This window comes from Camelus dromedarius, chromosome 12 (assembly GCF_036321535.1).
Source record: "Camelus dromedarius isolate mCamDro1 chromosome 12, mCamDro1.pat, whole genome shotgun sequence".
NCBI classification, from domain to species: Eukaryota; Metazoa; Chordata; class Mammalia; order Artiodactyla; family Camelidae; genus Camelus; species Camelus dromedarius.
Window position 1 is genome coordinate 13,194,331 of NC_087447.1, and position 112,048 is coordinate 13,306,378.

Genomic DNA, 112,048 nt, shown 5'->3' on the forward strand with positions numbered 1-112,048 from the left:
TATTTACGCACAAGCTTAGAATTTTTATGGATTTCTAGTTCATTGAAATGTAATCAACATTATTGACATATTTTTGTTCATTTTTTTCTGACCCGAATACAAACACTGTCTCTCTTTTGATTAGTACTTGTCTGATCATTTTTTATCCTTCCTTTTAACCATTCTACACCTTTACTGTTTAGGTATGTCTCTTTACAATATATTGCTGAATTTTAAAATCTAGTCTGACAGTCATTGACTTTTAATTCAATAATTTATATCAATTGATAAATTGTGATTACTTATATATATATTAATTTATTTCTATGGTTCTGTATCTGTTTTCCATTTGTTAACGTGTTTTTTAAAATGTTATTTATTTATTCAATCTGGATTTTCTGATAATTTCTTTTTTAATTTTATTTTTAATTGAAGTGTAGTGATTCAATATGTTTTTGTTTTTAATCTGTCCTCTTTTCTTTTTTTTTTAAGTAACATTTTATTTTTTCTCATTTTGTTTTTCTCCTAAAATCTTGGAAATTTTTATTTTTGTCATTGCTATAAAGATTTGTTATATGTATAATCCAATTTATTATTGAAAAACAGGAGAATATTTTTACTTTCTCTAGCTTCTGTGGCAATCCATACAATTTAGGGCATAACCTCCATTGATATTGCCACCAGTTTAGGGCTTGGTGATGGTAGCGGACATTGTAACAAGAGGTTTAAAGAATGAAGTAAACAAGGATTCCATGTGAACAGCAATTGATGACAGGTCAGTCAGTCCTAAGAAGTGGACTCCTTTATTTCAGTAAAAATGATGGGATCCTGAAGTGGTTGACCTCAATTGACCTCAAGTCTTTGCTAGAGACAAGGTGGTCCAAGCCCATCTTATAGTGGTCCCAGTGGGAACATAGACCCACTCTGTGTTTATGTCTGGAGCTCCAAAGTGCGTAACAGAAATAGGCATTCTTGGTGACAGAATCCTTGCATTGGTTTTCTGCTTCTTTCTATCTCCAAGTATAAACCCACGGAATATAATTTCCCTATCAGTATAGTGTAGCCAAACTAACAGTGCATCTCTGATGGTCATGCATGGATTAAGGTTACCATAAAAACTTGGAAGATACAGAAATGTTAATTTCTATTACATGTTCTACTCAATTTACTTGTTTTGCCTGAAGGTAGATGTATCCTGGACACTGACAATGACGTTTATAAATTGTTTAGGTGATGACTTCAGCTGTACCTCCTGTTTCAGATTCAGTAAAGTGACTGAGAAAAAAATTATATCAGTGTCTGAGAATCCAGGCTCTGAAACATAACAGTATCGGCCCTCCCAAGTGAAGGACAAGATGGTAAATCTACCACTACTAAGAAACTCAGTGCTTGAAAGGACTTTTGAATTCTGGAGGCAACACTTAGCAACATTTAAGTTAACTGCTCTGACATGTTAACTGAGTCAACCAAAAGGCTGCCAGTTTTGAGAGGGATTCAGTGTGAAAGATTCCCATGTTCAGATTGCTGTGAAAATCACTTTGCTATATTTGTGCTTTCAAGCCCAGAAGACCACACAGAGATGCTAAGTGGAGCGTCAGTAAAGCCCAGGTAGGAGGATTACAGCCAAGATACCCACAGTTTTGTAGCAAATTATTACACTGTTTTTGTAGGCAATTATTCACCTTTTTGAGAAATTGATCCTGACTAGATATTAAGGCCTAGTAGAAATCAAAAACCTGAACCTAGGGCATCAAACAAGCATATTATGTGAATTGATCATCATAATACAGGTTTTATCTTATCCACCAAGTTTGGAAGTGATTAGCAGCAACATACTATCAAGTCAAAATGAAACCAAACAGGTTGGGTTTGAACAGGGCTGGTGGCTCAAGAAATGTTCATGAAACTCCTACCAAATTGTTTTTTTTTTCCCCTCAGTCAACACTGTGGCCATATGGGGTTGTTGGCTGAGGAGGAAAAATATAATTGCATCTGTCTGCATTTAGTTCTACAAGAAAATTTGGCATTTTTTGTTACATGAAATGTTACAACATTAAAGCCTTAGACACGAATGTCCCCAAAAGATGGAGGTTAAGAAAATCTTCTCAAGTATCAAAAAACCTCAGCCAATGCACTTTATTGTCTACTTTGTATAGACCAAGAGATATGCAGATGCATGGATCTATTCCAGTCCATGGCATTTGCCAGTGCTTTCACTGGATGTTTAAGGATTTAGACAGCATAGGGCAGAAGGTGTGAAAAAGAGATATAAAGATAAACTTGATTGACAAAATGAGAAAATATCTGATTCATACAAATCCTCATCAAATGGTGTGCAGTTCAGGGGAAATTCTCCATGATGGTAGACAAGATTATATGTTTTGTGAATTTGAGTCATCCTCTTTTCCAGGTACCCACTTTCTTACTCATTGATCTAGTTATAAAGTGACCATGGTGGTAAGAATAAAGGCTATTGGAAGGTCTGAATAGCATGAAATTTCTCACACAAGGGTTCATCTGGCTTCTGCTACTACTGAGTGCCAAATACATGTAGTCAGTATGGCTGTGTAACAAACAACCCCAAGCTTAGTGATGTAACAAACCAACTTACTATGCACATAGACTCTGTGGATCAGGAATTTAGACATAATGAATACAGCTTGTCTATGCTCCATGATGTCTGGGGTCTCAGCTGGGAAACTCAGAGGTTGAAGGTGCAGGCAGCTGCAATCATCTTAGGCCATATAGAATTACATGTCTGGCAGTTGGTTCTGGCTGTATGCCGGGACTCAGCTGAGCTCTTGGTCATAAAATTCTGTATCTGGCCTGTATGCACAGTCTTTCCATGTGGACGAGTTTGGGTTTCTGTACAATATGGAAGCTGGGTTTCAAGAGTGAAGACCCCAAGAGAACAAAGTGAAAGGGCATGTTTATAATAACCACCCTCGGAAGTCACACAAGTTTACTTCTGCTGTGTTGTATCGGTTGGAGGCTTCACCCACGTTTAAGGAGAGGACTCAGAGACCCCACCAACTTACGGATATAGTGTCAAGGCCACATTGTAAGAAGAACACATGGGATGGGAGATACTGCCTTGGCCACTTTTGGAAGCAACTATCTGTCACACCAGCAGTGGGAGCCTAATATGTACCATTGCTCAGGGAGACTACTCAGTCCCGCGGTGGCAAGTTGACTACACTAAAAGCCTTCCATCAAGGAGGGGGCAGAATTTGTCCTCACAGAAACACATACTTATTCTGGATATGGATTTGCCTTTCCTGTTCATGATGCTTATACCATCAACACAATCCGTAGATTTATGGAATGTCTTATTCATCATCATGTTGGCTAGTATAGCATTGATTCTGATCATGTAACTTGTTTCACAGTAAAAGAACAGTAGTGAAAACTACATGAGGAATTCATGGATCCTGTGATGTACCCTGTTATGAACTGAATTATGTCCCTGAAATTCATGTGTTGAAGTCTTAACTCCAAGTTCTTCAGAAGTGACTGTGTTTGGAAATGGGGCCTTTCAAGAGGTATTTAAGTAAAAATGAGGCTATTAGGGTGGTCCCTAATTCAATCTAATTGGTGCCTTTATAAGAAGAAAAAATTTGTACCCCCAGAGAAGCCCAGGGATGTGGTGCATAGAGGAAAAACCATGTGAGGACACAGTCGGGAGGCAGCCATCTGCAGGTCAATGAGAGAGACCTCTGGAATCACTAAACCTGCAGACACCTAGATCTTGGACTTCCAGACTGCAGAACTTACAAGATATAAATTTCTGTGGTTTAAGCCACCCATTCTGTGGTATTGTGTTATGGTAATCCTAGAGAACTAATACATAGATTTGATACAGTGGAAGAATGATGTAATAAACTTTCAAAGTGGCAAATTCAGAGACAACACTCTGAAAATTTGGAGTTGTATCTTTAAGAATGTTTTGACCAATGTAAAATGTTTCTTCTGCAGTTAATAAATAGCCGTAATAAAAAGTTATGGAAATCAAAGGATGCAATGGCAAGTACCTCCTTTCATGATTACACTAAAATCTATTTAGAGAAATTTTGCTCAGGTGGTTTACAGGTCTTAGTTATGGAGACAGTGCTTACATCAGGGAACTTGGCAATTATTTTATTGAACTGGAAATTGAAATGATCACCTGGACATTTTGATAGAAAAAAAAAAAAGGTGGCTGGAGTGATTGGTACTGATGACTAGGGTAAATTTGGTTGTTGTGCCACAGTGAGGAATGGGTGACCAATATCTGGAACCTGAGGGATTCTAAAAGGCATCTCTTAAAATTTCCATAACTAATAAAAAATTAATAAAAAATTAAAGCATCAAAAATGACAAAATCTTTAAGGTGTCAGACTTTAAGAGATGAACATTTGATTCACACTATTAGATAATGGAACCCAATTGGCTGAAGGGTAGGCTGAGGTCAAAGCAAAGGTGGAGAAAAATTACAGGAGATAAAGTTATAGCCAGCCCTCCATATCTGTGGGTTCTGCATTTGCCAATTCCACCAACCACTGATCAAAAATATTCGGAGAAAACAATTTCCAGAAGGTTCCAAAAAGCAAAACTTAAATTTGCTGGGCACCAGCAACCATTTACCTAGCATTTATATTGTATTAGGTGTTTTAAGGAATATCTCAGAGATTTTTGCTGGTTCAATTCCAGACCACCACAATGAAGCGACTGTCACAACAAAGGAGTCACACAAATGTAAAAAGTCCTTTACACAACACTGTAGTCTTTTAAGTGTGCAGTTAGCATTGCATTATGTCTAAACAAAAATCAATGTACGTATCTTAATTTAAAAATACTTCATTGCTAAAAAATGTTAACCGTCATCGAGCCTTCAGGGAATTGTAATCTTTTTACCATAGTAACTTCAAAGATCACCAATCACAGATCACCATAACAAGTATAATAAAATGAAAATGTTTGAAATATTGCGAGAAGTACCAAATGTGACAGAGACCACACAGTGAGCAAAATGCTGTTGGAACAATCGTGCCAAGAGACTTGCTTAATGCAGGGTTGCAACAAACCTTTGGTTTGTAAAAAAGTGCGACATCTGTGAAGGGCAATAAAATGAGGTGTGCCTGCATACATAATCTAGAGGGGGTTCAAAGCATATGGGAAGATGTGCACAGGTGATAAGCAAATACTGCACCATTTTATGTAAGGATTTGAGTATCTACAGATCTTGGTATCCTCAGAGGGTCCCAGAACCCATCTCCCACAGAGAGTGAGGGATGACTTACTTTATAGATATTCACTAAAATTTTAACAAGGACCATTGTAGTAATGTATACTGTTCATATATTTAATTGCATACTAATTTCAAAGTTCTTGTTTCTTATGTTATACTAAGAGGGTTTTGAGTATTAATTTTACAGTCAATTCTTAGTGTTAAAGATCATTCAAGGATTGTAATCTGAACTAGAAGAGAAACTAACATTGAAATGAACATTTTGCAGAATGTTTAGGATGTTGTATTTCCTTTTTGGGAGGAAAAGAGTGAGACCACCTTTGTAGAAGTGTCTTGTTCAGTGAAAGCATATGGATATTATTGTTTTTTATATGGAGGTTCAAATATATATAGGCGAGTATTAGTAAGTACTGATTGGCCAAAGGAGTTAAATAAATATGCCACTCATTCGCCTATTATCCTCAGCTTAAAAATCCACCTTTAAATGCTCTCCTCTGAGATGCTGGGAGTGAAATCTAACTACATTTTTCCTCTAATAGATGTTTTTCTATGAGCTTCTGTTAATAAGAGCACACCAGAATGAGACTGGTAATCAAAAAGAGGGAATTAGAGAATTAGCTATATGGTATTGAAGACTTTATATTTCAATAATTAAGGATGCTTATTCCGTGTTAAATTTTGGCCTAATATTTTAAGGATAGACAAAATTATTTTACCCAAATCTAGTAAGTCTGAATAAATTTTTTTGACTTCTTTTTTTTTGCTCTTTGTATTTTTTTATTGAAATATAGTAAGTTTACAATGTTGTGTCAATTTCTGGTGTACAGCACAATGCTTCAGTCATACATGAATATACATATATTCATTTTCATATTCTTTTTCACCATAAGCTACTACAGGATATCAAATACAGTTCCCTGTGCTATACAGTATAAGCTTGTTTATCTATTTTATATATACCAGTCAGTATCTGCAAATAAAATTTATACCCACTTCTCACCATTCTCCACCTACCCATTTCCTGTAAAATTCAGCATTTCAGAAAAAAAGACTTTTTGGGGGGATGGCCTGTTAATAATGGACCACTAGATCTTTTTCAGATTCCTAAAGCATATCATTAGAATTCCAATGTTCCATAAATTGTATATTTCAAAAAGGGAAGAAAGAAAAGACTTCACTACACATTCAAAATAAAATATCAGATTAAGGAGGACTTAAAACAGGTATGCAAAGAGAGTAGAGGAAAAATGAACATGAAAAGATAAATTAAAATTGTCCAATCAGGAGAGGTCTGAGAAAATTCTAAAGATTCTGAGTTCCAACCCATTACTGGCTTTTCCAATCACTGCATATTCTTTGTATGTCATTCCATATTATTTCTAGGGCTTTTAATATTTCTAGCTCTAAAGTGAAATTCTGAAGTGTTTTTCATGTAAGTTACTTCCTTTCTGAAAGCAACTGATGCTACAACATTTTCCTCACAGCATTCTTCATCTCCAAGTTTCTCAGCGTGTATATCAGAGGGTTGAACATGGGGGCAATGATGGTGTAGAAAAGAGCAAATGCTTTGTCTTCTGGAAAAGTTTCAGCTGGCCTCATGTAAATGAGGAGGACTGGCCCAAAGAACAGGCCCACGACTGTCACGTGGGAACTACAAGTTGAAAGAGCTTTGGCACGGCTCTCCGCAGGGCAACCCCTGATGGTGTGCAACATCAGAAAACAGGACCCCATCAAAATCACAAAAGTGACCAGAGCAACCAGACCTGAATCAACAATTGCCAGGAGACCGATTCTGTATGTATCAGCGCAGGCCAATTTCAGCAAAGGATACACGTCGCAGAAGTAGTGATCGATCTCATGGGGGCCACAGAACGGTAAAAAGATGGTGAGAAGAAACTGACTGGCAGAGTGCATAAACCCCCCAGTACAACAGGCTGTGATGATTGCATTACACCTTTGTCTGCTCATGGTGACGGTGTAGAGCAGGGGTCTGCAGACGGCCACGTAGCGGTCATAGGCCACCCTGGTGAGGACAAAGATCTCAATGCCTCCAAGGAATTGAAGGATAAAAAGCTGCGTCATGCAGCTACTATAGGAAATGGTCTTCCTTTCTGCCAATAAATCAGTTATGAGTTTGGGCACCACTGTTGATGTGTAGCAAAGGTCTGAGAGTGAGAGGTAATTAAGGAAGAAATACATGGGTTGGTTAATGAGTGGACTGCATGTGATAGAAATCATTATGAACAAATTTCCCATCCAAACAGCAATGTAGCAAAATAAAAATAATACAAAGCAGAGGATTTCAATGTTCTTGTTTTGAGATAAGCCCAAGAGAATAAACACAGTGACATTGTTCCTATTTCCCATGGTCCAGTGCAATAAAAATGCATAGCAGTCCCCTGAAAAGACATGATGCGTAAGTTGATGTCAGAAACGTTCATGGAGAAAACTGGTGCTAACACTGATCTTATGAAGCTATGTTTAATGGACATGATCCCTGTGTTTCACAAAATGAAAATGTGGCATTTAATACATGTTTGGTTTCTGATTAGTCTCATGGTGATTTTCACACGTCAGTCTTTCAGGACATCAGGTTCAATCTCAACATTAATAAAAAATAAATGCATTTATCTGATCAGTAAAAAAAACATTTAAAAATATTTATTAGTTTCAAAATACTTTCCATTTCTAAACAAATGTACAGCTAAGTTCTTGAAAAGAACATTGCTCCATATCTCTACAAACTCAAATTTGTTAAGGATGCAGGTATACGTCATACAAAGTTTTCCTTTAATAATATGGAAGCCAATATAAGGCTTAACAATGGTCACTAGTGGAATGTCTGCTGCCTCACAATAAGTTTAGAATGAGGGAGAATACAAAATTAAATATTTATTTATATAATGATACATAGATATTTACTAAGTAGAAGCTAAAACTCTCTGCAAGAGGCCAATGAGATGGGTTTGAATAATTTTTGACTGCTTATCTTTTTTTAGTGATTTGGAAGAGCAAAATTCAGACATTTTATGACCGAAATATAATTCAGACATTTTATTTCTGGCACATCAATAAAAAGCAAATACTGAATGAACCACAGGATAAAGCAAAAATTAAAACTAAAAAAAGAGAAGCAGAAGGCAGATTTGCCTTCATGACTTTGCTCTTAACTCAGGGTATCGTATTTCACAAGTCAGTTTTTTTTCCTTAGTGCTTTGAATTAGAGTATGAATTTCTGTTCTATATTTGCCCAGTTTAAGACTTTTGTCAGAACCCGTATAAAATGTTAACACTGTATAGCTCAAAGAAAAAAGTTTATGGGAGATTTTGGGGAAAAGGTTTTTATGGGAAGACACACAGTTGGGACCTAGGCTCCATTATGAATTACACTATAATGTGTGAATTTGGGTCCTAATCACTTTGTTTCTCTGAATTTCAGTTATCTCGCTTATAAAATGGTGAAGCCTACTTAGACTTTGTCACATAGTCAGGGTACTTAAACAAATCAATAAATAGTTATCACTTTATTAACCATAGAATTATTAATTGATGATTTTCTTATCTTAATTCTTGTTACTAAGTCAGTAAAGTTCTCAATAATAAGTTCACTAAGTATGACTCCCATAGAGAAAATAAAATTTTAAAGTCATTAAATTATTTTGTACTGGAAGAAAACTTTGCAATCTACTAACCCAATTCCCTAGTTCTAAATAGAAGGGATTTGAATTAAATGCTTATAGAAAATAGATAGAATGAGTAAGAGTAGTTTGAAACACCTCATAAGCAATTATATTAAATCAACAGGATTTGAGATATGAAAATATAGGCAAGTCATTGGGGTTGACCATAGCATCGGCTAACTTAGTTTGTATCTCATTGCTAATGAAAAATTAACATAGAACTGGTAACATATGGTCCAGTTATTTTTTACTATAAATTTTGATCCCACAATGCATTATGAATTTTTAAAATCTTTACGTAAAATGTGTTAACCTGTAGCTACATTTTTCAACAATTAGTTTGTAAATTCTCTGCTCATCATTCTCTTTAATAGACTATGTTAACTATGTCACCTTCCAAATAAAAATTTCCTTTACAATGGAACTTTAAATTATTTGTATGGTGAATATGAAGATTTAGAATTAGCTTATTAGCCACTGAAGAGTAAGGTTTCATGCCTCCAATCGTATCGTGTAAATTTTTCCTGACCTATAAATAAATCAAAACTGATTTTAAAATAATATTTAAAATATTGGTTTGGCCAACTTTTAAAGTAACCACTTGTTCATTTGACTAGACATAAACAAAATCATTATTTTAATTATGGACATGGAAATAAACAATAATCTGAATTTTTTTCCTCCCCAAAATTATAAACAAGAAAATTTTGGCTTACACATAAAGAATTCTGAAGAATTTAAGGTTGTTGCAATCCTTAGACAAAGCCAACTGTTCTGTCTCCATTTCATATACGATTAATTTCCTTGCTAATTATATGTGGTCTGACCTTCTAATAAAACATTTTTGCTAATTATGTGTTTAAATTGCCAATCTTCTCCATTCTCAAGGCCACAGATAATTCTTGATTTTCCTTCCTGGCAATATTCTCTTTTCATTAACTTCCTCATATACTTATAGTTCATCATGTATAAACTACACTTGTATTTCTGGCTTTTTAACTTTAGAGTGGGAGAAGATTTCTAGGTTCCATCCTTGAATCAGTCATCAATTTTAAGTGTGAACCCTTAACTTCATTTCCTTCAACACTTTTCTGTATCTAAAATGTAGAGAAATAGTTTCTCCCCTAAATAAATCAGAGAGTTATGAGATTCAAATTTAAAAAGAGATGAAGAACTTTGAAAAAAGTAAAACACTATGCAAATGAAAGCAGTTTTAAGTTCAGTTTGATGTACGTACTAGAGTAATAACACCCTACAGTTAGTTGAGGCTTTCCGGATAAAGTGTACGTAGACACCTACCTAGTATTTAGCAAGCCAGAGCTTGAAACCAGAGTTATCTGAGTCTAGAGCCTGAGTTCATACATAAAAACTGTAGATTCAAAGCAACAGCATAAATTTAATGTTAAAACCCTACCTTTCCCCCAATTACCTATTATTTCATGTAAAACCAGGTAACCTCCAAAGTTACTGTCCTTGAACATTTCAGCTATTCTAATTTTGATATGCAGATTAACAAAATGAGATGAGAAATCAAGCCAACTTCTCTGTCTGTAAAAATATAGGTACTACTCAGACAAGACCACCAACTCAGTCTCTTCCTCTTACATATGGATGGAACCCATTTATAAAAAGAATGTTGTGTGGACGCCCATGGACAAAACGCACTGAATCTCCTCACACTCTCAGACATGAGCCACGCTACCACAGCCACTAGCAGTACCTCTGAAAGAGCATGGTGAGAAGACAAGAGTGTAATTTGCTCTTAGCACAGCCCTTCGTTCATTTTAGGAACTTGTATTCTCTTACCCTGTGGTCCCTATCTTTAAAATAATGAATTCAGTCTTTATGATTTTTAAGATATGCTTCAGTTAAGATTTTGCATAAACCTTGGGCTCTCCACTATGATGAAAGATAAAGTTGGGGAAAACATTAAACCTAATGAAGTGGACTTGCCTGGGTTTATATTCTGGTTTTGCTAAGAATGAGCATGTGACCTCAATGTGTTATTTAACTCCTCTCACAATGGGTCTGATAGTTCTTACGTTAGCTTACAATGGGGGCGTTCTCATGTGCCTGACGTTCTTCTAAACATCACATAAACATAAACTTTTTAATCTTCTCAGTAACTCTAATAAATAAGAAATTAGTAGTAAATCTATTTTATACAAGGGGAAATTGAGTTTTAGAGGAATTAAGCAATTAGCCCAAGACCATAGACTCAATAAGGGGCAGAGTCAAGATCTAAAACGTGCATGTCAGTTAGCAATACACTTAGCAAAACGTTACACACTGTCACAGTTCTTGATACATACTGCAGACTCAATAAATATGATACTATTATTACTTGAAACAGAGGGTTTTGCTGACCCCAATATTTAAATTTTTATCCTATGCCAAAGTGCACTCTGTACATCTTTAATTTGCATAACCCTAAATTTCTCAAGGACAGAAAGGCATCTTGCATTCTGCTTTGAATTATTAAGAAGCGTTTGTTACACATTCCCTAATTTTGAATTCCAGTCACTCCTCCATGATCTGCGTGATTTCTGGCATGTGCTGTGTTTTTTTTTTTTTTTTTTTTTGGATTATCACACTGCCAATGGGTGAGTTCATTTAATTAGATAAAATATATGAGTCATTCAATGCAATAAATATTTCCAATTATTTTCTTTGTTGTGTCCCTGGTCAAATATGAGATACCATTTATTTAACCAATAATCAGTAGATGTTTATTGAATGATTAAAATAAATAGCCTCAATGTTTTAGATGGTAAACAAATAAAGTATTCAATCATTGAAATCTTCACCATCACAATTATTACAGGCAACAAGTCCAAGCAACAAACTAAACTGAGATAAAGCAAACAGAGACCCAGATTTTAAGGAATCTCCATTTGGTTTTTAGTGACTGCCAAGGGTCTTTGCTTAACTTAATTCTTGGGATAGTGGTTACTGCAGGGTTTTTTTGGTTTTTTTTTTTTTTTTTTTTTGGATTTGTTTTGTCTCACTTTCTCGGTAGACTCTAAATTTCTTATTTTCTTAATCAATCCTTTGCCAACTTTCTGCCAAATTTCTAATAATATTTTTTCTTATTTGAAACTTGCTATTCAGCAAAGCATCAATTCCCTGTCACTGCCTGACCATTCCTTTAGAACATCATGTCACTCTCAACAGGCAACTCTTTGAATTTATTACTGCCTTAACCTCAAAACAAATTAGTCTGTACATTTCAGAGAAAATGCCTATATTTAACTTTAGCAGGCAGTCAATCTGTTGTCCACACAGTGAAGGGAAGAATATATTCAGCTCTCACCCAGGCAGGCAGGATAATCGGAAGGAGGTGAAATAATTCACCACACATGTTCTTCCACTTTAATTGTGAATCCATTCACATCCCTTCCTGTCGGAGTTGTCATTCTTTCCTCATTGAGATTCTGGTCATTCACCTCCTGTTCAGAGTATTTCATTTCACTCAGCACTGTTCATTAGACATTCATAGGGAAAAAAAAAGTGTGTCATTTTAGAGAAACTGACACCTGTCACTCAAGCAAAGAATAAGAGTTCATGGATTCAGAAAAACTGTTTCAGGCAAGTGGAACACCATGAATATCCAAATGAGTCAAATCACAGACTATATTTTCAATCCTAAAATTATTCCTAGAGATTTTCTGGTTTACATAATTAAATATTTAATAACTCTATGTTCTAAAACTGCATCTGTTTCATTCCAGAACCTTGACTGTTCCTTACAAGTTGTTTGGATTTACATTCCCAGGTCATAAGCTCACCAGGTGGATTTCCTTTAGATCCAAGTTATCAGATCCATGGAAGTTAGGATTGAATCTGGATTATAAATACTATGCGAGCCATAATTAACATCTGTGTGTGATTTAGGAATCCCAGTCATTAGACGCTCCTCTTGGGCCCCAGTGACTGAATTCCCCTGCACTTTACTCAAAGAGTTTTGTGATTAAAAAACATATGTGGGGCTTTTGCCTTGAGGGCCTTATCCTTTCCATAATTCTGTAATCTGACTGCGAAATAAAGGACAGCTCTGGACCTTAGGATCACTAATGGTCTTCACCTCTTCTCAAAAAGTCTTTATCGTATTCTCTGAGAGCATTAGAATGAGTTTTAGTTTATTTCCAAGTATTAGTTTCCTGGAAGATTATAAACTAACTAATCCATTAAGGAACTATTAACTCCTAAGGAAACTTATTTTTTTTAAACTTTATTAATGGATAATTGATGAATATCATTGTATATATTTAAAGTGTACAACGTGATGATTTTATGTACATATACATTGTGGATTTATTACCAAGATTAAGGGAATTAACACATTCATCACCTCACACAGTTAACTACTTCTTTTGTATGTGGTGAGTCTGGGTAAGATCTACTCTCAGCAACTTTTAGGTATACAAAACCATCGATTAATGATAGGCACCATGCTGTGCATTAGATCCTCAGAACTCTCATGACTGAAGACACATACCCTTTGACCTAGATCACCGCATGGAAAGCTGTTTGAAGACGTATTCTTCTGAGATGCCTCCTACGGTCAAGGTCATGTTTTCACAATTATTCCTGTTACTAATTTGGAAGAACTTCCATGAGATCCCCTCTGGCTTCCCCTTCTCTGTTCTTGCAGACATCCTCAAGGCTCTGCTTTGTGTCCCCTGCCCCTGGATCTTTCTAGCCTTACTTCCTCCCCAGGAAGAACAGTTTATTCCTGTGGCTCTTCTATGCTCCAAAGTGAAAATACCCAAATATGTCTTGCTATATGGGCTTTTAAACTGTGAATTTTGAAAAGGTACATAAAGGATATTATCTCCATAGCTACATATAAACACTGTTAATATACATATTATGTATATGCATGGATATAACACAGTTGACACTCACTGTGGATACATTTTTTCCAAACTACCTTTTCAGCCATCATAGTGTCACTAACTCTCGAAAAAGACATAAAAGCAAACAAAAAAATACAATTGCTCTCCTTCTGTTTCCAGAGATACTTACATTCAGCACCTTAGAATATTTTACGTTGATCGTCAATCTTTCTTTTTTTGCATATGTAAACTCATATGTGTTTTATAACTTCTTATCATGGATCATTTTTCCTCAGTTTTATTAATTGATGTTGTAATATTATCCCTTGTGCATTAAATTATTTATGGAAAATATCTTGCCCAAGAAAATTTCGGTTACTTTGGTAACACAATACACAAATTTAATAAAAATGATTTGTGAATAGTGTACTTACTTTGATGGTACATTGATGGTTAAAAAGGGCACTGCATTGAAAGAGAGAAGAATCAGAAGGTTTCCTGACCAGTGACTCAGACAAAACTAGATTAATTCTCTTCAAATATCATCAGGATTGCTTTTCTGGAAGAAATCCTATTGTTTTGCAAGGGAGATCAAGAGTGAGATAACCCTGCATCCATCTTGAATTTACAGAAAAATATAGATTCATTCCACAGGGATATGTCTGGTCTTTTGGCTGTGGATATAATTTAGTTTCACCTGATCTGAGTCAAGAGCAAACATATTTATATACCTGCTAAAGGAATGCGCACACAGACTCCCTAGGAGTCATCAGTTTTATACCTATGCCTGGAGGAAATTTTCTCTGAAAGAGCTAAATATAAACTGAAGGAGATCATAAGAATTTATGCCTTTAAAGCTAGAAGACATTGTTTGTCCAAAAGCATTTATAATAAAGAACTTTGCCATAATCACCATCCAGTCATCCATGGTTATGTTCCTCAGTCCTCCTCGGAATTTTCAGGCTGTAAATGCACTTTTCACTTGTGCATTCGCTGGCTCTGGGCACTGCGTCGCTAGAGGGCAGTATTCTTATTTAGACCCAAGAAAGCTCAGAAAATTCTGCTGGCTCTAGCTAATTGTCTTTTTTTGAAAAGCAGGAGGGAAACATGCAGCCCTAAGGAAGGACAGGGTTTCCTTTGGAGAAAGTCTCTGTTTCTCAGGAGGGGAAAAACAACAGAATCACGATGAAAGATGCAGAGTGCCAGCAAAGGCACTTTGTGAACAAAGCAATACAGTTCTAGATGTATGAGTCACTTAACAATAAAGTTACTAATCAGCTGGTGCCATGCTCCCCGAGGTTCCAGGGTGTCTACCTCCACATTTGTTTCCATTTCTCAAATGGAAGCTGGAGTTTTGCAAGGAAAAGGAAAAAAAGAATAATCAGACCAATTCAGCTTTTCTTTTCTTCTCCTTTTAGCAAAATGGAAAAATCCACACAACTGTGAAACATCTATTAGGACTCAATATTACAGATAATTACAAGATACTAGGTACAATTAATTGCCTTTGGTATACAGCAAATTCTTGTTGCTTATCTATTTACATACAATAGTTTGTATCTGGTAACCCCATACCCCTAATGTGTCCCACCCTTCTCCCTCTCTCCTTTGGGAACCGTAAGTTTGTTTTCTATGTCTGTGAGTCTATTTCTGGTTTGTTGATAAGTTCATTTGTATCATTTTTTTAGATTCCACATATGTGATTCCATATAATATTTGTCATTCTCTGGCTTATTTCACTAAGCATAATAGTCTGTAGGACCATCTATGTTGCTGCAAATGGCAATATTTTATTCTTTTTTCATTTGTTCAGTAATTATCTCTTTAAATATTTTTTCTCATTGTTACCCAAACCCTGGAGTCTGATAGATGATGCCAAATAGGTGCTATATATGTATTTTTTATTTTTAGAATATCACTGGTTATTTTGTGTCATAGGAACAGGTTCTTAATGACTGTCAGATGGATGAGAATAGGAATAAGAACAGCGCTCAATTTGTTGATGAAGCACTAGTGTAGAAACCCAAAAAACACAGAGAGAATATGCGTCCTGTTTGCCCACTTTTCTCTCTCAGCAGTGAGTCCAGCAGGTGATGAGAAGGGGTCTCTTTCACAATCATGGTCTCACGGAACCATGGAATGAAAAGCTTTCCTTCTGGGAGCATATGATGACACCATATTTTCCTCAAGGCGTCCTTCATCTCCACGTTTCTCAGCATGAAGATCAGAGGGTTGAACATGGGGGCAATGATGGTGTAGAAAAGAGCAAACATTTTATCTTCTGGGAAAGTTGTGGCTGGTCTAATGTAAATGAATAATGCAGATGCGAAAAACAGGACTACAACTGTGATATGAGAACTGCAAGTGGAAAGAGCTTTGCTGCGGCTCTCCATGGAATATGCCCTGTTGCTGTGCAGTATAAAAAAGTAAGACATCAACAAGACAACAAAGGTCACCAAAGCAATTAGGCCTGAATTAGCAACGACTAAGAGACCTACGATGTATATATTAGAACAGGCCAATTTCAGCAAAGGATACACGTTGCAGAAGTAGCGATCAACCTCATTGGGGCCACAGAACGGTAAAAAGATGGTGAGAAGAAACTGGCAGAGTGCATAAACCCCCCAGTACAACAGGCTAGGATGATTGCATTACACCTTTGTCTGCTCATGGTGACAGTGTAGTGCAGGGGTCTGCAGACGGCCGCGTAGCGGTCATAGGCCATCCCGGTGAGGACAAAGATCTCAATGCCTCCAAGGAAGTGAAGGATAAAAAGCTGTGTCATGCAGCTACTATAGGAAATGGTCTTCCTTTCTGCCAATAAATCAGTTATGAGTTTGGGTGTCACAGTGGATGTGTAGCAAAGGTCAGAGAGAGAGAGGTAATTAAGGAAAAAATACATGGGCTGTTCAACTAGCCGACTGCATGTGATAGCAGTCATTATGAGCAAGTTTCCTACCCAAATAGCAAGGTAGCAAAATAAAAATAAGATAAAGCAAAGGATTTCAATGTTCTTATCTTTGGAAAGTCCCAAGACAATAAACACAGTGACGTTATTGCTTTTTTCCATGGTCCAGTGTAAACAGAACACGTAAATCACCTGAAACGACATAGTTCATGAACCTATATTTGGAAATGTTTATTGAGAAGAGGAATGATTATATTCTTCTCAAGGCACGAACTGGGTTTAATATGCCTCATTCAAGTGTCTCAGAGAATAGAAACCAGGTATTCAATTAAGTGCTCTCTACTAAGGCTCTGTGTGAACATATACTAGCTGATTTCCATTAAATCTCCCAGCAAATTGTGATCAGTGTCTGCCTTAGTCAACATGAATTCCCTTGATCAATCCATAAGAGTCCTGAATGGTGCTGGAAAGATGTCAGTGATTGACTAACAATGTGTTCCAACAAATGCTTTTATAATTTTAAATAAAAAAATTTAAGATCAATTCTTACTAGATGTCTTCATGATGTCTGCACTTTTGTAGTGTATATTTTTCAGCCCCAACTTCATACCTACCAGACTTCTCAATAAATTCTTACATAAATGTCCTCTTCAGCTCTTCCTATTACTAAGTTACAATTGTTATCCATACAATGAATAATCATATGTAACAGAGAGAGAATTTTAAAAGAAAGATACTTGTTTCCAAAGAAGAATTTTAAATACTTCTATTAATTTTAGAATTAAAGTAATTTTAAGAATTTGCTTAAAGACAAAATTATCGAGAAGTAGCTTCTGATGAGTCTCAAAGTCAGCTATAGTAATATCAGCCAATACAAGAGAAATACTGTTTAATTTAAATAAAATAACAATGTTAAATATACGACTAGCTTGGATTATTCACTACATATATCTGAAATATGTTCTTTATCCTCCCCTAAAACATATTAAGGCTTTTACATAATTTAAGTCTCTAAATCAATAAGTCTGGGGATGACCTCAAGCAAAGTCAGTTCATCAGTCTGTCTGTATTTATTAGGAATTTACGAAAATATTACTTGAGTCTTAGTTGTCTGGGTTCAGAAGGCTACAGCTATGCTTAATTCCCTACCTGTCAGTACCCCTTAATTCAACTTCCTCACAGATGTAGGATTACCATGATTAACTAGCGCATATTGCAATGTCTTTAAAAATTATGAGTACAATTTAATCATCCATCATAGTTTTGGGGCAATTCCTGGTTACATGTCTTAACTCACCCACCAACTTCAGATAGAACTTTGGAATCAGTTAATTTCTTGTAAAATTCTTTTTTTCTTCAATTTAAACCTATGAAACATACCCTGCTCTATGAAATTCAGAATGCTCCTGGGACAACTTTGATCACATATAAGAAAGTATTTTTTTAAGGAATAAATTAGTGCACACATGACAGTATTATTGCATACAAAGAGAAATAAATTATGTGTAGAGGTTAACAAATTTGTATATGATAACACAATTAGTATATAGCAAACTAGGGTTTATAACTTGAGTTTCCTGACTCCACTGCTTGTGTTTATAATCTTTCAAAAAGGGACACATCAGAGCAGCAGGTTAGATTTAACATTAACCCTGCCTCACTGAACTCTGAAGTTAGAATACAGTTCTTAATCTTCCAGATAAAACCAAGAAACCTCCTGAATCAATCATTATTCCATTTTAGTCACACACACTTAAATAAAAAATATATAAATTGGGAGTTGGAGATTTGCAGATACTAAGTACTATATATAAAATAGATAACAAGTTCATACTGTATAGCACAGGGAACTATATTCAATATCTTGTAGTAGCTTATGGTTAAAAAGAATATGAAAATGAATATATGTATTTTCCTGTATGAATGAAGTATTGTGCTCTACACCAGAAATTGACACACCATTGTAAACTGACTATACTTCAATAAAAATATATTTAAAAAAGAAAAAAAAGAACAAACTTCTGTGAAGCACAGGGAAATATATTCAATATCTTATAATAACCTTTAACGAAAGAAAATATGAAAATGAACGTATGTATGTATATGCATGACTGGGACATTGTGCTGTACACCAGAAACTGACACACTGTAACTGACTGCACTTCAATTTAAAAAAAGAAAAAAAAATAGAAACATAGAACATAGTTAAGCTAAAGTCTGAAAAACCATAAACCAAGTCAGTTCAGTATACTGTCATAAATCAGCTCTAAAATCTAACAAATGTTCAGCTCACTTACTTCTGCAAGAAGCAACTTCTTACTCTCTCAAGCGTGAGTACTAACACTGCATCCTCAGCTCCCTGGCCGTGTGAAAAACAGGTATGAGACACTGACACTGCCCTGACACTGCCACTCCTTACATCTGTGCCCTTGTGTGCTCTTGGCTCATAAGTTCTTTATCTGTGAAATGAGGGAACTAACTTCATTCTTCTAAGAACCTTTTCCACCATCATGTCTTTTTCAGCATTAAAATTATTATATTCTTGGTCAATGTTTTACTGACCATCTCCTTAGAGTTATAAGTGTCCCCTTTTTTTGTGTAGTCATCTAGTAAAATAGGCAGTGTTATTCCATGATTTTGATCTGATTTTTCTAGAAAATGTCACCCCACCTTCAGTAGATAACCAGATCCTCCTTGAATTTACTGCTCCCTTAATCCAAAAATGTCTTAGACTATAGAAATCATAATAAAGTCTATTCTAAAAATCAGTTGCTAATTAGTATTTTCTTAACCCAGTAGTTAAAAGTGTATTTTCAACAAATGTCACATATTTATGGAGGGTGATAGCAAGGGAGAAAGGAATAAAGTACTCACATATTTTCCTCTGCACTTACTTTGAAACGTTTCTTCTTTTATAGTTTTTTTCTGTTCTCTTTTCATTGAAATTGCAGACATTCTTTAACTACTTAAATAATTTCCTTTCCTTTCTGACTTGAGTGCTACTGAGGAGTTTCACTTTCTAATTTCCCCCAGTCTATACCTGAAAACTACAAAATTCACATAATCTTAGTAACTACTGTGACCTATCACACAATCAAATCAAATAAATGATGGGAGGTGACCTTACAGAAAAAAAGCCTGAAGGCAGGGAGTCCTTTGTTTCCCAAAGTAGTCAAATCCACTTCTTATGGACTCTGTACATCACCACATCATTCCTGAGGGTTTTAGGTGCAAATCTAAGTAAAATTTTAGGGAAGGTTTCTATCCTAAAGATGCATTTGTTTCCTCCTAAGACATTGCTTATTTAGTTCAAGTTAATTTTTATATGCTCCCAAGTCATCAACCCACCAGTTAGTGTCCTTTAAATCCCAATTACCAGAGCACCTCTACAACTGGACAATGAATGCCCTGCAAGATGAGGGAACTCTGTGGCATGCGGTTAGAATCTCATCCATCCAGGAGCCCTTGATGACAGAGAGCTACTGTTTATACAGTTGGAGTTTCTTTTCTCTGCTGTGATTCAAGGAAGGCTATCGCTCTGGTCCTTAGGTGAAGAAAGGATCTCCATCCATCCCTATGCGGTATTTATCACGGGGTCTAAGGTCAAAGAACATGTGTGTTCATTCCTTAATGTCTTTCCAGTTAAGGTGAATTCCCCTGGAAAATTACAGATACATAGAACATTCTTTCATGTATTTTTTAGGTTTACAAAGGGCTTACTAAAATAATTTGTTGACAATGGAGTTGAACATTCTGTGATTTTGCTCTAGTCTTGTATCATTTTCAGTAGCCTTTCCTCTTTATCCATCTACATTCAAAACGAACGCTTGCTTCTGCTCTGCTCTGTGAAATCCACTAACAATAGCAAACATCTAGTAAACATGTGCTGCCCATTAGGTATGAGCCAATTGTTGGGGTTTAGCTTGTTTATCTTCACAACAACCCTATGGGAGAGATACACTGATGTAGAAAGTGGGGCACAGAACAGATTCTCAAGAGACAGAGGTTACATTAACGAGGAGAAGGAATGACTGCCTGTAAAAGAATGGAGATTTTTACTTATTTATTTTTTATCCTAAATAAGCTATATGGGAACTGACTTTATGATTCATTATTCTATACATTATTGCATCTTTGGCCGTCTTATCTTATTTAGTGACTAAAGGTTAAAATGATAAAAGTATAAATACAACCTAAGGGCATAGCCCAAGGTACTGAAAGTTAATACAAGCTGTAAGTCTGTTTTACTTCTAAAGCACAAATTACCAAAGGACTCTGGGAGAACTCCTTATCATCTGTCTACTTCACATAATCCAATTAAATTTTTTTTTACACTTTCTCTTTGCCAGTTACATGTCTTCCCCAGTCCTGACTTAGTCGTGTTGTCACCTCCTCAGATCTCAGAATTTCCCCCACGGGATCCCCTGTGCTCCTCTTCTCTTCCATCCTTCTATCCTCACTCTCCCGTTCTTTCTACTGATACTTGTTCCCTCAAAAAACTCTATTCTCTATGAGTTCTCTTCCCCCTGAACAAAAAGCACCTAAGTATTTCTTCCTGGATTCTTTAAAAACATCTTAAAGATATTTTTTATAAATATGATGGCTTTTGAGTGACTTTTTGTGTAAACTTCAAGCCATGGGTCAAAGTTCATTTTCTGCAATTTGGCCAGTTGTTCTAGCCATTTGTTAAAAAAGACTATCCTTTCTCCATCAAATTACCTCTCCCTTTGTGTCAAAAATCAGTGGACATCTGAATGACTCTATTTATAGGCTCTATTCTATTCCATGGATATTTGTGTATAGATTTTCACAAACACCATGCTGTCTTCATTACGGAAACTTTATAGTAAATCTTGAAATTATGTAATGTGTGTTCTCCAACACTGCTTTTCATTTTTTGGGACTTATTTCAACTATTCTATCGGCGTTGCCTTTTCATATGAATGTGAGAATCAGCTTGATATTTGAAAAAAAAGCTTACTGGAATTTTGATAAGATTGCATTGAATCTAAAAAACAAGTTGGAGAAATAGAAATCTTAACAATATAGAGTATTCTAATCAAAAAACAGTGTATATCTCTCCATTTGTTTAGATCTTCTTTGATTTATTTTATTATTGTTCTGTAATTTTCTGCATACAGGTCCTACACATACTTCATTACATTTATAAGCAGATACGTTATAACTTTTTCATCTTATATTTCATTTTTTCCATTGCTGGTATATAGGAATGCAATCAATTTTGTATGTGGACAATGTATTCTATGAACTTGTAAATTCACTTATTAGTTCCAAGAGCATTTTATAGATTCTTTGAGATTTTAACATACACAATTGTGTTGCCTAAAATTAAGGACAGTTTTATTTCTTCTAATTTGCATGACTTTCATTTATTTTTCTTGTTTATTATACTAGCTAGGACTTTCCACATTGGTTGAACACTAAGCAGTGGAAAAAGGACCTCCTTGCCTTGTTCCAGACCAATGGAGGGAAGCAGTCCCTCACCATTAACTGTAACATTAAGCTAGTGTTCCATCATAGATATTTACATTAGGCTATGGGAGTTGATTTTGTTCTTAGATTATTGAGGGTTTTAATGAGGAAACTAGGTTGAATTTTGTTAAAAACTTTTTTTTTTTGCATCTATGGGTAGGATCATACGGTGGTCCTTATTCAGTCTGTTAATATGGTAAATCACAATGATTATTTTTTCAATTATTGAACAAGCCTCCCATTGTTTGTATGGACCCCATTTGGTTGTGATGTGTTGTTTTTAATTGCTGGCTCTGGTTTATTAACGTTTTCTTAAAGATTTTTATGTCTATGGTTATGGAAAAAAATCTCCTTTGTTTTCAGTTCTTGCACTGTGCTTTTTTCATAAATAGCAAGCCCTACTTTTATCCAAAGGATCTAGTATATATTATGTTTGTATTTTTTAGTGAAAAAGTTGAATGCTGAGGGATATTTGATGTTAACCTGCTACCTCATGGCAGGATGGCGCTGGGAGGAGCAGAGGTGAACAGGATAGTCAGGCACACCTCAGTCCAAAGTCCAGGTCTGCTGCAGACCGGCTGTGGGTGAACTTGTGGAAATCACCTCCCCTCTTCAGACCCCAGCTTTCAACTCTGTATAGTGGAGATCATCCTCTCTGCCTTATAAAATTGCCATGAGGATATGACAAGACCAGAGGTCTCACGTACACGACACACAGCACGGCACAGGAGAAACAGGCACCCAACCAACACTCTTCCCTTCATTTATAAAAGAAGTAACATCTAATTTAGCACTCTGTCAGAGCAAATGTGGTTCTTTTAAAATTCTCACTCAGTGGTTAGAGGGGGGAGCATCACAGGTAAAAGTTCCAGCAAACCAAGGATGAGACCCGAGTGAATCTCAGCTCCACTGCGCACTGCTGGTTGACGCAGACTGAATTTCTTAACCTCCCAAACGCAGGCTCCTTATCTTTAAAATACAGGTGAGTCATTCATGTCTTTGCTTAACAAAGCACTTGATACGCATTACCAATTATTATTACTTACCAAGACGTGCATATGAATTTTTTCCTACCTTAAGTCCTTTAGGTATAAGTCAGCTGAATCTCCATCAGTTTATACAAAAGCAATATCATGATACAAGCACCTAGAGACACTGCTTTCTGCCTCCTGCAACCAACCACTGCAGCCAAATGAGCTAGGTTTGCTGTGGGAGCCCAAGATTGGGTTAATAAATTGTAACAGACCCCAGCTGCTTGTGACCTTTAAGGAGAACAAATGTGCTTTGCTAGCAGGTGCCTGTGCACTTGCGAGATTGCTTTTACTTGCATTGGCAGATCTGTACCCCCAACACCAGTAGTGACTGATTGGCCTAAAGATTTTTCGCATTGAGGCCACTCGTGCTGCACGGGAGCAAACATCTGCCCCCGTATCTAATAATCTATGAATAGTTATGCCGTTTAGATTTGCTGGTAAAAGAGGCTGTTGGGACCCAATCCTTTTTGTCCAGTAGAGAGCTGTCGTGGCCAAGGGATGACAGGTTTTAGAGCTGGCAAAGGTCCCTTTAAGCGGAAGGAGCAGAAGTTTGCAAGCCGAGTTCCCGGAGAGATGACACAAACTCCGGAGGATTGTAAAAGCACATTCACATCACCAGTAAAATTAGAATCAAGTAATTTAGGCAAAACCAGAACGTCCTGCTGTGATACGTCTGAGCAGCCTATGATTAGACCCTGGGTCCCTTCAGGGAAAGGGCCAGAGATTCCAGTGAGGTGGAGTATATACAATCCTGTCCCTTAAGAATTAATTCTGAGGTAGAACACAAGTCCACTGCGGAGGCACAGCTGAAGGGGTTTCCACAGGACCAGACCGAGGAGGCTGGGTCAGAAAGACCTGTGTTTGAGCTGACCGGGCAAGATCACTCCACTTGAGGTTTGGGGCACAGGAGCTGGCACCCCATTTCCCATTTCCCAAAACCAGATTGCCATCCTTATCAAATTTAGAGTGACATTGGTTTGCCCAATGTCCTCCTCTGCCACACCTAAGGCAGTCTTTGTTAGGTAATTTCTGCCCTCCCTTAGTGAACTGGTGACATTCCCTTTGAACACGGCCAGGTTTACCACACTTAAAGCAGGTCACAGCAGAAGGGGATCTCATTAAAGCCACAAGGACCTGAGCACGATGGGTTTCAGTCCCCACATTCTGGCAAGCCTTTATATAACTGGCTATATTTTTGTTTTGAGCTTGAATATTGGCAAGAGCTGCCTGGCAATCTGCATTAGCATTTCCATAAGTCAGCTGTTGTAAGAACATTTTCATGGCTTCCTGATTATCTACTTGGCGAGAGATAGTCTGTTTTAAGTGATTAATAAAATCAACATAGGTTTCTGTGGCACCTTGTTGAATGGTAGCAAAGGAGCCTGTAGCAGCTCTGGCATTGGAAACCTTACACCATGCTGCGAGGGCAGTATCAGTACATTGCCTAAAAGTCAGCCTACCCATATGGATCTGTCGCTGAATATCAGCATAGTGACCTGTTCCTTCGAGCATTTCTATAGATACATCAGCACCAGCATCAGCATCATGAGCAGCTTGTAAGAGACAACCGTCATGATGTTCAGAAAACCAAACAGCAAACTGAGCAGAAGTTAACAGTTTTCACAAGAGCTCTCCAATTCCAAGGAACCATAACATATAAATTTCCAATCGTATCAAGAATACCTTTAGTAAACGAACTCTGAGTCCCATTTTCCATAACACTAGTTCTTAGTTCTTTTGTTACGGAAACGACAGGCCAGTCAAGAAACAAGCACCACTCGGAGGGTTGAGTACTCAGATGTATTACGCCGGCGGGCTCAGAGGGGCTTCTGCTCCGAAGCTCTGAACACCTTCAAGATGTGCACATGAGGTTTTATAGGGTAAAGTACAAGCATGGGGTATTCGGCCAATAGGCATGGAACAACTTTAGCAGCATTATCATCACAAAAGTGGAGGCGGGGAGGCAGCAAACCAACATTCCAAAGCCAGATATGTATCTTTGAAAATCCAGCTGGCTAGCAAAAACACATAAACAGCAAACCAACACTAATTAACCTAGATTTACAAGTTAGTCCAGCAGAACTCAGATCAGTATTCCAATACTTAGACTTGTTAGCCCAGCCCAGCCTCTCCTTCACACTTATGAGTTATCTTGTCAGACCAGCCCGGTTTTTCCTTCACACTTTGAATACCAAGAAAGGGACCACCTAATACTTAACACCTTGCCCATGCCCTGCAAACACCGGGTAACCATGCAGCTCTCCCAAATGTAAGCCTCCTTTAAAACATTTTTCCATAGCAGTTCACTACAAACATACACCTCAGGAGAGGGAGGAGGAGGCGGTAGCAGCGGCAGATTGATCTCCTGTGAAAGAGGGACAGATGGTGCAGAAGGGACTGGGGGTGAAGTAGGAGGAGAGGAAGGGAGGGAATGGGGTTCAGGTTCAGCATAATCATTCTGCGAGAAATAATACAAGGGACATAAAGCAGTACGTACCAAACTCCAAGTAGTTACAATGGAAGTGGGGATTTTCTCCCCTTGCTGGTGCCTACATTTTAAATTCTTGCCAACCATTCCCAGAGCTTCAAATCAATTGTTCCATGGTCTGGAAATCAGGAACAAATCTCTCGTACCATTTGTAACAATGTAATAAGTTGCTCATCCGACATGGGGCAGTGAGCTGCTTTCAGCAGCTGCTGCAACGTGCCGAGGTAGCTCATTTGTTCCTCAGTTAGTTGTTGACCCACAGTAAGAAAACGAGAGAAAAACAAGGCTCTCACTGAATTCTAGGCACGATGGCAACTATCCCCAGCGGGCGTTGCTGTTCCCTTACCGGGATGAAGTCTACAGGGACCCGGATGCGGTTTCTCTCTCCAGCTGAAGCGTGCCATTCTGGCACTATGCAGTCGATCACCTCAGGGTCACCAGTTGTGGGTTTTGTCCAGCAGAAGTCCTATCAAGACAGAATGAATTACTCAAGACTCTGTGGAAAGTCAGGAGAGCGAGAGGCAGTCAGAGACCAACTCCTGGAGTCTCTTAAACACTCCCATATTTATTGCGCACAAAGATCACAAATAATTGTGTCATGGAATGCAGGAGCTTAAGGAAAAACAGGATCAGCTAGAGATCATGAATTCCACAGTGGGTACAAAGGCTTAATTTATCCTCAGGGCAGTCATGGGGGGAGGGGAACAAGGTACAGTCTTCAGATATAAGAAGTTGATTACAAAACAGACCACCAGACCAGCCAGTTTCTCGTCTTGGGGGTCACAGACTATCTAAACAGCAGAAAGTGATGCAGGAAAAACAGACGTGGGGCTTGAGGAGGGCTGTGTCCCAGGTCTCGGTTGAGCCCCTGAGATGTGCCCCGCCAAGTGTGGGTCCTTGGCTTCACGCAGGAAAGAATTCAAGAGTGAGCCACAGTTGAGTAAAGGTTGATTTATTCAGAGAGATACATTGAAAGGCAAGAGAAAAGCCACAAGGTGTGGGGGTTGGGTGCTCTGATTAAAAGTAGGTACACACTCCATAGACAGAGTGCTGGCCACCTCCGAAGAGGGAGAGAGAGGGGCCGTGGCTAGGAGTCAACTGTTGCCAGTTTTTATGGGCTTAGTGACTTCAAACGCTAATAAGTGGAAGGAGCAGTCTAACCAGTCTGGGGAAGGGGCTGGGATTCCCTGGAAGCTGGCCATTTCCCACTCTGTGACCTGCTGTGGCTAGCCTTGGGACTGCCATGGTGCCTGTGGGCATGTTATTCTCCATGTTAATAGATTGCAATAGGCATATAATGAAGCTCAGGTCTGTTAGAAGTTAAACCTCCCACCATCTTGAGCCTCAAGGCCTGCTGGGGGTTGACTCTTCCACCATTTTGATGTTAATTGCTGTAGCATTCCTTGAATGGCTGTGTCCTGCCCCCTTCCTGTCTCAAAGCCAAGCCCAGCATTTATAGCTGAGGGCATGGGTCATCACTCTGTGAGGAGTAGGGTAAACCCTGAACAATGGACCTATGCTGAACAGAAGCCCTGAGGTGGAAGCAGCCCTAAGCTAAAACCTCAATTATGCAAGCAAGGTATTGCCTCTGCTTTTTACAGCAAGGAGACAGGAGTGCAGATGCACAGGCGCCCGCTGGCAAAGCACATTTGTTCTCCTTAAAGGTCACAAGCAGCTCGGGTCGGCTACAATTTATTAACCCAATCTTGGGCTCCCACAGTTTGCCTGTTATTTTAATTATAGTTAAAACTGTAACAAGAATGAACATGAAGAACTAATTATAGATTACATGCAGTAAGTCAGGCTGAGACTCTGAAAGTGCAAAATGCACAAGTCATGCCTGAGCTAGCAGCTCTCCGCACTGGGCACGGCCTGCTGTCAGCCCTCCTAGGGAAGGTGTCAGAGTCCAGTCTGTCCCCAGTAAGAATCCCCAAATGACAGAAGTGCGGAAATAAGCACCATTTAGAAATTCTCTTTTGCATCAAATCAGCATTTTGCATGCATTGGCAACCCACTAAAACACATTTTGATGAGCCATGTAAGTAAGTTCATAGGGAAGCTGGGCCAGACAGAAAGAATGGGTTAGAATCAATATTCTTTCAGGGGAGGGACCCAACTTTTGTTACTTTTCTGAAAGACAAGCTAGTTCCTTTTTAGGTAACAGTTATGATTCACAGATTAAAGCATGAGAGTGGAAATAAAAACGATGGGGGCATAAAAAGGGCTTGATGATCGATCTACACAAATATGAGGTCAAAAGGCTGAAGCAGCCATGGGAGAAGAGGGCTCATTCAGAAGAACTGGGGTCTTCATTCCTTTGCTAGGTAAACAGGATGCTTATTTTATCTTGTCCGCCCTGAGTTATCAGCTCTTGTCCTGACTCTGTGCAAGACATGTTTAGATTCTGAAATGGAATGTGTAAGATGTGGATAGAGAGTTAAGGAAAAAAAAAAGAATTTCTCATCAAAGGGCAGGAAGTGTGATGGCTCCCGTGTCCTTTATCCATTATTTGCTCTTCCTTTTCCCTCTACAGTGAATCCTCTTACCGCCTCTCTCATTATCCTCTGTACTTGACCTCCAACTCAAGAGAGAGGCCAAGTCCAGAAAGAGAGCATAGAAGAGTCAGGCACAAATGCCTCCTTATCTCCCCTGGTCTCCCAGCTGCCTCAAGTCTCTCTCCACTCCATTCCTTCAGGCACATGCTCTAACCTTCCAACGGCCATGACTGTCACTTCTCTGCTCAAACACCCCTACCGCCCTCGTAACACCAGGCACAGTGCATCCTTGGTACCAGGTACCACAAAGGTACCTGGTGCCTTTTCCTTCATTAACCCCAGTACTTACAACGATCTTAGGAGGAAGCTGTTATTCTATTATTATTATCATCCCCAATATTATTAAACTCCATAATTGTGTGCAGCTGTATATTCAGCCTTTTTTTCCACCATTGTTCCTTGAACCCCCATGAAACTGAACGTCTCACTGTTTCCTGTTCAAGCCATGTCATTCCTTTCCTTAGGTTCTTGCTGGTGGCTTTCCTCCAATAGGAATGCTCTCTTATTTAACATTTATGTCCTTTTCAAAGCTGATCTCAAATACACCCCTGCCATGGGGATTTCTCTTACCTCTGAGCCAAAAATAGTATTTTCTCTCAATTCTTACACATATTTTTGTACCACCTTTATGGAACTTCTGTTTGATTTTGTGTGTCTTTCTCTCCCCTACTACACTGCTCCTTTTTCAAGACAATTTTATTTGATTTTTTTGCTCAGCTAAGTAATTAAACACCATAGAACACAACTTAAAAAATAAATCTGATGGTTTTTATGTTACTTTATTAGGAACTGTTGAGATGATCATTTTTCCAATTCCTCTCTGCTCTAACAGTGCTACTTAATTTTACCTCCCTCCTCGTGTTTTCTGCTCCTTATATGTCTTTGTACAGTGTCTGTAATATGAGTGTAACTTTTGCATCACATCTGTGTATTCTAAGACTCTTCCAGTACTTTAATTATCTTCCTTTCCATGAAAACCTGTTACGCAGTGTATTCTCTCTAATGGCATGTGCTTGTTTCTTAAGAGAACTTTTATTTAAATCCCATTAAGCATGCAAAAAAGGCCTTTCATAAATTTCCCTCAGTTTATCTAGATAATCGTTCTCAGCAAGCGCCTCTGCATTCCAGTTACAAGATGATTTTATATAGCTATTGTGCCACAATGTATACTTTTAATGAATAAACTTTATTTTTTAAAGCAGTTTTGGGTTCACAGCAAAATTGAAGGAAAATTACCAAGAGTTCTCATGTACCCCCCACCTCCATACGAGGACACCTTCTCCCACCAGAATGAGATATTTGTTAGAATCAAAGGAACCTACATTGACACAACTTTATCATCCAAAACTTACATTAGGGTTCACTCTAAGTGCTGTACATCTGATGGGTCGTGACATGTACCATGACATCCATAATTGTAGTAACATACAGAAAGCTTCCCAGCACTGAAAATCACTTTTCTCTACCTATTCATCATTCCCTCCTGCACAACCCTTGGAATCCACTGATCTTTTTTGATTTCCCATGGTTTTGCCTTTTCTAGAATGTCATATATTTGAAATCATACCATAGGCAGCCTTTTTAGATCAACTTCTTTCACTTAGTAATAGGCATTTAAGTTTCCTGCATATTTTCATGGCTTGATAGCTCATTTCTTTTCAGTGCTGAATAATGTTCCATTGTCTGGGTGTATCACCATTTATCTACTCACCTGCAGGACATATTAGTTGTTTACAAGGTTTGGCAATTATAAATAAAGTTGCTATAGACATCCATGTGCAGCCAAAATGCTGTGGCTTGTTTCTTTGATTTAGATCATGTATTATTTGTCTTTTGCTAGTTTTCTGTTCCCTTTGTTGTAGCAGGAAAGATCTTTAATTCTCAATCCAGTAACTGATTAGCCACTTACTTATCATTTCAGGCAGGTAAGGGTTTGTCAGCACTTACATTTTACTATTCAGTTCTGTAAGTTTTATGGAAAATATTTCGTATTCTGATCAATAGGTGGAAAAACAGTTAATTATGTTTTAACCATCCTGTATTGATTTTCATTCTGTTTTTACTAGTTATTATTTTTTTTAATGTGAAATCAGGAGAATTGACCATCAGAAAACAAGTTAAAACAGATTCTACCACACTGATTTCTTTGTTGCACAATTGATTTCTGAATGTCACTGGAGAATATATATGTAAATGTTCTACCACAAATCTAAGGGAATTATTTTATCTTATATTTCAACTTCTCTACTACATAACATGTGTCACTATATGGACTGGCCCATAAGCCTAGAATTTTGAATAGAATTATCATTAAAATACTTTTCTTTACTATCCAAGATCAATACAGCATTGCCTTATTTGCTTTGACCCAGATATTTTGTTTTGTTTTGTTTTTCCTGCAGGTAACCCTACATACACCACCATAATATTCCACAAAATTAACCAAGTTTTCAATTATGTTGGTATGCAAAAATTAGTGTGGGTTCAGTTACTTCATTAAATTTCTAACTTCTATTTTTCTCAATCATTCCATTCATATAGTGACAGAATATAAAATCTATGAGATAATTTTGGCTTCTAAAATTCCTATCAAGCCTTTTTCTTTTATAACATTGCTTGTACATATGCTTCTTCAAATTAATTTTGTAGTTCCTTTGAAACTAATCTTTGACACCAAACTTTTCTTATGGCTTTTTTCATCTCTGTATTTCTCAGCGTATAGATTAAGGGATTGAACATAGGAGCGATGGTGGTATAAAATAGTGCAAATATTTTATCCTCAGGGTAAGTAGTAGGAGGTCTAAGGTAGATAAAGATTGAAGGTCCAAAAAATAAGATGACCACAGTGATGTGAGACCCACAGGTAGAGAGGGCTTTGCGTCTTCCCTCACCTGAGTGATTTCTTAGAGTGAATAATATAATGACATAAGAAATAAATAAGACGACAAAGATAACTAAGAGGATAAGTCCTGAATTGGCAACCACAAGGATACCAGTGACGTAGGTATCAGTACAGGCAATTTTAAGCAAAGGGAAGATATCACAAAAATAGTGATCGATTTCATTAGGACCACAAAAAGGCAACCGGACTGTCATAGACAATTAAGGAAAGGAATGGAGGACCCCACCAGCCCAGCCAGCTAAGACTAGGAGATTGCATCTTGTCCTATTCATGATAGTCGTGTAATGGAGAGGTTTGCAGATGGCAACATAGCGATCAAAGGCCATGGCAGTGAGAATAAAGATCTCAATACTGCCAAAGAAGTGCATGGCAAAGACCTGTAACATGCAGTTATCATAAGAAATGGTTTTTGTTCCCTCTAGCAAGTCACCAATTAATTTGGGTGTAACACTAGAGGTATAGCAGATGTCCATGGAGGATAAGTGGCTAAGGAAATAGTACATTGGTTGGTTAAAAAGAGGGCTGCATTGAATGGATATAAGGATCAGAAGGTTTCCTACCAACAGGGCAACATAACAGAATAAAAAGAGCACAAAGCAAAATATTTGTATGTTCTGTTCATAAGAAAGTCCCAAAAGAATGAATTCTGAGATGTTTCTCTGATTTTCCATATATTTGAGCTGGGTGTATCATATACACAAATGAATGATGTATCTGAAAGAAATAAAACATAAATTTTATGAAAGCTAACAGTACAAACATAATAATATAAAATTTACTAAAAATAGATTGACATGAATGTAATATTAATATTCACAACTTCTTGAATTAAGCTTCTTTAGTTTTTAATTGCTTCTTATTTTATAAATCTATTGTGGGATAGTTGTGTAATGGGAATAATTATATGCTTTACCCCACTTTACAAGTAATAATTTTAAATATTTAAGTAATGTTTTGAAAATTTAAAACTAATTTTGACCCTTAGTTATATTATTTAGCTAACAAAGATTTTAAAAAATTGACCTAAGTCAGAAAATGCTTTTCTGCATATATTTTAAATGTGTATGTCTAATACATAAGGTTAACTTTCCTTTACTGACCATCAACGGCCAAATTCAGTGGATTATCTAGGAGTGAATTCTCAGGAAATGTAAATGTGTATAAACATCCCAGCCTGAACTGCTCAACTTTGATTCTTACAGAGCACACTTTTTGTTGCTATGTTATCGAACATTGCCAATGGATCACATTAAACCAATGTAATTACTGTTATATTAAAAAGCAAAGAATGTTTAAGAACTATACCACAGAAGAAAGAGTATCATTTAATGACTAAAATTGTAAAAAAAAAAAAATGGCAATTTTAAAATTTATCTTATTTACATTTCATGTGGAAAGATAATTTAAAAAATATACAGTGTCATTGATGTTTGTGACGGCAATCATTAAAAGATAGGTGAAATAATGAAATTGCCCAAGTATTTTTGAATTTTGCATATGCCATGGCTTTTGCTAGAAATTAATGTGTTTTATTTATGACCTAAGAAACTAATGTCAATCCAAAGAGATGATAGAGAAGGTGGCTTTAGACAAACTTCAGGGTTAGGTAGCACACAGTGGTGTACGTGGCAATAAGGAATACATGAAAAATTGACAGTTATGCATCTTACATAACTAGTGCATAACCTTAAGATATTATGTAATCAGAGCAAAATGAGTGAAGGATAGAGACAATGCTCATCGATGAGGAATTATGTGCCTTAATTGGGTTTGCAAAAGCTAGCATACCTCCTATCTTAGTCTGGGTCTGAGGTAACAGTCAGATCTGTGCCCCCAGATGTTTATTTAAAAAATGCTTTTGTAGCAAGTCTATCTTGAAATCATCAAGTCTATCCTGAAATCATCAAGTCTAGTAATTCTCAAAATCAGTATCTATGTGTTTTATAGTCTTCAAGACTAGTAAGAGGTGTCATAGAGTTAACAGGTGGCATTTAAAAAATGCTCTGTACTGTGGAACATCAACTCTATTTTAAATTGAATTCAAAAGTCTAAATTCGCTAAGGGATGATTTTCAATTTGTTCCTATGTTAAGAATAGCCGCCAGTCACAGAGTGTTGCTCTTTGGTTAACCTTAACTAATGTGAGCCCTGAAAAGGTTTAGAGGGGCTGAGGCTCCACTTGTCTTCTACTTACTGCAACTGAAACTGATGTTTTGTGAATCAGATAAAAATAATGTTAATTTTTAAGATAATTTGTCTACCTAAAACAATTTGGTGTAAAGATTGTAAAGTAGACTGTGAACAATTTACAAGTAGAAACCACCTGACTAATCTGAATCTCTGATTTTAAGAAGAGGAGACTCTTATCAAGAGAATCTAAGCCATTTCTCGGGGCTGGAAGATAACACACTGTGAATACGAGACAACACGTCTGATTCCCCCTCACTCGGGGCTACATTTCATATCTGACTGCTGGAAGGGACGTCGGAAGGGTGTCGTGGAGGGCAGCAATGGAAACATGATTTTGAATTCCCATCTGAGTAGAAGAAGAAGGCAGGATGTTGGGTTATCAGACACTCAGTTTGTCTTCTGAATATTTAGGTATGTAAAGAGATACAAAGTATTTCATAGAAATATGCATTCCAGAACTCACTGATTCTAAAGCACTTTGAGTTAATTTTCTTTCAGTTTTAGCTAAATGCAAATTTCTTATGTCAAGATTCTTGTTTGGTTTCTAGATCATCATTGGCATTTTATCTACAAAAGCTCTTAAATCTCCCATCCTGTAATCTGAGGGAACTTGCTATATCATCAGAGTTAGCAGAGGGAAAAGGGAGAGGAGAATTACTGTCATATAAACTACATTTTGATCACAGAGATACTAAGGAAAACTATGTAAAAATTAAAGTCAAAACTAAAGGTATCACTGAAAGCATGGCTAGCACAGTGGCAACAGAGAAAGTCGTGGAAACACTAAGGAATGCTAAGGAAACTGGCCAGTGTCATCCTTGAATTAAATACTTAATCTCTTCAAGCTTCATTTTACTCATTTTACAATTATGGCATCATAACATAATCCACATTTCTAATGAGGACTACATGAGGTAATGTGAAATACCGCAGTGACGATGTGGTACACAACGCACACTTTTCTGTTACATACAATCTCTTCTCTTTAGTGATTAGTGCAGAAATTGTCTTGCACATATATACAATTAACATAAAAGGAAAAATAAAGAAAAAAGTCCAAAAATTCCCAACACGGTTTTAATAACTGACCACATAAACTTTAATTTCAACTTTCTATTAGTGTAAACCTTTAAGCTGGTTTGATGGGATTGTTCCTCTTAAGGAATGTTTAATCTTACTCACTAGCTAGATTTTTTTGCATTAGAAAAACATAGTCAAGCATTTACTTTACTTTTTGGTAGTAATAAACTTAATAAAATTTGAGTCCCTTTTGGTTTAGGCTATTAGCATAATAGTAGAAGCTCTTATATTTAAATTAAAATTTCCACTGCATATCAAACTTCTTTTTAATGTATCAGAATGTAGCATGCTATAAACTTACCTTAGTTAATTCCAATGAAACTAGTCTATTTCAGGATGACAGATGTTTTGAAATATAGGAAATTCTTTATATTTGTAGATATTCAAGTGTAAACTGGATTTTTCTTAATAGTAATATAAAGAAATGCATATAAACACAAGATTGGGAGACAATAAAATTCACTGTCAATTAGAAAATGTTTTAACTTTAACTCTATTGCTGTTATCAAGAACTTTGCTTATATATAAGGCACAATTAAAACTACAATATGGTAAAACATTTTTATAGTTATCAAATTATCATACGCTGTAAAATTGTAACCTTTAAATAAAATTATATAGAGTAAATATAAAGATAATATAATTAGCTTAGCACATGGTTGGTGGGGCCCTTCCCAAACCAAGGTGACATGGATAATTTACTACCATCAGATCTGAGTGGTTATCAGGCCAGTATTAGGATGCACTAGAAAGAATTCTACCCCAGATATTCACTCTGCCAATTTATCTTCAGTATAAAAATCTGCAATAAAATGTACAGAATTACAAACCAGTATCAAACACAGCCAGATTCATTCTCTGAAAATATTCTGGAAATCTCAACACATCTTAAAACTTCTTCAGGTTTGCAAGGGAAGTAGACTACAAATATGCATTAAAATTATCAGCCATGCCAGAAGAAGTAGGTCTTTATGCCCCAGGAAAGCAGGCTATGAACTTTGAATGCCCATTTAATGACTCAATACTAACTCACTAAAAAATAAACAGAAAATGTTTTAAAATTCCTACAAAAGCCAATACAGGTATTCAGGCCCTAGGAATCATCTGTTTTATGCCTATGCCTAAAGCAAATTTGGTTGGGAAGAACAGAATAGAAACCTAAGTGACAACGCAGAAATTAATAGGTCTTTGAAAGCTCTAAGTCATTGTATTCCCAAAGGCGTTTCTCAACAGACCCAGGACGAATGTTGCTAAGCCCCTGTCCATGGTGATGTCCCTGCTTCCCCTGGGTGTTTACTTTCCACCTTTACCTTATCTTGTCTCAGGCAGCATTGCCCTGGAGGCCCAAAAAGGCTACAGTCGGAGCAGTTCAGGAAACTGACTGCTCTGTGCTCGTCCAGCTTTCCGAAGAACAGGAGGGAAACTGATTTAGCCTGTAATCATTTTAGGTTAGCTTTTAGAAAAATCTGAGATGAGGTAGGACAAAGACAACCAAATAAGGGCATTTACATTCCAAGTATGGACCATTTTCAAGATCCTAGGTGTGCAGGATAGATAGGTCAGTAAAATCCATGACTTTATTGTTGTAATTGGTGCAAATGTACTTGTTTCTTGAGTCTAATGTTGCTGGGATAGATGGTTGGGGAACAGAAAACAACGTAAAGAAAAGATTAAAAAAGATTCTCTTAATCGTAACCTTGGCATGATTAAGTGAAAAAGAGATGGGAAAACCAGACGAAGAGAGCACTCAAAGTACAGCAAAGCCTTCACCCTGTTCACCATTCTTTTCTTTTCCTTGTCACTGAATATTTACAGATTGTTTAGACCTGGCTTCATCTGCACACACGGAAGTTCATTGAGTCTCCCTCTCTGCCCCATATGCATAAGTATACATTATTTTTCATGCATTTAAAACTTAAGAAAATCAAAATTTGTATATCAAATCTGGTCGAATCAAACTATGCATAAGGATGCATATGTTGACATAAGAATTACTACTTCTAGTATGCATACAAAAATACAGTTGTTTTTGAAGTTTAAATAACAAACTCAAATAGCCAGTAAGCAACAGAATCAAGAAAATGGGTATTTTTCTAAGTTCAGTGCTTGCTTCCAGGCTTTGAAAACTTAGTATCCCTGAGTAAATGAAGTATTTTATCATTACAAGCAAGTATTTTTGTTAATCAATGATGCATAAGGGCACTAGGAATCAAGCTTCAGGGAAGAAAATCCAATACATCCAAACTATATGGAAATAAGGATATAAGAAATGAAGAAATGAATGATGTAACTAACAATCCTAAATAGGGAATAGAAAAGCAAATCTAATGTTCATTCTTGAAAGAGTAAATCAAACTCAGAAAACTTCGTTAAGATCACTCAAGAGAAAAAAGAAAAAAAACACATATGATCAATGGAGAAATGAAACATTTCTGCTAGTAGTGAAAAATTGTACAAAAATGTTGAAATAGAGTTGGGAAATGTCTACCCAAGCTCCATGTGCTATTTTCCAACAATTCTACTTCTAGGCATTTATTTATGATACTATACAACTGCATGACTAGCCCCAAGTGACATTAATGAGATACAGATACATAGTCATAAGACAAGGAATCTACCTGTGATTAGAGACATAGTATGTTGCCCAAGCATGTGGTTCACACTTAGAGCACCCTTGTTGTAAGAAGTTTCAGAGAAGATCAGAAAATTAAGCTCAAATAGGGAAAAATCATTTATCTTTGGACTTAAAGTGAGATTATATAATCATTTCAGGGTCATAAATCCAAAATTCTAGAGCCGGTTTTATTACAGCATGTACCTGTGTGAATGAGGCACACAGGGTAAGAATCCTAGCACCCTGGACAGGTCAGGATTGAGGAGAGTAAATGTGCCAGAAACCCACTTCCAAGGGCCTAAAGACTGTCACGTGAAAACTCTCAGCCACCTACACGACCCACCAAGAACTAAAATGGGACTTCATGTGGACCATGTGAAAGTCAAGCGGCCAGACCACCATAAACGGTTCTCTCTCACCGGAGAACTTAGACTCCTGGCCAACGTGGTGCCTCTGGCACATCCCAGCCCTCACAATCACCTGATTGTGAGTATGTATTTGAATTCTCTGGTTCTGATAAAGGAACTGGACTGACACGTGGAGACTCAATTTCTAAGAAAGACCCCCTGATACAGTAGCTGCTAGTCCAGTCTTCCTTGTGGTGCACCCAATTCAGGTTTAGCAAAAGTTTTAGAACATGAATAAAATAAGACTATTTTTGCACAATCAGATGAAGCAGCCAGTCTGATATATACATCAGTGTGTTCTGGGAAAGTTCATAATGTAGGTACAGAGAAAAGGACAAACTATTTGGGGCAGGGGGAAGATTGTGTTGAAATACCCAGAACACATGACACCACAATTCTAAGCCTCACTCAGGTGCTGAAGAGGATGCTGGAATAGCCCAGATGTGTATAAATTAGCCCTCTCAGCAGATACCTAGAGACAGGAATAAAGCTGGGGAAAAGGGAGCGGGCTGGGAAGACTCTGAGGCAGGGAGTAACATAAAACCCCATCACTCACAGTTTTCACCTCCAATACTTCCCTTAGGTCCCATCCAAGACTTCTAAACTTCTCCCAGCCTGGAAGCTGACAGTCTTGAAGCTTAAATGATGGCTCTCTGTATTATGATTGTTCCTAAGCACATCATGGTATTCTTTTAAATAAAACTAAGTAATGATGGATTTTTAAATTACCAACATCTATGGTTGTAAATGTGTAATTTAAGAAAATATCTATGTAAATGAATAGATTTTTAAAAATCGTAATTTACAACCATAAATATTTTTTAAGTATTCTATGTTTACAATCACATACTAACAAAACAGTTTATCAAGTTCTTCTATACATTTACTTAGCATATATTTTGAGGATATTAGGCTTCGTGCTACAGGCTGGATAGTGGATCCTACAAAGAACACCTAGCATGTATATAACTAGTCATAGTTTGTATGTGGGCTTATATTATATATTCAGTATAGTTTTGACAGTTTGCAAACCTTGAGGAAAGGAAAAATAGAACTTGATAATAAAAGGCTACTTGGCTTTGTTGCACAGCCTTCTTTGTGATGGGATGGGAATTTCCCATAATCCTAGCGCAATATCCCAAAGACCTCCCCCCATACCACACACACAGACAAAATCATCACACACACACAGCACATGTATACACATCACATGTTTATACTTTAAAAAAATCCAAATGTTTCAGAAAATATTACATGAAACCTGATGAAACTGAACTATGAAAAGCTTGTCAAAACTGATTTCCTATAGAATGAACAGAATGTTCTCTCCTCATATTCCAGAAGTTTAATGGCTCCAGGAAATAAAAATAAAAAGAAAGAAAATTTATTAGCTAGGTATGTGAAAGGTTTGGTTGACCTGAAACAAATAGACCACCAGATATTTTTCGAGAAAGGATGAGTTTATTCAGGATCAACAGAGAATTGCAATTTGGGGTCTGCAACTATGACTAGTCATGTGCAAATCCCCCCAAAATAATGGGAAGGAGAACATTTTAGAGAAAGGAAAAGGAAGTTAGGAAGGCTATAGGAAATAAAGAGTTCACAGCTTTTCATTGGCCGAGTCCCTTCTCAAAAAGAAGAGTCTTTCCTGATTTTTTCTCTTCCTGTTGGGCTCTGTTGTCACAGGGTGTGAGAGCTCCCTGCTTCTGACTTCCCAACTCTATTTAGTTGAGGTTTCTGTTTATTAACTTCTTACAGTTATAACAGTGGAAACATTAAAAGAAGGGTGCCTAGCACTGAAGATAAACATTACATACAGTCTCTGTTTTTTTCCCTGGATTTTGTCTTGGTTGTAGTGCAGGAGCAATTCAGTCAAGAAAAATGTGTGGAAGCAATGCAGTCATTTGACTGAGGAAAAAAGTGCCTGGGCAGAGAGAAATGTCTAGTCATACAGGAACCAAAGCAAGAGGCTGAGACTGGGTTATGTGATTCAATGGGCAGGAGGGTAAACTATACTCAGAATAGTAGTGTCACCTCCGTTCTGAGTGAAGTGAGCCAGAAAGAGAAAGGAAAATACAATATGATGTCACTCCTATGTGGAATCTAAATAGAAAGAAAGAAAGAAAGAGAGAGAGAAAGAGAGAGAAAGAAAGAACAAAGGACACTATGAACTCTTCTACAAAACAGAGACAGACTCACAGACATTAAACAATCTTGTGGTTAACAGGGAAACGGGGATGGGAAGGGATAAATTTGGGAGTTTGAGATTTGCAAATGTTAGCCATTATGTATAAAAACAGATGAAAAAGTTTCTTCTGTATAGCACAGGAAACTATGTTCAATATTTTGTAATAACCTTTAATGAAAAGGAATATTAAAATGAATATATGTATGTATATGCATGACTGGGACATTGTGTTGCACACCAGAAAGGGACAGATTGTAACTGACTATACTTCAATAAAAAAATAAATAAACAAATGAATTGAAACGCTAAAATTGGGTTAAAAAAATAGTAGTGCCTCCTTAATGCATTAAATAAGTAAAGACATAGGGGGGTTGAGAGCCTGCTGAATTCCGTTCATTCCATGAATGGAACATGAGAATATTTTACATTTTTAGCCATTCTGACATTCCTTTTTATTATTATTAATGCATGACTGTTAATGACATAAGGAAGAGTTCTAGATATGTGAGAACAAGGTATGCAGTCAAAGAAAGAGAAAAAATAGAATCTTTGTATTTAATTCAGTATCTTAACTTGTGCCAAATTTACTGCTAGAAAAATAAGAGAGAAAAAGAAAATAAAGACATGGCACATAATCGTCTGTCACAATCATATTAGAAAAAAACTCAGTTCATAAGAAGTTATGAAGGCACCAGGTTATTTGAAGTAGATTAAATGCACAGCTGAATGGCAAAGAAGGAACAAGGAAGGAGTCAGACATATTTCTACTCTGCTGATGGATCTGCAACATCTTCCTGAACAAGATAATCCCTGAATTATATGTAAGATGTGGACCCTACAGCAAGCAGGGTGGGGGATCCTAAGCAGAGACAAAAGAAAAAACACTCACTGAGGTGAAAGATTTTAGAATATATTTAGAGAATGTCGGGGGTCCAGTGTAGCTGGACAAAAGCATCTAGCGAAGGCAAGTAAAGGGAAAGAGACAGGGAAAGAGGAAAAGCACCTAATGAGAAATGCTGGTGGCCACACGCCGTGCTAAAAATTCACACATATTAGCCGAAGTAGTATTGCATCTTCATAAACTATAACATTAAACCATTTCATGGATATTTTTTAAGTGGAGACCTGTAAGTAAAGCAAATTGCCAAAACCAGGAGATAAATCTTGCAGAGGTAGCTGTCACCCAGGTCTCCCTGACCCCAAAGCCTATCACTGTAACTCCATACTGTCTTCCCATGTAGTGACTTCTGACGTTAGTAAATTAGACTTGGACCAATATTGGGACCAATATTTTGGATAAACAAGAAGATTGGATTTTATTACAAGGTAAACAGTATTCCATACAAATTTATTGGCGGGGGTGGGGGAAGTGACATATCAGCAGTGTGCTTGAGGAGAGCGTTTCTTACATTTCTTGAATCCAAGAGATCACACCTGGAACTAGTCGGACACGACAGTGCAGGCGGCAATCTGAATCACAGTAACTTGCTTCTTTGGCTCATACGACGTCCGAAGTTATTTGGTCCAACTCCCCAGAGAAAGCGTATATGCTTCCTCTAACACCTCAAATGATAAATGCCCTGGCGACACAGGATCGAAAGTACAAAAATATCACTTTATTTACTTAAATTCTGAATGTGCCATTTAATTTTCTTGAACTGTTGTTCATTCAGTTTTATTGGCATAATTATCACATAGCATCCTGTAAGCGTAGGGTGTGTATGTGTGCTACAAATTGAGAGAACTCTGCGTCCTCCTATAGAGGACTGTGTTCTAAGATTGTATTATATGAGTTTAAGAAACTTCTAGGACAAGAATAATGACAACCGTCACCATCCCTAGAATTAGCAATCACTAACATATTAACAACATAAATATCTTTGCACGTAGGTTCAAAAAAGGCTTCATACCTCATAAGTAGTGAACTATCTAATTAGGACCATAGAAAGTTAACCTGAGCAAATTGGGTAAAAATAAAACATTAGATAAAGGGTAAAGATGGAACTCCTAGTTACTCTGAAACACATGGCTCTTTTTCTTTGATGATGGAAGCATAAAGCATCAATCCCTTTTAACACCAACTGGCCCCGTCTTGATTCCGTTACTTTGATTCATCTCTTCATTTTTTTTTTTTTTTTTTAGGAAAGACATATGGGTTCTTCAATCCATGTGCCCATTTAAATCGGAAGGTTTTATTTTTCTTTCTTAAATGATGAAAAACAACTTGGTAATAAAACTTGACATTTTCAAAATCAACCATTTAAACTTTACCAAATGCCCTGTGATGTTTTCTTCAGAAGAGAATTTACAATCTGGTAATATTTTTTGTTTCATGAGTAGCTTGCCAAAATAGCAACTTGTCCAATTATTCTCTGCTATGAAAATTCTATTTAATTAGATCTCCCTCATTAATTTTCCGCTCCTTATCCTCCGTGTAAATTATTTTTTAACGGTTGTAATTTGTGTATTGCATTTACATAGCTAGAAGTGTTTGTGTATTTCACTTACCCTGTTCATATAATCCCATTACTCATTCTCTTTTGTCTTATGGTGTTTGCTCTGTTTTCTAATAGATCATTTTTATTTTGCATCCTACTGTAGATTCAACTAAATACATTTTATAAAACAATTTTCAGGTTTCTCAGATGTCTCCTCTCCATGACAGTCACATAGATAATTCACTATTGCCACTCATTTTCAAGAATTGTGTCACAGTATTTTTTTTTTGTAGTTTGTTTGATCCCTTATTTCTTCTTTGTCTATGTTTTTCTCATATGACAGGAAAGGTTCTGAATCCAGTAACTTGTGATTTTCTTACTAATTTATTGCATTTTATGGTTCAGTTCCTTTACTAATTAAAAAATAGTTCTGACCACTGGGCAGAAGGGAAGTGAATATGTTTTCAATCTTTGAGTAACTGATTTCATTCTATATTTTCATTTTTCCCTCTGATAGGAAGTCAAGGGAGTTAACACCAAAGAATTAATTTAAATCAAATTCTATTATACCAATTTTTTGTCATGTAACTTATTTCTTGAGGTCATTTAGGTGAAGATCCTATCATAAATTAAAACTCGGTATTAAAATTGTGGATATACTCCTTTGTAATACAGAAAGTTTCATCATGTAAAACATCCTGTAGTCTTGTCATTAAACCTGATTTTTGAATAAATTATTATTAAATTTTTCTCTTTTACATCAAAATTCATTGCTTCTTTAGCATTGCTTTAAATGCTGTAACTCAGATGCTTTTATGCATGTGTCACTCCTCACACTATCTCAAAACCCCACAGATTTAACTAAATGTCAAGCTTATTCTATGTATGGTTCAATAAGTATTTCATTCATAGTTACTAAGTCCTTATGTCTGTCATTTATGGAATGATAACAAGGGAACAATTAATCTGTGAGATACAGTCTAGCTCTTTGATTCCACATTTAGCTACCCCCATCCTTTCTTTTTTATAAAGATGTTTGAAACCAGACTTTTCTCATGGCATTTTTCATTTCTGAATTCCTCAGTGTGTAGATTAAGGGATTGAACATAGGTGCAATGATGGTGTAAAACAGTGCGAGTACTTTATCCTCAGGGAAAGTGGTGGGAGGCCTAAGGTAGGCAAATATTGAAGGAGCAAAAAATAAAATGATCACAGTGACATGAGACCCACAGGTAGAGAGGGCTTTGCGCCTTCCTTCAGCTGAGTGATTTCTTAAAGTGAATAATATAATGACATAAGAACAAAATAAAACTGCAAATGTCACTAAGGCCACCATTCCTGAACTGACAAGCATAATGACACCAGGGATGGAGGTATCAGTACAAGCAATTTTTAGCAAAGGAAAAATATCACAAAAATAGTGGTCTATTTCATTAGCACCACAGAAGGGCAGCTGGATTACCATAGAAAATAGAGGAAAGGAGTGAACAGCTCCACCAGCCCAAGCAGCTGAGGCTAGAAGATTGCACCTCATCCTGTTCATGATGATCATGTAGTGGAGAGGCCTGCAGATGGCAACGCAGCGATCAAAGGCCATGACTGTAAGAATTAAGACTTCAATTATTCCAAAGAAGTGCATGCAAAAGACCTGTAACATGCAGTTACCATAGGAAATGGTTTTCCTTCCCACCAGCAAATAAGCAATTAACTTGGGCGTAACGCTGGAGGTATAGCAGACGTCCATGGAGGATAAGTGGCTGAGGAAATAGTACATTGGTTGGTGAAAAAGAGGACTGCATCGAATGGAGATGAGAATCAGAAGGTTTCCTACCAACAGGGCAACATAACAGAGTAAGAAGAGCACAAAGCAAAATGTTTGTACGTTCTGGTCACTAGAGAGTCCCAGAAGAATGAATTCTGAGACATTGCTCTGGCTCTCCATCTAGTTCATACTGGCCCTTATTATAAACAGATGGCGTAAATATCTGAAAAGAAAAAAATCATGAATCTGTATTTAAAAATAGCAGCAGGATAATAATATCAAGTTTATCAAAAATTATATGACATTCATTGAATAGTAATATTCACTATTCCTTATGCATAGATTCAAGTTTTTTTCCCCTCTTATTTTACAAATCTATGGTTTAATAATTCTGTCATGGGAAAAATGAAGTAATTTTCAACATTATTGTCAATGATTATAGAATATTTAAATGTTAGTTTGATTTTTTAAAAAATTATCATTGCTAATTATATTATTTAGAGGACAATAAAAGTATAATATACGTAATTTCAAAATTTGCACATTTTTAAATGCATGTGCCGTATCCATAAAGTCAAGCGCACTTCTTCCAGGATGATCTTGACAAGTTCTCTATTTTATTTGGGAGTATATCCTCAGGAATGCAAATGTATTAAAAATACATCAGCTTCAATTGTTTCATTTGTTTAAAGGATCATCTTCCTTACCATGTGAACAAACAATACAAATTGGACATTTGAAACTAAAATAGTTTCAGGGACATTAAAAACAGAGAAGGATTGAAAATGATGTACCAAAATATAGAATTTCAACAAAGTGAATTTGTGAAATATAATCAGCAACTTCATTCATTTCTTCTATTTAAATTTTACAGCTAAAGAAAAACTTGCGTGTAGAATCAATGTAAATTTCTGATGGCAAATGATACATGCAAGATAAAAATAAATTGCCCAATCGTATTTGAATTGTCCATATTTCATAACTTTTCCTAGGATTTTATGTGTTTTATACACAAGCTAAGCAATAAAAATCAATAAAAGAAGATGATACCGAATTTAGCTCTAAGGCAGACTTATTGTCAGCACTCAGTGACTGTTGCAGTAATGAATGGATGAAGGATTCAAGTTTTTCATCTTTAGTACAATCTTGATACATTACTTATACAGAAGGAAATAGCCTGTAAAATATAGAGTGCTTTCCGAAAACTATTCTATAAAGTGTTGAGGGATTCAAAGACACCGAGTGGGGATGTAAACCCTACAATGCCCTCTCAACCACAATCTGACCAGATGTAGGCACCACACCTAGGCACTCAAAACGACTATAAAATACAGAATGCCTTTGTAGTGAGGGTACTTGGAAGCCATCATTTATAGCAATTCACAAATTCAAAACTTGTTTCTTTAAGATCATTTTAGGTGGTAAATAGGAAATTGGTACAGCATTTAAAATGCTCAGTACTATGAGAAACCAACTCTATTTTAAGTTATTATTCAACTCTAATTTCACCAGGAAGAAAAAAATAAAAGCTCAATTTGTTCCCATTATGAATTCAGCATTGTTACAATGCTTCCTAATGTCTAATTTTCTTTTTGTTTTTAACAAAGCAACAATCACGATCAGGCTAACAGTGTCCAGCAGTTAGCAGTATCTAAATAGAGTTAAGTAGATTTTTGTTTCACTGATCAGTTACTTCCTTACCTTGTTACAGTTAATGCTGATTCTTCATTTAGGAGAGAGCATACTATTTACCTTACTGATAGATTAATTTACCTAAAACAAATCGATTTAAAGACAACCATTCGATAAGTAGGATGGTAAACAACTTAACCTGGGTATCACTTAATACACCCAAACCACCAATTTCCTATAGAAGAGATTCAGGTCAAGATAATCTAAGTAATTCCCTAGCATGAAAAAATAACACACTGTGAATATTGGAGGACAGATGTTCTGATTTCCACTCAGTTTGGGGCTGCTTTCCATGCTGGAGAGCAGAGCAAGATGGGGTGTCATGGGGTGTCATAATATGAATAATTATGGGGCTGTATCTTGCAGTTAGTATAAATATGTGGTCCAGGATTCTGTATTCTAAACCATTTTGATGTTTTCCATCAGTTTTAGCAAAATGTGCATTCCTTAAGGTAAGATCCTGGCACTTTCTCTAGGAAATCATAGATGTTCAATCCATGATAGGTCTTAAAAATCCCATCCCAGATTCTGAGGGAAAATACTCTTATGACCCAAGCTATTAGCAGAAGTGAAAAGAACATGTATTACAATCAGATGAGAGAATTACTGCCATTAAAACAATAATATATTCTTGATCATGTTTTCTCAGTTATCTCAATTTGTCAAATAATTGAAATCACAAAGGAAGAAATATTATGCATCTGCTTTATAAGTGACAGGAAGAGTGGCAGCAGAGAAAGAGGTAGAAACAGGGATAATAAACAAGTATAATAAATTGAATGGTAAACTGTTCTGATTCAAATTGTGTTTCTGTAGCATTAACCATCCGAATATATTAAGAAAAACAGTTACTTAGATATTTCTAATAGTCAAAGGTTTGACATTAAGTGAAATGTGCCCTGATTTTTGTCTTATTTCACTTTAATTGTAGTTCCACAGAATGAAGGTGTAGAATTTCAAATCTAAGCAATTATGCGAATGTTCTATTAGAAATCAGTCACCTCGTTCAAGCATAGACACTATCCAAACATTTTTTCATCATTTTCATTAAATGTGTTCTTGTTCTATACATCAAATATTTTTAACAATAAGCTCAGGAAACAGGGCTAACTTCCTCCCCTTCCATACTATTTGTGAACATTGAGCTTGTTGCTAACCTCTTAAAGCCTCGTTGTCCACATTTATAGGTTTGATCTACTACTATGTAATTTAGAAATATAATGAGTAAGACAAGAAATAATTTGAAATACCAAGTGTCATAACACAGCTCTAAATTGCACATATTAGTCTACTTTTCCTTTGTGCATTTTTTGAATGAGTAGTTTCTGAAATGGTCATGCACATGTATATAACCAAGTCCAATGAAGAAATAAAGAAAATAAAACAAAAATATCACAACATAGATTTACAAGGAGGATCAGAAAGTGTCAATTTTGACAACATGTTAGTAAAACAAAATAAAATACTCCATGAGGTCGTTTGTCTAGAGTATTACTCAATACTAATTATTAAGTTGAATTTTTTTTTTGCCCTACAAAAATATATTTAAATTATTACTTTTACTTTTTGGTAGTGTTGCACAAAAATTCTGCATTTTATTTTGGTTGTGCTAGCAAAATAATAAGAATAATTTTTCTCAAAGTAGTATTTTTGTGATAAGTTCAAATTTTCTCCTAGGAGTATCAGAGTATGCTCTGCTGTAAACTTACCTTAATTGAATCAGATAAATCTAGTTTATTTTAGGATGGTAAGGGTTTTGAAAGTCAGGAAATCACTTGTCATTGGATATATGCAAGCATAAATGGGCCATTTCTTAAAAAGAATATGGAGGAAAATATAGAAGCACCAAAACAGAACTCAATGTAATTCACTGCAACTTGAAGATTTTATAATTTTAATAGAACTGTTCTTGTTCTCAACTGGAATTCTGCTTGTGAATAATATATGATTAAAACTAAAGGTAACTAAATAATTTTATAGTAATCAAATGATCTTAGGCTGCAGGAGAAAATACACTTAATAATTAAACCAAACAGAATAAATTTAAGTGATGTTCAACCACCCTAAAGTACAGAAAAATATTCTCCAAAACAAGTGACATGGTTACTTTACTAATTCATTGACCAACAGATCCTAGTGGCTTCAAGATTAATTTTAGGCTGAATTAGGAAGAACTCCCACCTGAGATACTTACTTTGCTGACCCTTCCTCAGTACTTAAATCTGAAATAAAATGCAGATTTACAAACCAGTTATTCAAACATATTTAGGTCAATTGTATAAATTATTTTGAAAATCTCAACATGTCTTAGAAAATCGTATACATCTGCATGGGGACTGGAACATAAATCATGGGTTTGAACCCGTGGGTCTTCAGACTATAAAATAAATAAATTTAAAAGAAAAAGGTTTTGAAATTCTCACAAAAGCAAACATACATTTTTCATTCCTGGGAGCCATTACTTTATGCCTATGCCTAAGAAGAAATTTGGCTCAGAAGAGCAGAGAATGTCTTATATGATAACGCAAGAATTAATAGGTCTTTGGATATTCTAAGAAATTATATTCCCAGTGGCACTTCTGAGCAGAGCTTCACCAAAAGCCTCTGAGCTGCTGTCCAAGGTCACATCCCTGGAGCTGTGGGCATGGTCTGCCTATAACTTTACTTCTCGTTCTGTGTTCTCCTGGCTCAGGCACTGTTTCTCTGGGGGCCCAACGATGCGCTAGTCAGACAGAGTTCAGGAAAGTCTGCCTGCCCGACCATCAGCTTGCTTTCACAGGAAAGGAGGAAAAATAAAGTAGCATGGAACAATGTAAGTTAGTGTTTGAGAAAACCTGAGATGAGGAAAGACAAAGAGAACCAAAGGCAAGCAGCTACAGCCCAAATATGGGTCCTTATCTAGAGTGGCCTTCTGGGGTAGATGGCATCTGTCTGTGTGTAGACTGAGCAATGGAATCAGTGATCTTCAATATTAAGACAGGAACAGGTTCATTTTCGGCAGGGACTAACCTTCCTGGAATTGATGGTTGAGGAAATGGAGGAAGGAGAAAAGGTAAAATGACAGACATTCTGTTCTTCATACACATTTCAAAGCAGAAATGATTTATCATTGAGAATATAATAAAAATACCAGAGAAAATCATCAAATAATGTATAACATAACTTTTTTTTTACCATTTTGTTTTTCTCCTATGCCACTTCATTTCTGCAGGTCATATACACTCAGCCCAAAATGCACACCCTTAAGTTCAGGTCACCAATTCCTTCTCTCAGACTCAAATCCATATATTAAAAGATTCCATCAAACATGTAAGACTTCAGGAAATCAATTTTTATGTTATCTTATATGGCACAAAATAATTGTAATAACAACTATTTATTGAGAAATTGCATAGTGCTTCAAATTTATTACACAATTTCATCCCACAATAATGCATATTTTGACAGAAGTGGAATTTCCTCTATTGTGCTGATAAGAACATGAGCCTCTAGAAGTTAAATGACTAGCTCAGACAGCTACTAAGAAGCAGAATAATAATTGTGTGCCTTTTGTGAATGAAACAGATTTTTTTAAATCAGTTTAGAATTACTTCCATGCTTTGAAAGTTAAGCAAACTTGAGGAGATGAGAGATTCTATCTCTTAAGAATGAAGGATATCAGAACCCAGTGTTTTGCTGGTGGTTCATTTCAACATGATTTAGCCTGATGGTGATCTTACTTCACTTGAGCTCACATGTGTCAATACACAGAAGGACCTCGCTGGTCCTATCTCTACCCATCACTCACACACACACAAACACACACACACACACCAGGACACTTGTTAGAGATGTATGCTAGCACCCCATTTACAACCCCAATTCATGAGTTTGTCACAGGTCATCTGGAATTGTTCTGCTGAGAATTGATTTTGTTCTATTTACCCCCTTTTTTTAGACTCCCTTTCTAATACTTTTTATGTCATGGATTATATGAATTTATTTACAGGATTGGCTTCTAATCATTTCTATGTCTCTGAGTCTATTTCTGATTTGTAAATAAGTTCACTTGTATCATTTCTTTTAGATTCCACATACAAGTGACATCATATGACATTTGTCTTTGTCTGACTTATTTCACTTACTATAATCATCTCTAGGTCCATCCATATTGCTGCAAATGGCATTATTTCTTTCTTTTTTATGGCTGAGTAGTATTATTTATTTATTTATTTATTTATTTATTTATTTATTTATTTATTTATGCCACAACTTCTTTATCCAGTCATTTGTTGATGGACATTTAGGTTGTTTCCACATCTTGTTTATTGTAAATGGTCCTGCTATGAACATTGGAGTGCATGTATCTTTGCAAATTAGTTTTCCTTCTGGATATATGTCCAGATGTGAGATTGCCAGATCATATGGTAACTCTATTTTTAAGGAACCTTCATACTCTTCTATTTAAAATAGCCAGGATATGGAAACAACCTAAGTGTCCTTCAGTGGATGAATGGACATAGATGTGGTATAAATGCACAGTGGAATAATAGTCAGCCAATTCATTCCCAAAGAAGGAATCCATGCCATTTATGACAACGTGGGTGGACCTTGAGGACATTACACTAAGTGAAATGTCAGGCAGAGAAAAGCAACCACTACATGGAATCATTTATGTGTGGAGTCTAAAAAAATAATTTTAAAAGTTCAAACTCATTGAAAGTAGAAAAGAGGTTTCAGGCAATGAGGATGTAGGAAGTCAGGGAAAGTTGGTAAAAGATTGTAAACTTTCAGCTTTAAGATGAACACTGTCTGAGGATCTAAGGTTCAACATGGTGACTATAGGATATAACACCGTATAGTATAACTGGAGTTCGCTAGGAGAGTAGAACTTAAATATTCCTACCAAAAAGAAAAAAAAGTATTAATGAATGATTGATAATAAGGATAAGTTTTAGATATGTGATAACAATATATATTGTCAAATACAAAAGAGAATATAGCATCTTTTAATTTACTTTTGTAACTGTTTAATTGCATCTTAATTTGTGCCAGACATATTGCTAGAAAACAGAGAGATACAAACAAAGATGTGACATACAATCTTTGCCTCAGTCAAACAGGTAAAACACAGTTCACAAGAAGAAACACTAGCACAGAGCATAGGGTTATGTGATGTACAGTTAAGTGCACAGCTGAAAAGCAATAACGAGAACAGGGAAAGAATCGAAAATACTTCTGGCCTGTTGCTGGATCTGCAAAATAATCCTGAATAAGATCACCTCTGAAGTGTGAATTACACGTAAGACATGGACCCTAAAGCATAGGGGTGGGGGCATCCTAGTCAGAGGCGACAGAAGAAAATACTCAGAGAGCTGACAGATTTTAGGGTATGTTTAGAGGATGTAGGGGAGTCCAATGTAGCTGGATGAAAGCATCCAATCAAAGGGAATCAAGGGAAGAAAGGTAAAGAAAGAAGAAAAGAACCTAACATGAGTATCTGGTAGCCGTGCCCCTTGCAAAACACTCACAAGTGTTAGCCCACTCAATATTACATTTTATGATGTATATTATCTTATTTCATAGATGTTTTTAAAATGGAAACTAATGTAGTTAAAGCTAATTGCCAAGACAATGACATAAAAACTTACAAAGTCAGCAGTCACCCAGGTGTCCTTGATTCCATAGCTTATCATTGTAACACCATACTTTCTTTCAATGTGGTGACTTCTGAGATGAGCTAATTATAACTTGAACTAGTTTCAGAAAATTCTGATGGACAAGTGAGAAGGTTGGATTTTTTTTCCTGAAGAGAACAGTGTTCCATAGCAATTTTTGGAGAGATCTATAATATGATCAGATATATGCTTTAGAAGGATATATTTTTTGCATTCCTCAAATCCAAGTGCTCACATCTAGAACTAGCTGGACCTTTTAGAGCGCAGATTACCATCTGAGACACAGTAATTTGCTTCTTTGGCTCACATAATGTCAGAGGTCATTTAGTCCCACTCCTCAAAGAAAGCTTACATGCTTTCTGTAACATCTCAAATGATAAGTGTCCTAAGGACATGGACTGAAAAATCACTTTATTTGCTTCAAATCTGAATGTGCCACTTGAGACCATACCTTCCGCATGGCGACGTTCATCTCCATGTTTCGGAGGGTGCAGATGAGAGGATTCAGCATGGGGGCGATCACAGTGTAAAACACAGAGACCCCCTTATCCCTGTTCTCAGCGCCCGCACGAAGAACATGGGTATAGATGCAGGGAACGAAGAATAAAGCCACCACCATGATGTGAGAACTACAGGTTGAGAGGGCTTTCCGTCGCCCTGCGGAGGAGCGGGTTCTGAGATTACATAATATGAGTATGTAAGAAACCACCAGCACGAGAAAAATGACAACCACCACCATCCCCGAATTTGCTATCACTAAGATACTCACGACGTGAATGTCTTTGCACACCAGTTTCAAAAGAGGCTTCACATCACATAGGTAGTGGTCTATCTGATTAGGACCACAGAAGGGTAAACTGAGCACCATGAGAAGAAGAGCAACAGAATGCCAAAACCCCACGGCCCAGGCCAGGACCACCAGCATGTTACACCTCTGCCGGCTCATGATGGCCACGTAGTGCAGGGGCTTGACGATGGCCACGTAGCGGTCAAAGGCCATGGACACCAAGATGCAGATTTCCACACCTGCCAGCAAGTGGGCGGTGAAGAGCTGGGTCATACAGTTGTTATAGGAAATGTTTTTTCTCGCTGCAGCTAAGTCCCTGATTAGCCTGGGGACCACGGCGGAGGTGTAGCAGAGGTCCATGAGGGAAAGATGGCAGAGGAAGTAGTACATTGGTTGTCGGATTAGATGGCTGCAGGTGATGGTGAGGAAGATGATGGAATTCCCCATTAAGATGGCCAGGTAACAGAGCAGGAACAAGAAAAAGAACAGTAGCTCTATTTTCTTATTTTCCCACAGCCCCACGAAAACAAATTCCGTGACATTGTTCTGATTTTCCATGAGGTTGAGGTGAGTTCAGAGTACACAACAGACACTCAGTTCATCTGAAATGATACTGAACATAATACATCTTTAATGGAAGTTTTTTAAGATTTGGAGAGATTTATACATTGAAAATAATGTAGGTCATAGAAGATTTATTACAGAGTTAACCTATGTTTTAAGATTAAGGGCATCATATTTCAAATGATATTTAATGAAAGCATATTTTATGTTGGGAACATTTGTAAACATTTTGCAGGCATTAACTCATAACAACCCAGTAGCTCCTATTCTGATACTCATTTTACATACTGGAAAATGAGAAATAGGAGGGTTCAGTTAATTACACTAAATCATTAAGATATTAAATACCAATCTAAGATGAACCTGACCAATAACAGATTTCATGCTCTTCAGAATTATGCAACATCATTCACTGAAGAAATGATATTCCAGCTCTTGTCCATCTCTATAAAAGATATGTCACTCTCCATCCCTGCCTCTAGCTACCTGTGTAACACTAAGCAAGTCTCTCCCTTCTCCACGGGGGTATAATTCATGTGTAAGTCCCAATCACACATGAACATTCCATACATTCAGTGGAACTAAATATTTATTCTTGAAATTTAAAAAATGCTTTAATCATAGCAAAGTATACCTGAATTAGTTGAAAGTAGTTTCTGTGACTCTCCTTCTTGGCATGTGTGGTCAAGATTCAGAACATGAAGGGACCGGAAACAGAGAACTTAAGCACAACACTGGGCATCTGAATACAGGAAGACAGATTATTTTATATAAAAACTTCACTTTTTCCCCCAATTACTCTAAAGACATCTTTTAGAGGGTCCTGTTGATATGTTACAAACATGTTAGAGAGTTAGTAGGTTTCCGTTGACTGTTGACGAAATCCATGTGATTAAAGAATGACCTACTTATGTAAATACTCGGTTAAAACAGTGCTGCCATTTTGATGTAGTGTACCTAGGAGCAGAGAGTGAATATGTTGAGAGCATCACCTTTTACCCATGACCAAATACCCTCCACAGCAAAATCACAGCTTGCCTAAAAGATGGTAAATTTCAATGAATTTTTTTTAATAGTACCACTAAGGAACAATATGGTGTATTGGACAGATCCCTCATCTAATGACCAGGAAGATTGAGCATCCAGTCTCACCAGTCCTTTTGGCTTTTTGTTGTGAGCACTGAGCAGAGCATCCTCTCTGAGCTACCTTCTTCAACTGGCAAGTGAAATTAATAATGATGGGTCTATTTGCTTTATATCAAGAGCAAAAATAATGAAATTCATGCAAAGAATATCCAGTATAAGGAATTTATGATTCTAACTTGTCAACTACACAGAATGGTACTCCAACAAATATTTCTGAAGAAAAACCAACTGTTTTATAAGAAAATAGACACCAACATGTTCCTGAGTTATTGATTTTTACCTTTAAATTTTGTGTTCTGCCACACGGACACTGGTTGAAGAACTCATATCAGACTTACATAAGTTTAAGGAAGAAATATGGGAATTGGTATGTTTGTTCTATGTACCAAACAGAGCAAAGCAACGTGCTTCTTTATATATAAATTAAGAATATCCAAACCTAGTCTATGTTTATATGGAAGACTCTGAGCAAATGATGTAAACAAATTTAAAGATAGCTTTTCATTATGATGATAATACAAAACAGTAGAAAAACTAAAGAATCAAAACTGTAGAATATGTAATTCCTGGTTTAGCATGTTTCTTAAACATTGGCACAAGCCTCAGCATCTCTGACCATCTGGACCAGTACTGCACTAGTTACAATGACTGAAAATCACTTTGGAAAATACCTTCTCATGGAAAAAGATGCCTTCAAAGCAAGTCCTTTTTTTTCTGATCTTCTTTTAATCCATAAAAACTCCTTGTGACTTCTTTCTTTCTTTCTCCCTCCCTGTATCTTTCTCTCTCTCTCTCTGTCTTTCTCTTTCTCTCCACACATAAACACACACACACACACTCCCCCGTATCTGTGTTTAGATACACAGGGTTTTTGGAGTGAAGGAAAGATATTGAGTCCACCTTTTCACATACCTTTTAGTTAAAGAGTTTCTTCCAAAATTCCCTCCTTCAAACTTTAAATTACTTAAGAAAAATCTCTACAAGGCTTTGTTTGCAAAAGTATGTCAACTACAGTTTGAAAGGAAAAAGCGATTAAAAAAGCATATTAGAAAAAGTGATTTATAACTAAGGTCATGACAGTACATGGATAGTGTAAGAACCCATCAAGGGTGATTTTTTAGGTTTTCCTTTTTCTTTAAATATTTATAAGAAAGGAAACATTGTAAAATTAAAATTTGTGGCATTATTTTTCATATTTTGAGTTAAATGTTGAGATACTATGTACTAATTATATGTTCTATGCACAATACTAAAAAAATTTCATTTACCAATGATTTCATCTTTACCATGACCTGATAAGGTATGTATTATTATATTATCATCCCCATTTTACAAATAAGGAAGCTAGAATTCAAGTTTATACAAGTACTAAGGGGAATTATACATCTAAACAATTTATGTATGATTTGGAATCTCATAGTATTTTCATTTGCTGAAATGTCTTCTCACAAATACAGAAAAAAAAAAGACTTAAAACCCTCAGTGTGCCCTCAAATTATCATATGGATTTCTCTGAATTTCCTCTTTTGAAAATAACCACCAAGAAAATTAATCTAGAAGAACTTGAATTTAAAAATTTCAACTAAGATCAAAAATTATGTAAAAGTGTTCAAAACTCTAAATTCTTTTATACTGATTTAAATATATATATACATGCGTACATACATATAACTGATCATAGTGCCCACTTCTGCAAGGTTTTACATTTCTTTGAAACATCAAGAGATCCTTCAGGGTGTTTCCTTTTGTTTTCCTGAGACTGTGCTTTGAAGCAGCAAATAGATGTGGAATACTTCTGACTCTCCCATGAATTGTTCATCCAAAAGAACCTTTTAGGAAAGCATTGCTGGGGATAACTTGAATTAAAAGCACAACAGGAGTATGAGGGGAAAAAAAAACCCACAGGCATTCTACAGCAGCCTGTGTGTGTGGTTATAATTATAGGAATAAAGCCAGTAATGTTAAAGAGATCTATAAGACAGGTTTGAGGCTTATTCCTCTAATTTAATCTCTTGAGGGTTATCACAGGAATGATTCAATACTTTTGTAAAGTTATAGCACTGATGAAATATCATGGATGTTTGTTTTTCTCTTTCTCCCCCAAGACTGAAGTTGCTCATGTTTATTTACCATGGTACATAATACATATTTAGTAAATTTGAAATCTTTATTATCCAGCTATATAAATATGGTAAGAGGGAATCAGAAGAACATTCATATTTTCCTTATAAACATCACATCATTACCATTAGGATAGAAGTTTGAAAATTATGTCTCAGTATTTAATTACACGCACTTGAAACTTAGATGCCATGTACACCAATTTGTGTCACTAGGTATTATCTAGTTTTGTCCCTTTTCACACCTTGGATGAGAGAGGAAGAGGAGTGTTAGCAGAGTCTAAGGGAACAGACTGAATAAATTGTAGTCCCTAGTTCCTATTTCATATCAGATGATCTTCATGGGTCCATGTAGTGTCTCTCTTAAGTTTTCTTTATTTTATAATAATTTTTCCTCTAATAATGGCTCATTTCCACTCTAGACACCCACTGTACTCTAAAATATTCAGCTCTCACTAGTTCTAGTGCATTGCACAAGTTGTGGTTTTCCTACAGAAGTCTACATCTAGAAATAGTCTCTTACTATGCTCTCCTTATAGTGTTTGACTATGTCTTCTTGCCACATGACTCTGGGAAGCAATAAAAGTCTTTAATGGAAATTTAGATATATATAAATATAGTCTAAAATGAAACAATGTCTAAAAATCAATTATCAAATGTTTTGATTTATCAACCTAGGAAAAAAAGAAAATTAAGTATAAAATAACTAAAACACAGGAATTAAGGATGAGAAAAAAAATCAATAAAATAGAAAAAGAAAAAAAAATTTAAAAGATGAAACAGAAAGCTGATTTTTGGAGAGATCAATAAAACTATTATCTCAGAATAATAAGGAGGGGAAGAAGGAGAAAGTAAAGAAGATGAGAACAAGACAGAAAAATAGAGACAAATTGCTTAAATCAAGAATGAAGTAATATACAGAAATACAGATTCTACAGATATTAACAGGACAGGAGAAAGTATTATGATCAAATTAAAGCCAATAAATTTAACAACTTAAAAAACAATTTTTTATAAAAATATTATAAAATCTGACAGAAGAAAAATAGAAAATCAGAATTATCCTACGTCAGTTAAAGAAATGAAATTTGGAGTTAAAATTTCTGTCAAAAATAACTGCAGGCCCAATGAATCTAATAAGAATTTATCATGACCAAGTGGAGTTCATCTCAGGAATAAAAGATTCATTTAACATTCAAAATCTAATCAATATAATTCACTATATTAACAAAATACAGAGAAGAATCACAGAATCATTCCAATAAATGCATAAAATTAGCTACTTTTAATTTAGATACATAATACTTTAAAAATATTTCAGCAAATGAAGAATATAAAGGAAATTACTCAACCTGATATACAGCATCTGTGTAAAACCTACAGCTATTATTCTTAAAAGGGAATACTCTCTAGGTTTAGAACCAGTAAAGACTGTCCACTCCCATTTCTGCATTGTACCCTAGGTTCTAACCATTGCAATAAAGTAAGAAAAAGAAACAAAATCCATACAGAATAGAAAGGAGGAAGCAAAATTGCAAAAATATATTTATGTGCAGTAGCATGATTGTATAGGTAGAAAATCTTAAGTGCTCTACAAAAAATCTAATAGACCTACCTATGCAGTTAATTTAGCAAGTTCACAGGATATAATTTTAATACAAGAAGTAATTTCATTTTTGTAATAGAAATCTCTAAAGTTGAAATTAGAAACAACATGCTATGTAAAATATTGCCTAAAAACAAAATTTCAGAGGTAAATTTAAATATATATATTTAAAACTACAGATTTGTAAAGCATTTAAACTGTATATCAAAACCAGAAAACATTTCAGAGAAAAATTTAATACATAAATAAATGGAGAGAAATACCATACTGATGGGTTAAAATATTCAATTTTTTTGCAATGTTTACTTTTTAATTTCAATGTAAGTCCAATAAAAATTAAATAGGATGATTGATAAAATTTATAATCCCATTCTAAAATTTATACAGAAATACAAAAATTTAAAGAAACCTGGAATAGCAAATTTCTCTAAAAAGAAAAAAACAATTTGAGTACTTTATCTAAATTCAAAACTTACTATAAAGCTCTACTATAAAGCTCTCATCAATTCTGTGTTGTTGACATAAGGATAAACCTATAGATCATTAAAAATAATAGACAAAGCAGAAATAAACATAAATATATAAATTTTTTAAAAAGATGTCAAGATACTTAATTGGGTAAATAGACTTTTTAACAACTTATGCTACATCAATTGGATATGCATAAGAGAAAAAATGTGAACCTCAACCATTACCACATGCTATTAAAAAAATTAACTCAAAATGAGTCAGAGACCTCTATGATAAAACTATGACAATTCTAGAATAATTTTTTTGAATTGGAGGTAGATCAGTATTTATTAGATATGACACAATTAGTAAGAACTTTAAGAAAAAAATTAAAAATTGGATCTTGTCAAAATGTTATATCTTCTCATTGGATTTCACCATTTTAAAATTGAAAAGACAATCCAAAAACTAGGTGAAATTTTTATCTATTTATATATAAAAGTTTATATACACACAGTGTTGTATATTTTACATATAATTTTTTACAAATATAAAGTTTATACACTAATATATAATTATTTATATCTATTTGTATATTTATTATATATAAAGCATACATATGGCAAAACAACTGTATCTAAAATATGTAGAGACTAGCTTAGTAATAAGAAACCCAGAACCCCTATTTTTAGATTGTGTGAAGGACCCGAACAGAAAAAGAAGGCATACAACGACCAATGATATCATAAAAATTTAAATATGTTCAACATTATTAGTCATCAGGGAATGCATATTAAAACCACAATAATTTACCAGTACATAGCTCCTAAAATAACTAAAAGGAAAATAACCAATACCAAGAGACTAAAACACGGAACAACTGGATCTGTCCTTGTGTTTGTTTATATTTCTACACCTTTTTAATGCTGCCTAGCATTCCATACAAACCAGACCTAGAGTCCCAGAGATAAGTAATTGGAAGCTTATCTAGAGCTTTTGTCTGCTTCTATGGCCCTCTGACAGATAGTTTTGGAGTTAAATACTTTAAAATGGGTATCATTAATTGTATGCCCTCACTGCTCTGATTCTTATGCAATCAATAGCCATTTTCCAGAAAAGTTTTAATACTGATAAGAAAATAGAAGCTCTTTCTCTGGCATGAGTCAACAGGGAAACAGTGTCACATGCCCCTCCCTGGAATGGAATTATACCACCTTGCTATTCACGTGACATTCAGGTTTCTTTGAAACACAGGTTCAGCTAGAAAAAGGGGGCTCTCACATTTTTAGGTTCCAAGTGTAGGGAATAAAATTCCTCATTCAAAAAGTGGATATTTCTCAGACGTATCTCTCCAGAATACCGGCTTCTAACACAAAGCCTTTCCATCAGAGTTGATAATCAATTCCTGAGAGAGAAAGTAGCCACTACAAGGCAAGGTCTTAGAACCTTGTGGAAACCTCTTTAACTATTCATGTAATGCAAGGTGTAAATGGTTTTTGGTGTTTACATCCCCAGGGCAAGATACATCATGTTTGGAATGACCTGCTTGAGTGTGTTTCCACCACACTTCCTGTCTTCTGCCTACAGGACCAGAGCTGTCTATAGAACATCATTCATCCATACTAGTCCAAATGAATTCACTCTAAACTCAAATCCCAAGTTTTGAATAAAAATATTTGAGGCTTTAGGCTAAAAATAAATAATTATATTTATAACAACACTTGCTTATATGACTGTTTATTTGATATTGAATTATCTGAATAGTCTCTTAAAAATAATAAAGAGCCCTGAAACAGACTCACATGAATATATTCAATTTTGACAAAAGAGCAAGGGTGCAAAGACAGTGCTTTCAACAAATGGTGCTGAAACAGGTCAAAATCCACTTGCAAAAAAAGAATATTAATAGACATTGCACCCTTCATATAACCTAACTCAAAAATGGATCATAGACCTAAATGCAAAACTCAAAACTTAACTCCTAGAATATAATGGAAGAGAAAGTAGGGATGACATTGTGTACAGCAACGCCTCTTTAGTACCCCAAATGCACAATGCATAAAATAAAAATAATAAACTGGACCTCAGTAAAGTTAAATCTGCTCTGTGAAAGACAATGTCAAGAGAATGAGAATAAAAGGCAGACTGGGAGAAAAATGTTTGCCAAAGATATACGTGATAAAAGATTATTATCAAAAATATACAAATCTAAAAAAAAAAAAAGACAAACTAACTTACTTACAAAACAGAAACAGACTCACAGACATAGAAAACAAACTTATGGTTACTAGGGGTGGAAAGGGATAAACTGGGAGTTTGAGATTTACAGGTACTAACTAATATATGTAAGATAGATAAACAAGTTCATACTGTATAGCACAGGGAAATATATACAAGATCTTGTGGTAGCTCACAGCGAAAAAGAACACGACAATGAATATATGTATGTTTGTGTATAACTGAAAAATTGTGCTCTACACTGGAATTTGACACAACATTGTAAACTGACTATAACTCAATAAAAAAAAAGTAAAAAAAATTAGAGTACTGAAATGCCCTACTGTTGTTGTATTGTTCCGTTTCTCCCATCAGTTGTATTAATGTCTTAAATGTATATAGATGCTCTGATGTTGGGTGCGTATGTATTTATAATTGTTATGTCTTTTTGATGAATTGATTATTTTATATCTGTGTATGTTATCTTTCTTTGTCTCTTCTAATCATTTTTGGTTTAGAGACTATTTTGTCTGGTGAAGTATAGCCGTACTTGATCGCTATAATTTGCTGTTTGCATGGAAGAACCTTTTCTGTGTTTTCACTTTCAGAGTGATTATGTCCCTAAATCTAAACTTAGTCTTTTGTAGACAGCATGTAGTAGAGTTCTGGTTTTTTTGTTCTGTTTTGTTTTAATCCATTCAGCTACTCTGTAGCTTTGGATTGGGGATTTTAATCCACACACATTTAAAGTATAATCTATAGGTATTTATGTGTATGTGTGTGTGTGTGATCACCATAAAGCTTACATAAATCCTTTTATTGGTACAATAATGTGTTTAAGTTAACATCTTAACATCAATCACATCTACACTTTTATTTCCGTACTTGCACACTTTATAATATAGATGTTACAATTTACATTTGTTTATAGTATGTCTCAATTAAAATTTTTATTCTTATAGCTTTCTTAAAACTTTTGTCTTTTAACGTTTACACTAGAATTAAGACATACTTGCATACCACCATTACAGTACTAAAGTATTATATCTTTGTCTTTAATCTAACCATATAAAATAAGTTTAATACTCTCATACGTACTCACGTTGTTGTTTAGTGTCTTTTACTTTCAATTTGAAGAAGATTCTTTAGCACTTGTTGTAAAGTATTTCTGGTGATGATAATCTCCCTCAGCGTTTTTGTGTGTGGAAATGTTTGTATGTTCTGTTAATTTTAAAAACCGAATTTTTGTGGGTATTGATTTCTTGATTGGCAATATTTTTCATTGAACACCTTCTGCTCTGCAGGGTTTAGATTGAGAAACATAGTAGGGATGATTTAGGGCTCTGGTTAGAAGCAGAGTTGTTTCTGGGTGATCCACTTTCTCTTTCACAAATGACACTCTTTTTTAAAAAAAATTGTTTCTGTTTTTACTACCCTCTCCCCAATTTATTTGTTTTATTCTTTTTCCTTGATGACATTGGTTGGCCTGAAGTACCCAGCATCTCTGAATTCTTGTTTGTGTAGTTAGTGAGCATGAGGAGGATTAATGTGCTATTCTTAAATATCAAACCAAAATTTCAGTTTATTACGGTTCTGACTAGCAAAGTAAGGAAAACGTTAGATGATAATACTCATAACTTATATTATTATTTCTTAAAATATTCCCTTTGAAATGTACACAAGAACATTTTTGCCCAGTGTTCTGTGATAAGGTTGCTATCAAATAGGAAGGTCAGGACTGACACTAATTCAGAGTCTTCTCACAGGCAAGCAACAGATTATCCCCATCTTTTTACTCAAAGAGGCATCATTAAAAATAAACCAATGTGATAGTCTAACATATTTTAATATTTATTGACTGTACTGATTCCATAGCCTCTAAAAAAGGAACAGAAAAAATAACAACCCCAAGGTGTTTTGAATTACTGTTAAAAAGAAAATATAATGAAACATAAGTGTTGGGAAACATCTTTTGAAATCAAATAAATATTCTATGAAAACCAGGTATATGACAAGCTATCGTTGTTTAGGGACAGAATGCATTCCATTTGTTACAGTTTATTACAGTTTCAGAGATGGCAAAGTGTAAAAAATTTCACAAATGATTTGGATATAAGGTAGCTTGATGGGACAAGTCCTCACTAAGAGGTATGAGTACTAGAAAGTAGGAAAAACTAAGCCTGCTTAGAAATGAAAGATTAATGGAGATAATAACCTTCACATGCCTTATGTATAATGTCAGTGTTTTTACCTCTCCAAGTGACAAGTTTTATTATAATTTTTATATCTTAATATGTAATTATTACTTCTCATATGTTTAAAAATGATATAAAAATATTATTTGCAATTGGCACTCTTCAGATGTTTAATTTGACAAGTTGAATAATTGCTTCTCAGAGAAAATTCAGGGGAAACATGACAATGAGGAGGCTAAAAACTACAGAATGGATGTGAAAGATAATATGCCATGTATGTGGGAGAGGAGTTGAAATATTTTGGGTAAAAATCTCCCCTTTTCATCAATAGCTGATCCTTTTTAATCTTTTTCTCTATGCCTTGTCATCTTTCTGTGTTCCTTCACAAGATTCTGCTCTCTAGTAAGATTTGGAAAGAAGAATAAGTGTATATTAATTTCATGACATTTGAGGCAACCAGATGGAGGAAACATAAGCAGTGGGTATTGAGTTTTATTGTGTGAATTTCCAGGCAGCAGGTCACACACCACAAGTTCTCAGGTGAAGCTGCTTTCCAGGACATTTTTGAACAGGCAAGTATAAATAATTGGCTTTAGTTGCACAGAGTGAGACATTCAAGGAGGGTAGATTATATTTGGACCTTTGAGGGATAAAGAACCTCGAGACAACCTATTGACCTTCCCATAAAGAATGGCACACTTTGCTCAAACAAAGTGAGTGTAGGGATTCTCCCAAAGATAGAAGTCTAGTGTAAGTGAACTATGGAGGGCTAGTTTGAGACAGAGTATTTGAGCAAAGACATGCTTTCCCTGTACAGTTGGCAATAAAACATAGAAACACAGACGGATCCAATTAGCATTCTGTTCTCCCTCATTTATGTCTATTCCCTACCTTTCCTATCTTCTTTTCAATTAGGACTCCTATGTCACCATCCCCACACCAAAACATTGTTTGTGTATTATTGTTGTTTTGCAAGTTTAGTCATTCTAAAGTTGGCCAGTCTTGTTTGAATAGTTGAGGTGAGAACAGTAGCTATTGGAAAATGTGTTCTTTTGTCTCCAGATTATCGTAACCCATTTTTTTCTTTCCAGCTGTACTTGACATGTCTTTGCAGACAATTCCTCCAGAGATATTCTTAAAGAATCTGGATAGCCTGGATAGAGGTTTATCAGTTTTATTGTTCTTTTCAGAAAATTACCTTTTACTTTTGTTGATTTTTTTATTATTACTTTTCAGTTTACTTGATTTCTCTTCTAGTTTTTTTTTCTTCCCTCACTCACCTTGATTTGGGCTATATTTGCTCTTTTTACTCTAACTTCCTAATATGGAAATGTAAATTATTGATTTTATATTTTTAATGCACATTTCCAGTATTTACATTTCCTAGAAACACTGTTTTAACTGAATCTCACTAATTTTAATATGATATATTTTATTTAATTTTTAAACATTTTCTACAAGCTTCTTGATCTATGGATTATTCATAAATGTATTTTTAATTCCTAAATATAATGACTTTCTTTATATCTCCCTCTTACTGATTTGCAGTTTAATCCTAGTTCATCCCAAAAAAGTGCACTGTATTATTTCTATTATTTTGAATTTGTTAAGTAAGGTTTGTTTTATGACCCAGAATGTGGTACATCTTGTAGAATGTTTCATGTACACTTAAGAAAAATATATACTCTGTGGTTTTTGGATGAAATGTTTTTATGGATGCCAATTAGGTCAAATTGCTTAATAGTGCTGTTTTCAAGGAATCTTCAGACTTAGTGATTTTCTGCCGACTTTCCAACAGTGCTGAGGGAAGGGTGGTGAAGTCTCCAACTCTACTTATTGATTACTCTATTTCTCTATAAGATCTAACAATTTTGAAAATCTCTTTTTAGTAAAAAATGTCAATTCAGCAAAATATATTTGCAATTCTTCAATGATGTTCTGTGAATCGGTAGATCCTTCCTTTTTATTGCTGAGGAAGATTTAATTGTATGTATATATCACAATTACCCATCTTTTTATTAATGCACAATTGGGTTATTTCAGGATTTTGGCTGTTATTTTCACAGCTGCTGTGAACATTATAGCACAAAGCTTTTGAGAACACATTTCTTCTGGATAGATGGCTAAGAATGAAATTGTTGGAATTTATGTTAAGTGTATGTTTAATTTATGCTAACCATCTAGAACATTATTCAAAGTGGATGTACCATTTTAACATTTCTATCAACAATTAAAATTGTATCCATAAGCAGACTTTTTCTAACCATGCACTACTACTCACCTGCTTCAAACTACCATAATCTCTTTTCTAGATTATTACAGTTTACGTTTAATATTTCAGAATACACTCTAATTGCTCAAAAAGATATTCAGAGTTATTCTGTTAAACAGTGCCACAAATACAGAAGTATTTTCTCATTTCACTCCAGACAAAATATCATAACTCCTGTAAAATGATCCTTCCTATTTTATTTCTAGTATTCTCTTATTTTCTTTCTTTATCCACTGGGCCATTTGATTTCCTTTGTATACACTCAGCACATCCTATTTGTCCTCGCTGTTTCATCTACCCAGAACTTTCTCCCTGCAGATAGATTCAAACATTGTTCATATTGATCAGAGTTTGCCAACCCTGGCACTACTGACATTTTCTTTAAGACAGATCATTGTTATACGGACTTGTCTCTGGTGTTAAAGACAGCCCAACAGCAATTTTGATCTCTACACATCAGACGTTAGTAGAAATGCCCATCTCCCATTCTCATGGTTTTGACAAACAATAATGTGTCTAGACTGCCAACTGTACTCCATGGGGCAAAATGTTCCCTTGTTGAGACCCACAAATCTTGGTCTTAGTTGACAAAAGGCAGGTAATCACATGAGCTTGCCTTGACCACCCTATTCTGAATATATACATCTTTACCCTGGCATTATCACCATCACGCTCTTCAATTACCTTGCTAAATTTATGTCAGTTCAAGGCACTTTTTAAATCCCTGGAATGTTAAATAATCATCTATTTTTTACTGTCTATCTGTACTACATCATATAGTAAAGTCCACAGTACACAAAGTATTGTTTTCTCTTTACTGTCATATTTTTCACTTCAGAATAATGCATAGCAATAAAAAGGTGGTAGAATTTTCCTATTTCATTTTCGTTTGGTATACATTTTTTTCTGGAAAATTTAAAATTTAATTTTAGATGATAAATTTTCTCAGCTACTTTTGGCATGTCAAAATCTTGCCTGAGCCTTTGAACATATAAGTTTTTCATTTACCTCTTTTAAGGATCTAATATAAATTTAGATAGAATGTATTTGTGGTAAAAATCCACTCTTGCTGTTATTGTTGAAGACTTAAGCTACTTAAGTATATATATGTATATCTTTTTCTGAAAATGTCCATGAAGGCAGTCTGCAAAAAAGTATTGTAATAAAAGAATAGACAAAAACTTTTAAAACATATAAATATAAAGCATTAAAAACTATCCTGAGGTGTATAGATAAAGCCGTTCAAAGCAAATTCTTCCTGATATGTAACATCATTCAATTTAATACATGCCAGTTAAGAATAATACTTTTCAATTTTTTAAAAATAATTTTGCCCACAGAAAATACAGTATTATGTATTCATTAATGATACTTGTATAGCTTGCTAGGAATAATTGTAGAGGATTTGAGGGCATTAATATGGAGCTTAATAAAATATATATTTGTAATAATGTACTTATAATAATGAATTGAATAAAATTTCAAATAAAACATTTTAAACATAATAAAGAAGAGTTGAGCTTTCTCTTGAATATTTAAATTTTAATAGATTTTATTTTTTTAGACAAGATTTAAATTTAGAAAAAATTGTGCAAAAAGTACAGAGATTTCCCATATCCTTACTCTGTCCCCCTCACAATTTCTCAGTTTCAGATATCTTGCCTTAATGTGGTTTGTTACAATAAATGACAAGTACTGATAATTTTTAAATAAACAGCATAGTTTTCATCAGAGTTTAGTATCGTGTTGTATAGTTTTATGAGTTTAGACATACTGCATTATGTCATTTATCCACCACTAGAAAATTAAACAGAATTGTTTTCCTTTCATAAAATTGCTCTGTGCTCTACCTACTCATATAATTACTCCTCCTTCTGAATCACTGGCCACCACTTTTTTTTTTTTTTTTTTTTTACTGTTTCCACAGTTTTTCCTTTTCAAGAAAGGAAATTCATACTTCATACCTATGATACAAATAATTATCTTGGGCCTAAATAATCAGTGGATCACCTCATTCATTGCTGAAACCTATTAATAGTTTGAAATTGAACAAAATCAACTGCTTATACTCTACTTCCAGCCCATGTAAACACATCTCATTTCATATGGAACAGCTATGTTATACTCTTAATAACCCAGTGTTATTTTTAAAATATCATAATTGGTATGATTCAAGAGAAACCTTAATACTGCCCCCCCAAATTTGAAGAAATCAAATTAGAAGCACAAAGTAGATTTTATTAAAGATACTATACAGAAACCTAACAGCGAAAACCTTCCTATGATCAAAGAACAACCACAGAAGGGTGAGTTTCCATCTGAGAAGAAAGGAGCTGGGTAAACATGTGGTAAGAATCTGGAATAAACAACCCAGGATTAGAAGGGAAATTACTAGATTATACATTGTCTCTTATTACATGAAGTTTGTACAGTTATTTGAATCTGGAACTAAACAGGAAGAAAAATTAAGTTACAGGTCCATGAACAGATAGAATGAAACAGAAGTGTTTAATAAATAAAAATGTTGGAAAGACATACAAGTTACTAGGTTGTATGTATAAGCATACAGAGTAAGGGTATCTAGGAGCAAAACCCAGAAAAAGGCACATGAAGAAGGGCAGGGGACACACTAGATGAAACTGTACTGACACGAGGCAGGCAAAAGAGAGAGACACACCCTCTTTATACCCAGGGTTGTCATAAAATTGACTGAGTGCTAACCAGTACACATGTGCACATTACTTACAATCCTGAAGGCATAAGCAGTCCTACCTTAAAACAGAATTATATTCCTTTCACAGTAAAAAGATAAAGGGTTTTTCTAGGTCAATCCAGACTACGAAGAAAAACTGGAAAATTCCATTCATTTTTTGTCATCTGAAATCAACTTCTTCCTCCATAACATCCTCATGGCATTTTTCACTTCTGCATTCCTCAGTGTATAAATAAGAGGGTTGAACAATGGTGTTCCAATTGTATAAAACACAGCTATCATCTTATCCATGGGGAAGGTGGTTGCAGGCCGTGTGTATATAAATATACAAGGACCAAAGAACAGGATGACCACGATGATGTGGGAGATGCAGGTGGAGAGGGCTTTTCTCCTCCCTTCAGCACTGTGGTTTCTCAGAGAATGCAGGATGATAACATAAGAGAACATCAGCACAACAAAGCTCACTGTGCATATGGCCCCACTGTTGGACACCAGGAGTAGGTTGGTCACATAGGTGTCTGTACAGGCAAGTTTTAACAAAGGCTGCAGGTCACAAAAATAATGATCAATCACATTGGGACCACAGAAAGGTAAACTTAAGGCCAGAGAAATCTGAGCTGAAGAATGCACACAGGCCCCCACCCAGGCCAGGGCCATCAGCCCACCACAGACTCGATGGCTCATGATGGTCATGTAGTGCAGGGGCTTACAGATGGCCACATAGCGGTCAACAGCCATGAGGATAAGGATGAAGATCTCCAGGCAGCTAAAAAAGTGGAAAGTAAAGACTTGAATCATGCATTCACTGAAAGAGATAGCAGTCTTCTTCAAAAGAGCATCCACAATCATTCTAGGGGCTATGGAAGTAGAGAAGCAGGTATCAGAAAAGGACAAGTAGAAAAGGAAGTAGTACATTGGACTCCCAAGTGCCCGGCTGGTCTTGATGGTAGCAATAATCAGCAAGTTACCCAACAATGTCCCCAAATAGAAAATCAAGAAAATGGCAAACACAATTTTCTTCCTAACAGGATCCTGGGTCAACCCAAGCAGAATGAACTCAGTCACATTATTGTTCAGCAGCATGATTTCATGAATGAAGAGAAGGGATGAGTGTGAAATGATTATCTGTAAAAAATAAGGAATTAATTCAGTGTGTTACATGATGTTATGGGTTATTCCTCTCAGGGGACATTCTACCTGTGATTTCTTAATAACTCTTGTTAACATGTTGTTCTTTAGTTTTTAATAATCACTGCAAAGAGTTACTATGAGTTTCAAATAAGCTTCTGAAGGTAATGATTTCCTATTGAAATTTTCAAATAAAAATCTTTATTAGCTTTGATACGATTCTTATTTAACTTTGCCAATTTATTGAATGTAATTAAGAGATATGACTGTTCTTTCTTTAATTCATTTTTCTTATTCAAAAATTTTATGGCACATGTATTCCATCTTCTATCACTTGGGATGTAGGGTATATATGGCTGCCTTTGGAGGTTTATGATATGAGGTCACATCCCACCTTTAACCCAATTAAAATGCCATACATAAACACTTATCTACCACATATTATATATATATATATATATATATATATATTTAATATGTTCCCACCTCTTCCTTGCACTCATGCTCCAGTTATCAAAGCCTGAGAAATGAAATAAGAAACACTTACAGTCTTTAGGCAATCTGCTGTTATCATCATGATTGTGATATTTTGTAATAGACAAATACTAAGGAACAGAAATACATGCTATTTCATATTTGACTATTGCAAACACCCGTTTCTATTTTTCTTTGTATGAAAAGCACCCTCTAGAGCACTGAGAATCCTTGAAGTTACATTTCTAAATGAGAGAGGGTGGGCTGTTACTCAAAGACTTGTATTTTTCTCTTAAGCATCTTAGATCTGGGGTGATTTTGAGGGTGGTTGTTTGTCCCCTGGTGGTTGGTGTAGGACCCGACCATGATTGTATCCCCGTAGAGTTTATATTATTCAGGGACCTGAAAAACCCAAGTCCTTGGAACAGTGCCAAGAAGAAGACAGAAGATGTGCTTTTAAAATGAGGCAGAACAGATTGTCAGTAGATTCTTCCTTCCCCTCTACTCTTCAAGTGGATAAGCCACACATTTAAAATGGCTAGATTTGAAAAAATAAAACAAACTGATCTTCTTTAGATGTGGGGATAGCAGACAAGAGCTGAAGAAAGGCAGACAAGCAAAGGTGGAAAATAGATGAGGGTGGAGTACAGAGCACTGGGTGGATCCTTCTATGCTTAAAACGTGCTTTACTGCAGAGGCCACAGTAAGAAGCATTGTTTACTTTGAAGTGTCTCTATCTAACCACCTCTCCTTGACTCAGTTCCCTAGATATTCATCTTTAGAAAAAAATGTACACTCACTTTATTTTTTTATAGAGTTTACCATTCTTTGCGGGAAGCTTAATAGGTTGTCCCATGATTATTTACTGATCAACAGCCCAAGTAAAAGAGTATATAATTTACCTTCCTTGAGCTCCTCACTTTGTGTAACCGAATCCCATGACTCGGCTTCTCTGGTCCACAGATACTCTAGAAAAAAGCCTGACCTGAGAATCAAAAGGTCACCATAAAACTCATCACCATGAAACTCACGCTTTCTAAACCTCGTTGCTGATCTATATTAACAATTAATATTTATTGTTTTTCCTTCCAAATCTTATTAGATACAGCACAGGCACCTGGTGGAGGAACAAGGATAAATAAGACCAAACATGGAAGAAAATTTTCAGGGACAAATATTGATGAAGAGAAAAGATTTCTATCTAATGTTTTTGGAAACTTTTCTCCCACATATATCACATATTATCTTTCACCTTAATTATAGTTTTTAGCCTCCTCATTACCATGTTTCCTCTGAACATACTCTGAGAAGTAGATATTAACATTTTCAGATTAAACCTCTGAAGTGTGCCAAGTAAAAATTATAAATAAACCTGTGATATTATTGTGGAGGAATACAGGATGTAATAATTCTACACTTTGAGAGAATATACGGTATTCTTCCCAAAGTGGACACATGAAGATGGAAAATTTGCCATTCGCCAAAAGCTGTGTGAGGGTTATTACCTTCATTAACCTTTTGTTGGATTTCTAACCACATACAATCTCTTCTAACTTCCTAGTATCCAGAACTCAAGTGAGGACATATCTTGCCACATTACCTCACATCAAAATTATCTGTGAACTTTCCTACACTCGGCCATCTCTAGAATTTGTAATATACCATAATATGTGAAATATATTCCTCTATTTCTCCACAGCAGTGATGGTTTTTAACATATCCGGTGCTCATAAAAAGATTCAATCAGTTCAAAAGCTCATTTTTCTCAACATTTGTGTTCTTTCTATTTATTTCCTATATTAACAGTAAACTTCAAATAATAAACTTATTCTTTTCTATTTATTTCTCAGAGCTATATGGGAACAGTGCATTCAAAGATATGAAAAGACTAGAAAATTATGTTGGGTTATTTTGTAATGATGCCTCTCTGAGTGAAAGATGGAGATTCGTTGTCACTTACCTGTTAGAAGAGGCTCTGAAATAGTGCCAATTCTGACCATCCTTTTTGATAGCAACCTCCTGACATAACACTGAAAGAAATGTTCTTGTCTGTATTCCAGGGGGACTATTTTAATAAATGATGATGTAAGTCATTAGCATCAAAGAGAGAATTATTCCCTATAGTTTCCCTTACTGTGCTAGTCAAAAACACCTCATACGTAATAAACTTAACATCAGTTTGTCTAATTAGTGTACAGGAATAGCAAGTTAATTTTCATCAAGCTCATTAACCACATACAAAGATCTGGAGTTATTAGGTGCTTCACACTGACCAACAGCACCAGGGAAAAAGGAATAAAACAAATGAATGGTAGAAAGAGGGGGTAAAGAACAGAAATAATAAAAACATCATCATTCATAAAAGAGGAAGTGGGTCACCCAGAAACAACTCCACTCTCAACCAGAGTCCCAAATTGCCCCTTCCTGTGTTCCTCAATAGAAACATAGCAGAACAGAAAAGTGGTATAATACACCCAAAGTTTTGAATGAAAAATATGCCAAGCAAAAACCTAATACACACAGGGAAAAAGTGTCTTTTTTAAATGAAGAGAATCTAATTTCCATTTATCTGATATTAACAATGTTGAGCATCTTCACATGTGCCTCTTGGCCATCTGTATATCTACTATATAATCCAGAAATTCTATTGCTGAGTATATATATCCAGAGAGAGCAAAAAGAAAACTAATTTGGAATAATACATGCACCCCAAAGTTTATAGCACCATTATTTATTAGCTGATTAAACTACTACTCAAACAGCCAGCAAGCACCAGTAGTAAGAAAATGTGTATTTCTCAGTTTAACGCTTGCTTCCAGTTTAGTAATAGAGGAAATAAAGGATCTAGCACTTCAGTATTGAGAGTAACAAAACCCAGTATTTTACTGGTTGTCCACCTTAACACTGCCCAATGTGGACCAAACTTTACTTAAGCTACCCTGTTTCAACCCATTTAGGAGATAGCTGGTCATGTCTCCAATTTCCAACACCTACAAACACAGTCTGGACACTCCTTAGAAATTAGCATCCTCCAATCTTCAATTCATCTCTAGTTATATAACTTGTTCTGTGACAAAGCTTTAATTTTGGTGAAGTACAATATTACTTTTTTTTAATACCACAGTTTTAGTACCATATGTAAATATGATTTTACTGACACAGGTAATGAAAATCATCACCTACATCTCACTCTAAATTCTGCATAATAATGTCCTAAAACCAATTTTAAATTTCATTTTTACACAGAGTAATGTTTAGATAAAATACATTGTTGTTGGTACATACAAATTCCTAAAACTATTTCTGTGTTTTGTTGCAAACTTAGAAAACTGAGACTTCATTGTAATAAATTTCAGAGTTGATGAGCGATTCTGCCAATGTAGAGAAAAAATAAACTATTTTTGGACTTAAAGTGAGATTTTATAACCATTTTAGGGTCAGAAACCAAAGCCACTACGGTCAGGCTTTTACAACATTTACCCACTTCAGTGAGGCACATGGGGCAGGACTGTAAGCACACTGGACCGGTCAGAATTTAGGAGAGTATAAGGTGCCAGAAGCCCACATGCAGTGGGCCTAAAGATTCCAAAGTGAATCCCTTCAAGACAAAATCAGACTTGAATTCCATTATAGCAAGGTTGTTTGGAAGAATTAAAGGGAGAGTCTGAGGAAAGCATATTTCCATGGAGAATAAGAAGCAGCTTGAAAAAGAACTAATGATAAAGAAGGAAAGAGCCTTTAAGAAAGTTTGAATACAAAGCAAAATTTTTGCAGTTGGAAGAAAAGAAATAACTTTAAGTAAAACATATGATGTCTTGCTCATTGTCAAGATTTAGACATGACTGTGATCTATACTCAAATCTGTACATGCTATTTCACAAATTTATCATAGAAGATATAATTTTAGGGTTCAGAAATACGCAAAATTATTGAAATAAAATGTCAAAGATAGTTAAAGAATTTTTGATGCATAAAATGGTAACAGTGTTTGGGAATCCAATCAGAAAGAACTTGTGCATGTGAAGAAAGGGAGATCTTTGGCAGATCTTGAGGATATTCAGTGACTGGAGCCAAGACATGGGCAGGGAAAACAGGGCCTTAAAGGTTCTTTCTTCCTTCTAAGAAAAATGTGAAGTCAGAGCCAGGTTTGTTCCCAAGGAAAGAGTTCCAGGCAAACCTACATTTACCTTCAGAGAGAAAATAACCAACATCTCCATCTCCATCTCCATTTCCCCATCAATAGGTGTCCTTTACACTGAAAACTATTAAAGATTACTTTAAGGAAATTAAAGAAGATCTATAAACAGAAACACACCCCACATTCATGGATTAAACAGTTAATATCATTAAGATAGTGATACTCCCCCAAGGTGACCTGTGGAGGTATTGCAATTCTTATCAATATACTAATAGTGGGTTTTTTGGTTTTTTTTTTTTTGTCAAAAAGAGAAAAATCAATCCTAAAATTTATATGGCACTGCATGAAACCCCAAAGAGTCAAACAGTTCTGAGAAATTAAGAACAAGTTTGGAGGACTCCCTCTTCTCTCTCAACTTACTAAAAGCTACAGGAATTAAAAACAGTGTACTAGCATAAGGAGACACACAGAGATCAAAGGGATAGAATTGAAAATCCAGAAATAAACCCAAACATTTATTGTAAATTGTGTTTCATAAGGAGCCCACTACCGTCTAAAAAGAATTGAATACTCTCTGCAACAAGTGGTGCTGAGAAACTGGTATCAAAACCCAAACAATAAATTTGGATCACTGCCTCACACCATACATGAAAATTAACTCAAAATAGGTCAAGAACGAAATGTACAATTAAAATATAAAATTCTTAGTAGAAAACAGGGAGAAATCTTCATGGCCTTGGATTCTTAAATATGGCAACAAAAACACCAGCAGCAAAAGGGAAATAGAAGAATTGGAATCCCATCAAAATTACTCTTGTGCTTTGATGGACACTATCAAGAAAGTGAAAGCTGGAGAACACTGCTGATGGAAATCTGTAATAGTGATATGTTGTGGGTATACAGTTAGTATTCCACAAACATTTAATATAGAATTGCCACATGACCCAGCAATCCCTCTCCTGGATAAACACCTAAAATAATTGCAAACAGCTGTTCAAACCAGTGTGTACAAATGTTAACAGCAAAACAACTCAAATTTTAATAACTGATGAATGAATAATGAAATAGTGATATATCCATACAATAGACTATTATTCAACCATAAATAGATGCATACAAATGGATACATTTCAATTTATATTTAGGAATGCAAATATATTTCAGCAAATGAAGAAAATAAAGGAATTTACTCTACCTGATAAAGGGCATCTGTATAAAACCCACAGCTACTATCATACTTAATGGTGAATTCCCTCTATGACTGGAAATAAGACAAGTCTGCACCCTCCAATTTCTGTTTTGCCTTCTACCATAGAGTCTAGCCATCGAAAAAAGATAAGAAAAAGAAAAGACATACAGATGAGAAAACAAGAGGTAAGATTATAAACATGTATTTATGGACAGATGGCATCATTATATAGGTAGAAAATGTTAAGCAATCTACAAAAAAATCTAATAGACCTAATCAGTTATTTAACAAGGTCACAAGATACAATGTCATGACAAATATTAAATGTATTTCTAAAAAACAGCTAACACAAATTAGAAACAAAATGATATGTAAAATACTATTAAAAACATGAAATTTGAAGAATACATTTTAAAAATACATTCAAGATTTATAGTGGAAAACCAGAAAATATTTCTGAGAGAGTAAAGGGATCGATAACCAAGTTGATAAGTTAACAGACTCAATATGTACACCATATCAATTTTCACAATTTCAGTGCAGCTACAAAAAGCAGTGTACAGGATATTTGAAGGAACTGACATTCCTATTTTAAAATTTACATAGAAAATATAATCTTACAGGAACATGAAATAGAAAATTACTCTCAAAAAAAGAACACAGTTGGAGAACTTATCCTACCTAAAAAAAAAGACATATAAAGTTTTCATAAATCATGCTATGGACTATTGAAATAATAATAAAATGTTCATAAATAAATATAAATATATGAAGTTTTTACAAAGTTATCAAGTTAATTCAATGCAGAAAGAATAGATTTCTTGACAAATGATGACAAATAGGATATCCATATGCAAAAATATAAACAAACTCAACCACTACATCACATTACACACAAAAATTAATGCAAAATGTGTCAGAGTCTAGATGTTAAATGTAAACCTACTAAAGTTCTAAGAATATTTTTGATCTTGATGTAGATGATGTAAATCAATATTTATTATATATGACATTATGCATGAAACATTATATAAAAAACCTAAAAATGTGCAACCTGTCAAGCTCTCTTGCAGATCAGATATTATTTTTAAAAAACAAAAAGGAAATCCACAAAGAGAAAACTATAATATAAATACACATATTTATATTATATTTGTAAATTTATGCATAAAACTTTATATAAATATATCTTACAATTACTTAAATGTGTAAAATATATATGACAAAATACCTGTATCTAGAATATATAAAAACAAAATACATCTAAGTAAAGAGAAACCCAGAACTCTTATTTTTAAACTGTGAAGAAATTGAAAGGAAATTTCCCCATGAACTTATACCTACAACAGTATTTTTTTCAATGCTCAATATCATTAGTCATCAGGGACAGCAAACTAAGCCTCAGTAATTTATCACTGCATACCTACCAGAATGACTAAAAGATAAATCATAAAAACTGACGAGAACGTGGAACAATACTCATATTTGAATTTACAACTACATTTTTGTGCTTTAGATCTCTCTCCACATGTTTAATGTTGCCTAGAGTTCCACGCTGACCATCACATGGGTCCCAAAGATAAATTATCTGGATCCTTTTAGAAGGTCTGTTTACTTTCACTGTCCTCTGGTTTTTCTTTTTTTTTCTTTCTTTTAATTATTTTGTTGGGGGAGGTAATTAGGTTTTTTTTTCATTTATCTTTGATGGAGGTACTGGGGATTGAACCCAGGACCTTATGCATGTTAGGCATGCACTGTACCACTGAGCCACACCCTCCTCCCTCACAGCCCTCTGATTAATGTGAAAAACAGGTTTTGAATTCAAGTACTTTTAAATGATTGCATTAATTTGATGCCCTCACTGTTCTAACTCTCAAGCAATGAATAAGAGGTTTCCTGAAAAGATTTAATACTTTTAAGATGACAGAAGTTCTCTCTCTGACACGAGCCACAGGTTAACTTTATCAGAGGTCTCTCACTGGAATTATGCCGTCTTTGATCTTCGCATGACATTCAGCTTTCCTAGGAACCAATATTCAGATAGAGAGAGGAGGCTCACGTGTCTTGATTGCAAGTGCAGGGAACACAATTCCCTACTCAAGAATGCGTGTTTTTCAGACATGTCTCTCCAGAATACCTGCTTCTAAGACAAAGCCTTCCCATCAAAGGAGATAATTATTCCCAAGAGAGCAGCTACAAGACAAGGTCCCTGAACCTTTGTAGAAACCTCTTTAAATATCGATGCATGGCAGGTGAAAGTGTCTTTCTTGTTTATGTCTACAGAGCAAAACTCATCAAAGGTGGAATGAAACATTTGAATGTGTCTCCACCACACACTCTGCCTCCTGCCTGGGACCAGAGCTGTCTATAGAAGACCATGTGTTCATAGTGTTTCAAACTATTGCATTCTAAATTCAAGTCCAGAATTTTCTGTGAAAACTTTTTGAGGCTTTAGGCTAATAGAAAAGATTCAGATTTATAAAAAGAATTACTTATCTACTGTGGATGTGATATGAATTGTCTGGATAGTATCTGAGTGTGTCATATATTTCATACTGAAAATTACTTATCCCAAAAGGAGTTCAATTTGAAGATGGGATTATTTCTGGACACCCTCAAATATTGTTAATATTATCTAAGACCAGAAGGTAAGTTTTCAATAGTGCTGATGCTTATTAAAGATTGTTATTTTCTACAGATAATAACCATTTTGTTTCAACACTTTTCAAATACTGGAGCAGAGCATTTCATTTTCACCCCATTCTGCAAAAGATGGTTCGTAAATATCATTAAGCTAATTTGACAGATGAAACATTTCAGGTTCATAGAGACTCTGAAATTTGTAGGATCCAACTCTCTAACACAGATTTTCGATATTCAAGCAGTTAAATGATTTCAAGTTTCACCTAATAAAAAGTGACTTCTTTTTTCAGGTAATGTCATGAATCATCACTTGAGATACACGGAGAATAGAAACAACGTGACAGAGTTTGTTCTGCTGGGGCTCACACAGAATCCAAAGATGCAGACAATCGTATTTGTTGTGTTTTTGGTCATCTACATTGTCTCTATGGTAGGAAATGTGCTCACCATGGTCACCATCTCTGCTAGCCCATTACTGGAGTCCCCCATGTACTTTTTCCTGGCTCATCTCTCTTTTATTGATGCCTGCTACTCCTGTATCAATACCCCTAAGCTGATCATAGATTCACTCCATGAAAAGAAAACCAGCCCTTTCAATGAATGCATGATGCAAATCTTTGGGGAACATCTCTTTGCAGGTATAGATGTCATCCTGCTCACTGTAATGGCCTATGACCGCTACGTGGCCATCTGCAAGCCCCTGCACTACACAGCCATCATGAACTGGCGACTGTGTTGGCTGCTAACTGGGGTGGCATGGGCGGGAGGCTTTCTTCACTCAACCATACAGATCCTCTTCATCGCCCATTTACCGTTCTGTGGCCCTAATGTCATAGATCACTTTATGTGTGATCTGAACCCCTTACTTGATCTTGCCTGCACTCATACCCACAGCCTAGGGCTCTTTGTGCCTTTCAACACAGGTTTCATCTGTCTATTAATCTTCCTCCTCTTGATTGGCTCCTATGTGGTCATTCTGCACTCCCTGAGGACACACAGCTTAGAGGCGAGGCGCAAGGCCCTCTCCACCTGTGTCTCTCACATCACGGCTGTCGTCCTATTCCTTGTGCCCTGCTTATTTGTGTACCTGAGACCTGCAACTACTCTACCTAGTGATAAAGCAGTTACTGTGTTCTACACTGTAATAACTCCCATGTTAAATCCCTTCATCTATACATTGAGAAATGACCAGTTGAAAAATGCCATTAGGAATTTGTGTAGCAGGAAAGTTATTTCAGGTGATCAATAAAAGGTTCATGGAGTTGGCATTGATTCTAAAGACACAAAGATCAAAAGGATATTGCTGGTGTTCTCAGCCAAGAATATCTATGAGATAAGTGACAATAAATTAACCACTATAAAGCATAGATTCTGCAAGTAGGGAGAAGATATGGGTGCAAGAACAGGGAGGAAAATCTTAGCCTGACATTAATTTTGCATATTTGGAAAATTCTACCAAATCAAGTCTTAGTTTTTCTAGCTTCATCAATGTATACGAATTATTACACTTAGTCTAATAACACAAACTAAAAATATACTGATAATGAGCAATTATTTTTATAGTAATACAAATGGGTAGGTGCTGTTATTATTCCCATTTTACAGGTAAATAAACAAATAGAAAGGAGAAAGTTTCAAAACAGAAATATGGAAGAACTGGTCACTGGTATCTAAGTGATACCTCAACAATATATTTAACTGCTGTTTTTTACTGCTGGTCATGATGATAGGAAGGTAGGGTAATTATACTCATTACCACTTATTGCGACAGGGACTGTATGTATGTGTGTGAGTGTGTGTGTATATATATATATATTTCTTATATATTATACATGTGTATTTACTATGTTACATATAATTAGATATATTATTTATATACATAGTTATATATATTAGCATACACTGTTATATATACTATTATTTTATTAGTTCATTACATATTACTCAATTCTAATAATTGTCATTAATACCTCTGCCCATTTTGACATGTCATGGTTGATGGCAATACACTGGCTGTGACACTGTGCTGTGTAACTACTTTTGGAGTGTGAAAGCAACGGGCCATTTCATCGCCAAAGGGCATGTGAAGGATATTACACCACGTTTTCCAATTTCCTTGTTGCATTCAGAATCATTTTGCATTGTTCATGTCACCATCTTATGCTGATAATCCATCAGAAAAAAAGTGATGATTCAAATAAAACATTTTAATGTCAGATATGAACTTAAATTTATTAAATTAATTAAAAGGCATACTCCATGAAGTACTTCCTTACTTGCTAACAATAGTTCCTACAAGTAGCACCATGTCTGCTTTATGATAAATACTGAATAAATGCATGTAAGTATAATGGAAGATGAATAATTTCAGTAAAATATAGAGCAGGAATGTAGTACTGGAGACCAGCATTTTTACCACCTTTATCTGTTTCACACTAAAAAGTACTCTAGGCATATCTCTTTCAGAAACTACAATTTCTTTTTACTCTGCTTAAACTAGGAATAAGAAAAAAATATTAAAAGTGCATATATTCTCATATGAAGACATAGTATACCTTGATATTATCGTGGCAGATAGGGATGTCGGAGACATTGACCGGCCTCCGTATGGTGAACTGTAGTGCAGGCACTCAGAATTTGGGTGCAAAGTTGGCCATATTTTTCAGATAATTACTCTCTTTTTATGAAATTGCCCTTGGCCTGTTACAGGGCCACAGTAGTATCTGAATGCCTCACCATGCTGCACCAATTTACTGTGCAACCTGAATTGCCCATCATGAACTTATTGCTTTCTAACACAGAGAAGTTATAAAGCTGCGAGCACTCAACAGCACTCCAGCATCAGATGGAAGACTACATCCATCATCTGGTCCAATAGCACCTTAAGGCAGTTATATGGATAAATGGCAAAAACGCTCACTGTTCCCACTCCTGCTGCACCTCCTTCTCTCTCCAAGTCTGCACCTGCACATTCGTAGGGAGGTGACTGTGATCGGTTGATGGAGGAAGAGACGACTTGGGGCTGGTTTACAGATATTTCTGCTAAGTGAATAAGCTGCAGGAACACAGTCCCATCCTGAAAAATCCCTGAAGGTCAGTAGTGAAGGGAAGTCCTCCCAATGGGTAAAACTTGAAGGACTGAACCTTTACTTGGAAGGAGAAATGTCTAGATGCACAGTATATACTAATTGGTAATTTTGACCAGTGATTTGGCTGGATGGTCTGGAACTTGGAAGGAACATGGTTGGAAGGATGGTGACAAGAAAATTTGAGGAAGAGTTCCATTTGCATACTTCTCTGAATGGGCCAACGACATGAAAATATTTGTGTCCCATGACACAAAGGGAAAAATGGGGGTGGTACTATTCACTACTACCTTTAGCAATCTATTAGGAAAGCGAGTGTTTCCTGTCCCAACAACTTATGCTTTGCTTGCTTAGAGGTCTTATGTCTAAAGGGAGAACTAACTCCACCAGGCACTGGAATTCCACCTGACACAGGAAGATTCTGTTGAGCTGACAGTTAAGACATTTGCCTGACCACTCTGAGCTGCTCACGCCCCTCAATCAACAGGCAAATACTTAAGTTACGGTGATGGCTGAGGGTTGCTCCTGACTACAAAGGGGGAACTGGACAACTACTTCTCAATGAGACAAGGACATGTAAGTCTGGAAAACAGTGGCTCCCATTGGGCCTTTCTTAGTACCACCACGTCTGATGACTAAGATCAATACAAAACTACAGCAATCCAATCCAGTCAGAAGTACGAGCGGCCCAGACTTCTCAGCAATGCAGGTCTGTGCCACCCCACCAGGTAAAGGTCTCTGGACGGCTTCTGCTCCCTGAAGGCACAGAGAACACAAAGTGAGTGACACAAGAAACTCACTATAAAGACCAGCTAAAACCATGCAGCCACTCACAGAATTGAAAAGGGTAATTGCTGTATGTCCTTTCTATTTATGAACTTGTTGTGCTTGTATATATTATATATACAATATCATTGTTTTCTTCTATTATTACTTTATTGTGTAACATAAGATACGTTGACTTTCTACCATAGCATTTCAGTTACAGAACACCAAGACTTCACCTCCCAAAGATTCTCCTCCCCTTTTGGGAAGAACTTAGTACAATTCTATTTGTACACAGGGGAGTTGTGTCATTTTAGGTAGAATTATGACCTGAACACAGTCCTTATTTGGAGACTAAGTATAGTTTAAGGAGAAGCATCTTGTTCTGGGCTGTGTCTACCAGGCTTTTCTGGATGGCATTCACATCTAAATTGGTAGAGTGAGTAAAAAGCCAGATGCCTTCTTCACTGTGAGAGGTCCTCATTTTACCCATCCATTTAATCAAACCTTAAAAAAAAAACCTTAAAAAAAGAACCTTAAAAAGGCTGAAATTCCCAGAATATGAGGGGTTTTTTCAGCCTCTGAGCCTTCATATTGAAACACCAGCCTTTCCTGTCTGAAGGCCTGCATGCTGGCACATTAGCTCTTCCTGACTCTGCAGTAGCTCTCTGCCTGTGGTCCTGACGAGGACTGAGCCTCACTAGTTTACAGCAGTTTCGGTCCTTGAGGTTCAAAGTGGAAATTGTCTCTGCAGATGTTGCATTTGCCAAATTTCATAATCACAAGATCCAAATTTTTATAGTAAACGTCTTCATATATATGCTATTGATACTGAAAGATAACACACTCTCACGGACTGAAAAACTTAATTGTGTTAAGAAATCAATAATACCTAAGAAAATACAGATCCAGTCCAGTCCCTGTCAAACCCCCAATAACACTTTTCGCACATATGGAAAACATATTTAAAACATCCATATGGGATCACAACAGACCCCACAGCCAATATAATCTTGGAAAGTTAAACAAAGTTAGCAGTATTATACATTCTAGATTTAAAATGTACTGTAGAGCTACACTAATCAAAACTGTTGGCACAGGCCTCTAGAGCAATGAAATAGATTAGAAAGTCCAGAAGAAAAATCACCCGAATGGTAAAAAGACTTTGTGCAAGGTTGCCAAGACCATCCAATAAGGAGAGGACAGTTTTTTTTTTTTAATAAATGGAATTGGCAAACCTGGACGTCCACATGTAAAAGAATGAAAGTGGACCTTCAACTTATACCATGTACACAGTACACTCAAATGTATCAAAGACCTTAACAGAAGAGCTAAAACATTACATGCTTAGAAAAATTAAAGAAGAAAATACTCAAGACATTAAATTGGGCAATAAGTTTTTTGAATAACATAAAAAAAGGCAAAAGAAGAAAAAGCAGGTAAATTGGACCATATCAAAATTTAAAACTTTTATACATTAAATGACACTATCAACAGAGAGAAAAGGTAATCCACAGAATGAGAGATAAGAAATACATAATTGGTAAGCTATTAATATCTACAATATACTAAGAATTTCTACAACTCAATAGCAAATAATAACCCAATTAATAAATGGAAAAATAACTAGAATAGACATTTTTCCAAAGAAGATATACAAATGGCCAATAAGTATATGAAAAGATGTAAAGATGCCCAACATTACTAATTACACTTGTGCACTGTTTGTGGGCATGTGAAATGGTGCAGCTGCTCTGAAAGACAATATGACACTCCTCAAAAAGTTAAAAATATAATTACCATATGATCTAGCTTTTCCTCTTTGGGGCATGTACTTAAGAGAATTGAAAGCAGAAACAAAAAAAGATATTTGGACTATGTTGATAGCATTATTATTCAGAAAAGCCAAAATATTTAAGCAATCTACTTACTCATCAACACATGAATAGATAAACAAGATGCAGTATACATTCAATATATTATTCAACATTATAAAGGAACGTGTTTCTGACTGATGCTGCAACAGATAAATTGTGAGGACATGTTAGGTAAGATAAGCCATATATGTTTCATCAAATTTATATTTTATAACAAGTTTATATTTATAGGTTAGTTGTAAAGGTAATTCAAGGTTTCCATATACTCTACATTCAGATTCCCCCATTTTCATCCTCTATGAGTAGGGTACTTTTATTACAACTAACTAACCACCACTATTACATTAATTTTAATGAAGATCCATACATTAACCAGACTCATTTGTTTTTACTGATGCCATATTTCTCCTCAAAAATCTGATTCAGGAAACCACATTACATTCAGTTGTCAAGTTTCCTTCAGCTCCTCCAGACAGTGACAGTTTCTCTGCTATTTCTTGTTTTGAATGACCTTGACAGTATTGAGAAAGACTATTCAGAAATTTGATATAAGAGCCTTCCATTGGGTTTGTCTGATATTTTACTCAGGGTTAGACCAAGGTTATGGGTTATTTCATGAAAGATCACAGACATAAAGTGCCATTTTCATCACATCCTATCACTGGATAGATTCGTTCAATGTGACTTATCAATCTTTAAGTTAACTTTGATCACCTGACTCGGGTAGTGTCATATTGCTTCCCCGTAAATTTACTCTTTCCCCTCATCCCACAGTGTTCTCTTTGGAAGGAAGTACCTTAAGTGTGTGCACAGCTCACACTTTGGTGTTGGAGAGTTTGAGGACAGAGTATGTATATAAATCATTTGGAATTATGTCTATTCTCCCCTATGCAACTAGTAATTTATTCAATTATTTATATCATTATAACTCATGGATACTTATTTTGTAATTTGAGTTATATTTCAATTCTATGTTATTTCCTATGTTGCTGAATTATTGTCCAGTGTTGGGCACTGGGGGCTCTTTTGGTTGGGTCATCTGTCCCTTTGGCATATCCTCGTCACTGTGTGAATGTGTGTGTGTGTGTGTGAGTGCATGTGTGTGAGTGTTTTAGCACTTCCTTACTTTCTAGCACTACAAGATGCTGTACTTCATTTTTACCTTCTCTGCCCCAGACTTAGAATTAGCCATTCTTTCAAGAAGCTCTGATCCATTGTTTGGAGAATGATAGTAATCAAGACTTGGATACTAGAAGACCATCTTTGTCTTCATTATAGCCAAAGATGTCATTTATGATCCATATAAACATTTTTAATTGCAACTAGGTCATGTTTATTCATAATGTAATAAGACAAATTGAAAATTAAGTTCTTTATCACATGTGGCTTAATTGGAAGCCAAGGGACACATTAGGGAATGATCTTCTCCAGAATTCGGTATTTTGTATCATTCATGTGTAAATAGTCCTCCAGGGAAGGCAAAAGAGTTGAACTTCCCCAGTCAAAAGCTTGTGTGAGTGGATTTCAGAAAGTGTGGGATGAATCTGGGATCCACTTAGTCTGTCTTCAGGCATGAAGGTGGGAGCCTACACACCCTTGTGAGATAAAGAAATCCTGGTTCCAGATAAACAGAATGTTAGGATATTTCTGTTGCTGTTGTTCTCATTTGAGTAACGAGTGTTCAAATTGCCTTGGGAAGAAAAGAGGGCAAGTGAACATTTGAATCTCTACATGAACGTCTACAAAGCTGGTAAGACTTGTATTGGAGATTAACTCAGTCTTAGGTAACACTCGGAGAAAGTGACTGTGACCAGTGTCGCTGTGGGTGTCCAACACATGCAGCTCACCTGTGGAAGGACTGAAAGTTTAGGACATTTCAGGTGCCTTCTACATTCCAGAGTGACATGATGGATATACAGGACATGCACAGTAGCTTCTGATGACAATGAGCCTTGCTAGAAGAGAGGTGTCAGAATCCAGGATGTGAGAGGTAAGCAAATAGAAATAATATCTGCTGAAGAGTTTCAGGATGTGCTCCAGGGACATGATGATTTGGTTTGGATATAGTTTCCCTTTTTCTGAGTGTAGCATAGTGCAAAACATTATTAGATTTAGTCTACAGGATATGTTCTTAATCCTTTCATTCCTTCAACAAATATTTGTTAAGTACCTACTATTGTCTAGATGCTCCAATTCACTGGTTTATGGACAAAAAATCGGATCCTTTTGCTGCTTCATTTTAATATATCATTTGTATATATGTAATTCTAATATGTGCTTATCTCTATATCTACATAGGTATATAGATAAAATATGTTATGTGAATTATACATATTGCCTATATACCTATCTCTATAAATATATATAGAGATAAGGAGACATCTATATAATATTCTTAACAGATATATACTGTAAACAATTTTCTAGTGTTTGCTGAAGAGCTTTGACCAGGGTATATTTGGAAAAATATCCTGAAAGCCACAAAATCTTTTATTAAAGCTAATGTGCAGCTGTACAATGTGATGAAACAGCCCAAGTTTCATAACTTACCCTATAGTTGACAAAACATCTTACCTGTGCACCTGACTCTTACCAGTCACCAAAAAATATCACTGTCCTTCCTGCATATGTCAGAACACAGCTGCTATGGCTCAGGGATAAGACAGGATAAATAACAGTCCAGCACCAAGGACAGAGTTTCAAAAAGCTTTCATATTTTAACACAACACATGATAGTGATCTTTCAAATTTTACCAAAGAACGTATCTTAAAAATTTGGTATGGCTTGTATCTCTGATACCAAGAGTGCAGCTTTTTCACACAGAGTGCAATACATGTTTTTGTTGGCATTTGTACAAATACAATTTATTTATATATGAATGCATATGTGTGTGATGACATGTATTATCCAGATTTTAAGTAACACTTAACCATCCTGGCATACAATGCTGTCTTCTTTCTTCAGCTTAAAATATACTTTAGAGACCACTGCATATCTTCCTTGTTTTAATCAGTAGCTTAACCAATCTGTAGTATCAATATAGTTACCATCCTTTATTTATTCAGCTGTCTTCACACGTATTTTAAATCTGTTCTCATCTTTTGCTACCAGAGAAAGGGTTTGATGATAGTCTTTCTTCTGTAGGAAATGAAATCACTAGACCCATGTATATGTGCAGTTGTAATATTACACATGTTGAAAATCACCCCTTAAGAGCTTTCACCCACTTAGATACCCACAAAAATGAATGAGATTGACTATTATCCACAAGTCATCAGAACTTTAGTTCAACAGACTTGCATCATAAATATTACTGTATTAAAATAAGATGAAAAGGTTCTCTAATTGAACATTTGCATAGATTTAACTGTGAATGAAATTCAACATCTTTTCATATGCTTAATTATATTTAATAAGGAGTAGAGTTGCTTTAAAATTCCTTATTCAGCCCATTATTTATTTTACTGTATTTTTCTAAGATTAACAAGTAGAATCCATCTAAACTTAAAAATTATGCTTTTGTCTGGCGTGTGAGTTGGAAATATACTTTACCAGGTGGCACTTATAAATTGTTATTAACTATGCTACTATATGAAGAATACATAAAACAGTTTGTCCAATATTTGGCATTTAGCTAGATATGAATAAATATTGTCATTTTATTTTTTTCTTTTCTCCTTGGCAGATTTTTACTAACCAGTGCTTTCCCCTAATCAAGTGAAAAAATGCAGCAAAACAGCACTGCAACTGAGTTCATACTGTTAGGATTGACACAGGATCCTGAGAGGCAGAAAATGGTATTTGTAATCGTCTTTATTTTCTATGTGGGAACCTTGGTGGGGAATTTGCTTATTATTGTGACCATTAAGTCCAGCTGGACACTTGGGAGCCCCATGTACTTCTTCCTATTTTTTTTGTCCTTGGCTGATACCTGCTTTTCAACTTCCACAGCCCCCAGACTAATTGTGGATGCCCTGTCTGCCAAAAAAATCATATCTTACAGTGAGTGCATGACCCAAGTCTTTGCACTGCATTTCTTTGGCTGCATGGAGGTCTTTGTTCTCATCCTCATGGCCGTTGACCGTTATGTGGCCATCTGCAAACCCTTGCGTTACCCAACTATTATGAGCCGCCAGGTCTGCATTATCCTGATCACTCTTGCATGGATAGGGTCTTTTATGCATTCCATGGCTCAGATTATCCCGGCCTTGAGACTGCCCTTCTGTGGACCCAATCTGATTGATCGCTATTGCTGTGACTTGCAGCCTTTGTTGAAACTTGCCTGCATGGACACCTACGCGATCAATCTGCTGTGGGTGACTAACAGTGGGGCCATTTGCTCCAGCGGTTTTGTAATTCTGATGACCTCATACATTCTTATTCTGCATTCCCTGCAAAACCACAGTGCAGAAGCGAGGAAGAAAGCTCTCTCCACTTGCACTTCCCACGTCATCGTAGTTGTCTTAACTTTTGGTCCATGCGTATTTATATACACACGCCCCCCAACCACTTTCCCCATGGACAAGATGGTGGCAGTATTTTATACTATCGGAACACCCTTTCTCAATCCAATCATCTACACACTGAGGAATGCAGAAGTGAAAAATGCCATGAGAAAGTTATGGCATGTCAAAATTACATCAGAAAACAAAAGATGAATGAGGGCTTTGTTTGATTAGTTATTGAGTCATAGTTTGGCTGAATCTGTAAAGATAACAAACATAATAGTGTATCTCATCACTCCTCCATACAATCTATTACACTGCACCAGATTTTCTTCTTTTTGTACCTCTGCCCTCAGATTAGTAGCTTCCCTCACATTTTCACCCTGACTCTTGCATTACCTGAGAGTTCTGGCATGACTGTAAAATACAACTCATAACACGGTCTACACTATGTTTGATAAGAAAAAATACATTTATATAATCACAACCTTGAAAACACATGATCATCCACAAAGAAAATGTAGCTAGTACTCTATAATTTGCAATCCCCACTATCATACATTTCAAGTTAGGTATCTTGTTTTCTCTTGAATGTTTCCAGAGCAAGAAAATTAACTTTATGTATCAATCAATTTCATTGACATCATTTTATTTTTGAAATATTTAATATTATTGAATCAAACGCTATTTTATATATGACATTTTAAAATAATTTTCTTATTGTTTCCTTTGGTTACTAAGATAACTGAGACATTTTATATATACATATAAATATAGTGTTACAAACACCTTGAGATCTTTATAAATTGTGTGACTGATGTGACACAAATTATAGAACGTTAGCCACACTTTATTTGTGATCATACATCTGAAAATAAGCTGTAATAATAGAAGTTTATAACTCAATGAGGCTAAAAAGTAAAATAATTTATGTCATCAAGACTAAAAAACTTTAAAATATAGGAATGATACAATGTATTTTCTGAGACTGAAGTACAGAAAGGTAGAACATGGTATGAAGAAAAAAATGTATTACATTATTTTATTTAAAGTTGGATTATAGCAGTTAAATGTAAGAAAGTACACCAGGCATTCTGGAAATACTCACTGTGCTTGTCCCTAGTTAGTGGACTTAGAAAAGACCCATTTCTGCAGCAAGAAGCTGCTTTCTTTCTCTATTTGTGCTTTCCTCATAAAGACGTAGTATAGATTTGTAAGTTAGAATTGCCATTAGAATTGGTGCCCAGAGTGGGCAGATCAGATTAACACCTGCACCTTGGATTTGCATGTCAGGGGTTATATCATGAAATTTTAATGCTGAACTATTTCAGTATATTAAGGTTTACCACATTCTTTGTAACAATTACCAGATCCCATTTCATTTTCAGTACTGTATCTCATTATTTAATTGGAAAATTTTACCAATATCAGCATTATCCTCCTGAAAAAAATTATTTTAAAATAAACCTATTAAAATAACAGTGTTCTCCTTTCATTTTGCTTTCTCTATTATTTCAAAAATCAGTGTCTGCATTGGTGTCCCAAAGTTGTCACGTCATTCATGAAGAGTGTCAAATAACACAGAATGGAACTGTCACGTTCCACCATAAACTTACCTAACGGACTCCACAAAAACACCAGCACACATAAACATAAACACACACACACACACACACACACACATATGCACACACAATATATGTGTTCATGGTGATTTCTATTTCAGATGAATAATTAAAGGTAAGAGGTAGAGGAGAAAAGAAATATCCTAAAATGTAAATGGAAGAAAAATCAAGGCTGTAAGTAGAAGCAGTTACATAGGAGAAAAATTGGAAGGGTTCATGTGGTTAAAAAGTATTTTCAGTCAAATTAAAACTGGGAAAACAGAGTAAAATTTTTAAATTTCTGGAATAAAATATTCATTCAATGTAAAATACTGAAGTGACCATTTACCCTCAAAAGTGATTCATCTAAAGGAGAAACTATGAATCTTGTTATCCTTTCATTTTCAGGAACAAATAGTGTCTGTGTCCAAGGCTTTTTTGTTGTTACCTTTATGTCTCAAAATTAGTACAAAGTTACATATTTCTATTAAAATATACAGATGTGAAATATAAAGGTCAAAAATTAACAAATTCTTTGAGGTTGTTTTGCCAAGAAGTACCAGAAGCAAAGTTTTAATCTAGTTCTGTATGTTTCCCAAGACAGTAAAAAACCTCTATTCTACATTATTAGTATTTCAAACATCTTTGCAAATGGCCAAACACACAGATGATATTAAGAAGCTGATGCAGTGAACATAAACTGCACTTATTTTAGTTTCAAGGTAGGTGGTAGGACATCATAAACAGGAGTGTGAACTCTGGAGTCAGGCTGCATGAATCCAAATATTGGCTTTATCACTTTTTTAACAGCTTTATTGAGGTATTTTTGACATACAAAAATTGGATATATTTAATGTGTACAGCTTGATGTTTTGATATATGTGCAATGTGAAAAGATCACCACAATTAAACTAATGGGCATATCCATCAATCCATCCTCTCTACATAGTTACCATTGTGTGTGTGTGTGTGTGCACACACGTGTGGGTGATGTCAAGATTTAATTTAAGATCTACTTTGCAATTTCAAGGATACAATATGGTATTGTTAACTATAGTCATCATGCTATATATTAGACCTCTTGAATTTCTTCTCTATGTAACAGAAACCTGTACCCTTTGACCAACATCTCCATTTCCCACAACCCCAGGCTCCTGATAACCACCATTCAACTCTGCTTCTGTGAACTGGACTATATTATTTGCACATGTAAGTGAGTTCATGCAGTATTTCTCTTCTGTGTCTCACATATTTAACTTAGCATTATGCCCTCCAGCTCCATCCATGTTGTTACAAATGGCAGGGTTTTCCACTTTTTTAGGTCTGAATAATACTCAATTGTGTGTATGTGTGTGTGTGTACACCACATTTTTAATATCCATCATCAGTCATGGATAGTGAGCTTGTACCCATGCCTTGGCTATTGTTAATAATGTTGCAGTGGAGAGAGGAGTGCAGATATCCCTTAATGATCATGATTTCAAATCCTGAGGACATATATGCAGCAACAGGAATGATGAATGGCAATGCTATTTTCAGTTTTTGAGACACCTCCATACTCTTTTCCACAATGACTACTAGTTTACATTCTCACCAGTAGTGCAGGTGGTTCCCTCTGCTTTACATCCTTACCATTCTTACCAAGACTTGTTACCTTGAGTCTTTTTAATAATAGTCATCCTGACAGGTGTGAGATGCTATTTCATTTTTTTCCAGCTTTACTGAGGTATAACTGACATATAACATTGTGAAAATTTAAGGTGTACCACCTGTTGATTTGGTGCACATATATTTTGCAAAACAACTACCAGCATAGGGTTAGCTAACACCTCCATCATGTCACATAATTACCTTTTTTTTTATGGTGAAAGCATTAAGATCTGCTCTCTAAGCAACTTTCAAATATACAATACAGTAATATTACCTGTTTTTCAAGTATATTATTACACTATAATCACCATGCTATAATTAGATCATAGAGCTTGTTTGTCTTAAACCTCAAAGTTTGTACCCTTCATCAGAAGCTCCCCCATTTCCCTCACCTCCCAGCCAGTGGGAATCACCATTTCACTCTCTGTTTCTGTGAGTTCAGTTATTTTCAATTCCATATATAAGTGACATCATGCACTGTGCACTTTCCTCCTTCTGACTTATTCCACTTGACCATAATGACCTCAAGTTTCATCCATGTTGTCACAAATGGCTGTATTTCATTCCTTCTTATGGTTGAATAACATTTCATTATACAAACATATGAAAATGCCATATTTTCTTTACATATTCATCCTTTGACATGACTAGGTTGTTTCCATATCTTGGTCATTTTCTGCGCCAATTTACACCCCTATCAATAAAGCACATGGGTTCCCTTTTCTACACATTCTCACCAATACTTCTTATCTCTCGTCTTTTTAGTGATAGCCACTCTAACAGGTATAAGGTGGTATCTAATTATGGTTGTGATTTGCATTTCCCTGAGGATTAGTGATGTTGAGCACTTTTTTATATACCTATTGGCCATACGTATGTCTTCTTTGGAGAAATGTCTATTTCATTTCTTTGCTGTTCAAGGAAATAATGGCTGAAAACTCCTCAAATAAAGAAATAGACATCCAGATGCAAGAAAACCAGAGAATTTCTACACTGTGACATACTATAATCAAACAGTCAGTCAAAATAAATTAACAAAAATAAAAAGAAATTGAAATCAGTAAGAAAAAAGATTTTTCATATAAAAGGGAGCTATGATAAAGCTATGAATTTATTGCTCAGCATAAATTTGCAGGCCAAAACAGCATACACAGATGATTCCCAACTTGAAATTGTTTTTGGACACACTCTTAAGACTCTGACCAGTATTAATGCAGGACATTTTCTTTTTTCTGAAATATCCGTCACAAAACAAACAAAAATTAAGATAGGGCAATTAATGTAATTTATGTATTGAAACTTTATTTTAGGAATGCTTTCTTTGAAATACTAAATATTTTAACATTATCTTTCAAAATTTGAAAGGATTTTCATTTGACATTATCATGTTAATGTTCCCTTCTTTTAATGTTTTCTATTATCAATTATCTATATCAAATGGAGATTATTTTATATGTATTTTAAATACGTGAACTTTTCAAAATAAAAATACTCTTAACTAATTAGAAATAAATTACCTCAATATATTAAACACCATCTATAAAAACACACCGTTAATATCATCTTCAATAGTGAAAAATGGAAAGCTTTTCCTCTAAGATCTGAAACAAGGCAAAAATGCTTGTTCTACCTACTTATTTCAACATGGAATTGGAAACCCATGCCAGAGCAATTAGACTATAAAAAGAAATAAGAGGCATCCAAATCAGAAAGGAAGATGTAAAATTATTTGCTTGCAGATGACATAATCTTGTATGAAGAAAATCTGAAAACCATAAAAACCTGTAAAAACTAATATGTGAATATAGTAAAGCTGCAGATTGTTAAATTGACAAACAAAACTCAGTTGTGTTTCTATATACTAACAACAAATTCTTTGAAAATAAAATTAAGAAAACATTGCCATTTAAAATAGCATCCAAAAGAATAAGTTGCAATAAACAACAAAGGAGGTAAAATATCACATAAAACATTACTATAATCATTGATGAAAGACATTAAAGAAGACACAATAAATGAAAAGACACCCTGGATTGGAAGAATTAATATTGGGAAAAACTCCACTATTCAAGTGATCTCAGATTTAATGAAATCCCTAAAATACAAGTGGTATTTTTTTATTTCAAAAATTTCTAAAATTCATAGGGATCCACAAAAGTTCTTAAAAAATGAAAGCAGTCTTTAGAAATAAAAATGAGTTGGAGGCATCACACTCCCTGCTTTCAAAAAATAATCAAAGGCTATAGTGAACAAAATAATATGATATGAGCATAAAAACAAGCCAATAGTACAGAGTGGAAAGACCAAACACCATGTACACACTGTAAACAGGTCTTTGATAAGGATGTTAAGAATACCCAACATAGAAAGGAGACTCTTCAACAAATATTTTGGGAAACTGTACATCCAAATCAAAGAATAAAATTGGACTCTCATCTGAACTTCATACACAAAATCAACTCAGAATGGATTAAAGATTTAAGCCTAAGACCTTGAACCATAAAACTTCTTGAACAAAACATAGGCGAAAGCTTCATAGTGTTTTTAGCCGTCTTTACAAAGCAACTGCAAATCTGTTTAGATATTGTGCAGCAAAACAGCAGCTGTCTTCCAGAGACTGAACGCATCCTCTTTATTGATACTACAGTCAGTACTACATCATGAGAATTATGTACTTGGTTATGGGGACAATCTGTCATTTTCCATGTTCCATGTGATGATGTCTCCTGGTGTTGTTGATCCTAAATAGTTGATCTAAGTACTTAGAACCTAAGTTGGTCTAGGTCACATCAAAGAAACATATTCCCAGAGGACTTACCTGTGTTACAAGACCTGAGCTTTATCTGCTGCCCTTCCAAATGAATGGTCTTAAATGTAGTTGAAAAATAATTCATTGCACTTATTTCATTTACCATTGCGTAAGTAATTTTGGAAAAGGTAATCCCAAAGCATTATTCAATTTCTGTTTTCAATTTAATTTAATTTGCTTTATTCATTTATTCACTTACTAAACAATTGATTAGAAATTATTGGAAACAACCTAAATGTCCATCAAAAGATGATTGGATAAAGAAGCTGTGGAATACATATATAAATGGAATACTATTCAGCCATAAAAATAATAAAATAATGCCATTTGCAGAAACATAGGTGGACCTGGAGATCATCATTCTAAATGAAGCAAGCCAGAAAGAGAAAGAAAAATACCATATATCACTTATATATGGTATCTAAGAAAAAGACACAAATGAACTTATTAACAAAACAGAAACAGACTCACAGACATAGAAAACAAACTTATGGTTACCAGTGGGGCAAGGGGGTGGGAAGGGATAAATTGGGTGTTTGAGATTTGCAGATACTAAGTACTGTATATAAAATAGATACACAGCATGTTCATACTGTATAGCACAGGGGACTATATTCAACATCTTATAGTAACCTATAATGAGAAAGAATATGAAAAGGAATATATTTATGTAAATCTATGACTGAACTATTACGCTGTACACCAGAAATTGACACAACACTGTAAACTGACTATACTTCAATTAAAAAAAAAAGAAATTGCACACCCTGAGTGACACAGTATATACCACTAACTAACTGGCTCAAACATGTAAGACAATATGAATAAATGACAATTAAAATGTCTAACCCTAATTTTAGTCATTATTGTGTTGTCCCCTTTCTCAATGGGGACTTTCACGATGAGTGTGGTTGACCAACTGACCAAACTGGCTGCTTTTAGCACACTCCTTTTAACCCACTTTCTCCCTTTTTTCCCCAGTACTTGTTCTCCACAGCCCTGATCCCACTCACAGGAGATGACCCGTTTCTCTGAAAAGATCAGGGTCACCTGATGCAGACTCCCACACTCCATAATATCCCTGTATTGTCAATCTTTCACATCTTTCTGAGCAATAACTTATTATTATTATCAGAATAACTAATAATTTCCTTAGCCATGCTGAGACCTCTTCCTGGGCCAGTGGCCCAGCTTCTCTCACCTCATCCCTGTCTTCATCCTCCTTAGTCTCTTACATCTCTTTCTCCCTTTCCACCAAATCCTTCCCTCTGCCCGCAGACATATGCACGTATCCTAATCCTTTGCTAAAAGCACCTTTCTTGGCACTGATGCCTCTTCAAGCTAACTTCATATCTCTTGGCCTTCCTAAAGAAAAGATAAGGAAAAAAGAAGGGAAGGGAAGGAAAAAAGAAGGTGAAGGGGAAGGGAAGGGAAGAAAGAAATTGCATACTATAAATGGTTTTGACTAAAAACTTTGCATGATAAAGATATGATGGAGAACATAATTGTCATGGTCTCTGCCCTCAGTGGCTCTTAGTTTACAGGATTTAAGAGTCTGAAGAATGAAAATAAAATGCCTGGTTTCTAGCTCTTATGCAAAAATTTCCTACTTTAAATTCTTCTACTCTTTGGTCACATCAATCAGGATTTACAGGTGTCTGAGATTTAGCCACTGGTGCTAATGCGGTCTTCTTACGCAGAACACTCACTCACCTCCTTTGGGTGCCATATCACCAATTTTCATGATTTTACTTATGACTTTTGAACAAGCTTCTTGGGGCCACTCTGGGATTCTTTATGTTTGTATAATCCTACATATTGTAGTTGGTTCAATTCTCCATTCTCTGTTTTCTCGAGTGATTCCCTCCCCAACCTCCAAATAATTTAAACTATCATTTACAAATCTAATTCTAGAGCATAAATTTCAAACTTTTAAAAGAATCTAGTTATCTATTGAACATTTTCAGTCACATTTCCTATGGCTTCCTGAATTTTAACCTGTCCTCATTATCTTCTAATTAATTCTGAGGTCCTCAACCAGAGGTATCTTTACTCAGGCATCAGAAATATCATTTTTTAGCATCAATTCTTAGTACTCCCTGGCTTTCAATTTAGAAAAGTACAAAGTAAAGTAGGAAGAGAATAAATCATGAAATGAAACAGTCATTAATACAACTCTCAGTCTTAAATTTCCAAAATATGTAATCTGGCAGGCTTTTTTAATTCTGTGAGTTTCACTTTTCTCTCATATGAAATGTCATTGTTAATTCCTATCTGGTGGAATATTTATGTGAAATAAAATATATAACTTTTATAAGGTAGCAAACATGCAGCCTATTGTAAAAATGTATTCAATAGGTATATGATAAAACTATTTCAGTAAAATACATTCCTTAGGAAGTGTATATTCACTAACGTAAGTTAGGTAAACAATTAGATTCCAGTTTGAAAAAAAATATGAGATATCAATTCAGTTTGCAAAAATAGCTAGATATTTATGTTAATCAACAAACCATTCTCGATTAGTCTGTAGTTCTGTGGTTGGGGACGTGTGTAACCCACAACATAGAAACCAGTTTCAGGCACCACATTATACTCCCTGAATTGTACTTGCAGATAAATTACAAGAGCTATAGAAGTCTGTCTCCTAGCGCATGGAAGGGCACTTTAGAGCCCTGGGTAGGAGTGATCTACTTCCTCTTTTACCAATGACATTATTTTTTTCTTCTTCCTATTCTCCACTATCTGCCATCATCCATTTGTATTTCTTCCTCTATGTCTCTGGTACCTTTGGTCACAAGTTACAAGTCTAAATCCATTTTTCTATCTGATTACTGAGTATCAAGAGGATTAAGTTGCTATATTTATACATTGAATAGCCAAATGAAAAGCTGACTTTATTATATTTGAATAATTTTGGCTAGCAAAGGAAAAAACTTTAGAGAATAATATTCTCTAGGATGCTAATAACTTACATCATCATGTCTTAAAATATTCCCCCTGGAATTCAGAGGAGAACATGTTTTTTTCAGTGCTCTGTGAGAGGGTTGCAATAAAAAAAAAAAAACAGATGGGCAGACTTGACACTAATTCAGCCTTCTAATAAGTAAGTGACATATTACTTCAATCTCTAGCTCGGAGAGGTATCATTACAATACAATCTGACATCATTTTCAATATAGTTCCATGCATCTTAAATCTATACTTTTCCTCTCAGTATGATAAAGGACCAGGGAAAAATTAACCATTTAACTTTTTTTTTCAAAATTTACCATTAATATAGGAAATTATTGGAATAAAACATAAGCATCAGGGGGGATGATCTGAACTCAACAAATATTTTATGAACACCAGGTACGTGAAAGACCATCACTATTGTGTGGGAATAGAAGGATTTAGTCCAACAGTTAAGCTTTAGTACATTTTCTTGAGATGGCAGAGTGTAGAAATGTTTACAAGTGCTTTTTACTTAAGGTAGCCTAGCAAAATAAGTTTTGATAAGAACTATTGGTACCAAAATATTAGGAGAGATTATTCCTAGTTCAAAAATTAGAGAAAAGATTAATAGATCTAGAGACTTTCACACAGCTTCTACAAAATGCCAGTTTTTCCAGCTCCAAGTTAAAACTTTGAACAGAGTATTGTATGTCACAGTATAGACTGTTGCACTTTGTATTCTTCCCAGTGTAATTATAAGAATGTAATTTGCAGTTGGCACACTTCAGAGATTTAATTTGATGGATAAATGACTACGTCTCAGAGAAAGTTCAGAGGAAACACGACAGTGAAGAGGCTTACAGCTATAATCAAGGTGAAAAATAACTTGCTTCATACGTGGAAGAGGAGTTCTGGAAAATATTTTGAGTAAGATTCTTCTTTTCATCAATATTTGTCCCTGTCTGATGTCTCTCCATATATGATCTTATCTACCCTTCATACAGCTCCTTCTGTCTATCTAATAAGATTCTGAATGAGGAATAAGTAGACATTAATTTAATAATAGAGGGCAATCAGATATGGGAAGCATAAGTAGTGAGTCTTAAATTTTATGGTGACATTTTGATTCTCAGATCAAGCTGTTTTCTTGGGCATCTCTGGAACAGATAATCAGGAATCATGGGGTTTAGTTACATACAGCGAGGAGCTCAAGGAGGGTAGATTATATATTTAACTCTGACTTTTAATGGAGAAAGTATCTTGGGACAACTTGTTAACTTTTCCATAAAGAATGGTACATTCTGCAGAAAAATAAAGTGAGTGTAGAGTCTCTCCCAAAGACCCACATTTAGTGTGACTGACCTGGGCAGGGGTGCATAGTCAGAGAGAGAATCCTTAAAGAAAGCAGTGCTTCTCCCTGCGGTCTGGTCTGCAGGGCAGTATGGACTTTCAGCATAGAAGGGCCCACCTGACACTCTATGTTCCTCCCTCAACCATGTTCCCTCTCTGTCTGCCTGCTTTTCTATCAGCTCTTCTCTGTTCCTCCAACACCAAAAGTAGTCTGTTAGTTATGTTTGACAATCTTAGCCTTGTTGAAGTTGGCTAATCTTTTTTGAAGAGGTGAGGTTAAGACTGTAGTTATCAGAAGATGTGCCTTGCAGGACATTTGGTTCTGTCCAAAACATCCTTAAAGATACTCAGTCCACACCTAAAAAGTCCTTGACATTTGAACCAAGGGCAGTCAAATGTGTCCTAAATGCAGAGTGATACACCATGCAAAACATAAGAAGCAGATCTTATTGAATATGAAAAAAATTAAATAAATTACAAAACAGAGATATAACTTTAAACATGCATTTATAAAATTGACAAAATTATCATAATTATGCCCAAGCTAATAAGAGGTTTTATTTGAAGACTGCTGTTGATAAGTGTCACATTTATAAGTTTATTAAGACTCGTAATAACCTACAAAGTAGTCATTAGAAATTGAAGAGCAAAGTGGTAAAGAAAATTATTATGAAACCACAGCTAGAATGTCCCTGATAAAGTATAATTATTTTTTTCTAAAATATTCCATAGCATTACATATCACACCAAAAATTAATACCTTTATTTTTTTACAGATAATCCGTTTCACACTCATCCCTCCTCCTCTTTCATGAAATCATGCTGAATAATAACGTGACTGAGTTCATTCTGCTTGGGTTGACCCAAGATCCTGTCAGGAAGAAAACAGTGTTTGTCACTTTCTTGTTTCTCTATTTGGGAACATTACTGGGGAACCTCCTGATTATTGCTACCATCAAGACCAGCCGGGCACTTGGGAGTCCAATGTACTTCTTCCTTTTCCACTTATCTTTATCTGATACCTTCCTCTCTACTTCCATAGCCCCTAGAGTGATTGCGGACGCCCTCTTGAAGAAGACCACTATCTCTTTCAGTGAGTGCATGATTCAAGTCTTTTCTTCCCATTTCTTTGGCTGCCTGGAGATCTTCATCCTTATCCTCATGGCTGTTGACCGCTATGTGGCCATCTGTAAGCCCCTGCACTACATGACCATCATGAGCCATCGAGTCTGTGGTGGGCTGATGGCCCTAGCCTGGGTGGGGGCCTGTGTGCATTCTTCAGCTCAGATTTCTCTGGCCTTAAGTTTACCTTTCTGTGGTCCCAATGTGATTGATCATTATTTTTGTGACCTGCAGCCTTTGTTAAAACTTGCCTGTACAGACACCTATGTGACCAACCTACTCCTGGTGTCCAACAGTGGGGCCATATGCACAGTGAGCTTTGTTGTGCTGATGTTCTCCTATGTTATCATCCTGCATTCTCTGAGAAACCACAGTGCTGAAGGGAGGAGAAAAGCCCTCTCCACCTGCATCTCCCACATCATCGTGGTCATCCTGTTCTTTGGTCCTTGTATATTTATATACACACGGCCTGCAACCACCTTCCCCATGGATAAGATGATAGCTGTGTTTTATACAATTGGGGCACCTTTTCTTAACCCTCTGATTTATACACTGAGGAATGCAGAAGTGAAAAATGCCATGAGGATGTTATGGAGAAAGAAGCTGATCTCAGATGACAAAAGGTAAGTGGAAATTTCATAGTTTTCTTCATAGTTTAGATTGACCTAGAAGTCCCTAGAGAATATTATCTCTTACTGTGGCATTAATATAATCCTGTCATAGGGCATTAGCATTAGTTTAATTCAGGAAAATAAGCACAGTAAACACACACACTGATTAGTGTTCAGTCAGTTTTATGTACAAGATGAGACAGCACCAGATGTAAACATGTATACAAAGTTCATTGCCACAGATGGTTTTCACTGCTTTGTTTCTGCTTCTGTTGCCTGCCTGATATTACAGTGCTTTTGATTTAATGTTTTCCATGCCCTCCTTCATGCTAACATCTGGTCTCCTCTGTGTATAGTTAAACTTTTAAATGCTCACATCCACAGCCTGGCAGGTTTTCCCTCTTTTAAATGGTTTTATTAAATATTTTAGTCACATCTGCCTTATCATAGACCTTCAACTTGGTGGTTCTTCCTGACTAAGCAGAAAACACTAGATTCAAATAATACAGAATTGTAATGTTGTAAAGAATAGTATAAAATCTAGATAATTTTCCTTCAATTTCTTGGTGTTATACTTTGAATTCCTACCATGTGTTTACTGAGATCCTTCTAACAGCTACAGAATATGGAGATAAAAGTCCACCTTTGAAGAACTTCTTTGACCGTAGGAAGGCTTTGACTACTGGGTTTATACTTATAATGATATTCCTTTGGAAAAATGTATGTTTCTAATTTGAGTCCTTCTGAATTTAGGAGGTATATATTTTCTCTTGAATTATACAAATGTTAGTATTTTGTTTCAATGTTGACTTATTGTAACTGTAAAATTGATGGCCCAAATTAAGGGTGATATATTGATATGGTCCAGAAGTAGAGACTGTAAGCAGTTGATGTTGGTGAATATTAACATATTGATAGATTAAAACAAATAATGAAATAGAGGAGGATCTTATGCTTTGAACAGTGATATTTATATGATGACTATGAATTATAAACTCCATTCAGCAGTCACACTTCTTGGTATTTACCAAAAGAAGTTGAAATCTTATGTCCACACAAAAATCTGCACTCATGTTTATAACAGCTTTAATCTTAATTGCTGAAACCTAGAAATAATCAAGATATCCTTTAGTGGTTGAATAGATAAACTGGTATATCCAGATGAATATTATTCAGTGCTAAAAAGAAATGAGTTATCAAGCCATGAAAAGACATGATGAAAACTTAGACGCATGTTATTAAGTCAAAGAAGCCAATCTGAAAAGGTTACATACTGTATGATTGCAATTATGTAACATTCTGCAAATGACAAAACTATGGAGACAGCAGAAAGTTCAGTGTTTGCCAAGGGTTAAAGTGGAAGGAAGAATCAATGGGTGGAGAACAAAGGACTTCTAGAACTATGAAACTACTCTGTGTGGTACTGCAATGGTGGATGCATGCCATTATACATTTGTCTGTATCTGTATGACATATGGCTCCAAGAGTGAAATCTAATGTAAACTCTGGACTTTCAGTGATAATGATGTGCCGGGGTAGCTTTATCAATTGAACAAATATACCACTCTTGTGGGACATTAACAATGGAGAAGGCAATGCATGAGTGGGACAGGGGTACATGGGATACCTCTATATCTTCTGTTAAATTTTGCTGTGAACCTAAAACTGCTCTAAAATATAAAGTTTTCAAAAATGTCAATAGAGAAGATAAAATTTAATACTGAACAAAAATCATCTACTCAGCTTAAAAGAACACAGGAAAGAAAGAAAATAAGTCATAAAGGGGACAAAGAAAATGTAAACTGCAATAAGATAAATTGAAATCCAAAAATTTTAACAATTGCATTAAATGAACATACACGACATTTAAAAGACAGAAGTTGTCAGACTAGATATAATAGGAAAATCTTCAGCAAAGAAAAGTAATGGACTAATGATAACACATCAACATGATGAATCTCAGAAACAGACTATACAAATTAGTAAGTGCTGTGATTCAATTTATCTGCAGTTCTAGAACAGGCAAACTGAAAGAGTGATACACATCAGAGATGTGGTCGCATCTGGGGGGACTGACGGAATAGCGGGATGGCAGAACTTTTGGGTTAGTGAAAGTGTTCCAGATCTTGAATTTGTTGATGGTTACATGAATATATACATTTATCAACACTCATCAACCATAAGCTTAAAATCTCTGTATTACATCATATATAAAATCTCTCTCAGAGAAAGTAATACAAAATAAAATTAATATCTCTAAGTCCCAATAAAAATGTTTATCAAATCTAGTGACCATTTCTTTAGAAGAAAGCAGAACAGCAACTGTCATTAAGAATTTCATTCCCATGAATAAAAGATGTATAGCTGTTACTTTAAATTGGTACATGATAACAACTTTTAATAGTTACATTGGACTTCATCAAAATGAAGAATTTTGTGCTGAAATTTATGCTATCAACAAAGTAAAAAGTCATCCCACAGTTTGGGAGAAAATAACTGCAAATCATATACCTAATAAGGAACTTGTCTCCAGACTACATAAAGAATTCCAACCACTTAATAATAAAAACCTGATCAAAAATTTGGCAAAATATATGAATAAACATATGTCCACAGAATAAATACAAATGGCCAAAATTACACTAAAAGATGTCAACACCTTTACTCATTAAGAAATGTAAATCTAAGCCATAATGAGATAGTACTTCATACCCACTGGGATGTCTAGAATAAAAAAATTCAGACAATAATAAGTGTTGGTGAAGATGTAAAGAAAGTGGAGTTCTTATATATTGCTGGGGGTAATGTAAAATGGTGCAATCACTTTGGAAAACAGTTTGGCAGCTCCTCAAAAGGATAAAAATATAATGATCAATGATCCTGCAAGTCCACTTTTAGATATTTATCCAAGAGAAGGGAAATTATATATTCACAAAAATACCTGCACATCGATGTTCATAGCAACGTTATTCATAATAGCCAAATGGGGAAACAATCCACACATCAATCAACCGATGAATGGATAAATGATATATCCATACAATGAAATCTTACTTGTAATAAAAAGGAAAGAAATACTGATTCTTAACACAACAGGGATGAAACTTTAGGAACATTATGCTAAGTGGAAAAAGCAGGTGATTCCTTTTACATGAAACGTCCAGAAAAGAAAATCTATATAGACTGTTTGGTTAGGATTGCTGGTGATGGTGGTACAAAGGAATGAGTGACTGCTGATGGGTAGGGGCTTTCTTTTGGGGGTGACAATAATGTTGCAAAATTAAATAATGTTGATGTATACTAAAACACCATTAAATTTTACACTTTAAATGAGTGAATTATATAGTATATAAATTATATACCAATAAAGCTGTTAAAAATAGATAAATGCTAAATCTAGTGATCATTTCTACAAAATAACAGATCATACAGAAGCTACCATAAAAATTTCCTTCCCCCAAATTGATTCTATTAAAATCAATACATAATAGTGACTTTTAATCCCTAATTATCATGATTAAGATTTCAAATAATCAACATTATGTTATATAATTTAATTTATATAATTCATACAGAAAGACTCAGAAATTTTATTACTGGGAAACAAATAGCATGTAGCACGAGAAAAGGCCACCTGTTTCTAATCTGCAAAATAGTGGCCTGTGAGCAACACCATGGACATTCACTTCAGCAGCCAAGTGCAGAGCACAGTGGTCCTCAACAGGAACAAAGGTCCTACGTGCTGCTCGAGTCCCATGTGACTGAGGTGCCTCAGGGTGTAAAAACCTGAGATCTTGAACCTTCCACTTCTCTGAACCTTTGGGCTGACAGAGTCATTCCCTTACCCATGCTCCAAAATAATAGTGTCCCTTTGACTGGAGAATACACAAGAAATTCACCTGAAACAGGATTCTCAAAAGATTGATGTTTGCCTTTTGAAATCAGATGACACAACCTTCATTATCTCCAGACCAATAAATCAACTCAAAGATCAGCATAATGCAAAGGAAGCTCTGAATGTGAAAGGAAATAACCTACACCCCAAAGGTATTTGCAGGACTTCACAAATACGAACTTGTGTGAGCTGGGAGAACACTTTGGAGGAATGGACCTTGAAAGTGTTAGATCTGAGTGCTGGGAAGAACTTAATTCTGGTAAGGATATTCTGAATTTTGAATGGGAATTTAGGGTTCGGCATTTTGGCAATAGCCATTGGCAGCCATATCCTTGGAGTCTGGATAAGCTTATATATTATAGCAAATTCCATGGAGGTATATGAGTTTCCTGGGAGAGAGGAGAGACTGACAAGGAATTAATTTGCCTGCGGAACAATGTGTTGGGAAAAGAGGAATACTCAGACTTTTTGAGAATTATTGGATAAAATACCAGATCCATCACTGTTACAAGAAGACCTAAAATACTCTTATAATCTTCCAATTAGCGTAAAGGCTTATAAAGGCCACATTATAAATTAAGTTTTGGTGCAAGCCTGCCTCAGAGAAGGTTTGATGTGTCAGTGACTATATCCTATAATTATTTCCCTATTATTCAAATATATCATTGGAATATGTGTATACTTAGCACCTGGAAAAACCTCATGTCGACTACTTTCCAATAAGTGCCCCTACATCACAGACAAAATAGAAAATCAGAAGCAAATCATATTTTAAAAGGAATTTCAAAGATAAAAGCAACCATAAAAGATATGAAGGACTCAAATTTCCCATAATAATGTTATTTAATTAACTGGTCTGATCCATGCAAAAAAAAAAAAAAAAAAAAACAGATGGATTGTAGCATATAACTATGGACTACTATAATCTCACTTAGGAAGGATCCCCAATGGAAACTTCAATGCAAGATACGTTAACTTTACTATATTAAGTTTCAGAGTCTCTAGCAATTGGTCTGTAGCCCTTCTTCAAGCCCACACTGGCTGCTGCCCTCTAATGTCAACAGGTTGGCACAGGAATCTGGACTAACCACCCATGGAGACTCTCAACTCCAGACCCCACTGAAGGCTAGTAAGGCAAGAAAACCAGGACCCAATCAGTGTGCCATATGTAAACAAGAGGGACAGTGAGAAGATGCCCTTAGTGCCCCCAAAAGGGGACAGAAATGGCAGATCTCATCCACTAACCTTGAAGGCAGAAAGTCCAAACAGATAAAAGAACAATAGAGCCAGGGAACTCCTGAATGGCACTCCAGCTGCCCCCTCAGGGGCACCGGCTGACATTGTACACAAGGGAAGCCTTGTCAAATTTAATTGACATCAGTGCCACTTAGCCGGTTCTGAGCACCAGATCCGGCAAACTCAGTCACAAGAGTTGTATCATCATAGGGGTATTAGGGAAGGCCCAGGGGTATTAGGAACAGGCATTCATGGAGCCATTAGAATGTAAGTTGGATGAACACATGCCCACCCACCCATTCCTTCCTGCACGCCCCAGAATGCCCTATATCCCCGCTAGGAAGAGATATCTTATATAAACTGGGGGCTACTATCCACCTAATAAGAAACAAACTGGAGACTGGCATCCCCTTAGATGAAGGACACAAGATGATAACGTTAATGGTTGAGGAAAAACTTCCTTGGAGTAAATCTCAAGGTTTGGGCCCAGGGATAGGTGGACTGAGCTGTGGGAGCCAGTTCAGTGATAGTATGCCTAAAACTGGACATACATGGCCCAATAGAAAACAGAACCTTCTCCATTGGGAAGCCTTTGGGGGCATTGTCCCTCTGATACAGGACCTAATCAGCCAGGGCCTTAGTAGACCACGACAATCAGCCTGTAATAGCACCACTGCCCCCATAAAGAAACCCAACAGGGAATACCGACTGGGACAAGACCTCAGGACAGTCACTGAAGCCACCGAGTATATTCATCCAGTAGTCCCTAATCCCTATACCCTGCTGGCCTCTCTACAGTCCACATGGACCTGTATTCTGTATTAGATTTAAAAGACGCCTCCTTCTATATTCTGTTAGCCTCAGAGTCACAAGAAATGTTTGCTTTAGAGTGTCAGAACCCAAACATGCACAAAAATAACACTGCTGGCCAGTTCTACCCCAAGGGTGCAAAAATTCCCCCACAATTTTAGGGGAAACTTTAGCTAAAGACCTAAAATATCTACATGTGGAGTAGGGAACCCCTCTCCAGTATGTAGATGACATTCTGATCCCAAGTCTAATATAATTGGTTAGTTGAGATCATGGTAAACCTTGGCATGAAAAGCATAATCAGTCAGATAATTGAGGCATGCCCTACCTGCACAATACCCAACCCCAGCACCAGACCCCCAAGAGTCCTCCCCAGATAAGGCCCGTTCAGACCAGGGGGGGACATCATGGAGAAGAGTGGCAGGTTGACTTCACTGTCATGTGAGTACTGAGCAATGTCAGGTATCTCTTGGTGTCTTGGTGCTAATAGACTCATTTTCTGGATGGATAGAAGCATCCCCCTCCCCAAAAAATAAAATAAAATAACTGAAATGGCAGCTGAAGTCGCTCAGGTGTTACTAAAAGACATAATCTTCAGGCTTGGGCTTCCGGGATCCATACAAAGTGACAGCGGTCCAGCATGTGTGCCTCACATGATGAAAGGATACCAAGTGCCCTGGGCATAAACTAGACCTTGCTCTCAGTCTAGAGACGCCACTTACCCTGGAAAATAGAGAGATCCAATCAGGCCTTGAAACTAGCCTTAGCCAAGCTATGTCAGCAAAACCAAGGAAATTGGATGGTGTCTTCCAATTGCCTGACTGTGCATGTGGTTAGACCCAAGGAATAAGTTAAAATTAAAGGCATTTGAAATCATATATAGTAGACCCATTCCCCAAGCCTGGAAAGAAGAGACACCTTAACCCCCTTGAAATGAAACAACTCAAGTTTGCTCTCCAAGCAGGAGAAACCAGAAAAGCCCTCACAGAATATGATGAGCCAGTGCTGCGCAAATAACCTGGCCCTGCACCCCCTCCAGCCGGGAGACTGGGGACACCTAAACAGCTGGAAAACAAGCCTGCAAAATCAGCTCGCTCTTAAGTGGAACAAACTCCACTAGGGCATCCTAGCCACCCATTCTGCCCGAAGCTGCAAGGGGTCACTCCATGAGGACGTCACACTGGAGTGAGGACGGCCCCTGAGCACCAACCTCCAGAGAGACAACCTGGGGCAATGGACCCCCGTGACTGTGCGTGTGACCCTCTCTCTGACAGGAAGCTTCTCTTCTAAAAAACAACGAAAGTGTGACCAGGGAGAGTCAGGCCCCAGCAACGAGCCGCAACGTCAGGGCACACTCGCCGACAGGCAAAAGGCCTAGACGCTTTCATTTCCCTGCATATCTGAAAGTGCCTGGTGTCCTTTGCCTCCTGAAGGTTAGACAAACACGGGTCACCCAGTTAAAAATGAGCAATTAGGCTGAGGTCTGGTGACAACCAACTGCATCCAGAGGCAGCTGGGGGGAAGTTCCACTCCACCGCCTGCGGTCATGATGATGCCCAAAATCACCAGGAAGCAGTCACAGGAGATGAACCTGTGCCCCACCCCGACCCTAACACCCCTCAAGAATGAGGAGCAGGACAAAGGAGGGATTTGTCACTGGCAAAGCCCATTAGCGGCCCATTAACGGCCCATTAATGATTCCCGGGAAGCAAAAATAGAATCTGGGTAATAAAATAAAGCCTAACCTTTTTCTTCTCCTTTGTGCCGGTCTGGTTTCACTTGCTCCTGTGGTGCTGCATGCACAGGCCTCCACCCGGCACCTCGGAGCAGGGCTCCTGGTGTGAAACTGCCCCGGCTCCTCAGCCCGGCGGGCAGCGCGCGGGAACGCCGAGCATGACGCTGCAATTCAAGATGGCGGCTGCGGGCCGTGTGCAGAGGCGCTGCGCCGGGCACTGCGGTCTGGAGCCCCGAACTGCGCAGCTGCAGAGGCCCTGTGAGGGCTCCGCCCCCTCCCCGCCCCGCCCCGCCGATGAGAACCCCGCCCTCAGCCTGTCTGTCCTGCAGAGCTTATGCACTAGAATACAGGCTCACTCCTCTGTTCTTTGAGCAAAGACTGAAGCTTTCCTTTGCTTCTTAACTGCAGTTGGTCTCAGTGTATTATTGCCTTGAACAACAGGGGCGGGAGGACACTCAGAGCCTGATTCAAAGGTTCAGTAGCAGTATCACATATAACCTTTTAACCACATGAGTAGAATGTGGTAAAAGTGATGTGCAAATCCTGAAGCTTGCCTTGAGAGGCCTGGAAGACTTAGCTTTTGTAAAACAACCACTGCCCGAAAACAACCCTGGGCTGCTGGAGCTCAATACATGCTGCCGGAGAACGAGAGAGAACTCAGGTACCTAAGCCAATTGGCAGGTATGTGAATGAGGCTGTCTTGGAGGCATCTGCTCCATCCAAACTAGATGGCCAGGTAAAACCAACAGAACCACCCAGCTGAATCCAACCCAAACTGCAGAATCATAATCGAATAAAGAGTTTTTACTTTAAGCCTTTAAGTTTTGGTTTTGTAATTTGAAATTACTAATTTTTGGATTAAATTCTGTGGTCTTAGCCACTAATGTTTAGGCTTAGTGATGTTTGCCAACACATAGCAATAGATACCTTACACAAGCAAGGCAGAAAGTGGAAGATAAACACTAAAGTTTCATGGGACATACATAGAGTTCTGAGGAGACCTGTGGCCTGAGAAATACAGAGTCTTCCTCCATAAAAAAGAAATGTGTTCCATTGTAATTGACTGTTCTTCAATAAATAAAAATTTAATTTAATTTAATTTAAATTTAAATAAATGTATTCTATCCAATCTCTTACCCCTAGGAAAGAGACACAGATTTTCATGGGCATTTAAATTTGGAGATAACAGAGCCTGTATGTGGGGGTGCTACTCTATATCATGGAGTATTGATGTATGGGGACTGGATACAGTTTTCAGCAGGATCCGCTGGCATGGACCAAGCAAGAGAGAGTTGAGTCACTTTTGGATGAAGGATATTGTCACTTGCAAAGTTAAGAAGCAGAGAGCTAATAGCTGAGTGTGAGAGAGATTAAGCTGGAGTGGTTGGAGGGGTAAGATGATGACTATCAGTTCCAGCTCTGAGAACAGCTGCCACAGTGGGAAACACGGCTTGATTTTCTCACCCCAAGTAGGTCCCCAAACTAGAAATGAACACCTTACTTTTTCTGTTTTCTTTTTTTTTTTAATTGAGTTATAATCGGTTTACAATGCTGTGTCAATTTCTGGTGCACAGCATAATTTTTCAGTCATACATGAATATACATATATTCATTTTCACATTCTTTTTCCCTGTGAGCTATCACAAGATCTTGTATATATTTCCCTGTGCTATACAGTATAAACTTGTTTATCTATTCTACATATACCTGTCAGTGTCTACCAATCTTGAACTCCCAGTCTTTCTCTTCCCACCTCCCCCCTGGCAACTACAAGTTTATATTCTATGTCTGTGAGTCTGTTTCTGTTTGACCACTTTCTTGAAGAAGTTTGTCTTGTACTTCTGATCTCTCTCCTTTCATAGAAAAAGGTGATGTATTTTACTCTCCCACAAGATCCTGTATCATTAGAAAATATAAATAGATATACATGGTACAAGGGTGAATGGTACTGGACTTCATTTGTGCATCACCCATTTTCCTGGACTTGCCTTGCTTGTAGCCAGAGATGCCCTAGCAGTGGCCTTCACTTCACCAGGACATTGAGAGACCACAGATGAAAAGACCTATGGAAACTGTCCTCCATCTTCAGGTCTCTCTTGGGCATGACCCGACAGGACCTGGGCTCACACCCATGTGGACACTTCTGGAGTCCTCCCCAGAGATTCCTTGTTGCTGCTGAGGTGGTAGCTACTGCGTGACATGATCGGAGCTTAAATATGCTCAGTGTTTTCCCATCAAACTCCCTCCTGCTCTGAATGCCCCTGGTGCTGTTTGGACTCTGTCCTTTCCTACAACTGCAGGAAATGTCCAGTGACATGGCCAGAGATTGCAGAGAAATTGCCCCACTGTGAGGTGAACTTTGGCCAGTGGGAAAGGGGAGTCAATGAATATTTTGTTCCCTTTCCTAGCTATTTACAAATTGTTTGGAAAATAAACATACGGCCTCTATTAAAAGGCCCAGTGAGATCAAGAAATCAACTGCAGTGGGCAGCTCATAAGTGCCCTTGGAAAGTATGAAATAGTAAGATTATTTTGCTTTTTGGACATTGTACTAAAAAGAAAGAAGGAGGTGGGATGAAAGTAGGAAGGAGAAAGAAAGTAAAGCAAGAATGAGGGGAAAGGAAAGGGTAGAAATAGGAAAGGAGTAAGAGAAAAATATTAATGGTCAAGAGTCGACCTTAATGGTTTGCAATCAAAAAGTAAAAGAATGAAATTCTGCACTGTGATCCATTCCAGGTACAGGCTGAAAGTGAACTTTTTCCCATCAGTTTCTCCAGAAATCTGCAGAGATTCAATTAAAAATAAAAACAGTGAACCCCGATAGTACTGTTGAATCCACTACTTTCCAATCGAAAGGAATTTCAAAAGAGTAGAACAATTCAAAATCAAAAAATACCTTCAAAAATATTTTTAATTTATGTTATATTAAATATCAAGTAAATTATATTAAATACATGTAAATATATATGCACATTATTCCAATAAACAAGAAACAATCATAAGACAATTGCATATCTCTGTTTGCTGCAATGCTTTGAATTAGTGCTGTGGTTCTAAATGCAAAGATTAATTGGTTTTTAAATATAGCAAGTTAAAGTTTTTTATGTTTTTTTTTTTAACAAGTTGAAAAGACATCTAGAAATTAAAGCTCATTTTTAATTCTCTGAAGTGGCCCTGATTATGGAGGGAGACTTTGGGGGAAAGGCTTTCCCCAGGGTCCTTAACATTTTGTAGCATTCTCTTTAAAATGACCTCATAAGAAGAAGAGAAAACAGTATTATTGCCAACGGCACTGTGAAATGGCAGAATTCACTTGGTGAGAGACAGACCAGGAACAAAATATGACTTCTACTAACTTTTGAGTTTTTAGGGGCAATGACTCTCTGAAATTAATTATTTACAAAGAAATTCTTAAGGCATCACTCTTAACTTTATTTTGGACAGTTGCACCCAGATTATCTCAGGAGAGGTAGGAAAAGAAAGCAAAACTAGTGTCGTGGACAATACTGGTGAGTTTTTTTTTCTTCTAAAACTAGTATTAAAGTTTTGTGGAAAAGGGTAATTTAATCAAATTTATATATTTTGAATGCTTGTTATATAATTGCAAGACACTAAGAAATGAGAGAATAAAATGTTTAAGTTGATGAAGTGCATTCATACAAGACGATGAGATAGGACACTTAGGATTATCTGTAAGAAAATGTCAATAATTTTAAAAGAAAGTGAAATGCTACCATGTTTGAAATGCTCAGGAAATGGAGGAAGGAATTCTTTGAGATAGGTCTTAATTCAGGAAGAAAGAAGAGTTCCTCTTCAATCTTATGATATGGATATTGGAGGTGCAATTGCCAGGCTTGTGTTTAAATGCTCAGTTTCTCCTGGATGAGAACCTGGTAACATAATTCACAGTTGTCAAAAACTGCTGTGTTGAGCGCTCTTAAATTGAAGAGCTCTCTCAGTGGAGAATAGTTTTGTGTTTTGTTTTTTGTTTTTGATCCAAACGCAAAGGAGGATGAGCATGTAAAAGCAAGGAGATGTATTTGAGTGTGAATTTGAATTATTATTATTATTGTCACTGCTATTAGCACCATTATTATTATTATTATTGTTAGAACAGGCAGATAGCTAGATACGAGCAGAGAAAGGGGAACACAGACCAAAAGGCAGAAATTGGGCAGAAAGAAGGGCCACAAGCCAAATGCAGGAAACCACACATCATGTAAGCACCAGGGGTCCCTGGGCAGAGAAGGAAAAGCAGGAACCTCTGGGCTGATAAGTGATCACACCTTTGAGGGTGATAAGTGGCCCGGAGGCCAATGAAGAGAGGTAGGAAAAGGCAGGAATCTTCAGTGTCCGAATGTGACCTTTTGCTCATTATGCCCTCATTTCAATAAAATTAGCCTTGCAGATTAGAAGTATCATCAGGCACCGATGCCATGACACTTCCACTCCAGACTAAATAAGGACAAAACTCCCCCCTCCATTCAGTAAAGTGGAGTTGGGATGAAAATCAGGGAATATGAACCTCAGGCCCTTTCCTCCCTAATGAAGGGGGCATATTCTGCCCATTCGTTTTTACATTCTGTGTAACCAGCTTGCCAAAGAAACTCAGGGCAGCCACTCACCTGAGCCTGCCCGCTCTCCCCTTGAAAAATTCTCTCTTCCCTTAACAAATTCTCACTGTGCTTTTTTACTACATCTTGTCTCAGAATTCTTTCTTAGGACAAGAACCTGGAACACCGATTACATCCACCGGCAGCATTATCACTATTTCGCGCTGTGTAAGAGAAGGCACACCTGTAATGATCACTCCAACAGGTCTAATATGCAGATCTAGTTTCCCAAAAGCTGGACATGCCAGGCACCACATTGCTACAAAGGGCGGCTGAGAGCACAAAGCTCATTAGGAACTGCAAGCGCTGAATGTGAGAGATCGCTGGGGGATGTGTCCTCAGGTGGGCAAAATTCCGGATGAATACTGAAGACACCGTGTCATCCTATGCAACCCTAGAACTAAAGGAATCATTCACATCTTTGGCTTGATTTGAAGAATGACGTGTGAGCCCCTTTAATCAAAACTATTCCCAGTCCCCTCCCCACACATTCATTTTAGTGACCTCACTAGAGTGTCTGAAATTCCTCCGCTAAAGAGTCACCCATTAAAATTGAGTATGAAGGGGTGGTGAGATTAAGGGCAGAGTCATTTTTTCCTTTGTCTTTTTATTTATTCATTTATGTTAGCTAACAGACAAGTATTTAAAACACCAAGACAGAGCAATTCCTGGGGAATCCTCAAACACTGAGTTTGAAGGTGAGATCTCCCTTCCCTTCCTTTCAAATCA

General features: G+C 36.1%; 8 protein-coding genes and 1 pseudogene across 8 annotated transcripts; 3 read left to right on the plus strand and 6 right to left on the minus strand.

Moving 5' to 3' along the window:
* Positions 1-6,670: 6,670 nt before the first annotated feature.
* LOC105094793 (olfactory receptor 4P4) lies at positions 6,671-7,585 on the minus strand. Its single transcript, XM_010986888.3, has one exon. The coding sequence runs from the start codon at positions 7,571-7,573 to the stop codon at positions 6,671-6,673; it is 903 nt and encodes a 300-aa protein (XP_010985190.2). The 5' UTR covers positions 7,574-7,585.
* An 8,130-nt stretch (positions 7,586-15,715) lies between these two features.
* Positions 15,716-16,794, minus strand: LOC105094811 (olfactory receptor 4P4-like). The gene is given in 2 exon segments (XM_010986906.1): positions 15,716-16,335; positions 16,338-16,794. Coding segments are annotated over 2 exon segments (1,077 nt in total).
* Positions 16,795-30,839: 14,045 nt separating this feature from the next.
* On the minus strand, positions 30,840-31,903 carry LOC105094812 (olfactory receptor 4P4-like; annotated as a pseudogene).
* Positions 31,904-43,044: 11,141 nt separating this feature from the next.
* On the minus strand, positions 43,045-43,962 carry LOC105094813 (olfactory receptor 4P4-like). Its single transcript, XM_010986907.3, has one exon. The coding sequence runs from the start codon at positions 43,960-43,962 to the stop codon at positions 43,045-43,047; it is 918 nt and encodes a 305-aa protein (XP_010985209.3).
* Positions 43,963-51,537: 7,575 nt separating this feature from the next.
* Positions 51,538-52,476, minus strand: LOC105094814 (olfactory receptor 4P4). The gene has a single exon (XM_010986908.3). It carries the CDS (start codon positions 52,474-52,476, stop codon positions 51,538-51,540), a length of 939 nt encoding a protein of 312 aa, XP_010985210.3.
* A 14,875-nt stretch (positions 52,477-67,351) lies between these two features.
* LOC105094794 (olfactory receptor 4C16) lies at positions 67,352-68,284 on the minus strand. Its single transcript, XM_010986889.3, has one exon. It carries the CDS (start codon positions 68,282-68,284, stop codon positions 67,352-67,354), a length of 933 nt encoding a protein of 310 aa, XP_010985191.1.
* Positions 68,285-77,071: 8,787 nt separating this feature from the next.
* LOC105094815 (olfactory receptor 4C13-like) lies at positions 77,072-78,022 on the plus strand. Its single transcript, XM_010986909.1, has one exon. It carries the CDS (start codon positions 77,072-77,074, stop codon positions 78,020-78,022), a length of 951 nt encoding a protein of 316 aa, XP_010985211.1.
* Positions 78,023-86,227: 8,205 nt separating this feature from the next.
* On the plus strand, positions 86,228-87,438 carry LOC105094795 (olfactory receptor 4C11). The gene has a single exon (XM_010986890.3). The coding sequence runs from the start codon at positions 86,228-86,230 to the stop codon at positions 87,158-87,160; it is 933 nt and encodes a 310-aa protein (XP_010985192.2). The 3' UTR covers positions 87,161-87,438.
* Positions 87,439-98,116: 10,678 nt separating this feature from the next.
* LOC105094796 (olfactory receptor 4C16) lies at positions 98,117-99,046 on the plus strand. The gene has a single exon (XM_010986892.2). The coding sequence runs from the start codon at positions 98,117-98,119 to the stop codon at positions 99,044-99,046; it is 930 nt and encodes a 309-aa protein (XP_010985194.2).
* Positions 99,047-112,048: the final 13,002 nt, after the last annotated feature.

What these genes read in the sequence shown, in the direction of transcription:
- LOC105094793 (XM_010986888.3), bottom strand. Translation starts at nt 7,573, where the DNA reads ATGGGAAATAGGAACAATGTCACTGTGTTTATTCTCTTGGGCTTATCT.
- LOC105094813 (XM_010986907.3), bottom strand. Translation starts at nt 43,962, where the DNA reads ATGGAGAGCCAGAGCAATGTCTCAGAATTCATTCTTCTGGGACTCTCT.
- LOC105094814 (XM_010986908.3), bottom strand. Translation starts at nt 52,476, where the DNA reads ATGGAAAATCAGAACAATGTCACGGAATTTGTTTTCGTGGGGCTGTGG.
- LOC105094794 (XM_010986889.3), bottom strand. Translation starts at nt 68,284, where the DNA reads ATGCTGCTGAACAATAATGTGACTGAGTTCATTCTGCTTGGGTTGACC.
- LOC105094815 (XM_010986909.1), top strand. Translation starts at nt 77,072, where the DNA reads ATGAATCATCACTTGAGATACACGGAGAATAGAAACAACGTGACAGAG.
- LOC105094795 (XM_010986890.3), top strand. Translation starts at nt 86,228, where the DNA reads ATGCAGCAAAACAGCACTGCAACTGAGTTCATACTGTTAGGATTGACA.
- LOC105094796 (XM_010986892.2), top strand. Translation starts at nt 98,117, where the DNA reads ATGCTGAATAATAACGTGACTGAGTTCATTCTGCTTGGGTTGACCCAA.